The 107,267-nt window shown below is 41.9% G+C and overlaps 5 protein-coding genes across 9 annotated transcripts; 3 read left to right on the forward strand and 2 right to left on the reverse strand.

Annotated features, from left to right (window-relative positions):
• Positions 1–8,643: 8,643 nt before the first annotated feature.
• dnajc28 (DnaJ (Hsp40) homolog, subfamily C, member 28) lies at positions 8,644–13,196 on the forward strand. The gene is made up of 2 exons (XM_079504107.1): positions 8,644–8,775; positions 11,393–13,196. The coding sequence occupies exon 2, from the start codon at positions 11,416–11,418 to the stop codon at positions 12,541–12,543; it is 1,128 nt and encodes a 375-aa protein (XP_079360233.1). The 5' UTR covers positions 8,644–8,775; positions 11,393–11,415; the 3' UTR covers positions 12,544–13,196.
• Positions 13,197–16,625: 3,429 nt separating this feature from the next.
• LOC306925334 (sodium channel regulatory subunit beta-1) lies at positions 16,626–23,123 on the reverse strand. The gene is made up of 6 exons (XM_079504109.1): positions 22,772–23,123; positions 22,330–22,505; positions 21,776–22,013; positions 19,285–19,444; positions 17,937–17,986; positions 16,626–17,278 (listed from the first exon to the last, which is right to left on the reverse strand). Exons 1-6 carry the CDS (start codon positions 22,818–22,820, stop codon positions 17,262–17,264), a joined length of 690 nt encoding a protein of 229 aa, XP_079360235.1. The 5' UTR covers positions 22,821–23,123; the 3' UTR covers positions 16,626–17,261.
• Positions 23,124–25,593: 2,470 nt separating this feature from the next.
• On the forward strand, positions 25,594–69,810 carry gramd1a (GRAM domain containing 1A). Of its 5 annotated transcripts, none has more exons than XM_079504074.1 (21): positions 25,594–25,887; positions 26,460–26,596; positions 29,951–31,016; positions 44,292–44,514; positions 48,220–48,240; positions 48,633–48,717; positions 50,097–50,200; positions 50,423–50,518; positions 51,016–51,096; positions 51,507–51,610; positions 53,012–53,300; positions 54,248–54,410; positions 55,278–55,424; positions 57,217–57,338; positions 60,001–60,143; positions 60,652–60,755; positions 61,931–62,149; positions 62,618–62,702; positions 64,150–64,257; positions 65,493–65,613; positions 67,478–69,810. In XM_079504074.1, exons 3-21 carry the CDS (start codon positions 30,538–30,540, stop codon positions 67,577–67,579), a joined length of 2,796 nt encoding a protein of 931 aa, XP_079360200.1. In that variant the 5' UTR covers positions 25,594–25,887; positions 26,460–26,596; positions 29,951–30,537; the 3' UTR covers positions 67,580–69,810. The 5 variants fall into 5 exon arrangements, with proteins under 5 accessions (XP_079360200.1, XP_079360199.1, XP_079360203.1 ...); XM_079504073.1 differs by having other exon boundaries at positions 25,595–25,887; positions 51,492–51,610; XM_079504077.1 differs by lacking the exon at positions 29,951–31,016 and having other exon boundaries at positions 25,600–25,887; positions 51,492–51,610.
• A 4,867-nt stretch (positions 69,811–74,677) lies between these two features.
• scn1ba (sodium channel, voltage-gated, type I, beta a) lies at positions 74,678–88,833 on the reverse strand. Its single transcript, XM_079504110.1, has 7 exons — positions 88,741–88,833; positions 87,676–87,820; positions 81,021–81,187; positions 78,845–79,091; positions 78,113–78,254; positions 76,591–76,662; positions 74,678–75,455 (listed from the first exon to the last, which is right to left on the reverse strand). The coding sequence occupies exons 2-6, from the start codon at positions 87,725–87,727 to the stop codon at positions 76,596–76,598; spliced, it is 675 nt and encodes a 224-aa protein (XP_079360236.1). The 5' UTR covers positions 87,728–87,820; positions 88,741–88,833; the 3' UTR covers positions 74,678–75,455; positions 76,591–76,595.
• Positions 88,834–98,218: 9,385 nt separating this feature from the next.
• On the forward strand, positions 98,219–105,437 carry psmc4 (proteasome 26S subunit, ATPase 4). The gene is made up of 11 exons (XM_079504099.1): positions 98,219–98,310; positions 98,765–98,863; positions 99,721–99,907; positions 100,805–100,951; positions 101,197–101,306; positions 101,427–101,520; positions 102,239–102,406; positions 102,608–102,684; positions 104,053–104,221; positions 104,648–104,703; positions 104,913–105,437. Exons 1-11 carry the CDS (start codon positions 98,230–98,232, stop codon positions 105,024–105,026), a joined length of 1,302 nt encoding a protein of 433 aa, XP_079360225.1. The 5' UTR covers positions 98,219–98,229; the 3' UTR covers positions 105,027–105,437.
• Positions 105,438–107,267: the final 1,830 nt, after the last annotated feature.

Raw genomic sequence — 107,267 nt, forward strand, 5'->3', positions numbered from 1 at the left:
CCAGCGGCGTGTAGACGAGACATACGAGGGCCTCAGCGGCGTGGCAGCCATCGTCGATGATGTACTGGTGTTCGGTAAAACCAAGCTGGAACACGACCGACACCTCAGAGCCATGCTGCAGCGCACCAGAGAGAGAGGTGTGAGACTGAACCCTGACAAATGCCACATCTGCGTGTCAGAGGTCAGTTATTTTGGCCACACACTGTCACACGAAGGCATAAAGCCTGATCCACAGAAGGTGAACGCTGTGAAGGAGATGCAGCCACCACGGAACAAGGCAGAATTGGAGACGATCCTAGGGATGATAAACTATCTGGCCAGATTCGCTCCACATCTGTCAGAGATCAACTCACCACTGCGACAACTACTAAAACACGACAGTGAGTTTGTGTGGGATGCTAACCACGACAATAGTACAGGAAATCTATGGAAAATACAGGATCAACCTCTAACTAATTGCAAAAAAACAGAACTCAGCTGATTTTGCATCTTCAATATATCCTGAATAACAGAAAGAAAGTTGCCTGGAATTGTCTGAGGGGAAAGTGTTGAAAATAGCCTGTACAGTGTGGCCACCATTGACATCCTATTATAAGGTAATATTCTCTAAATGTCCTTATGCTTTAAGTAGCATGTGACATATCAAACTAGGGGGTTTTCATGATGCTGAATCCATTCCAAGCATTAGTTTTGCATAAAAACACTCATTGGGCTAAATTTGGCCATAGCAACTTGCCCAAATGTGCTGACCTCATTACATTTTGGCAAGTTGCTATGGCCAAATTTAGCCCAATGAGTGTTTTTATGCAAAACGAATGCTTGGAATGGCTTCAGCATCATGACAACAACCTAGTTTGATATGTCACATGCTACTTAAAGCATAAGGAAATTTAGAAAATATTGCCTTATAATAGGATGTCAATGGTGGCCATACTGTACAGGCCATTTTCAACACTTTCCCCTCAGACAATTCCAGGCAACTTTCTTTCTGTTATTCAGGATATATTGAAGATGCAAAATCAGTTGAGTTTGGTTTTTTTGCAATTAGTTAGAGGTCAAATTACATTATTACTGGACTACAAAGCATTCAAACAGATGAAAGAACTGATAACTCAGCAGCCAGGCCCAGTACTGTCGTACTTTGACCCTGAGAAAGAGCTACGGCTCCAAGTGGACGCTTCTAAAAGTGGCCTTGGTGCAGTCATGCTTCAAGACAGCAAGCCAGTTGCCTACGCATCAAAATCTCTCAACAGCACCGAAGAGAATTATGCACAGATAGAAAAGGAACTGTATGCTGTGCTGTTCGGCTGCAAACGTTTCCACGAGTACATGTATGGCCGCAAGGTAGTTGTGGAGTCGGACCACAAGCCTTTGGAGGCTATACTCAAGAAGCCACTGGCAGCAGCGCCACCAAGACTGCAGAGGATGATACTGCAACTCCAGAGGTACGACATCACAATCATTCACAGGCCTGGAAAAGACATACCTGTGGCTGACACGCTGTCACGGAAGTCCATAGAGTACCATGACAGAACCCTGCATGAAGGAATGGAGGCCCAGGTGCACACAGTTATCAGTAGCGTTCCTGTGAGTGACAAGAGACTGTCAGAAATAAGAGAGGCTACGAGCCAAGACTCACAGCTCGCTACACTGAGAAAAGCTACACTGGATGGCTGGCCTGACACAAGGTCACACTGCCCGCTTAGCATTCAAGAGTTTTGGAACCACAGAGATGAAATCTCAGAAATCAACGGTATCATGTTCAAGAGTGAAAAGATCATCATTCCCCGTAAGCTCAGGGAGACCATGATAGAGCGCATACACTCCAGCCACATGGGTGTGGAAAAGAGCAAAAACAGAGCTAGAGACCTTCTATTCTGGCCCGGCATGGGAAAAGAGATCGAGGCAGCAGTGGAAGCCTGCAGCATATGTCAAGAGCGACGCAGCGCAAACCCCAGAGAGCCCCTGCTGTCACATGCCATCCCAGAAAGGCCGTGGCAGGTGATAGGCACCGACCTATTCACCTGGAACTCAAGAGACTATCTCATCGTTGTAGATTACTACAGCAGATTCTTTGAGCTGGAAAGACTATACAGCTGTACTTCAGCAGCTGTTATCTCCAAACTCAAGTCCATCATGTCCAGGCAAGGCATCGCAGAGGTCTGGATCAGCGATAATGGACCTTGTTACAGCTCGAGTGAGTTTCAACGCTTTGCAGAGTCATGGGGTTTCACACACACCACCACTAGCCCCCACTACCCACAGAGCAATGGCCTCGCAGAGAAGTATGTCCAGATAGCCAAGCGCATACTGGACAAGGCCAAAGCTGAGAACAAAGACCCCTACCTCAGTCTACTAGAGTATCGCAACACGCCTGTAGACAACCTATTGCATTTTGAAGAAATTTACATTTATTATTTTGATGCATATATAACTTACCTGTGGTTATTATACATGTGAATTTGCATTTATTGAAGTTGCACTAAGGTATTGAATAATAGTAAGTATTGAACTTACTCTAACCAGCTATCCTCATGCCTACACCTGTTTACATATACAACATTTTGCACTTTGCCCAGGTTTAAGTACGTATAATGCACTGTTCAAGTGATTTATGCCATGTGCCTATTTTGCTAGTTCACTTTGCTATTTTGAGCACATATATTTTTCAGCCAATGATTGTGCCTTTTGGACTTTGCCTTACAAGCCACGCTACCTCAAATATATGGAACAACTGTCTTTTATTTAAGAAGGGAGATGTAACATACTGCATGTATTTACCACCACACGGTGGCACTGTAGCACAGACTACCTGTTACCTGTTGCACACTGGTATAGTCCCGCGAGACTTCGGGACGGGAGTTCATGCTAGGATGAGATCCAAGATGGCGGAATAAACAAACCTATGCTGTAACTCACGTCTTGTGTTTATTGATATAAAAGGTTTACAAACCAACCAAAGGGTAAACTAATACAATGTTTAGATTGTTTTCCTGGCTGAATAACAACGGATCGCATCGCTGACTGACATAAACACTCCAATTCAGAGTCACCCCGCACGCACACACACACACACAGAATCCATGCGCCTCGGTGCGTCGCAGTTGTCATGTTTCCATGAATTAAACGGGTCGCGCAATTGTCGTGTTTACATTAATGAAACTGGTGGTGCAATTGTCGTGTTTGCATGAATTAAACGGTGTATTTATGTAATCGCGCCGCTGTCCATCCAAGTCCGAATCAGTGTGTGTGTGTCTGTGTGGGACTGTGTGTGTTGTGGAAGACGGGGAACAATGTTGCCAGGGTCGTGAATTGTAAGCGAGTTGTAGTGTGTGTAAGTAGCGTGGTGAAAGGCTTTGTTTCTGGGTCTGTTTGCTTGTTTCTGGGCCTGTTTTGATAGACCTGGCAACAGTGGCCCGTGTGTGTGTGTGTGTGTGTGTGTGTAGCGTTGTGTTCGTGTTGTTCTTCTAATGTGTGTGTGTGTAGCGTGTAACTTCCGGTGTTGCAGAAACATAAAAGCTCTCGTGGGTCACGTGGTTGGCTTTGAGCAAATGGGAGAGGGGATGTAGTGTTGCCAGGTCCGCGTATTGTAAGCGAGTGGTAGTGTGTGTAAGTAGCGTGTTGAATGGCATTGTTTCTGTGCTTGTTTTCATAGACGTGGCAACAAATTAGGCGGGGGTGTCGGTGCTTGTGGCGTGTTTGTGTTTATTATTGATATTGATGTTTGTGAGTCTGGACGGGAGCCGGCTTTAGTGGCAGTGCGATGACAATTTTTACGCGGATGGTGTTCAGTGTGGGCGTGCTGCGCGACATGAGGAGATAGCCGTGGATCGACGCGGAGGGTAAGTCTGTGACGTGTTAGTGTGTTTAGTGGGTTATTGCAGTGTGTGTTGCAGTGTGTCAGACACTCTTGGAGTGACGTAGTAGCTGGTGGCTTTTGTTCCTGGGTTGGGAACAGCGTTTTGGGCACACCTTTTCAATTGTATAATAGATGCATATAGCTTTAAAAAAAAAAAACTACAACGTGCAATAGTACAATGTACAACCATATCAATAGCATAATGTAGCATACCCTAAAGGCTGTAGGGAGAGAAGGATTAGGTTTTACTATAAGGAGCTAGCGCAGACTACTGCAGAGAAACTAATATGGGCAAAATATTATCTTTTTTCCTGGTTATTGTCAAGGCTATGTAAAGACGGAAAGATTAGATGTGTCACATTCTGCGACGTGAACTGCCCTGGGTAGTAAACAGGTGCTGAAAGTTTGATGCAATGCACTGAAGTCAATGAATGCTATGGGTGGCTTATTAATGACGTATGTCAAATAAAATAATACATACCGGTATGCACATTAGTTCTGATCTCTTGTTTGTCTATGTTCACAATATAATTTTGCTGAGGTATCGCATAAGAGGTGGCAGATCACATTATTAGTTATCACACTGAAGTAACAAACATTTTCAATGAATTACTCAAAAGTAATGAGATACGATAAAAGGTAAGCGGAAATTGATAGAAAATATGTGTGTTATAGATTGCCCAGGATCCCCACTCCCCAGCAAAAGTATAGTTAACATAGCATCACAATCATTTTAACAACTTCAACCATTTAGCCTATATGTTGGCTATTCAAAAATATATCAGATTCTAATATTTTAATATTTTTAAATCTTTTCTTCTGGGGATCCCTGGCAAAACCTTTTCAGATGTGGCCCGCGGCCAAATAGGATACATATTTAATTTGGGGTCCTGCCTTAATTGCACAAGTTGCAGTTGAATGAAATGTGGGTATGCCATCCATATAGCTTTAGCTTTATTTTACAATTTGATTTATATCTCAGGAAAAGAGAAAAATAAAGTCACTCTTGTCTTGACCCTTGTTGCTCAGTTGCACTTGCTGGGCTACTAAATGGGCTACCTTATAACTACATTACCCATCATCCTTAGAGCCAGGAAGCTAATAACAACAAGCGACAAGGGGGGCTCCGTTCTTTTGGCAAATCTAGAACTTCCTGCCAGAGAGCTAGCAAATTTAAGACATCCGGTTGCTTTCAGAATAAAAGCGCAGTTAATTAAATAATTATTACATTACATTATTAGTATTGTTATTACATTACAGTTATTGTGAAGACACACATTATGTTTCTGTGTAAAAATAAGTAATTAAATAACGTAAAAAAGTTATCTAAATGGATAAATGCCCAAGTCCATGCACTGGAGTGCCCAAGTCCATTCACTGGAGTGCATGGACTTAATAAAGTGGATGCTGGACAAAATCCCTGCTATGTTTCGACTAGTGTGACATATGCACGCGTCCGGGGAGACCTCCTCTACAACACCACACTGTCCGCTAAGCAGCAGAGGTGTAAAACAAAAATTGGCACCAGGTCAGATGTAAAAAAACTTAAAAAAACTTCCCATTTCCAGACTACAGTGGACTAAAGTGGACACTGGACAAAAATCCCTGCTATGTTTCGACTAGTGTGACATATGCACGCGTCCGGGGAGACCTCCTCTACAACACCACACTGTCCGCTAAGCAGCAGAGGTGTAAAACAAAAATTGGCACCAGGTCACAGGTAAAAAAACATAAAAAAACTTCCCATTTCCAGACTACAGTGGACTAAAGTGGACGCTGGACAAAAATCCCTGCTATGTTTCGACTAGTGTGACATACGCACGCGTCCGGGGAGACCTCCTCTACAACACCACACTGTCCGCTAAGCAGCAGAGGTGTAAAACAAAAATTGGCACCAGGTCACAGGTCAAAAAACATAAAAAAACTTCCCATTTCCAGACTACAGTGGACTAAAGTGGACGCTGGACAAAAATCCCTGCTATGTTTCGACTAGTGTGACATACGCACGCGTCCGGGGAGACCTCCTCTACAACACCACACTGTCCGCTAAGCAGCAGAGGTGTAAAACAAAAATTGGCACCAGGTCAGATGTAAAAAAACTTAAAAAAACGTCCCATTTCCAGACTACAGTGGACTAAAGTGGACACTGGACAAAAATCCCTGCTATGTTTCGACTAGTGTGACATACGCACGCGTCCGGGGAGACCTCCTCTACAACACCACACTGTCCGCTAAGCAGCAGAGGTGTAAAACAAAAATTGGCACCAGGTCAGATGTAAAAAAAACTTAAAAAAACTTCCCATTTCCAGACTACAGTGGACTAAAGTGGACGCTGGACAAAAATCCCTGCTATGTTTCGACTAGTGTGACATACGCACGCGTCCGGGGAGACCTCCTCTACAACACCACACTGTCCGCTAAGCAGCAGAGGTGTAAAACAAAAATTGGCACCAGGTCAGATGTAAAAAAACTTAAAAAAACTTCCCATTTCCAGACTACAGTGGACTAAAGTGGACGCTGGACAAAAATCCCTGCTATGTTTCGACTAGTGTGACATACGCACGCGTCCGGGGAGACCTCCTCTACAACACCACACTGTCCGCTAAGCAGCAGAGGTGTAAAACAAAAATTGGCACCAGGTCACAGGTCAAAAAACATAAAAAAACTTCCCATTTCCAGACTACAGTGGACTAAAGTGGACGCTGGACAAAAATCCCTGCTATGTTTCGACTAGTGTGACATATGCACGCGTCCGGGGAGACCTCCTCTACAACACCACACTGTCCGCTAAGCAGCAGAGGTGTAAAACAAAAATTGGCACCAGGTCAGATGTAAAAAAACTTAAAAAAACTTCCCATTTCCAGACTACAGTGACACTTTAGTCCACTGTAGTCTGGAAATGGGAAGTTTTTTTATGTTTTTTTACCTGTGACCTGGTGCCAATTTTTGTTTTACACCTCTGCTGCTTAGCGGACAGTGTGGTGTTGTAGAGGAGGTCTCCCCGGACGCGTGCGTATGTCACACTAGTCGAAACATAGCAGGGATTTTTGTCCAGTGTCCACTTTAGTCCACTGTAGTCTGGAAATGGGAAGTTTTTTTAAGTTTTTTTACATCTGACCTGGTGCCAATTTTAGTTTTACACCTCTGCTGCTTAGCGGACAGTGTGGTGTTGTAGAGGAGGTCTCCCCGGACGCGTGCATATGTCACACTAGTCGAAACATAGCAGGGATTGTTGTCCAGCGTCCACTTTAGTCCACTGTAGTCTGGAAATGGGAAGTTTTTTTATGTTTTTTGACCTGTGACCTGGTGCCAATTTTTGTTTTACACCTCTGCTGCTTAGCGGACAGTGTGGTGTTGTAGAGGAGGTCTCCCCGGACGCGTGCGTATGTCACACTAGTCGAAACATAGCAGGGATTTTTGTCCAGCGTCCACTTTAGTCCACTGTAGTCTGGAAATGGGAAGTTTTTTTATGTTTTTTTACCTGTGACCTGGTGCCAATTTTTGTTTTACACCTCTGCTGCTTAGCGGACAGTGTGGTGTTGTAGAAGAGGTCTCCCCGGACGCGTGCGTACGTCACACTAGTCGAAACATAGCAGGGATTTTTGTCCAGCGTCCACTTTAGTCCACTGTAGTCTGGAAATGGGACGTTTTTTTATGTTTTTTGACCTGTGACCTGGTGCCAATTTTTGTTTTACACCTCTGCTGCTTAGCGGACAGTGTGGTGTTGTAGAAGAGGTCTCCCCGGACGCGTGCATATGTCACACTAGTCGAAACATAGCAGGGATTTTTGTCCAGCGTCCACTTTAATCCACTGTAGCCTGGAAATGGGAAGTTTTTTAAAGTTTTTTTACATCTGACCTGGTGCCAATTTTTGTTTTACACCTCTGCTGCTTAGCGGACAGTGTGGTGTTGTAGAGGAGGTCTCCCCGGACGCGTGCGTATGTCACACTAGTCGAAACATAGCAGGGATTTTTGTCCAGCGTCCACTTTAGTCCACTGTAGTCTGGAAATGGGAAGTTTTTTTATGTTTTTTTACCTGTGACCTGGTGCCAATTTTTGTTTTACACCTCTGCTGCTTAGCGGACAGTGTGGTGTTGTAGAGGAGGTCTCCCCGGACGCGTGCATATGTCACACTAGTCGAAACATAGCAGGGATTTTTGTCCAGCGTCCACTTTAGTCCACTGTAGTCTGGAAATGGGAAGTTTTTTTATGTTTTTTGACCTGTGACCTGGTGCCAATTTTTGTTTTACACCTCTGCTGCTTAGCGGACAGTGTGGTGTTGTAGAGGAGGTCTCCCCGGACGCGTGCGTATGTCACACTAGTCGAAACATAGCAGGGATTTTTGTCCAGCGTCCACTTTAGTCCACTGTAGTCTGGAAATGGGAAGTTTTTTTATGTTTTTTGACCTGTGACCTGGTGCCAATTTTTGTTTTACACCTCTGCTGCTTAGCGGACAGTGTGGTGTTGTAGAGGAGGTCTCCCCGGACGCGTGCGTATGTCACACTAGTCGAAACATAGCAGGGATTTTTGTCCAGCGTCCACTTTATAAAGTCCATGCTCTCCAGTGAATAGCATTTATCCATTTAGATAACTTTTTAATTACTTATCTTTACACAGAAACATTACTTATTACTTATTTTTACACAGAAACATAATGTGTGTCCTATAGCATCGTTTAAATGCTTAATTTATAGTTTTAATGTGCAAATTAATCTTTTTTTCAATACTCTAGAGGGTACTCTTATTTTGAAGAGATCGTCCCCCGGAAGTCTTATATTTGCTCACTTAGATTTGCCAAAAGAACAGTGCTGACAAGGGCGCTAGCACATGATGTCTCCTTGAACAACTGAACTTGGCTTTTGTGAAGATCAAAATAAAAATAAAAGTGCCAAGATTCACACGCGTGCGCCAAACAGGTTTGTGTTCTTCATTTAAAATGTATGTTGAAAAAAACGCTAGAATGCGGGTGTGAAATGAAATCTATATTTACCCAGGGTATCTGGGCTAAGCTCAAGAACTTGTTTCCAGCCAGGCCCTGCTCATAGAACACATTTCATCGTAGTGGTTGATGCCTTGTTCAAGGGCATTTCAGCGGTGGTAATTTTAACGTGTCGGACGGCTGATTCGAACTGGGAACCTTCCGGTATCTAGACCGCGCCGCTATCCGTTCGGCCACCGCTGCCACAATGTGTAGATGTAGAATAGCAGGCTAGCAGCAATAACATCAAGTCAGCAACCGCGGCTTGCATAACTAGCTGCCACTTAGCCCCTCTTGGCACCCTACGTAAAGTTTTCTGACATTTGTCAGAAAACTTTACGTAGGGTTGAAAGAGGGGCTAGCTGCCACTGTGAATGTGATTTGATCGCTGATATTCCATACTACATTGCACGTCCCAAGTACTATGCTCAGCTACAGAATGAGCGTAGGGAACATATTGATTGATTGAAATATTTATTAACAGTTTGCAGAATTACAGTACATTTCAAGCACAAAGACTGTTAACTGTGAGTGGACGACCCAATAAACCATTACACTTGTTTACAAGAGGGTCCACCATGTTCAAATCATCTAGAGACGTACAAATAGACACTTCTGAAATGAAATGATTACTATATTTACCCAGGGTATCTGGGCTAAGCTCAATAACTTGTTTCCAGCCAGGCCCTGCTCATAGAACACATTTCATCGTAGTGGTTCAATGCCTTGTTCAAGGGCACTTCAGCGGTGGTAATTTTAACGTGTCGGACCGCTGATTCGAACTGGCGATCTTCCGGTATCAAGACCGCTCCGCTATCCGTTCGGCCACCGCTGCCTATATAGCCAAAGAACAGAAGAACCTCATAAAGGAGGTAAAAAAGGGAAAAGAAACATATACAGTGAGGGGAGGGGGATTCAGATTCTACGGGGGCCAGTTTCGAATTGCAGCCGTCCGTAGGTGCCCTTTGAGAGCGGTTTTGAAGGAGTCAAGGGATTCGCATGTCTTAATGACTGTTGGTATGGCGTTCCACATTTTGGTGGCATAGGGGCTAGTCTGGACCAGAGCTACCCCTAGCCTAAGATTTAGACTCTCGTAGAGGTGACGTCAGAATTGAAAAATACCTCTACGAGAGTCTAAATCTTAGGCTAAGCTACCCCCGCCCCCCAATCCACGAGTGCCCACTGTTCTGAAAAAAAGTGGTGCCCAAATTGCTGCCTGGTCAGCTCTGACTTGTGATAACAAATCCATTCCATCTGGCAGAAACGCATATAGTATTTGATCACTACACATTCACACGGACCACATTCTCTGTACGCGGTGGGATGGCATCACAGCAGCATAGTAGTAAACTCCGTATGCATTTTGGAATATTAAGGACCAATGCAAACAAGCCATAGGCTTTTTTGGGTTACATATAAATGCTCTTAACAGACCTTGTATTGAACTGTAGGCCTACTTCCTGTGTTTATTCCTGCAAACTGTTACGGTATTCAAATCAATCAATCAAAAAACATAAAACATCCTTCAACTAGAAAAAGTGCCCCTCAGGGCACAGGTCTCCACCAGGGCGGGTCAGGTTGTGGCCTCCTGGTGGCGGATGGTAGGCCAATGTGAAAAGGGTGCCATTTCTTATGGCAATTGGATGATTTGAAGCATTATGTTTTGCAAAAATCCACCTGTTGTTGGCGCTATAACAGGCCAATGTGAAAAGAGTGGGTATTCCTCAGCCTAGTAGTCTGTGAAAGATTTCACGTAAATTGCACGCTGCGTTCATGATTTGAGGCTTTTTGTTCAAAACGGGCAAATGCTGCAAACTTTGAAAGCCAATGTTAGCCAATTAGGATGGAATATGAAATATCGGAAAGATCCGTCTTGAACACATGACTATAGAGATAGTGTGTAACGATTTGTGGGATTTTTGGGCAGAATCTGGAGGAGTAATATCAAAAAATGTGTTTTTCAAAAGTCGGCCTCTGGGTGGCGCTATAACAGGTCGTTCTGGAAAATGTGGGGCAGAGGTTCATCGTTGGCATCCAGGGAGTGTGTGTGCAAAATGTGGCATCAACCGGGTTAATGGTGCCGGAGATTAGCTGGTAACAGACGGTCACACACACACTCACGGACACACACAAGGACGGAGTGCAAAACATACTCTCTCCCCATGCCTTCGGCCTGGTGGAGACAATAAATCAGGTTGCATGATAATAGTGTTCAATGGCTGTATATTGTATGCATAATATAACCTGTTTGACTCTTGCCCATTAGTTATAAACTATGTTGATCTAAGAGGATAGCGCACCAGATAAGATATTGTGTTTGTGACATAAAAAGTAATTAATATGAACAAAACATCTGCCATTCTAGGGCTGCTTGCCATTGTGTGAATTCATTTACCCATGCTGCTGATCTGGTTATGGAAATGTTGACGCAGTCTTTATACCAAACCTGGCACAAGGCATTTCACTGCTCAGTGCTCAAAATGTAATTGTCACATTGATTGACTTGTAAACTGTACTGTCGTCATCTTTAACAAATCATGATGTTTCCTCTGCAGGAGCCTCTGCACAGCTTGCAGATATGAGTTACATGTTCCAGCTGTGTGTCACCCGAAGTGACTTCCATCATGGCAGTTATCTGCTCCTCTTGGCACGAAGGACCTTGCAGTTCCGACTGCTCAGCTCCAGGATTAGTCACAGTCTTAAGGAGAGCTACCGACGGCTGCAGCTGCCAGAGGAGGGCAAGAGCAGCCCTGCCCAGGTGAGAGAGGCATACCTCCAAATGGCCAAACTGTACCACCCTGACTCTGGGGCTGCAACAGCAGATGCCGTCCTTTTTGCTCAGGTAGAACAGGCCTACCGTGCCATATTGGCACACCAGAGCCAAGTGAAGAGGAACGATGGTGCTAGGGAAGAGGACGATGACGAAAAGACAAACAGTGTGGCACCTCAACACAGACATTACCTCAGCTACGAGGGCATAGGTTCAGGTACACCCAGCCAAAGAGAACGACAGTACCGTCAGTTCCGTGTGGACCGGGCAACTGACGAGGTTTTGAACTACCGTCAGATGGTACACGAGAAGGCAGCTGCGGAAGAGGGTGCTCTGGTGGACAGGGATTTGCGTCAGCGCAGCCGCAAGATCAAGATCACTCAAGCTGTGGAAAGATTGGTGGAGGACCTCATCCAGGAGTCAATGGCCCGCGGAGACTTTCAGAATCTGAGTGGATCTGGAAAGCCACTGGACAAGTTTCAGCACAACCCATATGCCGACCCTATGACCCACAATCTTAACCGCATTCTCATTGACAATGGCTACCAGCCAGCCTGGATCGTCACACAGCGAGACATCCGTGAGACAACCGGTCAGATCCGCAGTAGGCTGCTGGAGGGTAGGGCCAGGTTGGGTGACCCCATGACCCCAAGGGAACGTGCTCAATGGGAGCAACTATGTGCATCTGTGGAAGAAGAGCTGTCCAAACTCAACAAGATGGTGGATAATCTTAACCTCATCGTGCCAATGCTCAACATGCAAATGGTTCACTTCAGTCTGGCACGGGAGGTTGACCGTGCTGAGAAAGGAGCACGCCAGCACAGACAGGACAGAGAGAATGAGAGGGAGAGGGAGAAGGAGAGAACTGCCGCAAATTCTAGACCTAAAAACACTAAACAAGGTCTGATATCATGGATGCAGAGTTTACTGAGGTGAAAATACCGAACATTCAATTCAATTGACAGCAATGTTTGAAATTATTTTTATTACAATACACCAAAAAAAGTCATATGAAGATGTACTTTAATCATGGATTTATTTAATATGAAATCTAAGTTATAAGTCACTAAGCATTGATGCTACATAAATACAGTTGTACAATCTAGCTTTCTCCTAATCAAATTTATTTGATTGTTTGATTTGTTTGGTTTTCTGGAAACTGGACAATTTCATCAAGATACATTAAGAAATGTATTGTACAAGTGTGTTGTGTGTATGACTCTGCAATGGTTTTCTTGACTTAGAGGAACTGAATGTTGGAAGAGCTGGTTGCGACAGTTACTTTCTATGGTGCAAGTGTCTGTGGCATTACATACTGTACATACTGTATCTGCTGAAGAATTCTAATTTAGTATTAGACGTTAAAAACATTTGCATTACAGTATGTTTCAAACCGCAATATATTATTTCTAACGCCCAAGCCGCACCAATGCAACTCCTTGCAACAAAACAGTTTAAGGACATGTCACAACAATGCAACTCCTTGGCAACTGCCATTGGGGATAATGGTTTCATGCAACTACTCGCAACCGTTTGGTTGCAAGGAGTTGCATGGTGAATCATTGGTGAGGTTTGAACCTTAGCCTCCATCTAGCCTTCTAATTGCTCCAGTGTTGCAGGGTTGCAGATGACGATAGAGTCTTTGTCACTGGTTCTATTAACTGCAGCTGGGCCATGCAGTGCTTGAACAACAACTCTAGAAGGGGTTTTGACCTTGGCCCAGTCATACGCAATGTATTGGTGATAGGGATCATTGGAGTTTTCTAGCTTTTTGGAGCGGATGTAGCTAAGCATGATGCCAAATGTGAAGAAACTGAACATGCCCACGACCAGCAAAATATACATAATTCCCTGTGACTGAGCTTGAGCCCTTGCCCCACCCAGCTGGACCACAGCCTGCTGGGTGCTGTAGTTTTGAGGAGGCACTGGCACTAGTATGCCTGTTCCATTTAGGCAGTGCTGCAGAAAGGCATGCAGGACAGACTGTAGCTCCGTGCTGTTGATGTATAACATTCTCCACGTCTGATGTCTGTTCAGTGGAAGTGCAACCAAGACACCTATGGTCGGAGAGCAGGAGTTGAAAAGAATGTTTGTTCAGGTTGACAATAATTTACATCACAAAATAGGAATTATTATCTGAGCTTCCTTACATGTAACAGAAGATGTGTTCTACTTCTCGTTGAGGGAGCACCAGCTTTTCACACTTGGGTCTGTATTTTGGTTGACCTTTGTGAAAGCGAGAAATGTGGTATGTTTTTTGTACAGACTAAGACTTGAACCTTACTGCACCTGACATTTCGGAATATTTGAATAATGGAGGAAATACATTAAAAACACAAATAAAACAATCTTACCTTTTAAAGGATCTGTAATTAGTGCATGTTGCCAAAAATCCTTCCAAAAGGTTGATTACCGGTATTACTGTTATTCCTGATGGTTAGATATAAGTCTCATGCACGTCTCTGCAGTCTGTATAATCCAAATACACCTACACTCAAGATGCACATCTCATCTCCCAACTCTGCCACAAACTGCCCTCCTACTTCTAGCTCATACGTATGTACACACGAGTCACACAGAATGTTCAACTTGTCAACACATTTAATGAAATGAGGAGGTCACAGGACAAGGTCAGATCCTCAGTAATGGGGTGATATTTCCTACTTAAATCACAACAGGACATGTAACATCTGTGGACGATACAAATGCTTTACTTTATGTGCATAGTTTGTGTTAGGGTATAAGGGTTATTTTATTTTAATATTCACGAATCTATATGCAACAGTGGTTGATATGTGAATAGGTTTGTAATGCACAGTATATTGTTGCTGTCGGGCAGAAACCTATCTCCAAGTGTCTGTGGGTTTTATAAATATTGAACCATTGAAAAGTATTAACAAGAACTTATTAGTTAGTACTAAATAACATTGGATCTATTGGAAAATGTATACGTTTTTTCCCCCTTCATTTCATTTTCTTAAAATTAACCGTCCGACAGCGACGATATGTACTCTCTGTAAAAGTGTTGTCATCGTGCATTAGGATGGAGCTGGGCAGTAACAGAACAAAGAGCTTTCAGACTGGCAAGACAGCGGAGAGACCACATCCATACTCAGACAAGATTATGTTACAGCGCAATCACCTCCAAATGTCCTTGTCTCAACGACTGTGCAGATCCTGTGTGTTCGTTCACCAAAAGCCTATGGTAGGTAAAAGGGTATTAAAGATAGGAACTGCCATGCCAAGTATAACAAAATAACTCTAAAATACATTAGTATTTCAATGTGTAGCAGGTGTAATACCAATTTTCTTGATCTATCACTGCAACTCCAAATGCCAAGACATTTTCTGATTGTGTTTAGTTTGTAAACACTAGTAATCACAGGTTCACCGATTATAAAATCATCAATAATTTAATGAAATCATTGATTAATAATCAGTCCCTATTTTGGGTTATGTCATACACCAAATGTTTATTTTTATAAAATATAAAATAGTGAAAATACTCAAAATAGCTATTTTCACTACAAGGTATAAATAGGGCTTAAGTGTCTAGCTGCCAAAAAAGAGCCACTGACATCGACTGCAAAATGTGATGTTTTACAAACCAGTGATAATCTTCATTTTCTTTGGTTAAAATAAGTGTTAAAAAGCTCTATATTGTGATAGTACTCATTGCTATAGAGTGTTTGTTCAGTAACACGAGTCTCCATGTCTCTCCAGCTTTTTATTAAACAGAAAATGCATTTACTGAAACTGAAACAAAATAACTCAAATACATTAGTATTTCAATGTGTAGCAGGTGTAGTACCAATTGTCTTGATCTATCACTGCAACTCCAAATACCAAGACATTTTCTGATGTGTTTAGTTTGTAAACACTAGTAATCACAGGTTCACCGATTATAAAATCATCAATAATTTAATGAAATCATTGATTAACTAGAAAAAGTGCCCTTCTGGGCACAGGTCTCCACCAGGAGGATAGGATTGTGTGTGATGTTTGGCAAAATGTTTAGGAGTAATATAAACGTGTGTGTGACGCGACTTGGCCTGTTGTAGCGCCACCATGAGGCTGATTTGAAAACTGTCAAGTGGCATTTCTTCCTCAGCCTAGTAGTGGGAATAGGCATGCACAGTTTCACCGCAATCGGACGCTGCGTTGCGGAGTTGTGGCAATTTGTACAAAACGGGTACAAAACGGGCTACTCCTGAAAACTTTAGAAGCCAATCGTAGGCAATCAGGATGGATAATTATGAGAAATGAAACAAATCACATGATCACATGACTATGGAGAGCATGTGTACCGATTTGCGTGAAATTTGGATAAAATGTGAAGGAGTAATATTAGAAAATGTGTTTTACATATGTCGGCCTCCTGGTGGCGCTATAAAGAGCAGATGTGAAATATTCCAGGCAAAGGTTTTTCCTTGGCCTCTAGGGAGTGTGCATGGTTTTACACAGATCGGTGCAGTTATAGGTAAAACACAAATCGGCCAGTTATAGCGCCACCATGAGGCTGAGTTGAAAATATTCAAGTTGCATTTCTTCCTCGACCTAGTGGGAATGTGCGTGCAAGATTTCACGGAAATCACACCATGTGTTCATGATTTGCAGCATTTTGTTTGAAACGGAGCACTCCTGCGAACTTTGGAAGCCAATCTTAGCCAATCAGGATGGAGTCTGAAAAATCTGAAAAACCCGTTTCGTTGAATGGCTCTAGAGAGACTGTGTACCAATTTGCGTAATGTTTGGACAAAATCTGTAGGTGTACTGTCAAAACATTTGTTTTGCACAAAGCGGCCTCCTGGTGGCGCTATAACAGGCCAATGTGAAAACTTTGGGGCAGAGGTTCAGCTCTGGCATTCAGGGAGTGTGTGTGCAGAGTATGGCTGCGATCAAGCCAACGGTGCCAGAGATTAGCTGTTCACAGACGGACACACGGACGGACACACGGACGGACGGAGTGCAAAACATACTCTCTCCCCATGCCTTCGGCCTGGTGGAGACAATCAGTCCCTATTTTGGGTTATGTCATACACCAAATGTTTATTTTTATAAAATATAAAATAGTGAAAATACTCAAAATAGCTATTTTCACTACAAGGTATAAATAGGGCTTAAGTGGTTAATCGATTAATTTACATAATATATAAAAAATATATATAAAAACTCCTAGAATAATCTAATCTAATAAAGTAATCAATAGCTGCATCCCTAGTATCTGAGAAGAAAACACACTAATAATTATGCTATGCAATGATCTTCAATGATCTAAAACATTCTACATTTTATTTCATTAAGGGATTAAAATCTAAATTCAGACCCATCTGAAGTGAGTTGTACTGTACTGTACTGTACTGTACTGTACTGTACTGTACTGTACTGTACTAGCCCTCCTCTCTGGCCTGTGTGTGTCTGTGTCTGTTAGGCTGTGCAACAGTGACACTTGGTGGTGAACAGACGCTATAATGCTATTTTCCTGCTTGGACAGACAGACAGACAGACAGACACAGACCAGGGACAGACAGACCCAGGGACACACAGAGCTGTGTAATCAATGGAGTGGTTGCACCACTCAAAAATCAAGATGTAAAATGGAATCTTCTTCAGTTTTGTAGTGTTGTAATCCCAGTTGACAACTGTAGAGTGTGCTAGATGTTCTCTTCACCTGGTAAATAAAACAAAAGTAAAAATGATAGTCAAATGTCTAGCTGCCAAAAAAGAGCCACTGACATCGACTGCAAAATGTGATGTTTTACAAACCCGTGATAATCTTCATTTTCTTTGGTTAAAATAAGTGTTAAAAAGCTCTATATTGTGATAGTACTCATTGCTATAGAGTGTTTGTTCAGTAACACGAGTCTCCATGTCTCTCCAGCTTTTTATTAAACAGAAAATGCATTTACTGAAACTGGGATACCAATTTTATCCAATCAGGATAGAGAATGCAGTCAGGATACAGACTGCTAGTGATGAGACAAAGAAATTAGCAGACAAAATTGGAACTGGAACACTATAAAAATTAAGCTCCTAAACAGCTACTCTCTCCTGATTGGCTGAAATTCTGTCACTTACCTGCATTTCTTTCCTTCTGTTTATTAAAGAGCTGGAGAGACAAGTCTATAGCAATGATTACTATCAGAATATAGTTCTTTTACCGTTTAACTGTATTATATATCTGTGACATTTTGTTTTATTATCCAATAATAAAACAATCTACAGTGTTTATTTAACTCTGAGGGTGTACAAATGGACAGACACATAATCTATTTGGTGGTTCCTGGGCCTGAAGTTGAGAAACAGTGACTATCCCAACTTTAACTTACCAGGGTTTTCTGGCTGCACCCCATCACAGCTCTCTTTTGATTCTACAGGTCTGGAAACAACAAAGTTAAATGTTAATCGACTAAAACTAAACCATGGCAAAGAAACAATAACATAACAGATGGTATTCATCTCATCTAATGTTGACTAACCTATTGGGAGAGTGTGATGTAGGCTATTTCTACAATGATACAGAATTATAAATGTATTACCAATAGATTTAGACGATGTAAGAGAGAATTATTATTAATTATTATTATTTATTGCATGCATATGACCTTTGTCCATAGAAAATGATGTTTTTAATAATACAAGTAAGACGCGGGAAGCGAACGCAGCTCGTAAATTGCAAAAACAACAATTAGAATAAATTACGTAATTTTTTAAGGTTTTTTTAAGTTCTCTTTTTTTTGTTTTTTAAGATTTAAGTTAAGTTTTTTTTTTAAGTTAAGTTTTTTTTAAGTTTTTCCTTTTAAAGTTTTTCCTTTTTAAGTTAAGTTTTTTTTTAAGTTAATTTTTTTTTTAAGTTAAGTTTTTTTAAAGTTTTTCCTTTTTAAGTTTTTTTTTTAAGTTAAGTTTCTTTTTTAAGTTAAGTTTTTTTAAAGTTTTTCCTTTTTAAGTTTTTTTTTTAAGTTAAGTTTCTTTTTTAAGTTAAGTTTTTTTTAAGTTAAGTTTTGTGTGCGTGCGTGCGTGCGTGCGTGCATGTGTGTGTTTTTGTGTGTGATACAGCTGCGCCCTCTGGTGGTGGGCGGGTGGTGTTACAGCGTGACACACACACAGACACACACACAGACAGACAGACAGACATGATCTGCTGGGTCTCATAGTAAATGCTCACGACACACAGACAGACAGACAGACATGATCTGCTGGGTCTCATAGTAAATGCTCACTGCGTTCGCAACAATGAGTACAGGACTGAAGAACTTGAAGAAACTGATATAGTTTCTCACACATTAATAAAATGAAAAGTCAGAGTGCTGTGTGGTGCACTGGGTGGTGATGCTCATAGACAGAATATTTAGGAGATGAGACAATCTGTTTGTCTATGTAAACTGTTAGTACTTTATAATAGATAGATTCTTTATTTAGATAGATAGATAGATAGATAGATAGATAGATAGATAGATAGATAGATAGATAGATTTTCACTTTCATCCGACTTGTACCTGCACCAAAAATAACAGATGTACAAGCTCACAATGCTCACTCTACAATGCGTTGTGGGATTTTAGATTGGCTATTTTCAGTGCGTGACTCCAGCGTGCAACAAAGTATGAAGGAATTTGTGTACTGCTGCCGCCAGTGACCTGGTCACTGTGACCATCATAAAGACCGGCGGAGACTCACATGTCTTGAGCTTTCAGGGCTTTGCGGGCCGACCGGGCCTCGTGTTCTTCTGAGATCTTCTTGTAGCAGTGCACCATCACCAAAATCAACCACAGCTGCAGAACCACGATGAGCACATACATCATGATCTCTGCGACCACAGCCGTCAGTTCTCGATTGGCTGGGGAGAAGGAGGATGGCATTATGGAACTGATGCAGTACAGGTGCTGCACGCACATGATGGCACATCCAAATAATTATGAATCTGCACACCGTCTTTTTGAAACAACGTTTCGACCTGATGGAGGTCTTCGTTATGTGTTTGCTTGAACGGTGAGAGAGCAAGGCGACATGACTAAGTCTGGAATTGGACTGTATACTATATGTATATCTCATATATACTGTTGTATGTACTGTGAACACACACACACACACAGTCTAGTCACTCTAGTGAATTCTCCTGGGTATGCACTGTGTTGACAGAACATTGTGTTGCTTTAAATATTTTTCACTTGTTTCATGAAACAAAATGAATTAATCATTTTTCCTGTTTCATTATTTAGTTATTTCTTGAAACAAGTAATTTATTATCATATAAAGAAGAGAACATTATTATTAAAACAAGCTAAATGATATGCCAATGCAGTAAGGTAATTTGTCTTCTAGACATTATGTTGAAAGAAGTCAGTAGTTTCCCCAAAAGCAATAAACCTAGCAGCAGCCACAACCTGCCCAACCACTGGTGAGCAGTGAGGATGTTGCAAATAATTGGCAAAACACTAAGACTATTGATAACGTAACATTAATTAATTAATATATATAGTGGGGTTTTTTTCATTTGTTTAAAAATTTGTTTTCATGGTGATAGTGATACTGATAAATACAAACTTAAAGTATACTACTCCATTGATCCCAGCCAGAACATATCATTAACATAAAAATGCTCTGAAAGTCTGACCACTTAACCCTTTAAGACCTGAGACCGATTCTACAAATGCCTTCTAAATTAGTAGTTCTCACACTGATGCGCTGTGAGCTAAGCTGAGCTTGTGGATCTGCTATTTTTGAATAGCGAACGCAAAAGTTTAAAATTATTCTTTCCCAGTTTTAATTGGTTAACACGGCAGCCTAGTGCTCAGATTCATTGGTTTCAAGATTTTCTTGAAAACCACTGATTGGGAAACACTGCATCTGTAACCACTTTGACTTAACATAATTGTGACGGTAGGTCACAGTTTACTATGAAACCCTGCATCTCCCATCAATCAGTCAGTCAGTCACGCCTCGTGACACGCTCCATATATGGCCAATACAGAATTCATGTTGATTTTACTTTGTCAAACCCTGTACACTCAAGACACGCTCCATATATGGTCAGTACAGAATCCATTCCATATGTTGATCTGATCTCATCAAACTCTTAGATCACCATATATGGAGCTGACCTGTTCTGACATCCCATATGTTGATCTTACCTCATCAAACCCTGTACACCCAAGACATGCTCTATATATGGCCAGTACAGAATTCATTCCATATGTTGATCTGACCTCATCAAACCCCTAGATCTCCAACGATGACAATCAAGTGGACACCACGGTAATGGAAATCCTACCAGTGGACCAGCTGCCCGACGCCCGGCTATCATCAACAGATCGACAAATGTTAAACATTTTCATTTGTCCATTTGCCTTTGTCTGAAAACAGGCCCAAACATTAAGGGCAGGCCCTACCTTGGCCCTAACTGAGCTGGCCAGAGGCCCCGCCTGGCCTTACTTATTACTAGCACACATTTTATGCCCTACCCGGCCCGAAAACGGCAATTAAAAAAAAGTCCATAGATGGGCATTCCCAGACGATGCCCTGTTAGGGCACTCACACTAATACAATCCCTTTTATGCCCATATGTATGGAGATCCCTGATGTCATCAATATTAAGCCCATATATGGGAATGTCCATATATGGACATATTTTGTCAGTCTCATGATAACAGTGTGGTTGCCGCGACGTGAGTCACACTTGCAAATGAACCAAGTTGGTACAACACACGGATAAGTGGAGCTGACTATCATCACCTGGATCTCCATGAAGATCACAACACTGACCTCATCAAACCCTGGATAGCCATACATGGAGAAGACTGGATCATTCATCACCTACATCTCATATATGGAGCCGGCCAGCAACTCTACATCTGAACTCACGGACACCAGATTAAAGGGACACTTCACCCCTTTTGCAACCTAAAAACACATATTACCCACATAAAAAGGTTTCTTGTCTCCCAAACATCATTAAAATAAGATCTGGTTGCAAAAGAGGTGAAGTGTCCCTTTAATAGTTTAACTCCTGCTTCTTAACTGTGCCGTATTAAGAAGCTCTGTTGTTTCTGCGCGGACGAGGTCGCTTCTCACCCTCAGGGTGTCTTACTGTGGTATATAAATATACTTAGCCTTTTCAGTGGTCAAATGTGGAACACAGCATAAACAAATCACTAGGTTGACTCCTCACCTACGGCCACCACGCTAAGCTCCACGTCCTTCTCTATTATGACATCCTTCTCAAACAGCGGGTCGTAGAAGAGGGTACGCCGGAAGATGCAGCGGTATGTACCCGTGTCGTTGAAGGTGACATTGTGCATAAAGATAGCTCCTATTTGAATATCTTCTTGTTCCGTCCCTTGCCACGTCAGACGATCGCTGAAATCTTCATGGAGGATGCTGGCATTGGGGTGGTCATAGTGGAAGATCTGATTAGGTAGACAACAGAGATAATGCCTAATTATCTGAAAATGTTTACTGAATATGTGCTGCTACCTGGAGATATAGCATATTTCAACAGTGAATTCACGACTCCAATGGTGATATAATAGATTACGATTGATTGACATGTTATGTAAATATTGTGTCACCAACAGATCGACAAATGTTAAACATTTTCATTTGTCCAATTTGCCTTTGTCTGTTACAAGATCTCTTAAGCCAACCTGACTGACAACAGTATTCCTTATTTAGCTGTCGGTGAATTAATTGACCCCAGGCCAGATCACAAATGCATATACTCACATGCCTGAATTCCTCCTCGCCACTGTCACCAGCTGGTTGGAAGTACCAGTCCACAGTGGTTCGGGCAGTCACTTCCGCTCTCATCTTGCAGGAAATACAGCCCAGAAGGAATCCTTCACCAGCCACAGCTTCTGTCATAGAGTCCACCTCTGCACAGCCACCATGGCACTGAGACACTATAATAATAATAATAATAATAATAATAATAATAATAATAATAATAATAATAATAATAATAATAATAATAATAATAATAATAATAATACAATAACAACATTATTTAAATAATAATGTAAGTTACATTAAAAGGTCTTCAAAAGCAAATAAAACCATTTCAAAGTTTCAGAAAATATTTGTTTTTGTTATTGGTGGTGGTGGACCAGGGCCTACACAGACACATTGCACCTGCAGAACCATGTCCTTCCCTTCTCGTTTCACTTACCGCATAGGCAGAAGACAATGGAGATAAATAGGCCTACGTGGCATGTCATTTTCACTCCCACTTGGCAGTGTAACGGAACTCGGTCTTGTCCACTTTTGTCAGCTTAAAGTGTTAAGAATATATTGTCTGTGAATAGGATAACATTATTCCAAACAGTTTCCAAAAGAGTCCGTGTTCATCGCGACAAGCCTCTTGCCCTGAATGTTAATCAGCAGATTGTGAGCCTTTTCCTCATATGTTTAGAGATCAAATTAGTAACGATAAGACTCAATTAGAAAAACGGAACACTGCGTTAATATAGCATTCAAAAAGGTCCTGTAGCAGTAGGTCTAAAGTCTTCACTGCAGCCACGTCTGAATCTAAGACAGCTATATTTAGAGTGTGTGAATCCACGTGTGATGCATGTTTAAAATGTTTCAAGCGTAAGCCAAGTTGGAATCGGAGCAGTTGAAACAGCATTCTACTATCATGATAGGCTACCCATACTCCCATAGCCTAGGTACAGTGTGCTTGCCTCTTCTGATTAATGTTTTGCATAGTTGTAAATTATGCACTAGGCCTACCCTCACAAAACGTGTCAAATAAGTTGTTTAGTAAATTACATTTAAGTTTTAGGATTGTGATGAATTCAGTAGCATAGATGCAATTACATTTTTATTTAAGGATTGTTATGAATTCAGTAGCAGAGATGCAATTATTACTGAGTTCTAAATTAATTTACCCCGCCAGCATCTATTTCCATTATGTCATTGTCTTGTGTATTGTTGACTTGTGTATTGTTCAATGTTCAATGAATTTATAATTTTTTATATAATGTAATTTTCAATTCATGCTTCTTAGAAGAATGTTTGCAAGGTCTGATATGCAAAATGATGCTGTTGACCATGTTTTGTTAAGCAAATCAAGTTAGACAAACAAGGGGTAGTCAACAAACAGTGACATAAAGATCTGTTTTTAAGAATCCTATGTCTATCATATTTTAACTAATGGCGATCAGTCATGTAGCCTTGCATTGGCATTAATTACAAATATCAAGACATTTGATATTATCAAAACAACACTGAATGTGAACAAACAAATAGTAAGCTTCTTAGAAATATTAGCATTATATTAATCCAGCAAAAGCCTGCACTATTACAAAATGTGCACTTCTAAGAAGTTTGATCTGAATTGTATTAAAAACAAACAAAAATGAAACAAAATACAAATGCCATGTGCATTTGCCTGGTCTGATGCATCATACATCACAAAAAACAGTCATGCCTTATGAGTGATTGTTATTTACCTAAATCATTGTTATATAAAGTTTATGATATGTATACAATTTGTTCATTACAAGTCCACAAAGGCTTGAACCAGTATCGGTTGTCTTTTCAATTACATTTTACATTAAAAATCACACCCGTGTGAAGTGAGGGGCGCTAATATATTAAAGTCTAACTCATGTTGATTAGGTGATGTAATGGTGATGTAAAACAAACGGTGCCAACACAAACATTAAACGCCATTAACAATAAAGAGACAATATGACGTAAGGAGGCACATTATGACGTACATTTTCCCTTCATTGTCAATGGCGTTTATAAAACAAACATTGAACTAAAGACAAACATTAAACCTGTAAAAACAGAGCACATTTGATTTAATATACAATATTGTTAGCCTATACTGTATATTTTCATGTCATATTTGCTTTATTGAGTGTGCCTTGTTTGAGCCAGCAGTGATGATTTTCCCATTAGCTCATTACCTGTAAATCGTGTTCCAGCACATTGTAACATTGTAATTGTGCTGTACTATAGCAATAATCATCTTTCTCACTTACAATATCATTCAATCAGTCAAACACTACAAGCACAACTATTTATAGGTTTTTACAATATTGTATATAAACCTTTTGGTGTTATTATCAGCATTGATACACACTATCAGAGGCTCGTACAGTCAGTCAATGCCAGCAACCACATAGGGAAACAAGGGTACTGAAGTCAAGGCTGAGAAAACAGACATTGACTAAAGTCCTTGTCTTAAACACTGTTTTAATCAAGAAGAGATTAATGTGGTACATGTTAACACACTGTGTTGACATGATGGGACGAGCTTTGTTTTATTTTTCTGTGCTTTGCTTTGTGTCATTACAACTATGACTGAATAGGCTATGTCACACATTCGATAGTTTCTACGTATACGTGTGCCAGAAATGTCATTAATGCACTTGAACAAGTAGGGTTGTGATGCATCTCTTAGTCAGGGTATGAGTATGAGTGCTATTTTACTGAGTTGGATGTCAAGGCTGTTTTCACGTCATGTGACTGTATGACATAGGAATCCCTGAGCTCTCCTTGTCTCTTTTAACCTTGAGGTGGCCAATGAATGATAATGATGCTAACTGAATCAACAGAGTACAGCACAGCGAGTACAGCACAGCGACAGACATGTAACTGAGCAGACAGAGTGAGAGAGCGAGAGATACGGGGGCTAGAGAGATAGAGAAGGACGGAGGGACAGAGAGAAAGACCTTGGTCAGCTGCATATAACGAAAACAAACTTCAAGGAAATGTTGACATATGATAAAACTGTGTGTGTGTGTGTGTGTGTGGGAGATGACAGAGGTGCAACACTCTTTCTCACACAAACACACACGTACACACACACACACACACACACACACACACACACACACACACACACACACACACACACACACACACACACACACACACACACACACACACACACACACACACACACAGAGTGACACACCTCCTTTCAGTGTATGCTGGTGCTTTTTATTTTTAGCTCAGATCGAGTTTCCAGTCCCCAAACCACCGCTCAGAAGCGCTCAGCAGCATAATAGCCGATAGTGACTTGGAGGGGTGTGCAGACTGTGCACTGGTTACTTACAACACATCCTCTTGCATCCTGCATTGGCACCGATGGAAGTGGAGCTGTCCAAGTCTTAATGGCAAGAAGCAGGCTGAGGTGACAGAAGATAGAAGATGTCCTGTAGATGTATGGAGAATTCAAAAATGCCAAGTCATTGCAACACCCATTGTCTAGCGAAAGCACACAGAAGCGACAACAGGCTCAATCTCAAAGCTGATAGGCAGTTTGTGGTGAGTAGCCTATCTGCCCTTGCCCTGGCTTGTATACAGTTTATCATTTTAGGAGAGCTATTTGAAATGACCAATCAGATCATGTGTTTACTTGAACAACAATTCAGTCATTGTTTGTATTCATAAATGTCTCTAAAAATCTGTTGGTTAAGAAACAGGAAAATGTAGTCAAGAGGCTGCAGAGATTTGAACAGGAAGAAGGAAATTTAAATGTTATTGGCATACAAACTAAACGACAAACTTAGTTGAATTTAAGGATGATTGATTGATTGATTGAAGAATTTATTAACAGTTTGCAGAATTACAGTACATTTCAAGCACAAACTCAATACAAAGGCTGTTAACTGTGAGTGGACGACCCAATTAAGCATTACACTTGTTTCCAACAGGGTCCACCATGTTCAAATCATCAAAACATTTAGAGACGTACAAATAGACACTTCTATAGACAGAACAGGAATTCATCAAAATTGATGTATATCAATTAATCTAATTCAATTTAATTGTGTGTATTTAATTCCAATGTTTCATTCAGAATGTGCTCATAGGAAATTAAATGTTACATTTCACAGATCTCCTTTCTTGTATTCAGTCTTCTGACAAGGTGACCTAACCACGTGGTTTGGAGGACAGGTTGCATCTGTAAGCCACTAGTTCAGAATAGAGAAACAGTGAACATATGAGGCAATGCTGCGGAGGGTTGCAAGAGGTAAGTTCCTGAAAAGTTTTTTTCCCCCCATACAATTAATATATTTGCATTATATTACGATCATCACGTCACTTCACAAAATGCACTAAATACTAAATACCGGTATGTATAAATGTTATAACAGTATTGTGGGGCAAAGACTCGAGTTCCAAATAACTGCACGAAATCGTATTAGACACAAGGGGTCGCAATATTCCTTCCAGATTTTTTTACTGGTAACTGAATTATATTTTCACTCTCCCCTGCCATGTCCCTTAAGTTTTTAGCTACATTTCAGGATATTTTAGGCTTTCCCAGTTCGCGTAAAATGGTAGTGCTGTTTTCGGTTGTGAATCTAGGAAGGAAACTCATTTTAAGAATACATTTAACAAATGTAAGAATACTTTGATTGAAAAGGAAAGCATGTGCTATGTCATCGTCCGTTAATGAATACTGAATAGTAGCATTTTGCCAGTAGCCAGTATGTGATCTAGGTCAGACTAGGTGGGATCACTGGGATGAATGGGAATGGTAGGAATAGGTGAGATTTTGATCTAAATGTCACACTTCAATAACATGTAGCGTAGTCTAATTGTGACATCGAATTGCTGACCGGTTGGCAAATAACATACGCAACAGCGAATAAAAAGTTATATTAATTTTGAGCTTGCGCTGAATCTTACTGCAGAACAGTTGGTATTTGACTGAAGTCTGAAGATACAATATGGGCTTTTGTAGACTCGTGTAGATGCGCTTCGCAGCTGTTGCTTGCAGTTGCAGGCAGCCCACATCCTTTCTCTGAACAGTTATGTCCCGGACCGTACCACAAAGTTTGCCATGGGGGTAGTTCGTCTGCTAAAAGAAGACATAGTATGTATTTATTTGTATAATTAGAAAGATAGCGGAACCGTGGTGTTACGAATGCACGGAAATGTGTGGGATGGTTTGTGTTTTTACCTCGCAACTATGTAAACACTGTGTTTTTCTCACCGCCCCCCCCCCCCCCCCCCCCCCCCCGCGTAATAACTTGATCGGCCCCGGCATTGACTTCATTTCGTTTTACTTCAGAGACAAAAAGCTTGTCTGTGCGAGTTTAAAAGCCAGCAAGCTACATACCTACTGAACTCTACTGGCGTTAGACGGTCATGTAGTTTGACGAGACTTTTATATAATCATGTTTTTAAATAAAAAAATCGAGAAGTGTCGTCTAGGGTTTTCGTTATTGAAATGATAATTTACTAGCCAGATAGACATCTTTTCGGGAGCTGTCGGCACTCTAGACAAGAGTACGGAATTTGTAGCTGGCTGAGGCTAACTGTTAGCTATAGCTATTCGATGCTTTTCTAAGAATGTTGATGTGTTCCTGTGAAAAAGTGGATTTTAATATCACTGCTCGCCCCGTCGCAAGGCTCGTTTTCGAGGCCGAGCAAGATAACAGAAATGGAGGAAATTCATCAAATGGGAGGTAGGAAATAAAAATACATATGGGAAATAATGTCAAGTTTGCGGCTTCCCAGTTGGCCCCTGCCTGATTTACAGTTTAGCTTTGGGCCTGGGTGTTTTAATTCTGATGATAAAGAAAAGATGCAAAGTGTAATTTGTGTAAAGAAGCCAGGGGCTGTTTGCCTCTCGTGTGTTGCAGATCACACTCATTCCCTAACGTTGCTGAGCAAAAAAACACTACTTGAGACGAATGCGTCACTTGAGCTCAAGTAAACAAACCAACTGAATCTGATAAGTTGATGATAGTGTGATATCACACACAGCAAATCGTGTATGCTGCCTGCGCCTGCGAGACAGCGAGCTGACTTCTAGGGAAATTATGAGTACTTGCGATTACTGCACGCACTGCTTTGTTGTTACATGATCTAATCATGGGTCAAAGTTAGCGGAACACAACCTCACCTCTGCCCTTTACTGTCTTGTTTTATATATGGGTAATTGGGTATGGCTAGTATAAAATACAAGCCTGTGCGGAGCAGAGGGCAGGAGGAGAATTATGATGGATTACACTGGGCAAACACCACCATGCCAAGATTGTTCTTGTTCAAACAGATCATAGCAAATACTGTCTGGCTTGGCTTGGCTTGGCTTATTGCTTTGGAAGTGCCTGCTTAATTGAAATCAAACGAGTGACACACATAGTTAACACATACACTAATCCCACATACAGTTTTGTTTTTGTTGTTACACTATGTTATAGCTGTGGCAGTAGATTTGCTTTAGTTTGATTGTGGATGTGTTGTTGAGATTATTATTATTATTTTATTATTAAATGGTGACATGCACTCTTTTTTCACTTGGGGATATTGTATCTAGCCTAGGTGAGATCATTTGTCTGCATTTAGTGTGGGGTTTAGGAATTTTAAAAGAATACCACACCGTTTTGAAAGCTCCCCAAATGTGTGCAGACTTATTCTTTCGTTTGCAGTCTGTTCTTTTTGTTTGAGCAGCCGTTGAATTAGCCTGGGATGTGCGTGCACCTCCTGACCACTTTGGGTTTAGGAATTTTGTCATTGTTGGACTTGGAAACAGCTTAGTATTCATTGCACCGGCTCACAGTTTTGAGAATTTGGTGGTGAGATATTGGTCGAACCTGTGATGGTGTTAACCTGACTCCGCCAGATTGCGGCAGTATTTAGTTCACAAGTTCCCTCCTCCTACCTTGATCTGGTCTCTCTCAAGCAGAAACGATGAACCGGAAGCAGCGGGACAAAAATCTGATATCTCCATAATACTTTCGAGTTGTAGTCTTGTTAGCTTGTGTTTACATTTGCCCTGTGGCACAGCTACAATACGCCACCAGTCTCGTGTTGATCCCGCCTCTAGCGGCCGCATACGGCTGCATATCGCTCTGATCAGATTTTGTTCGGAGTAAGTCTCTGCCCGAGAGAGACCAGATGGGAGCAGGATGAGGAACTCATTTCTGCCACCAGCTGGCGGAGTCAGGTTACGATGGTGTTACCTGAAAATAGTATATTTCTGGTGGTTAGTGCAGTCTCTTCTGTTCAAATTGGTTTGGCTGTTGTTTCAGAGTTACTACTTGAAGGGAGTGCGGATTTGCCGATTAGTCTCTTACTAATATAGTATCCAACAACAATGTTACAAAGCTGGGCAACGTGAAAAAACAACCCTACCTGAATACTAAGCCTATTGATCTGCATCCAAATGGGAACTAACAATCTTGGAATGTGATACTTGACATTCTTGGAATTGGTTATTCAGACAGTCTGTCAGCGAACCAACAGAAACAGTCTTTGCCTCACAATCATTAATTTGAGCGGTCATGGGGAAACGTTATCTTTCAAGACTACTTTATTACAGGATTAGTGTTTGGCAACTATTTTGAATGCAAAGTGTCTCTTCCCCTCTCAGACCCCAGCCACCACCGGACATAGGTCTGTGTTCATCCCGATCCCATGCTATGATGAGACTCATTATGCAAGTGGAACTGTGTGAAATCTGCTGAAAAGGGTGGGCCAATATACTGAAGGAGAAAAAGGATTCTAGACCTGGTGAGGTGCAGAAATCAACTGCTGGTTTGGCCACAGGCCTAAGCTTTGATGGGCTGGACATCTAATGGATTATCTTAAAAACATGGTTGCAGAGAGCTTTTAATTTGTGAAGGACTGCTACCACCATCACCCTGATGCATCACTGACTGAGGAAAAACACCACAATGATGTCATCTATATTGTTCTGCTGTTAAACTATTATAGTATGCATTTCTTTGAAAATACAATTTGAGAAATACTTAAACTTAACTAGTCTTAATCCAAGGCGTGCTGTGCATCACACAGAGGCGTGCTGTGCATCACACAGACGTTTGGAAGGGATTTTCCACAAAGTTCCTAAGAGAAACTTGGCATGACTGGAACCTCCCATTCAGTCACAGTCAACCTCATTTCTCCAAACCACTGCTCGGGACTGACTGAAATCAGCTGAGGTAAGTGGTGGTGAGAATGATGACAATGTCCTCACCAGGCAGACCAGAAGGTAACACTCTGGCTCAGCCCATCTCCATCCCCACGCTGACTATCCTACCACCGTCCTCTGACACAGAGTCCTGGTCTTGCTCGCCTAGCCCCAGAGCCTCACGCTCCCACAGACACAATCGACTGCACCGCAGCAGGACCCGTGCGAAGAAGAGGAGCGAGGAAGAGCAACAGGCATTGCAGGTCAGCTCTCCTAAGCGGCAATGGGAGTTGCCACCACAAATTGTTGTGGAGACGGCTGAGAAGAGGCGCAGCGCTTCCCAGAGGAGCCTTTCGCCTTCCCCCTCTCTGTTTTCCCAGACAGAGGGAGAAGAGCATGTCCAGGATCTCCTCCTGCGTCCTCCTTCTCGCTCCTCATCGCGTAGCTCGTCCCCGATCCGTCGTTCCCGCTGGTCCCTCAAGAGCCTGCTCAGCAGGGACTCCGACTGGGACAGTGTCAGCTGCAGGTTAGTGCTCTGGCTTTGCCCCAAATAGAATGTGATTGTGAACACAGGAGGGTGCATGACTAAACGCTATTGTGATTGTATGCCAGTGGGAATTTAGGTGTACAATTTAAGACTACTGTAGTTAACTGTTAATTGTGGTGTTCCTCTTCGGCCGCAAATCATGCAGTGCACTATCGGGGTCCTCCCTTCAAGGTTGGGCTCACTTATCTTGTGGCTGCAGCAGCCCGATATCACAGTGGTTCAGAACAGAGCGTCCTCACAACATCCGTGTTATGAATGTGGGTTTTGCTTGTTCTTTTCACTCGAAGGAGAATTTGCATGAATACCTACAGTACATAACCCTGATTTGTTTGAGAGAGACTAAAACCTTGCTGCCTGAACTATAGCTTATGTATGGTGTTTAAAAGCCACTGGAAGTGGAAACCCAAAACGATAGCCTTCTACTAATGTAGCTCCAAAAAAACTAAACTTAGTTAGAACTATCCTATTTTTTTATGTAGTGGTGCGTGCAACCACTCCTATAGACAGCTATGTGTGTCTCTGGGTCTGTCCCTGGCTGTGTCCCTGGGTCTGTCCGAGCACAAATAGCTTTTGGTTGGTTTTCACAATCAAGTGTCACTGTTGCGCAGCCTAACACACGCACATATTAACTGTATATGATGATTTGGGGTGTTACAGTACAGTGACAGTACAGTACAGTACAGTACAGTACAGTAGAGGGACCCCCTGGGGACCCCCATACGGTGTCGGTAACTCTGTCATTTCTCAACCGTTTCGGACACGGGGCGGCTCGCCGGAACCAGACCGGCACCCTGGCTGCAACTTCCGGGGGCCCCCTGGGGACCCCCACACGGAGTTGCACCACTCACTTCACACGGGTGTGATTTTTTTCTTCTTAATTATTTTACCACGCTGTTGCAACCGATTTTGTTTTCCACCCAGTGTCAATTATCTAATGTAATCCTGGGCGCTACACTCCCTCTGCCATCCTGGGGAGAGCAACGGACTGACCTCATGCTTCTTTCTATGCATGAGGAGTCAATCCGCTTCTTTTCACCTGACAGGGGGAGTTTTCCCGGTTGGATGTAGCTCGTGGAAGGAACACTGCATGCTTTTTGTGAGGGTACGGGGTACCTACCCTAGGGGACACTGGGAGAACATGCAAACTACACACAGAAAGGCCCTTTCGCTAACTCCACCCAGGGTATGGGCAGGCGACAGCCCTACCGAGTACCGACTGCGCTACTGTGCCCCCTCTAACTATCCTAGTTTTGCAGTGAAAATATCTTTGGATGAAAAAATAAGTAGCCATTACTTTGCGTGACTGTTTTATTTAATAACACTAAACTTTATCATGCATTTTAATAATATTTCAAGACACGTTTCTAGAGGCTTTAACCACATGAACTCTAGCATCCCTATTCTAGGCAGTGGGCACGTCATAATAGGCAAACATTCTGCAAAAATAGCCGTTTTGCAAGCTCATAACATTATTAACATGTCTCAATGCATTGCTTTGTGAGCTGGTAAATTGGCTATTTTCAGTGAAGAGATTGGGTGTAGGGGGAAAAAGAAGACCATGTACAGACCCCTAATGAACCCTGGTATAAAAGACCATGTACAGACCCCTAATGAACCCTGGTATAAAAGAAGACCATGTACAGACCCCTAATGAACCCTGGTATAAAAGAAGACCATGTACAGACCCCTAATGAACCCTGGTATAAAAGAAGACCATGTACAGACCCCTAATGAACCCTGGTATAAAAGACCATGTACAGACCCCTAATGAACCCTGGTATAAAAGACCATGTACAGACCCCTAATGAACCCTGGTATAAAAGAAGACCATGTACAGACCCCTAATGAACCCTGGTATAAAAGACCATGTACAGACCCCTAATGAACCCTGGTATAAAAGAAGACCATGTACAGACCCCTAATGAACCCTGGTATAAAAGAAGACCATGTACAGACCCCTAATGAACCCTGGTATAAAAGAAGACCATGTACAGACCCCTAATGAACCCTGGTATAAAAGACCATGTACAGACCCCTAATGAACCCTGGTATAAAAGACCATGTACAGACCCCTAATGAACCCTGGTATAAAAGACCATGTACAGACCCCTAATGAACCCTGGTATAAAAGAAGACCATGTACAGACCCCTAATGAACCCTGGTATAAAAGACCATGTACAGACCCCTAATGAACCCTGGTATAAAAGAAGACCATGTACAGACCCCTAATGAACCCTGGTATAAAAGAAGACCATGTACAGACCCCTAATGAACCCTGGTATAAAAGACCATGTACAGACCCCTAATGAACCCTGGTATAAAAGAAGACCATGTACAGACCGGTAATGAACCCTGGTATAAAAGACCATGTACAGACCCCTAATGAACCCTGGTATAAAAGACCATGTACAGACCCCTAATGAACCCTGGTATAAAAGACCATGTACAGACCCCTAATGAACCCTGGTATAAAAGAAGACCATGTACAGACCCCTAATGAACCCTGGTATAAAAGACCATGTACAGACCTCTAATGAACCCTGGTATAAAAGAAGACCATGTACAGACCCCTAATGAACCCTGGTATAAAAGAAGACCATGTACAGACCCCTAATGAACCCTGGTATAAAAGACCATGTACAGACCTCTAATGAACCCTGGTATAAAAGAAGACCATGTACAGACCCCTAATGAACCCTGGTATAAAAGAAGACCATGTACAGACCCCTAATGAACCCTGGTATAAAAGAAGACCATGTACAGACCCCTAATGAACCCTGGTATAAAAGAAGACCATGTACAGACCCCTAATGAACCCTGGTATAAAAGACCATGTACAGACCCCTAATGAACCCTGGTATAAAAGACCATGTACAGACCCCTAATGAACCCTGGTATAAAAGAAGACCATGTACAGACCCCTAATGAACCCTGGTATAAAAGACCATGTACAGACCCCTAATGAACCCTGGTATAAAAGAAGACCATGTACAGACCCCTAATGAACCCTGGTATAAAAGACCATGTACAGACCCCTAATGAACCCTGGTATAAAAGACCATGTACAGACCCCTAATGAACCCTGGTATAAAATACCATGTACAGACCCCTAATGAACCCTGGTATAAAAGACCATGTACAGACCCCTAATGAACCCTGGTATAAAAGACCATGTACAGACCCCTAATGAACCCTGGTATAAAAGAAGACCATGTACAGACCCCTAATGAACCCTGGTATAAAAGACCATGTACAGACCCCTAATGAACCCTGGTATAAAAGAAGACCATGTACAGACCCCTAATGAACCCTGGTATAAAAGAAGACCATGTACAGACCCCTAATGAACCCTGGTATAAAAGACCATGTACAGACCCCTAATGAACCCTGGTATAAAAGAAGACCATGTACAGACCCGTAATGAACCCTGGTATAAAAGACCATGTACAGACCCCTAATGAACCCTGGTATAAAAGACCATGTACAGACCCCTAATGAACCCTGGTATAAAAGAAGACCATGTACAGACCCCTAATGAACCCTGGTATAAAAGACCATGTACAGACCTCTAATGAACCCTGGTATAAAAGAAGACCATGTACAGACCCCTAATGAACCCTGGTATAAAAGAAGACCATGTACAGACCCCTAATGAACCCTGGTATAAAAGACCATGTACAGACCTCTAATGAACCCTGGTATAAAAGAAGACCATGTACAGACCCCTAATGAACCCTGGTATAAAAGAAGACCATGTACAGACCCCTAATGAACCCTGGTATAAAAGAAGACCATGTACAGACCCCTAATGAACCCTGGTATAAAAGAAGACCATGTACAGACCCCTAATGAACCCTGGTATAAAAGAAGACCATGTACAGACCCCTAATGAACCCTGGTATAAAAGACCATGTACAGACCTCTAATGAACCCTGGTATAAAAGAAGACCATGTACAGACCCCTAATGAACCCTGGTATAAAAGAAGACCATGTACAGACCCCTAATGAACCCTGGTATAAAAGAAGACCATGTACAGACCCCTAATGAACCCTGGTATAAAAGAAGACCATGTACAGACCCCTAATGAACCCTGGTATAAAAGAAGACCATGTACAGACCCCTAATGAACCCTGGTATAAAAGAAGACCATGTACAGACCCCTAATGAACCCTGGTATAAAAGAAGACCATGTACAGACCCCTAATGAACCCTGGTATAAAAGGCATCTGACAGAAATACAGTTGGTCAAGTCTTCTTAGATGCCAAAGAGGGGGCCGGGCAGGCCAACTATTTTGGAACATGTTGGGAGTTAATTAGCTAATGGCTGAAACCACAGAGGACAGTCCTGATTAACTTGGGTTGATTCATGGCATGATGTTGTAAGACAAAGAAATAGAAATCGCTTAAACACCCAGATGATGGAATGTCAGCGATCAGATAATTCACATTGAATTCCAATGCTGTTATGCACCGATGGTTGGACAACTAATTCTATGGCAATTATTTATTATGATGTTCCATATTTGATGGTATATTACTTTATCCACATTATACTTGCAGTGAATAGCCTGCATCCTGCATAGACTCACTAAATTGAGAAAGGGGTAAGGTCCTGGGATGCAATAATGTACTCTAATGCCGTTGAAGTAAAAATGTCCCTGGGACCCATCTAAAAGACCACCCCTGGGTCCCGGGACCCTTTACATTGAAAACCTATTTACATCACTGACTTGGCAATTGGGCATGTCATTATAGTCATTTTTCAAGAATGTCACCTGCAATGACAACATTTTGTTCCAAAACCTTGGAAAGCGGGGCTTAAGTGGTTAAAGGTTGTGAGGTATGAGACTAAACGATATTTTAACTGGCAAAACAAGGTTATGTAAAGTGAAAACCGTAAGTTATCAGGTTTATGTGAGGAACGGAACTAAGAGTACAGTCAGTCACAAGTAGCTAGAGGTGGTCTTAATGCAGCACTCATCCTGCCTCTGATTCATGACATCACTTCCCACCAATAGGAGTGGGTTCTGTGTCTGATGATGTCATGTGAGTCCAATCGGAGGAGGTCCCTGGCGCTGCTGCAGTCAGTGTGCTCTGTCATGGGCCTGTCAAAGGGCTTGGAGGGCAAGCGGAGGGTGTTTCTCTCTTTGCTCCATGTGAACAGCTGTGCCCTTGTCCACTTCATTTACCCAACAATTTATTGACCTAGTTATGTGCTTGATCACACATATTGCTTTAATTTTGAGTGGAATTATATTAATCTAATCTTGTGTTGTCTGTTGACGTTTTAAAACAGTATAATGGATTTACAATTTGGAGACTGGTAAAACCAGTTCACAAAATTAGGGTAAACCTAAGGCACACTCCTTAGGTAGTGTTCATGTTCTCCGTCTTACATGGTCCTCCACTACATGTCAGTCATCTATAGACTACAGCCCTCTAGGCTGTCTTTGTCTTGGCTCATAACCAAGACTTGCTTTGAAGGCTTATTTAGGCACACGGGCAGAAATATTTGGGTTATGCTCAATAAATAATGACAGCAGAGGCATAAACCGTTTATGGTATTCATAGTAAAAAGCAAAAATATGTTAATATATATATATATATATATATTATTATTTTTTATTTTCCCAAACAAAATGTGATATTGGCTCAGTCTCACATAATGAATTCTGTACTTGCCATATAAGGAGCATGTCTTGAGTGTACAGGGTTTGATGAGGTCAGATCAACATATGGAATGTCAGAACAGGTCAGTTCCATACAGTATATGGAGATCTAAGGGTGGTAGCGGGGACATTCTCTTGAGTGTACAGGGTTTGATGAGGGCCCAGTTAGGGCCGGGCCTTAATTTTCAGGCCTGTTGAGAACTCTAGTTTTTTCCGGCTGCTGGGCACGTCTGCACAAATAACTTTGGGGCAGGCCCGTCTAGAGTTTGAAATTTGAATGGACAGGTATACTAAGTCAAAAGGGAGACATCAAAGAGGGAGGATGGATGGGGAAGGATCAACATATGGAATGTCAGAACAGGTTCTGAAATGTATCCATATATGGAGATCTAAGGGTTTGAGGTCAGATGTAGAGTCAGATGTAGGTCAGATGTAGAGTTGCTGGCCAATAGTGATGACACCAGGGATCTCCATATATGGGCTTAACTGCGACAGCAGGTCTCCACATTTCCATCCATGATGATGTCACATGATGTCACGAGACCTGGGTACCATATTTGGTGCCCGACACACTAACTGACGGGAAATGCTCGATTCCATAGTTAACTGCGACCTTCGGTCGCAATCAGGAGGCTATACGTACATCATCTATGTATGATGTCACAGACTGGCCACATTCATTCTGAGCTCCACAGGAAGACACACTGTTATTCAACCATATCTTGTTTTTATTAAGCTAAAGGTACTCTTCATTCCTGACATTCTTCTGATGTTCAGCTTTTCTATCTGGAGAGATAAGCCTTGCGCAAACAATGCAACACCTTGCCCCATACCAGCACAACTGTATTCATTGGAAGCTTAGTTCTGTCAACAAATCTGGTTGATTAAAATATAGGTTGGAAGTGCATATTGGATTCTAATTGGCTTACAGCCAGGCAATCTGCTGTAATCAACTTGCCTCACTGCTCCCACTTTTAATGCACTCTTTGAATGAGTGATTTTATTTATGGTGTGGCATTGTAGGGCCTGAGTCTTCTAGAAAGAGTTCTGTGAGTATGTCTGTCCAGACCAGGGCTATTCTCATAAACCAGGGGTAAAAATAATAAAGTCTGCACATTAGTAATATGCATTGCTCCACATACTTTGGTTTAGTCATAAACAAACATCTATCTATGTGATCGAAACATTAAACAAAAAGTACAGGGAGCATATCACTGTTGTGCAGATCTTAAGTTCATCTGCACCTGGGCACTTCAGATCTCTCTTGTCTAAACTCACAAAACCACCAGGGCCAAACTTCTTCTGTCTGCTGGCCTACAAGAAAGTAACTCTCCCAAATTCCTTTTCACATATGTTTTAAATTTTTTCTAAATATATATTTTTTTTAATTACATTTTTATACTGGAAGTCAAAGACGGTCAAATCGACCAAACCTTGCCCAAATATGGAGACAACAGACTGGCCACATTAAGTCTGATATCAACATGGAAGCCACACTGTTATTATACCACATCTTGTTTTTCTAGAAAAGGTTCTCAAATAAAGTCAAGGGAGTACTGGAGTATTTTCTGGTCTCCAGGGGGACAGCTTCACCCAGCTAATGGCTGCTCAGATTGACCTTGATGAGTACACAGGGGGAGCTGTTGGGGGTTAAGTAGCCTGGGTTTAATATAATTCGTTTTTTTTTTTATCTGTTGAGGAGCAGAATTAACTTTACACCTCGTAATCAGGCGTCCTGTCCATGTCCATTTTGTATTCTAACTCGTAGCATGAGTCACGACTAGCGAGACTAAACTAATTGATTTGCATTATGTGGGTAACAAAAACGATGCGACGCCAACCAGAACCCCCCCGCCCCCCACACCTTTTTGCGGCTGAGGAAAGACTAGTGGCACGAGGTTAGGGGTTGAGTGTCTTGCTCAGGGAAATTTCAAGCCAAGGGTCAAACCAGTAGTAACCTTCTGATTCCCAGACAACTTATCTGACCCTGTAAACTACGGCCACCCCAAATAAACATTTTTAAAAGACCACACCAGTATCGAATCGATAATATATTATCATGTCTATTCACATATCTCATATTTACCTACATATCATATTTACCTAAACAGAGGGGAGTTGCATCACTCAGTTCACACGGGTGTGATTTTTTTTTTTACAGCCATTGGCAAGCGGTCTGCGAATATTCTTGCATTACATGGACCGATCACATCCAATTTCTTGTGCACGTTGCCATTAGGACAATGAAGTACTAAATCCTCAAATATTTTTCACATAATGTGAATTACTTTTGTGTGCGGACTGCGGATGTTGTTCACATTTTGTTTTAATTTTCTCTAAGGTATTACCGGTAATCATGTTTTTTTTGCTCCCGATCCGATTCCGATCATTTGATTTTGAGTATCTGCCGATCAGATATTTATATTTTCTGCCATATCACAATAGTACAATATCCCAAATCACAGACAATATCCAGTCTAATATCATGATATTCTAGGGATGTCCTGATCATGTCTTTTTTGCTTCCGATCATTTTGAAAATGATGTGATTGGCCCCCAATTTTCGATCAAGTGATCGGATCGGGACAACTCTACAAGTTACATTTTTATACTTTACAAATTACAGAGACTCTACTATACAGATTGGTTAGTTAAACTCGGAGTAGAGCCGCTACTTATATGTGCTTGGAAAGGAGCCAGCTTAGGTGGTTCGGGCATCTAGTATGGATGCCTCCCGACTTCCGAACGTCTCTAGGGAGGTCCTCACTGCACGTCCCACTGGGAGATCCTGGGGCAGAACAAGGACCAGATGGGGGGGATTACGGTACAGGCGCTATTTTTATTTTAATTGTTCAATTAGCCCTACATCGACACGTTGTGAGCTTGTGTCTGAAGGAAGCCAAACAAAAATAAGTTTTACTCTTATACTCTTAACAATAATGTACAAACTTGAGCCTGTAGATTGATTATTTGAACTATTCAAAAATGTTTTTCAAAATAGTTAAAAAAAAGAAAGACAGAAGTTTAGGGAAAGGCACTGACGAAAACCAGCCTACTACTAAGGCTGGGTAAGTGGGTATGTTGTTACTAGCACCATAATCCTGTGTTGTCTTGTTCCGAACTTCCGACATGTCAACACACAGTAGCCATGTGCCTACAGACTAGCCTACAGTACAGGTCACACATGGACCATTTGATATGTAAGAGTTGCATCGGCAGCTTTTGTAGCTTGGTAAAAGCTGCGAATGGAATGTATCTATTGTTGTCGGAGGAGCAGATTTTTTTTCTCACCTCCGTCTTTCAGCAGCATAGCCTGGGCAAGAGCTCCATTGGCTGGAGCTGGGCTGCCCAACAGACACTAGTCACCATGCGCTTCTGTTATGGGGGTTACGCATTTTAGCGTGCACGCGCGTGCACGTGCACCGTACCTGCGAGTGAGCGTGAGAAAAAATATTGGTACCACGCCGTGACACCACTGCATAGACATACATACTGTACACACGCGGCCAGTCATTGGAGCAGACAGGCATAGCTCAAAAAGGCAAGACGTTTAGGGATAATATAAGGGGTAAGGCACCAGCGAAAATAGGGCCCTATATCTCCACATTTGCATGGGAACGCCTCTGGATCCCCCAGGAGGAAGTTGCTAATGTTGCTCTGGAGAGCGAACAGGGAAGTCTGGAGCTCTTGCTGTTGCTGTCCGCCACCTGACTCCGGATATGCGGTTATAGACGAGTCAATGGATGGATAGTTGAAGTTTAATTCAATTAATTAAAATACAAATAAATCCCAGAATGTAGCTTTTCGTTTTAACCCAATACTCTTTACCCTCTCTTTTATACTCTTTGGCCAGGTTGTTTGTGAGCACTGAGCATATTGCTTGACATACACTGTATGTTGTATGTTTATGCACAGGGTGAGATTGACTTCAGTGAAGGACAGTGTATGTGGGTATATGCCTGGGGCTGCAGACTGTGCAGAGCATGTCCACCAAAAACAGAACGGAACTTGTTGTAACTCTGTAACTGGCATTGATCAAGAACACTTGCAAACCCCCACTGATATTATGGTCCTTTTGTGCAAGGAGCCAGTAAAATATGACTGGTTTGAAGCCTCTACAGTAGATTACCCCTGCCTTCAGTTCATTCCTTCATCGTGCCCACTTGGCCCATGAACTCAAAGTTTACAACAGGCCAGTGGTGAACCTCAGAAAAGCAGATTACAGAGAGGGAGATAGAATGGAGGAGCTGTGGCTCTGACCAAGCCCACTGTGGATTATAATGTGGTCTCTAATCCAGAGGGATGGTCGGGAGCCATGTGGTCAAGGTGGATTCTCTAAAGGCAGCCATGGCCTTTATAATTACAGTGCCATAATAAAGCCTGATCTGTCCATATTTTCGTTATTAGAAGAAACAATATGTGGGTTGCCTTGACGTCTATAATTAGCTGAGTCTATTCTAGTGAGATTTTTTTTTTTTTAACCCAATGCATGTAGCCTATCCTACCTTCTCTGTCGCGCTGCTTTCTCCTGAACTTTCAGCCCCATGTTGTTATGGTAGAATAGAACCCCATAGATAGTCTGGTCTCTGAATGAGTGCTTTATCATCCTTATCGCGGTCCCTCAGTTGAACCTACTGTAGACTACTAGAGCCATTCCTCTCACTCGCACAGTGCCTCCTCCTCCCCCCTCCCTCGTCCCTTCTGCCTTCTCCCTCTGTGTTCAGTAGTGCAACGGGGATTACTGATGAGCGCAGCAACCGGGTGCTCGTTACCGGGGTCCTGGAAACGGACGAGGTCTTGTACCTGGCTGCGAGTGTATCGGTCATGGTGGGGAACGGTCTGAAATAATGGGGTAATGGACACGCTTCCATTCGCCAACCCGTGTAGAGGAGAATCATGGCTACACTGTAGTAGCGGCTGTTGGACAGTGTCTGTGCACACAAGACCGGTGGTGCCATATTGATACGGATCGAAGCGGCGCGTGTGTGTGGACATCACTTTCATCGCAAACCACTTAATGACATGTTCGAGTAAGTGATACTACTACTACTACTACTACTACTACTACACAACTTTAGCCTCTTGCTGATTGCGCGAATCAGCGATATTCTCATCGGGGAAGGATGACCGCTGTACGTGCCTTTTGTTTATATTGGGCTACATAGCTAATTGAATTCACTGGAGCATTCCGTCCGTGTGATCAAATGAGTCGCAGCCTGCATATCCAATTGGGAATATGGGTGGGACAGCCATGGTGCTGCTGCCTATTGTATATGGGACCAATCTGCTACCGATTGAATTGAATAACGTGATCGTGTGTGGTTCATTGCTCGGTTACACACACACACAGTAGTGTCTGCCTCGAGGCGTGCATTATGCTATTCGACCTACTAACAAGACAAGACACCCCAGTCTCGTCGTTTTACTTACCGTATATTATCTGAAATCCTTTCCCTTGCAGTTATATTAACACTCTGCTTCGCCACGGCGTCGGTCGGAGCGAATATGTTTTGTTTAAACATCTCCCTTTAGGCCTATATAGCATAGCATGTACACTCATAGAAATGAGAGGAACATTCTGGCTATGTTGCATATAGCCTTTCCATTACGCCTGCTGGAGGATTAAGTTAAGTTTGTAAACACACACTGACACAGATTCACACGAGCACGCGCGCGATTTGGCGGCTGTCCCGGTCATATATATGGATGACACTGTTTGACACAACAAGCTTATTAACGGTCTGCTGTTCCTGAAGGTAGCTTAGCTTAGTGTCACTTTACATCACTCTCGAAATGGTATGGGAGGAATTAGTTCATATTATTATTTATTATTTTTGTAATCAGATTATCTTTAGATAATAAACCAAGCATAAGATAATTATTAGTTTATTATCCCAAATGATTAAAATCTGGCAGGTGTAATGTGCCGCCCTCTGTGCTAGCCACTCCCAATTCCCATGCTGAGATTGACAGCTCTCAGAGTCACCAGTTATTCCATCAGTCAGGGACGTTTCCTTGGAGATGCTGAAATTTACACCCTGTACTCCCACCCCCTACCTCTGGTCACCAGGACAACGGCAGTCCAGTTGCATTCTGGCAGGTTTAAGGGATTGGCGCTGATTCGGAAAGAGAGAGAGAGCACAGGAAGGGAGGATAATGCAAAGAGGGGGTGAGTGCAGCAATAAAAAAGAGAACTGAGTGTGCAAGAAAAGGGAAAGTGAGTCAGTGAATATGAGACCGGTTTTATTTGAGGGAAAGAGGCCAATGTGTTCAGTCCTTTCTGAGTGGGTCCTTATTTTCCTTGATTTCATTATTGAAATGATCAAATAAGTTGAGATACTATTCATTAGGCTAATTTGTACCAAATAGAAGCAGGCCTAGTACTCCACACTGGGTATACTATGTGTGTGGGTATTAATCACCGGTCATTGACTCATTCATATTCAATGTTATGTAGATTTCACTCCTGGAGTGTCACCCGATTCATGACGTCATCTTGATCTTAGGCTAATTTAATTCACACAAGGATAAACGGGTGTGTGTGATTCACATGCTTGTTGTTAGCCTGAAGAGTAAGACTGTGGCTCATTTCACTTTTAAAGGAGTGACGTGCAACCATGGCAACTATGTTGTGGCATAAATAGACATTTTCATGGGTCCATGTTGTGTACATGAGATTAACCTGTTTTGGCAGCAATAGAACCCTAATAGAGACTGTTCAAGCAGAAACAATACTTTGGTTTTAACAGAAGTATCTATCTGAAGTGTAGGCCTACAAAGTGAGATGTGAATCTACTTTATAGCAGCAGTGTTATACAAGCTTGACTTTGTCTCATGGTTCTCTGTTTGTGATGACCCAAGGGCTAAGATAACAGTGTAGCCTCATCTATGCTTACATGTTCAGCCTGATTAAGCGGGAATAACCACTCATTAGACAATTTATTTAACTAGTTGACTTTGCATCTTTACTTTTTTTTTGCCCTGGAAGAAAGGCTCAATGGACCTGTTGTAACTTGACCCCACAATCTCTCTTGCAGCAGTCAGCTGTTCATTATTCCCAAGAAAACTGCTAGCCATGTGTAGCTTGCATTTTCTCACTGAGACTGAGGTTCAAAGTCCATTTGCTGTAAATGTCTTTACTGCAGTTCTCTAGCTAGTAATTGGTTCAATCGATGCTACTGGCAAAGCAGCTGAGTGATCTATTTATTTTGGTCCCTTCGTGTGGGTTTGGCACACAGTAAAATTCTTAGTGTTAATTAATTTTAACTCCTAAGAGTGTACAAATGGAACCAAGTGGACCTGTAGTGCCCATTTGGTTCCATAAATTGTACAAGGGGATTATACAAGTGTACAATTTTACAAATTAATTATTAGTACACTTTTGGGAAATGACACTGAGGATTTCAGCTGTGTAAGGGGATTGTGATATGTGGTATAACGTTGCCTTTCTGCTTAGCCAGGCATTGCTGGCCGTACAGAGTGAAGCTGCTTTATAAAATATGAAAGCGGCTACACTCTCCATTCCCTGTCCGAGCTAACCTGTGTCTCTTCCTCTCTCTCTCTCTCTTTTTTGCTCGTTCAGTACGGCCAGTAACTCCCCGCGCAGCACCCCTGGCAGTTCTCCCTCCCTGCGCCGCAGGGTCTTGGGGGGAGGCAGAGCCAGTGAGAGTGAGGGAGCAGCAGGGGAGAAGAGCAGCGGTGGTGGTGGAGGGGGTTTGGACAGTCCCCTGCCACACATACCTTCTGCCGCCTCGCTCACCTCAGCCTACCCCCTCGCCTCACGCCACTTCAGCCGCAATGCCAAGGTAAGGGTCATGAAATATTACTTGCATTGAACAAATGAATAAAGTACCCTTTCGTTGGCCTTTTAGGCTTGGTAAACAAAAGTTGCACAGGGCATTATGACAAATTACCTAAATATATAAAGAAATTACATTGATATTGACAACAAAACGAAAATGGCCTCAAGCGCTGCCTCAAAAATGTAAACAAAGAAGTGAAAATGGTCAGCTTGTCGTTGATCTAGGCGACAACGTCTGCGTTACATGCTCCCCGTCTGAAAATACCTCATCTGTGTAGGCAACCTACACAGCTTGACCTAACCCAGGTTCCCTGGCTGCTTGTAGTTTAGTTTAAATATTTCCATTAAGGAAGGTTAACATGTTTAGGTATCAGTGTCTGTCGAGCGTAAGGTTAACTTCCGCTAACACCCACTCCAATGGCATGGACATCCCCAATACTGGCTTTCCAGCTAACCAACTAACCGAGGACATGACATCCCTAGTCACGTTACTTAGTATAGCACGTTCTCTTTTTCAACAATGTATTTATTTTCCTTTTTTACACACAAATGACAATACAAATATACAAAAAAACAACAACAATGAACAGTACAAGACAATTACTGATATAAAGAAAGCAAAACAACAATAACCAAAAACAACAAAACAAAAACAGCACTACTCCTCTTCAGCTCCATCCATTAAATGTGACAAATTATTGTTCTTTATGTATCTTATAAAACGGCCCCACACATCCTGAAACATTTCTTGTTTGTCCCTAAGAATGTATGCAATCTTTTCCAAAGGTAAACATAAAGACAATTCCCTGAACCACTGTGTAATACTTGGTTTGTCTGGCCTCTTCCAGGTCAATGCTATCACTCTCTTAGCTTGTAAAAGACATATATCTATAAACATTTGTTCATTACGCTTTATCTTGTGTCCCTCCGGATATAGACCGAGCAGGAAGAACTTTGGTTCTGGTACAATATTTATTGACAAAATCTTCTGTATTTCCTGCCCGACCTTCCCCCAAAACTCCATCAATTTTGGACAGGACCATAGACAGTGGAACAATGTGCCTCTATCTTCACCGCATCTGGTGCATACATCTGGAATATTACAATTATACTTATTAAGTTTAACTGGTGTGATGTACACTCTCATAAGCCAATTGTATTGTAGAAGTTTTAGACGAGTATTCCCAGTCTGGGATTGAGCTTGTGCACAAGCCGTACTCCATTGTTCCACTGTTAGATCCTCCTGAATATCTGTTCTCCAAGCATTAAGCCTATCTTCCGAGGATTCCGGAGAAAAGTCAACCAATAGGGCGTAGAAATCTGATATTAACCCCCTTCCGAATGGGTCATTAACCAAAGCTTTCTCCAGCACAGACATGGATGGGGCCAGCATGGATTGCTCCAGATTAGTTCTAATAAAGTCCCTCAGTTGCAGATATTTAAAGAAGTGTTTGCGAGGGATATCATATTTAATGACCAGTTCCTCAAACGAGAGCATACTCCCCCGACCCCTCTCAAATACATCCCTTAATTGACCTATTCCCCTATCAGCCCATAATTTAAACCCCCCATCAGCTCTACCTGGCACAAATTGATTATTACCCCATATTGGGCTGAAGCGAGAGAGACGTGGATGTTCTCCCAAAAATATATTAACCTCATGCCAGACTTCAATCATTGTTTTAACTATAGGATTGCTTGTAATTCTTTTTAGGTTTTTATAAGTATCGGAGTAAATATAAAGGGGGAGTGGGGGGGAGGAGCTTGATTCCACATCTTTCCATGCCGGCGCCGCATCCGTTGTAAAGTAGAACATTAGTGTTCTCAATTGAGCTGCCCAAAAATACCACAGCAAGTTAGGACACTGTAATCCTCCCCTATCATAGGGTAGATAAAGTAAGGACAATCTAAGTCTAGCACTTTATCTTTTACTGGATAAGATAAAAATGTGAACTGTCGACACATACTAATACATTTCACAAACAATCAGGATCACAAAACTAGAAAAAAACAAGCTCTATTAAAGCAGTCCTTTCAACACAATAACGCTCATGTGTTTCTTTTAGCTGACCAGGAACACCAGTCCAGTTGATAACTTCTTATACTGCTAAAATAGTGTTTACAGTTTGCATGCTTCCGCTGATTAAAGTAATGAATGAACAGCAAACACCAACCAAAGACCATAGGACTTTCCGGCAGTTTGGAATGTTTATCTCACTGACTACATCTGTGTAGTCAGTGAGACAGTTACCTTGACATTTATGCTGATTATTTTCCAAGCATACCATAGTTTGTTTTCAAGGAATTTGCTTGAGATAGTTAATCCAATTACATTTTGATGCAAGTAAATGTTTTGGTCACTTTTAATGCATTTTACAAAGCTGTGAATAGACAATGATGTGTATTGATGGCGGTATGGCCCTTTTACACTGTATATATCACGTAAAATTGTAGATCTGTAGGTCTATATGATGTTACGCTTCATTTATACCCCATTGTGCGCTGGGCGGTGTCGTGCCAAAAGTAGACGATCTACAAGCTCACAACTCATCATGGTGTGTCGGCTTGTAGTTTTTTGGCATGCAACACCATCATACAAGGAAGTATAGTGATTAAATGGTTCACACTTTAAACACCAACACACAACTTTTGAAAGGGGCGTGTTTAATTACTTTTACCGTTTATCCGTCAGTTTGTGCTTAACAGCTATATGGTGCAGTGATTCAGGTGTGTGACACTGATTACATTTCAAAATGGATCATCACTGTTGTCACGGAAACGGTCAGTGGTGTGACGTCGGGCCACGACGTCACGCTACCCTATAAAACCTGACGCAGATCCATCAGAAGTGTGTTCCAGATTGACCTCAAGAAGTTACTCAGAAGTGTCCAGGAGATCTACTCAGAAGTTCAACTCGAGGAGATTAACTCGAAGCGCCAAATCTAAGAAACTAACCAGAAGCGCCACGAAGTGAGCCGGTTCAGTAAAGATAATATATAATTAAGCACCAGTACAAAAAGAGGTACCCAAATCAATAACTTGGGCTCAAGCCTTAGACTCCCTCCTACAAGCTTACATCCAGCCCTTTGACAGCTGCCTACCATATAGGAAATCGTCTCTATTAGAAAAATATACCCCAGGTGGAAAAATAACTCTTATGTGTCTTCATTTTAGAGGGTCTGTGGGAACTCACTAGAGTGTTTAAGTTAACATAGCCCTTTAATTAATGCTTAGCAGCTGACTGTTCTAATGATTGTTGTTTTTCCACGTCAGCAACTGCTAATTCTGAAAGTACCGGTACATGCAAACTGCTTTTTGAGCTTGAGGTCACATGGATTCTACAGCATTGTTTGTTCATTTTAATTTGATCTTTTAAAAGTGCATAAAAGCCACCCTACAGCAATACGTAAGATCAACGAGGATAAAAAACACAATGAATGAATGAGGCTTATTTCCATTGTGGTTCCCTGGGGGAAATAGTTATTGTTCGGTTTGCATATGAATGTAGGCCTACATTGTTTGGCTTTTATACCTGAAGGTAATGTTTCTACTGTAGTCCTAGAAAGCAGCATTGAGGCAGTCTGAGTCTACTGTTGCCAATATTTGTAAACTGGAGTGTTCTGTTAGCCATTGTCACATACTGTATACTAGAGAGGGCATTGGACACTGTTGACCACTGTATGACTATGTGCTGTTCTTTTCTTTGCAGAAAATGCAGAGCTGGTACAATGTAAGTATACATTAGGAACCCGTCATTAGGTGTTTCCACTTCAGGGCACATTATTTTGCTGATTACAGGTTGTCTAGAGAAGGTCAACAGTAGTTGACTTTGTGAAATGGAAACAACTGGTGCTGAAAACAAGGCTGTTATGTTGTATGTCACCTGCCATTAAATTTTTTCTTTTCAACTATCAGAACTTTAAGCTTCTCGCTGTATTTACCCCCCTTCCTATTTTGACTTTATGCCTATTTAATCATTATTCTGTTACGTCTTTCAGACTCTGTTTGTTCTTTTAGGCTAAGTTTCACAGCCTAGCCAAAGGGCATCGGTTGTACCTGCTTGGAGGCAAGTCAAGAGCTAGAGTAACAAGTTCTCCTTTTTCTGCCCTATTGCCATCTCAGGTTCTCAGTCCCACATACAAACAGCGCAACGAGGATTTCCGTAAACTTTTCAAGAAGCTGCCTGATACCGAACGTCTAATAGTGGGTGAGTGGCATGCAACCATGCACGTCATACGTACACACAAACAGTTACACACATTACACAAACAGACACGAACGAAGGTAGTAGGTGTGCACTCCTGACTCTTTGTCATCCATCTCTACTACAAACCTTTCATTGTGAGCCAAGGTTGGGGTCAGTTTGGTTCGAATTCAAGTTTCACTTCAAAATGTAAAGTGTAATTAAGAAGAATGATAACAGTCATTCAGAGTAAATTATTTAATTTAAAACAAGAACTGATCAATTATCAGTTAATTACCAGTGGCTGCCTTATATCTCCTTTTTTAACAAACTCTGATGGAAATACAAATGGACTGTTTTTATTTAATTTGTGCACTCGGGTAGCATATTCTCCAAGCCATTATATGTCGCTCCTCACGGCTCACGCACAGCTGTCGGTTGTAGTGTTGACATTGGCTTGGCAGGTACAAAGAACATCTCTCATGTGTCAAAATCGTGGGGGTCCGCAGATCGCCGGGTCGAACGGGGGTCCCCGCGGAGGCGCGGGGGTCCGCGGTAGACTGCATGGGGCTCCGAATGTGTTACTGTTAAATCAGCGTGTGTGCTCTGCTTTGCTGCGCTGAGGCATCATGGCGGCGGCGGCGCTCGCGCGACCGTTTCGACTATTTTGGCATTAAATGTGTCTTGTTGCGCCCCCCCCTCTATGGGTTTCGTAGAAAGGCAGCCAATCAGAAGTACACGTCAGTATGGCGATATGTCAACTCTATGTCGAAGTTTTCATGGGTATTCATAGACCAGTGCTTTTCAAGCCACTGGTAAAAAAAGCATAAACCTTTCTCTTTCCTCCTTGGAAAAAAGGTCAGATTTGACCTGCATGAGTATAGCTGTTTGGGTGGGTTTGTCTTTGTGACGCCACAAAAGGCCTCTGCCTTTTGTGGCGGTTCTGGACAACCGTGGGTTCGACGGACTCGACACCGGGCACTGCACTCCCTGTGGGGGTGTGGAACGCGTGTGTCGAATTTGAAGTCGGTGAGGCGAACAGTTCTCATAACTCATGTGATTTACAACCGTACTCGCGTACAGAGACGTGGTGCATTTATAGATATATTATTTATTATTATTAAAATGTATGTCAATGGGGCTCTAATTGGGGTACTACGTCATACATATGTCATAGACGAGTAGACGACTGATTTCATAGATTGCCGATGTCTCAGGCTGCACACATGAAGTCTGAGATCTGCACTGCAGCCACGCCGCTCCCCTGATTAGATTTGTAAATACAATTTACGTCCTGGTTTAAGTCGAACTGGCAATGGAAATGGAATTAATCTATGTAAGCTGAGGTCTGCGGTTGTTCTCAGTTTCTTTGTTTCCTTATCCCTCTCTGCTCTGTTCTCCAGACTACTCCTGTGCACTGCAGAAAGACATCCTGCTTCAGGGTCGACTCTATCTATCAGAAAACTGGCTCTGTTTCTACAGCAACATCTTCCGCTGGGAAACCACTGTAAGATAGACACACACACACACACACACACACACACACACAAGCCCTCATGTAAATTGAACGTGTGCACGGCAGAGAGTTATTGCACTCTAATCAGATAACGTTCCATTTAAGCACACTTAGTCACTGAGCAATATAGATACGCCGGTACTTTAGTAAGATAAGAAGAACTTCATATGCATATACAACCACATACTGAATCTGGGCTGGTCCTGTTTGTAGATCACCATCCTGTTGAAAGACGTGACGACTCTGACTAAGGAGAAGACTGCCAAACTCATCCCAAACGCCATCCAGATCAGCACTGACCATGAGAAGGTCAGACACCAGCACAAATTAAGCTCATTTTTCTTTACTGTCGTTATACGACCGTGACAGCAACCCCATTCTTCTCTTTCTTCCTGCTAGCATAGCCATGTCAGAGCATGTAAATCATGCTCCGGCGCCCTAGTCTGGATGCATACAAGGCCATTAGTGGCTGTTGTTGCCTCTGGGAATCTGCTATGCACAGCATCTCCAAGCATATATGTAAATATTTACCGCTACTAATATTTACTACTGTATGTCTGTATGACAGTTAATGTTTGTTTGATTTCGCTGTTGTTTTTGGTCATTGAAGCTTTGGGAAATTAGCTGTTGTTGCCCTTTGATCGTACTTTGACATTGAAAGAGCAAACATCCGCAGGGAGGTCATCCCACTGTCCCACATTCTTTTTTGTCACACTTTCTTTTTTGCCGTCTCACACTATCTCCCTCCCTCCCACCGTCCTTTCTTCTTCACTTCCTTCCTTCCTTTTGTTTTCCCCTCATCTCAGCACTTCTTCACGTCTTTCGGAGCAAGGGATCGCAGCTACATGATGATTTTCCGTCTCTGGCAGAACGCGCTGATGGACAAGGTACCGCCTTTCCTCCCTCCTACTGGCTGGTGTTCCTGCTGGCAGGAACGCCAGCCAGACAGAGCAGCCAGACAGAGCTGTAGTTACATAATGGCACACAGTGTAGACCAGTGGTTCCCAAATGGTGTGCCATGGGTTTGTGACTAGCACACATTTTTATTGCAATATATACAACTATAGTATACAAGACTTTGTGCACTCTCATTTCCCAATACAGAAGCTGTACATTTTAAATCAAATGGGGTAGCATCATAGCCAGCATGATACATTTTGTACATAACATTTGACTGTTTATATAATGGCTAAACCGACAATGTAGTGAAATACTGCATAGCAAGACACTGACCAGAGCTAGAACCTGTTTGATGATATTGAATATTGTGTTCATCCACCAGCCTCTGTCCCCCAAGGAACTCTGGCACATTGTCCACCAGTGTTACGGCACTGAACTGGGACTCACTAGTGAAGACGATGACTATGTCTCCCCCACCGCCGAGCACCTGAACGGCCTACTGTGAGTGTGGAGAAATCACACTCTGCCTACATAACATTTTAATTCATTAATTAGAGGTGCACACGTGTAGAATAGAGTCTATTTTATTGGCCTTGCACTTACATCTAGTCTACATTAAAATCTTCATCACATATCCAGTCTATACCTAGTCTTGCATAGCCAGGCAATTGGCTGCTAACAAACCTGTAGTTTTTGCATTTCTAGTATCTATCCTATACCCAGCCTTATTTGTCCAAGCTGATAAGTTGTGATAAGTTATCTTCCTGTTCACCCGTTGATGAAGCAGCTGACCAATTGACTAAATCAAGCTAAAATGCCACTGTCCTCTGCGATACCTCTAACTTTGCATGGCGTTGGCTCAAACAAACACAGCTGTATTCATAGATGGAAATAGGCATTGTGTTTTTTAGTTTTTTGTTAGGTGAAACCTGACTAGTGAAAGCTCATGAAATGTAGACCACCTAGTCATACTGACGTGGTGACGTGATTGGCTGCTTCTAGCCAATGGGACAGCAGGCAAATATCCCTGGCTGCAGACAGACAGTGCAGAACAACGCAGAAGAGTAGCATGGTCACAGTCACACTCACGGGGTGACTGGGAAAGAAGAGTTACGCCCGACACGGCGCATACAGCAGTTATTTGACACGTTTGCAATGTTCGAAGTCGAACGTCACTCAATATAACTTCAAACCAAACGCGGCTGAAACAGCTCAGCGCAGATTTTGTGATCATCAATCATACTAATATATAGCTTTGAAGCATCTGGGTTCAACATTGATGAACCTTGACCAGGTGACACCAGTCAATAGGACAGAAGAGCTGTGTTGACCCCTCTTGGCAGCCATATCACTTATAGTTTTCTTTCAGTGAGCACTTCCAAAGTACACACTATAAAAACGGCACTCAATCCTCATGCCAGCATTGCCCAGAAGACAACATGTAGAATGTTGTTGAAAGGAACACGTCTTACGCATTGGCTTGTGTGAGTCCAGCCATAGGGTCCAACTTAGCACATGTTATGCTCTCCTGATTAAATTCCTGAAACGAAGTGGCTGGCGACTCCATGGTATTGAAGGAGACATGTGGTTGTCTACACTCTCCCTAGGTCAACAGAGGGGGGGATCTTGTTTTCATTCAGGTCCTGGGTACATTGACAGTCATGTTGATCAATTTATATAATTCATTATAACATCTATCTACATCTAATGCTAGTATTTTCTCAATGTCTTTGTCAATAAATAAGGCGATGAGTACGTAATTAACAGATTATTGCCAACAATGAATCATTGGCCTCGATTGTTAAACCTCAGCAGGTGACAAATGCCTGGATGATAATGCATATACTGTATGTGTACCTATATACCTATATTATTGACCCTATTTCCTCCCCTGTCTTCCAGGCCAGGAGATGAGTCAGGCTCAGTCACAGATCTGTTGGACCTGAGCTCAGTATCAATCCTGTCCTCAGGCAGCTCCCCTCCTGTTGTGGTGCCCTCTTTCCTGGCCTCTAGTCCTGTCTCTACAACCAGCCTCGGGGGCTCCTCGCCCCCTTCCTTTGCCTCCTGTCTTCCCATAGAGGTGCCTTCCTCGTCCGCCTGCAGACTCGGCACCGATCCTCCGGAGCCAAGCCCACCCAGCTCCCAGAGCTCGCCGCCCTCCTCTACACACACCTCTGCCACTGCCTCATTTGTAAGTTTCTAAAGCCCAACACACACCGTCTGTGAACGCCGCGCGTCAAAACAGCCGCCTCCGTTATTTTCAATTAACCTATCCCACACCGGCGGCGTCAGACGCGCACGTTGTCCCGGAACAATGTTGCTTGGAAACTAAACTAAATCTGAGGAGCCAATGCATCCATCTGGGTTATGGGGACAATGTCCCCATAACCCAGATGGATGCATTGGCTTCTCAGATCCTATAAACTGGAAGGACAGAGTTAAATGATCATACTGTGTATCAACGAGGACCCAAATATGAAGTTGTTTGTTCTTGAAATGAAAACGTGATATCGGTGACAGTCCTAGGTGAGAAAATGTACAATCCAAATGTAAGTATAGTGACATGATGTGAACTGCACATGCCTAAGGAATGCTTTTCACCAGGGGCTTCATATATTTAGCTATCCAAGCATGTTCCACCATGTTGAATTAATTCTGTTCACCTAGTCTGACTTCATTTTGAGACAACAAAGTGGATAAATGGAGTGGTTTGTTGACTGTACTGTATAGGGATGTAATCTGAACTTCATGCTGCACAGCGGTATGTGCTACTCGGGCAGAGGCAACAGGCGGTCAAGCTGGGTCTAGCCTCTCCTCTCTGTCATGTGAGGGTGGTGTGATTCCCTTAATAACGTCCTGGTGACCATCCTTTCAACACAGTAACCCTGGTGTCCCTATTTTGGGCATAGTATCATAGGTGAACATTCTGAAACATTTTCGGACAATTTCCAAGTACTTCCAAGCATTTACAAAAATTGCTGATCTACAAGCTCTCAGCACACCGTGATGGAAGCTAACAGATAGACTATTTTCACTGTTTGTCATGCGACAAAGTACATAAAGCTACAGTATATGTGCAGTACAGTGCTAATGCGTAACATTTTTTATTTTTGTTATCCGTCCCTGTTGCCTTATTAGTATCTAGAAGAGGGTGCTGAGGGTGCGGACAGCCTATCAGATTCAGCCAATCACATGATGCCCGCTCCATCCGCCAGCCTGGGAAACCTGTCATCATTGGACATCACAAATTACGAAGAACTGCCCACGGACCCCAGCAACTCCTCAGACACACAGGAGGAGAGTGAGTGTTGTTTGGCTGTCTGTAATCTTAGTCATTTATCAAAAACCAAGGAAATTGGTGAGAGGGGGACATTGTTAGTATGTATATTTACGGTCAATTTGATTTTCCTTCAAGCATATTTGCATGTAAATGTAGCTGATGAGATAAAATATGAGAATATTTACACACACACACACACTGCAGTAGTTTTCAAAAAACATTTATTTGTTGGGTAGAGTGGAGTAAGTAGGTACAGCTGTGGGACGAACCATAGTTTATCACAACAACAAGCCAAAATTCTGACTTATTTTATTATTACAAAACTGGTAAACAACATTATATAAGTTCCATGGTGGATTTTCATGAGGTCATTGACCTGGCATGGATATATATGATGTGCATAAAATTCTATAAGCTATAAGTACAGTACACCCATAACGTGGAACTATCTCCCAAATTGAAATGCCTCACCGCCTAACATTGTGGTCTGAAGTGTATTTCAGGATGTTCAAATGTGCAAACTGAAGACAGTTTTGATAGTCTTTGACAAGTTTTAACCCATTGATGCCTGGTGCAACCTATACGTTAGTTCTACCCTTGATGCCGGCGCGCTCTCTGTGTCTCATCAGCTATTGCTATACATGTAGCAACATTTAAAAAAATAATGAATAAAAATGTGAAGGTTTTCAGAAACCTTAGGTCAGGCCCTAGAAGGCGTTCCCAGATTCGGTCTCAGGCATCAATGGGTTTAAGTGGCACATTTCTGTGTGAGTGACACATTTTTTTTGAATGACATATTTCTTTCCGAAAAGAGCACAATGTCACAAAACACCAATAATTCTCAGTGTAGCCCTAGAATTTGTAATAATTGATATTTGACCCGTACAGGTGAGGTAGAGTCCTTCTGCCCTGACCTGAGTGGACGGCTGCACATCAACATGGTAGTGCGCATGAGCGTGGACAAGCTGCACGACCTGCTCTTCTCCAGCGACACAAACTTCATCCGCCACCTCTTCTCCCAGCGCCACTTCACCGGTATACCATACACAACCCCCACACCACGCGTGCACACACACACACACACACACACTGCAGTAGTAGTTTTCAAACCTTTTCATATCAAGGACCCCCAAATGAATATGTACTGTACATCTGACAATATCTTTTGCTAGGGACCGCATTCAATTCATGTTTTTTAGTTTTTCAATGTTCTTTTTAATCGTTTACCCGCCAGGAACATAGGAATTTTAAAACGTAGAATCTTGTAGCCTGCCACAAACGGAAAAGCCGTTTTAACAGCGATGTATTCATTAATGCATGTTTTAATACGATCGTATCGAAATCTACCGTCAGTTAGCTTTGTTATGCTTCTGACACAATGGGCGCGGCCATTTTGAAAATGCGCGCGCATCCACTTACATTGCCGGCTCTGGTTTCAGACGGCTTTATCTCACAGAAGCGACATTGCAGAGGACGCTTTGTCCCAGACAAGCGTTTTCAACGGCCTGTAGCAGGCGCTGTGATACTCGCGGTCCACTTTTTCCACCACCGACCGAGAGAACGAGCACACAGCTTCGTCAACACACACGGAATGGTTTCATAGTAAAATGCGATACGGATATTTGGCTCTTCAAAGTAAGTGTCACGCGTGATTAAACCATGGCAATACGCAATCGAGGGATTAATTAATGGCGGCAGGCTAAGAGTTAACTGTTTAAAGATTTTGGGGAAAATGGCAGATCTACAAGCTCATAATGAGCTTGTAGATCAACCATTTCAAGTAACAGATTTGGATGCCATATTAACACATTTTGCTAGAAAAATACCCAGCAGCGAATCCTAAGAACATTCAATCGTTAACAGAAGCAGCGCGGTGTTATTGTTGGAGGTCTAGCACATGGACACATGCATGTGCAGAATTACATGGCCCCTTGTGAAGTGGACATCACACATCAGCATTATCAGTGTACTGGTGTTTTGCATGGGGTATGGATGGAGTGTACTTGGTACTTTTTTTTAAAATTTAGCCTTTCTGCTTTTTTGTATTCTGCTTTTTTTTTTTCCTCCATTGCATTTTCATAACTGTATTGCTCTTTTGCAGAGTCTAGTTGAGGACACAATTTGGTTATTCATGCGTCTGTCCTCCGCTCTGGGGACATACTGTAGGCGCCATTTCACCGCACCGCACCGCTAATGAGCTTTCACAGTTTTTGTTTACGCTGTGTTAAACAACCCTACGTCACTTGTCAGCCTATCGTTTGTTTCTCCTCTGTATTTTCATGCACTCCATTCTTTGGCTCGACAACACGTATTCAGGTCACTAGGGCGTCAGGCCATAATAATACTCTTTCATAAATGCTGTGTCTTGCCCAGAAACCATGGTAATAGTGAGTTGCTCATTTTGCTGTAGTTTACAATTGATGCATAAGGGAAGGGGAAGCCTTTGGAGTTCACTCAGTTGGTGTTCTCCCCGGTTGGTGCCCCTGCCAGCTTGGAGTGAGGGGGTGTTGTGTGAATGTAATTGGGGCATTTCTTTCTTTTGTTTTTCATGAAAGTGTGTACTGACCGACTCTTTTTCCAGCTTTTTGTTCCCTCGCCACGTCTGCACTCGCTTATTCTCCTCACCATATCCCACTACACTTCATTGATAGATTCTCAATCTCTTATCTATTTCTGCTCTGTCTCGAACTCACTCTCTCCCTCTGTAACACCATCTTTTGCTTTATCTTCTCTCCTTCCCCGTTTTGTCTTGCATTCCCTCTCTCTGTCTTATCTCTTCCTACCCATCTTGCTCTACTCATTCTCTATGTGTGTCTCACTTTCTCAGATCTGTCTGTGGGCGAGTGGCAGCAGGACAGCAGCAGTGGGAACACCAGCCGTGTGCTGAGCTATACCATCGCCATCAACAACCCGCTGGGCCCCAAGACCGCCCCTGTGGTGGAAACACAGGTCAGTCACTGACAGAAACACCAGGTCTTTGTAGGCCACTTTCGTCGCATGGCCTACATAATGTACATGGTGGAGTTAAAAGCATGCATACTCTACTGTACTGCTTAGTAAACACTACACAATGCTTTAGAGATGTTCATTTTCTTTTCTTTCCTTTATTTTTCAGGGTTACTACTTGACTATTATTCTAGCCTAATAGGAAGGACATTTGGTGGATGTTAATGTAGAAGGGCATTGGTGTTCTATTGATGGTTTGGTAGCTGAAAACCGATTGGGTGGCATTATTGCTTAATGGCCTCTACAGGCTAGGAGTTTTAAAGTTTTCGGCGAGTCATTAGATCGTTATGTATTTCACACTACAGGAGTCTTTTTTTCTTAAATCGACGTATTATTATTATTGTGGCTTTCACACTAAACGGCATCACACACTGCAAGAGTTAATTCACCAAGATGCGATCCAGACCCGATACATATAGGCTACATTTGTTTTTTTATTCCAATTCATTTTGACATCTCACGCACGTGCAGGATGTCATGATACAAGCGAGAGACCGACACAGGACGCCTCTCTCTCTGCGTGCACGCCCGGCCACACACACAGGAATAGCCAGGCTACACAGGGCTAAATGTTTGTGATAGCGTATAGCCTACGCATAGGTGGCAGGTATGTAAGTACCCGCACCATACTGCACACAGTATGTGCGCAGCATTATATAGAAGGCTAGTGTGTGTGTTGTCACTGCCCCCTGGTGATCGCTGATCGGGTAGGCTAATAATACAGCAACTGGCCTAATCAGCATATGATTGGCTACTTGGCATGTCTTGTCCAGTCGCTTTGTAGCAAACTGTAGCGCACACTGGTTTGTTTTGGAAAAAAGCTAAATGGATATAGCCTACACCTTACGGTCTTTTTCAAGACAAAGATAAAGTAATTCAGAAGAAGCTGTAAGTCGGCTGTCAGCAGCACCAGTGACCGCACGGTTCATTCACACTCCTGCAGCAACACTACACTGACACGGTCAGTGGAGAGGCTGCTGTCTGTGTGCCGTCGGCCCGTCTGTGAAGAGACATGAGCCGGGAGGGGCAGCAACAACGTCGGGTAATCTTCACACTGACTTGAGATCGAGGAAAAAACCCATCAGCCAAATATCACAAAACAATGTCTGATCATCTATGGTCTATCGATACAGTCGACAGAAAGACAGATGTGTCAGTGCGCACAGCTGTCTTGTGCTCTCATTGGCTGAAATATGGCCTTCTCAGTGTGCGGTCGCAACCCAGTTCATACCGTATGATGTCCAGTCGGCGAGAGAGCCAATATCAAACCTGCTAGATATTCAGAAACAGTCGGGAAGGCGTGTGCGAGCCCTTTTATCGGCGCTATATCTTCTCGCAGAGCCTTTCACACACAGCGAGCAAAACCTTGGCGATCAAAGCCCGATCTTGCGTCAGATCGGGAGTTTTGACGGCGAGCGCCAAAAAAGGTCCCAGACAGCTTAATCGGAGAAAATATCGTGCAGTACGTACTAAGACGTACGAGCCATTACTGATCCCACAGTGGGGAAATGTTTTGACAGTGATGTACAACAAGTGTTTCAATTGTAGACGGCACATGGAGAGCATGAAGACTCTGTTCAGTTGTTCAGTAAGCCCTTTTGGGTCTAGGGAATAGGTTTGTAACATAAAGATAGTTTACCAGGTTGTTGAGCATATGGTGCAAATAAATGGAGACCACACAGTTTTAGAGTGAGAAAAGTGCAAGGTGTTCTCTTTACTCTTCTTCAGGCGGGTATTTACAAATGTACAAACAGTAGGTGTGCACAAGCACACATGAAACAGTTAAGCCACTACCAAGGGACACGGGTGTTGCCAAAATAACAAAAGAAGCAGCTAAGTGAAACAAAAGACAGACTAACTCGTAATTGGTGAAACAAAAGCCTGCCTATCTAACTACTCTAACCAAAACTTAGTTCAAAATACACGTGGTGGCAAACACCCCTTACCTAGTGTGCTTAACAAGGTTCTACCTACGTGGTGCCTGTATATAGAGGCCTCTGTCTTACCTGTCCCAAGGCAGTGCATATACAGAGGCATCATTGTCTGTTTGTGTGCTACCGGGAAGCCACACAGTTCATGATTATGACTACAGCAATCAATTATTTTATTAGCGATTTGTCTTATCGAGTTTAATTATGTTATTTTTTGGCCGATCCTATGCACAGCTTTGTGTGTATGTGTGTCTGTCCGTTTGAGCATGGAATCGATGACTTTCATTGGCTGAGCACGGACTGTGATGTATGATGATAAGAGCACCGCTCACTTCACACAAGTGTGATTTTTTTTTTAAAAATATAATCGACTGAATCGATTGGTGTGATTAACCACCTTAGTCGCACAACGTTGATTCACAAGCTCACATTGGGACACGTTGTGGTCTTGTTGATTGGCTATTTTGGAAAATTGTCGGGGGGAAAACATTTCAATCCACCCCCCCACCAAAATTGATAATTCTTCAATCAATTAAATCTTTTACAATTACTTATTAATTGTTGCCCTAATATACAGAAGCATCAAATGATTGAACATCATTGTCTGCCTGTGCTGCTCGTGGTTATTATACCTATGTTGTGCTGTGTCTCACCTCCTCCTACCCTGCTCCCAGACACTGTACAAGAGCAGCGTGCGTGGTGAATGCTACGTGGTGGACTCTGAGGTTATCACCTCGGGCATCCCCTACCAGGACTACTTCTACACCGTCCACAGATACTGCCTCACCTCCATGAACAAACATAAGAGCAGGCTCAGGTACGTTTGTTTTGCCACATCATGGGGTTTGGGCCGCCCTGGGAGGCTAATTGCAACTAGCCAATCTACAATCTACGTGTCACAAGCTTGTAGATCGGCTGTTTCCTTTTTTCTTTTAAACCATTTCACAACAGGGGGCCACAGCCAGAAGTTGGGGAACATCTAGCGTAGGGAAATGCATCATTTATGCTTCAGCGTGTCAACACTTGGTTTTTCTTTTGGAAATTCCTTTTTTTTTTCAAGCAACATGTAATGTTGCACGACCAATATTTGGAACCCTTTCCTATTAGCTGTGAAAGCGGGTGAAGGCTTGTAAGGCCTGTCGGTGAAATGTCTTGCTCCTACAGTTCATGGTGGGAAAATGTAGCTAGTTTCTGTATTAGTGTTTAAGTTAGCTGTGTTCTCAGTATGGTTTCACATCACCACCCCCACCCCCACTGACAGCCATTTCTGACCACAAAAACATTGCTGCTGCATGGGCTGACACTGTGTGTTTTCTCCTCGTTAGAGTGTCGTCAGACATCTGCTACAGGAAGCAGCCGTGGAGTCTGGTCAAAGCTCTGATAGAGAAGAACACCTGGAGTGGCATCGAGGAGTACTATAGACATATGGGTGAGTCTTTCTGCCCTTACCTGCCCCGGGGAAATGGTACTGTAGACCTTCATCATTCCTGATGAAGACCCATAGGGGTCAAAACATCCTACCTTTTTTCAAAATGGTTGACCAGCCATTCCCACCCTGTGAGGATATTGCAAGTGGGTCCTCAATTAATTTGTCAAAACACTAAGATTTTAATGATAATATAACATTATTGTTGTTATTATTAATATAAACGTAATTATATACCAATGTCATGTATTTTTTCTTTTGTGATACTGATGAAAGCAAATTAAATGTATTATTATTATTATGTATTAAGGCATATTAGCCAGGGATTCTTAAGTATACTACATTTGTTCCAACCCGGACAAAATCGATTGATTGATTATGCTCTGAAAAATGCACACGGCCCACCCATCTGATGACTTGATCAGATGGGTGGGCCCTGATCCAGAAAAGACGAGACTTCGGCTATATCTGGTAACATTTGAACATTCTTTGGTTAAAAAAACAAAACGATAAGTGAGCTAAACGGATGCTTGAGTCACATGCGTTACCTAGATATACTTGAATAGTCCATAAGCCTACAGCTTGCTGGGTGCGTTTGTCCACATGTGTATGACGAATAGACTATAAGCCTACAGCTTGCTGGGTGCGTTTGTCCACATGTGTATGACGAATAGACTATAAGCCTACAGCTTGCTGGGTGCGTTTGTCCACATGTGTATGACGAATAGACTATAAGCCTACAGCTTGCTGGGGGGCGTTTGTCCACATGTGTATTGGAAGCTCTCATTAACGTTATCAGTGTTTCACAAGCCCGTGCTATCGTTGGTGATGTGTGCTGGGACATCCTTTTTCCCCCCTCAATTTGCCAAAGGAAGACATGTTGTCCCCCTTTTGATAAAAAAAAAGTTACTAATTGAGTCCTGATCATAGTACTGTATGTATATTGAGTAACCCCATGCCTTTTTTATGTATAATGGGGAGTCTTGTCCCATCTCACACAACTAAAAAGGATCTGAATTCCATACCTGTGTTCAAATGAATCCAATGTAATGATTTAGTCACAGGCTCTTGCTTATACTTTTGATTGGTTAATATACACCCTTACCGGTAACTACTTTGGCTTGAGAGGTTTCTGCCTGACAGTGACACAGTGTTTTTTTTCCCCTCTGTTTCTCCAGAGAGCGAGGTATCCAAGCTGGAGACGTTGCTTCAGACGGAGGTTTCCGTAGTTACCACGGGGGAGGTGGTGGACGTGGAAAGGACCAAGACGCCACCCTCTCTGCGTCGCCGCAAGCGCACCAGCTCCCGACGCCAGGGGGAGAGGGAAGGGGCGGGTGTATGCGCTGGAGATCGAGGAGACAGGGTGATCGGAGAGGAGAGGGACAGGCGCGAGACCAGTAAGTCAGCATGTTGGCCCCAGCAAAGTTCAGAATTTGATTATCGTTGGAAATTATTTCCTCAGAAAGGGTGTTATAAAACACTGTTTCTCAACATCTGGACTGGGGTGCATCAGGGTCCAAATGTGAGTGTGTCCTAATGGAAGCATTTTCTATTTTCGATACCCCAATCTACACTGTAAACTTCTCTGACGTTTGCTCTATCAGCAAGTTTGTAACTTAATTTTGAACTGTAACCAGCCATCATCTGTGGACCTTCTTTTATTGTTTTTCTTTTAGCTAACTAGTAAAAATGGTAAGTCTTGACAGTCACTGTAGCCATTGGACAAGATATTTCTTTCCTTTACTGGTCATGCATTAAATGGCAGTTACTTATCTCTTTATGTTCAGTGATATACTGACATCTAGTGGTGGTATGTGGAACTGCCAAACAACACTGAACATCTTGTTAATTTTGGTGTTTTCTAGGTGCTCAGTACATGAAGCTAGGAGAACGATCAAGTAGCAGAGGACAGAACAATATATCCACCATCCTTCTCATAGTCAGCTTCATGTAAGTGTGTGTGTGTGTGTGTGTGTGTGTGTGTGTCTTGACTGCATATCAAGTAGAGTTCTCAACGGGCCTGAAAATTAAGGGCCTAACTGATCAGGCCAGAGGTTCGGCCTGGCCCGACTAATTATATAGCATAGATTTTAGGCCCGATCCTGCCCCAAAAAGTTGGGTCGGGCCTGGTCGGGTTCGGGCTGAGTTTGAGAACTCTTATATCAAGCAGTATTCACTTGGTTCTCAAACGTTGAACTGAGGAAGCTGGACTTGGGGCGTTGATGATTGATTTTCTGTGTGCCTTTTGCTGTGTGTATATTCTTCCTTGCCCTGACCAACAATATGTTGCAGACAGGAATTAAGTGATGTGTGTCTGTCCATTTATTATTAAAGGAACTACAACATGCATTTTAAAACGTTTTTTAATATTTAATATCATATTGTTTACCGTATGTCCCTCAAACTTATTTCTAGTGGTTTGAACCTAAATCACCACTCTGATATAACCAGTTAATGTAATTTCTGTCGGGCTTCTAAAGCAGTTTTAGCTGCAGTAGTACAATGTCCTGAGGTGGTGGGGCGCTGATATGCAAAATATTTTATCTTTGAGTCATTATAATACTGATGCTAGATAAACCCAGGCTTGTTTCCATTCCATGCCAGCTGGAAAATCAACAAACAAACATTTCCACATTGTAAACAAAGTGGAAGTGCAAATTTGGAACTGAAGAGGGGGGCGAATTATACAAAGTAGATACAGATGACATCACGCGTACGACCAAATCAGTTGAGCTGTTCCTGAGCAATTTCCACAAAAGCCCCTATAATATGATGAGAAAGCCTGATTGTTCAAAATTGCGTATTTGTGGGGATAGAAAACACAAGGGATTGCAATAAACACCAAAAGGTTTTGAAAAGTTGAATTTGATGTTGTAGGACCTTTAAAAAAAAATCTTCCTGATCTTCCTAGATTATTATCTTCCAGGAATTTTCTTTCCTGCTGTCTTGCTTTAATCCACGTCTGAATGTGTACTTGTTCAGACATGGTTGGATATCTCCTCTGCATACTAACCGCTGCTCAATGCCTTTCCTCGCCATTTCTCTCTCTTTTCTCTTCTCTCTCTTACCTTCTTCATGTGCGTAGGATCTGTATCAGGTACCGTATGTGAGGCTTTGATATTAACTACATTCATCTCAAACGATTCATAACAGAATGAGCAGAAAAAGTGCTGAGTGGATTGATGAATGAATATTTCCTTCCCAAAAGTCACTGAACTTTGATCCATTCCTAATATTTCCATCCATTGTACAACACCTGCATTTTAGTGTTTCTTTTTAGTATTTTTGACATTTTACACTGCTCACTCCTTACCCCTAATTATTTATTTTAACATTTACATTTTTGACATTTACATGCATAATTTAGCATTGTCTTCTCTTTTCTTTCCATGTGAAGTCTGGTGGTGCTGGTTGCCCTCAATATGCTGCTGTTCTACAAGCTGTACTCTCTGGAGAGAGCGGCTCATACACTGGAGACATGGCACTCCTATTCAGTCGCCGACAGGTAAACTCAAAAGACCATTTTGATTTTACTTCATACTCTGACCCACAACTCCCACCCCTACCCCAACATTTGTCCAAGGTGCATGGTCACTTTTTCGTTTGTATTTTAAGTACATTTTGATACCAATACTTTTGCACTTTTAATCAAGTCTATTTTGAATTCCGGGGTAAGTTTCAGTATTTTCGGCTATCCAGCCTTCATCAGCCTTGACACTAGGTGCGTTTCCATAAAGCCGTTTCTCGCGGATTTAGGCTTTTTCGAAAAAAGGGAAATGCGCAAATAGTGTATGGAAACACTTGCGGAAAAGGTTTTTAATTAGAAAGCATTGAACTCGCATTATATCGCTTTTGAACAGTTGGGAAATAAAATAAAACAACGATGGGGAGGCAGTGGAGTGAACGGTGCAGTGGAGTGAACCTAAACGTGTAGGCTATAGGCTATATAGCCGATGAAACAAGTTATTCACAACTGACCATAAACGACCATTATGCTCCAGTCGAGTCCCGTGACATATAGGCTACATGTGCCCCGAATATATTAAGACAAGCATTACACAACAAATCGTTCTTTGTACGTTCTTTGACTGTAGGTGTCGTCAATACTGTGAAAGCAGCAGACGGTCGGTCAGCCGCTGACCAGGGATCAGATTACAGCGCAGTATATGGGGTCCCGTCCGTTAAACTGAGATACATACAGCATACAGCATACATACAGCGCATCAAATCAATGGTGTGAACATCGATTAGGACTACTTTACATGAGCCTCACTTTACTGGCAAAACAGTGCAACCTACTGCACATTTCATGAACTTATTGCATATGCGCATTTTATCAGTTTAATGGAAACACCGACAATTCGCTTTTCTTTTTTCGACTTAATGAACATACGCTTCCTTTTTTCGCAAAGGCTTAATGGAACCGCACCTACTGATGAAGGCTGGATAGCCGAAACGTCTGTTGTCTATAATTCACCATGCAAGAATAAAAACTAAAGCAGTCTTGTTGTGTGCGACCCATCACCTTTATTTCCATTATATGATTCAGTATTGACACTTTTACTTAAGTAAAACATGTGAGTACTTTTTGTTATATACTAGTGTCATGTCAAGGCCTCCAGGGAGTGTACTTGTACATCAAGCTGCCTCACGCTACAGAAACAGGAGATAGGCTCCTGCCCTATGGGCCTCATGGCTCGGCAAGGCTTACTTACTTACTTTTTCTACCACTGCTGTCAGTCCTCTGCCCCAGACAGCAGGGGAGTGGGCCCAGGTCTTACAACTACAGAGACAGTTCCATCAGGCTCAACTCAACAAGTGGCAGCAGATCCTCCAGTCCTCTGTCTCACTGCTGGACCAGGTGAGTGCGGCAAGAAGTGTTATACATGTGAGCACACAGTAAGATCCCCGTGTCAACCACTTAAAGGGGCATACCACTAATTTTCAACATTGTCATTAATATACCTTTTTGAGCAGTTGTGTAGAAATAATAAAGTCCCCCCCATTCTGTGTTTCCTAGAACTGGAAAAAAATCATTAACATTGTCAATCAAACATTGTGAGTGGTATTCCCCTTTAAAACCTCATTTCCACACGAGCAAAGTCCACAACGTAATTTCACCTACCTACAACGTTGGCCTATATCTAAAAGTCATAGAGTACCGAAGTCCTGACATCACTCGTTCATCCCCTGGGTCATGGACGTTTTTCTCTATGGAGAATTACTTTATTGAATAAACGACAAGGTTTCGATCTTAGTAGATCTTCGTCAGGTCAGTATCATACTGACCTGTCAATAAAGTAATTCTTTACCAAAAGAATGGTGTGCGGGCCCTACCTCCTTCCATGATTGCCTTATTGGCCCTGCACCCACTGTCGAGGTGCTCTGTATTGTTTACGATTGTTACTCATATTTGATAACGGTCTGTTTCTGGTGGAGTTTTTAAAATTCAGCTGAAATAACATTAGCATTTTCTCGCCGTCAGTTGATGCTTCATTTCCATATTATGAGTCAAACCATGTACAATTACTTAATTTATGTGCAACTGTAAACAAGCTTTCTTGTTTAAACCTAGCTCGAGTTAACATGTGGCATCTTAGGATAGATGTAGACAGTGCAGAAACATATTTGCCTTCCTTGATGTGTTAATGAGCATCAATAACAACCATCACCTGGGCACAGTCAGACACATACAGCTCCCCTCTGCAGGCCTCTACTACTGAAAGTGACTGCATGGAGTCTGTCTCATTTCTCTCCAAAAGCACGTGAATATGATATGATTACAGCTCACATTTCATATCGCACACTAGCCCCCCCTAAAAAAAATGAAAATCGATTTTTATTTTTAATAAATCGATAGACCTACATATCGTCGGGATATAATATCGATATATCGCGATATACGATATATTGTTACATGCCTAGTAGGATGTGTTAATTACAGCAGACTTAGGTGCTCTATAGATCACCAATGTTATCCAAAACCTTTGCATGGCTAAAAATATTACAATAATAATTACACTGGCCATCACAAGTTTATACTGTAGGTGCAAATGTGGGTGAAATTATTTTCCGTACAAGCTCCCAACGATGTTCAATTACAAAATAGTCAAAGGAAAACATTAGATAATAACAAACTCATGCATGCTCAAAAAGAAATACAAATGAGACAGGATATCACAGAGACAACACTAGCAGCAGATATGAAACACGTAAGCACTACATAAATGATGGTGCCTGTGCAGAAGCAATGGAGTCTATTCATAGTCATGCATAAAGTGATAATGCCTGTTTGACACAGTATGTCACCAAGACGGACATGGCGGCACGGATTAGCACTCTGTCGCCATGTCGTTCTTCAGCCTGATGGTTGACAGAATGGAAACTGTTCTATAGAGTTTACATGGCTTTTGATACAAAGTAATGTCTAGCCTGTCTGACTGCAGCGGCGTGAACAGATTGTGGCTGCGGTGGCGAGTGACTTTGTTCCGCTCAGCCGTGGCTACACACTGCTTCTCGTATACATCCTGCTCACAGGGAAGCTCACCTTGGTTGATGTGCTGTGTGGGCCATCCGTACCACCATCTGTAGCACTGTGTGGTCAAAGGCACTGCAGCAGGATGTTCTCCATTAACCATTGTTAAGCACCTGAAACTACTTGAAAGACTTCAATGTATTTCTTTGTCTCTCCCCCTCTCTCTCCTTCCTGTATCTCTCTCACAAAGATGAAACAGTCTTTAGAGAAGCTCCACCATGGCATTGTCATTCCCGAGGCGCACCAGGACCTCCCCACAGACCCCCCGGCAGAATCCCTGACCGAGTCCTGAGACTTTCCCCTCCTCACAGCACCTCCCCTCACAGCCTGGCCGTAGAAGAGCCCTGCCTAAAAATAGAGCCTGCGGAGTGACAGGGGAGGATGGCTGTGATGGCACGAGGGGGTGGAACGTGTCAGGTTAGGTCTGTCCACATCGAAAACAGGAAGTGACGTGCTGGAACTATGTTACCCATATCTCTCCTGGCCTGAGAGACTTGAAGTGGTGACGTTGGCCATCTGCCAATAAAAAATAAATAAAATAAACTATCGCAAAGTTCGCAAACATTCAGACTGGAAGCTCTCAGGACTTCAGCAATAACATATAGCTGCAGCTGGGGAACACAGCCAGTGAGTACTGTATAAAACAAAAGGCTACAGGGCCATTCACTCCCACAAACCACTGAACTGCTACCTAAAGTCTAGTCACCCCACCCTTCATACATAGACTTCCAAGGGACATTTCAAAAAGGCCAGCTGCATTTCAGGTTGAATTGAACTCAAGCCAACTGCATTTCAGTACTCTCATCGGGCAGTGACAGACCACTGATTTCAAAATGGACGCTCCTTTTTTGCCTCTGGGAGTGTTTCAGAAATGGAGCGGCTCCGCAGGGAAGGGCAAGGGCACAGTGATTCTTGGAAGTTGGAGGTGGAGGTCGGTCCTCCTAGTCCTGGGAACAGAAGATACTTGTGGCCTTGATCTCAAGCCTGCTGATGAAGTCTGACTCTGCAAAGGGTCTGATGAGAGAGACCACCACAAACAGTAGCGGTGGAACAGAGAGTGCCTGATGGGGAACAGGAGTCTCCCAGTGATCCCTCTCTTTCCTCGTCCCTCCCTCATTTCTCTCCATGGGGATTTGTTCCTTGACTTGATCCCCATCAAAGATGCTGCATCTTCTGTGTGTATAAGGGGGTTAGATTTTTTTTTAATGTTTATTTAAAAAATCAATCACACTCCATATCCATATCCCACTCACTCTGTGTTCCATTATGTAGTAGCCATTATAGAAGATTTTTTGTTTTGTTTTTTATGGCAAGCTGGCCTGTGCTGGTGCTAGACTTTTGCTCAGTCCTTATAGAGGAATAGTTGGGAGTCGTACAAATCTTGCTTTGCTCTCATAATGGCCTTTGATAGTGATGATGAATGGTCTGATACCACAACATTTATTTTGTGTTGCAGTATAATGAATTGTATGTCCACAAAGCATTTTCTGTATTGTCTGCCAGCAACACAGTCAGTCAGCAAAGTGTGAATTAGGCTTACAATGCAGGACAAGTGGATGAAGGGGGACTTCTGCAATAGCTTTTTTTAAATTTAAAACTATTAATTTCATCATTTCCATGTCAGTCTGACTGAGTTCATCGGGACAGTGAGCTGCTGGTGGGTGTTGCCTCGGACCGTTGCAGTATTTATTACCAAATGACTTTTTGAACTTTCAAATAGCAAATCATGTCCTTTTCACAAGAAGGCATTTCAAGGGCTTTTTGTGCTCTGTTTTGCTGTTGGACCAAGAAAAGAGCTATATGTGAAGTCTCTGAATCATATTGGTCATATCAATACGGACAATTGTGATTCTAGTACTTTTTGAATGTTTCAAGTAATGTAGAATATTGTGTGTGTGTGTGTGTGTGTGTGTGTGTGTGTGTGTGTGTGTGTGTGTGTGTGTGTGTGTGTGTGTGTGTGTGTGTGTGTGTGTGTGTGTGTGTGTGTGTGTGTGTGTGTGTGTGTGTGTGTGTGTGTGTGTGTGTGTGTGTGTGTGTGTGTAAATATAGAGGGCAGCAAGATAAAATAAAGAAGACGTGAGTATGGACTTGCCGGACATGCGTGCGCATGAGGAAAGGTCCTTGACGTTACATCCTCAAATGTTACATTACATATTATGATTTTTATTATGAGTTGTGTGTTTTTCTTTTCTTTTTGTCTGTTTATTATGGAGATTTCTGTTGCATATTTGGTCACTCACTCCTACCTTGGACTGGAGCAAGACTTGAACTGTTCAGGGTTACTGTAGACTTGACCAGGTAGAACTGTAGATGCAATAACAATAGATGCAATAACTACTTTGTGGTCCAGCCAGGCTGGTGTTTTTGAGATGAGAAGTACAAAGAATGACAGAAAAAGGACCAACTTAAGGCTTGGTTGAAGGAACAAAAGGGAAACTACTTTTTACAGTATTCTGTTTGTGTAAATTTCAGCTGACCTCGCCCATTTCGTTTTTTTTTAATTATATATTTTTTTTATTGGTTCTCTTCATTTTGTATCGTCTTATTTTCTAACCTATTCCCGCTGTCTTTTGCTCCACTCCTGTGTTGTAAAGCTATTCACTTTCTACCCATTCCCTCCATACTGTCCATCCTACTCTGCGATCATCTTAAAACATGTCTTTTGTATGTCGGCGCTCTTCTCATCTTTCAACCCCCTCCCTTTGCTCACCTTCTCCCCTCTCTCTCTTGTCTCCTGTGCACTAAATAACAGCTATGGAAGCACGTGGGCCCTGCTGTGCACGGCCAGTCGTGGATAACGACAGGATGTAATATTTATTGTGGGGGGGTGGGTTGGTGGGCGGGCGGGAGGGAGGTCAGGGAAAATGGGATTAAGAGATGGATGGGAGATGGGGCGAGAATGTCATCTAAAGAATTTAATGTACACAAAGCTGTGGAGAGAAATGAAAAGTCCTAAATTATCAACGATTCCTCGTTATTCCATGAGTTTTGTTTTTGTGTTTGTGCATGTGACTGACATAAGTAAGGGCACGCAAAGGATCTGTGCATTTTCTTTATTTAGTGGTATTTAAAGAAATATTCTGTTCTCATTGAGTGTTTCATAATCATTATTTCCAGGAAGGCTGATTGCGAGGGATTATTGTTTTCACTCCTGTGACTCACATCTGTCCTTCTGTAAACCTCTGCCCCACATTTTTTCAAATTGGCCTGTTATAGCGCCACCATGAGGGCAATGTTTGGTATGTGAGAGATGGTGTTCCCACACACACCACACCTCTGCTTGCATATTGTTGCCATCAGTCAGAAACGTATGTCCAAAACTTTTCAGGAAATGCCATGGATCCAATTTAGTTATTGAGTATTATTGTTCTTGGGTTCAATTATGTATATAAAAAACGCACCCGTGTGAAGTCTTTGCCAAAAGTTTACGTCATATTTGGTGGACATTTGACCTAATGTATCCTTTCATTGTCAATGGAAAATATGAGATGTGTAGGGACAAGATTTACGCCATATATGGCGGACATTTGACCTAATTTCTACTTTCAATGGCAAATATTGAGACCTATTGTGGGGACAAAAGCTGTATATAGGAGGGGCTAGTGCCCCTCAAAAACAGCCATTTCCTGAGTACAAGGTCCAGCAGTGATGCTACAGCATATCGGTTTCATCATCATTAGAATGAAACTGACATCCCACCCCACCACAGTGCTACTGAGGCCTTCCTCTGGTCCCAGGCCATGCTGCTCTAGCCTGGCGCAGCTAGCCTGGTTAATAAACCAGACCGAATCAGCCGTTGGCAAAAAAAAGTTGCCTACCAGCGGATTACGGTCTGGCGAGGCTCAGTAGCACGCCCATAGAGTATATATATAAGAGCACGCCTCTTTCCTACAGCAGAGAACAGGTCGGACCAATCGGGACACGGTATGCAATATGGGCGGGCTTTGGTACAGTGACGTTCAATGCTTGAGACCTTTGACTGACAGTAGCTCTGACCAATTGCGTCAAAGAGAAAATGTTCCCCGGGAAATGAAATCCAAGTGGAGCCAGCCCAGACTGATATACCGCGACAGTGTTGTGTGATATTAGTCTGGTTTATTAGCCAGGCTATGGCGCAGCCACACTAAACCCGCCCCTATTGCATATATGCCCCGAGGCGGATTTACGCAGCCCAGCGCAGTGGTATATTAGTATCGCAACGCGAGGCTAATGCTGCTCTCCTTGTTCAGTGACCGATACTGTAGTTTTGTCCCATTGTTGAACTGTGAGCATGCGAGTAGTGAACATACTGCATGGCCAACTGTCTGATTATACACATAGGGCAGGCTTTAAAAATGTATAATTAAGCAATATTACACGAGAGTGTGTGGGTTAACGTGATTATTGCCACGACAGGGATGCGGTGAGGAACGAGACGAAGTCGAGTTCCGCAAGCATCACTGAAGTGGCAATAATCACGTTAACCCACACCCTCGAGTGTAATATTGCAATTATACAACAGTTACCCTTAAAACTAAGAAAATCGCTGAAAGAATATATTTTTTTAATGACAGATGTAGTCACTACGACCACAAATGTCCCAAGAAACTAGCTAGCCTAGCCACCGAGTTTGCTAGCGCTCTGGGAGAACAGAGCAGCTGAATTCTTTGTTTTGATTAGGTGGTGAATGGTGCTGGTTTAACCTATATATATATACTCTATGGGTTTAACCATAGAGTATATATATAATAGAGACTGAACTAGCGCGAAGCTCCGCCCCCCCAGCTATTCATGTCAGTGGAAGTTGCTCAGTGGCGTTTTGAAGCACCCGGAAGACTGCCGGAAGTCCCTCCCAGGACCTCAACTTTGAGGTCCTGAGTGACGTAGGGCAACCGAGCGCTCAACGTTAAAGCCCAGCTGCACGGGGTTTCCCGGTCATGAATCCACGGGTCCGCCTGTAGTCCCTCGTCCTACCACTAGGACCTAGAGCTTCAACGTTGGAAAGCCTGCCTGCCCCCTTGGGTTTAACCAACCCACGGCTAGAAGGTTGTTTCAACCAATCAGATTGCTTCCTCGAAACGACCTGTGGTATAATCCCAGTTTGACCCTCTCTCGCGTATTGATTGCATGCCGTCACTCTGTGATGATGGAGGTAACATTTATTTTAAGTGCAAGGATATTGTAAAACACACACATACACACAAATGTATAGCTGAAAGTTCTTCGGCAAATTAATCTGACTAGGTTATGACAATTGATACAAGGATTAGGACTGATAACCAAAAAGTATATTCCCATGATTATTTTTAATCGCATTTTAGCAAGAATCATCTCCACACATTTAGACTTAGAGAAAACTGGAGGTATGCTTTGCTGAAGAAAATGATGTGGACAAGGTAGGCTGTTATCAAGAGCAATATTTCTCAAACTTCATTTAAAAGACCAATTTTATATGCACCAGATTAGGCCACAGAACCATTTGATTTTGTCTGACAACTCATTGTAAAAAGTAAAACAACTTGTTAAGACATGATTTGTTCTGATATTGTCTTTGTTTCAGAATTCCTTTTCTATGTCCTTTTCTATATTAGATATTTTAAAATTTCAAAATACAGACACTCTTAATCCTTGGTCAGCAGGTTTATGATATAGAGTAAGACCCAGGGCCGGATTTAGCCAGCCCCACTCAGGTGGGCAGTCGGGAATTGTAAGGGGGGCGACTCCACCGGCGCGGGTGGGGTGTCAAACCCACATTGGGTGGGCAGGACGCACGTTTGGGTGGGCTATGCCCACCCCTGCCCCCCCCCCTAGAACCGGCCCTGGTAAGACCAGACATTTCACAGGAAAATGTTTCAGCTTGTGTATGATTAGTGTTACTCGGGGTTAACCTGGCAACACCAGGGGGTTTCACGCTCCCAAAAAGCAGGCATTTAGCTGCTAAACATACAAAAAGACAGAAGGCATGCAAGATGGCAGTGTTATATTTCGCTATCTAGTCAAGTGTAAAGAGTTGCCTGCCAAGGAACTGGAGAAGTGTAATGTCACTTAGAAAAGGTAGTAAAGGTTTATGTAAAGCTTTCCCATGTTCCATAATCAGTCGGCTCAGCAGGTCTATAGGGACAAATTAACTCCTCAGTCAATACTACTGCATCTCAATTAACTACCGGTACTTCATGTAGTTTCTTTCAAGTCCTTTTGAGGCCATGGCCGAGCGGTCCAGGCACCTAGGCTGGTAATCCAGCCTGACAGCGAGTCGTGGGTTCGAGTCCTGATCCTGATGACCTTTGCTGCGTGTCTTTCCCCCCCATCCCTCCATCTCTCTCCCCTTTCCTGTCTAACTACTGTAAAATCTATCGAAGGCAAAAAGCCCCCAAAATATATTTAAAAAAAAAAAGAAATGGATGGCTCACAGAAATATCTGTAATTGCAAATGAATTTGCCATGACTATTTTATTTTTACTCATAAATAATGAGTGAGGTGTTACTGTGTCCTACTGTCCTTTATTTGGAATTGTATTGTAAAGTGAAATGGTCCAATAGTAAGGTAAGTAATCTGAGCAAATCATGTAATCTGTATTTCATTAGTAGTTATGTTACAAAGGGCTCATAGTCATTCCCCAGGAGGTACAGTATGCCCCTGTCATGCTTAATTAATTGGGTAACTATTTTTACATTTTATGTAGTTAATTGCAATGCAGTAGTAGGGGCTGACGTGTTGATGTAGGCAGCGCTATTAATTTTCTCTGCATAGTCGCCTAATAACTAGAGCATGTCAATTCCATAGGCTTTCCTGTAGGGAAAACACTGGACAGGTTTGTGGTACTGGTGCCCATTACAGCTATAGCCCTTATTTTCTAAGACAGACATCTGTAGGAAGGTTAAGCCACATTATACTGCTTCATTTCCATGCCCCCACATTCATAATTAAAGCTTCATTTTTGGTCTTGAGTGAACATATCAAATGGCACACAGGGTTGTGGTTAGCGGTAAGTATTCTTTTCAAATGTCACAGGAAGTCGCACGTTGACTGCAGCCCCTATGTTTTGCTTCTGAAGCAGGATGTGTGAAAGTTATTCATATTAGCAGAGCAAAACATTTCGGTTGTTTGCAAAAGCAATGCAAGATGTTTTTGGATTCTTACTTCTTTTTCTTTTTAGCTATGAAGAAAAATACAATCTGGTAGCATTATTCTATTGCAATGTTTGAGATTGTTGAGTTAATTAATAACTATGCAAGTCACTTCTCTGTACCAATGTCAGACTGCAAATAAAAAATAAAATAAAATGTTTAATTGAGAATAAATAGATCTTGAATGAATGAAAAACAGGTACAACTCTGTTGTGAAAATTGGTTTTCAACAGCTATTAACAAAACATCTGAAAATTATGATTGGTATTTCAAAAAATCTACTTTGAAGGAATGACAAGCTAAATGTCAACTTCTGTGGTATTTCCATTAAATAACGATGTATGTGACTGTGTGAACACAAAACACCTCTTGTTTTGTGTCAGTTTGATCCCAGAGAGGAAGGCTACAGTAACATTTTGGTAGACAGTCGTGCTTCGTAGACAGATGCCGTTAAACCAGACCTGACGACACCTTGATGCATACAATCATGACAATCACTTGAGTGATTAACCGCTGCAGTGCTCATTGATAAAATGGACCTGCTAGTCGCTAATCTCAATGTGCATTATCTTTGCAGTTTCCGGGGATGTAATCTACTAATGTTGATTCATTTCTTTTAAACATCTGATTAAGACTAACGAGAAGGTTGAAATGTTCTTTGCAAGATATGGTGTGTGATGAAAAATTATGACACTGACAACAAATGAACCAAACTGAAGTGAAACTACCTAAAAACAATATCCAGGCTTTCTAAGCATGCAAGTGGTGAATATACAATGCATGTTATAATCAACATACTGTATGTGTTGATGTGTACACAACTATATACAGCTCTCTCTCTCTCTCCTGTTGAACAACAGCCAATTATGTTCCATTCTGTGACCGAGAATGGAATACAATTAAATCCTTCCCATCTCTTTTGCAGAAGAAAATCTGTGAGAGGAGTTTGTGTCCTGCGTGGTCCTCATCTTTCCCCATCGTTGAGAAGAGAGTTGTCGGAAGTGAGTGGCAGTGATGATGGAGATGTGACGCTCCTCAAACTTTTAGAGCCCCGTTTAGATCTGCAAGAATGTTAAAAACTGAAACTGACTGTCTAAACAATAATCACATTTTACTACACTACGGGTGCGGTCACACCAAACTTTAATTCTACCTATTACGGTGGATTCTGCCAATGCTTTTTAATGGGAACAGAGCGTTCTTTTGGGGGGGAAATCAGCAAATGGCAACAAACCGCTCCGTTCCCATTGAAAGGCATTGGCAGAATCAAAGTTCAAAGTGTGACTGCACCCTACAGCATGTTTGTCTGTCCCAAGCTAGTGTTTTACAGATAATTAAAGAAGAACCACTTCACCACTTTTCATATAATTGGTCCTCACTGATGCTCATTTTAAGATGGTACAATTTCTGTCTACTCGGCCTGTGTCTTAGAAGAGGGCTGTGGACAGTTCAGAAACGTGCAGTGACACGATCAGGTTTGGTCATTTCAAACGAAATTTCCAACTCCCCCCATTTTTAAGGGACACTATCCCCTCCAAGTCCAACGTCTGGCTAGTCTATGGACTTTTTATGTTTTAATGTTTGTTTAAAAACAGCACCCCCAAAAAGTAGGACCTCAACCAAGTCTATGGACTTTTTATGTTTGCTTTAAGCAGTGGCGTCATGTGGCAGCCACAGAGGGAACCCCTCACTTCACACAAGTGTGATTGTATGCCCAGCTTTGTGTGTCTGTGTGCACCACAGAATGTGATGATTTGATTGGCTGAGCACGGAATGTGATGATGTATGATAAGAGTGCCCCTTACTTCACACAAGTGTGATTTTTATTTACTGTAAAAATATGGCTGTAATTTGTACTATAGTTTGCTATTACCATGGGTGATGTTATAGGCATGTCTCTGAACTGTCCACAGCCCACTTATGAGACCCAAAGTGAGTAAATGGAAATTATATCTTGTTATAAGCATTAGACCAATTATATGAAAATATGGTTGTACATAGGTGAAGTGCTCTTTCAAACAAACTGATTAAACAAAACATTAACATACTTTTACGTTTACTGAACAAAAGCAAACGGTAAAATGTGTTATGTCCAGTAAGTAAACATTACAGTATCCACAACATAAACAACACAAAGTACAGCCAAGAGACAAATCTAAAAAGAAAAGAAATTGCATACTGAAAATCCACACCTACCAGGGCTATTCTGCCACCTGCACACCTGCGCAATTATCTTTACTCTCCGATGCTATAGCTAAGTACTCCGCCCTGAGAGAGAGAGAAAGGTTGAGGGAAGAAAGGTACATAGGCAGGTGGAGGAATATCTATAAAGTATGAAACTGAGAAAATCAGTGGTTCTCAAACATTCTCATGTCAAAGACCCCTAAATTGATATATACGATGTATTTGGCTGCAGACCCCCACCTGAAAATATGTTGTGCCAGACAGTTTTCCCATAATTTTTCAAAATGATTATAAAATAGATCTACAAGCTTGTGAGCTTGTAGATCGCTGTTTTCGAATAGACAAAGTATAAAATTAGGAACCAAGGAGGTGCTCCTTGGACCCCACTTTGAGAACCAGTGAGTCAGTGAATAGAAGTAGCATTAAGGCCTATTCATACTCCAGATGTAGGTGATAAGGTGACCATTGAAACGGTAGCCTGGGAGGCATACCATTTCGGGTTTATGATCCGATCGGGAGCGGATGATAAGTTACGTCATGTTGTAGTCTTGTTTTTAGTCATCAAGCCGGAAACCCTCAAGCTGGAATCAGAATTACCCAAAATAATTCCCAGCATCATAATTTTCGGGCCTAGTCAATAAAAGCCTTGATGTTGATGTGAAACAAAACAAAGCAACACTGAGGTTTATTTCTTTAGTTTTTATCATCCAGTCTAAAAACGCCTAGACCGGATCACATGGGAGATTTAGGAACACAGACTTTCCTCCGAGGTGGAAAGTCTGGTGACGCGAGGTTCCCGAAACGGTGGTTAGTAAAAACGGAGAGATGTGTTTGGGGGTGGGCGCCTATGTTGGTCTGACGTACTAACAGTCCGACATGCAACAAACACATGCGTGGCTGGTTAAGACTCACCCGTGGCTCTCGACATGCGTTGCCGGTTAAAACTCACCCATGGCTTCTCTGTGAGGTTAGGTTTCTGGTTTAAGGACTTCAGTGTTTTGTACCAAACTATTGTATGAGTATTAGGGTTTGGGGTAGGGTGTCGGACCAATGCCTGTTGGACTGTTAGTACGTCGGACCAAACACATCACCAAGCAGTGAGTCGCTTACCACCGCGGCGTGACGTCTTCCTGTACGTTTCAATGGTCACCTTATGAATAAGCCTGTGAAGTAATTTCAGCAGAGAAAGGAAAATAGAATACTTTTTTACTCCACTCTCCACTACTCAAAGAGTGTGGCATGCAGATGGAAAGGAGGGTGACCCATGATTTGGACGGCCCAGGCGTGATCTGGAAATGTACTGGCCTGGCTAAGAGGCTAGCAAGGATGTGCGGATGTGTGCGGATGTGTGCGTGTGTGCGTGCGTTTATGCGTCTACACATGTCCATGTTTTGTCTATATGGAGTATGTTTGCATGGGTATAATCCTCTGTGTGTGCTTGCGTGTCTGTATCAGAATGTGAGTGATTTGCATGTTTTGTGTATGTACGGTATGTGTAGTACATGTCAGTGCTGTGTTTAAATATGCCACTTACGCGCTCTCTTTTAAGGCTTCCTCTCCTGCTGCTGATATCTTTTTGTAGCAGTAAATCATCTCCACTAAAAGCCAAAATTGCAGCCCAATGACGGTGACGTACATCATGACCTCAGAAAAGATGGATGCCACGCTCCGGGTGCCTGTACAGAGAGAGAGAGAGAGAGAGAGAGAAAGATGAGCCATACACAGTAAGTAACAAAAATAAATAATTAAGATTAAATAATTACATTTCTACAACAAACAACGCTGAAGGCTGGCTTGGTATACATTTTTCATAGAATGGCTCATAATTTGTTAAAGTTCTCCAGCATGTTGCTTCATATCGAATCTCTTTTTGCGTGGCCACAAGGGGACAGTGTTCTGAATTTACTTTATGACTTCAGGAACCTCTTATAATCATATTGCAATAATAATATTGGGTCCATGCTGTGCCCTTGTTTTTTTATTATCCAGTTAATACTGTATTCCATACATACATACATACATACATACATACATACATACATACATACATACATACAGCATTCCCATCTTGAGTGCAGAAATGAGGATATTCCTGAATCCTACACACAGTTTACCTTCAGCTTTTTTGTGGTCAATATTTGGCTCTGGGAAGTGGGAGATACCGTTAAATGTCTTTCCAAGACATTGTTAACGCAGTATTTTACTCACACGGACACATGACATAACGATGATTTTTATAATAATATCCCGGCACCCAAATGCTTACGTTCTGGCACCACTCTGAGTTTGATGACCTTGGTGGCATTGGTATGGTGCTCATAGGTCCCGAAATTGAGGATGCGATTGAACAGGCAGCGGTAGGTTCCTGTGTCATTGAAGGTGACGTTGAGGATGTAGAGGGAGCCGTCCTGTAGGTCGTCGGTCCGCTTGCTACCATTCCAGGCCAGACGCTCGTAGAAACGGTCATCCATGATTTCACCGTCCTTGTCCTCATAGCTGTAATAGCTGTAAATCTACCAGAAAGAATGGAGAAGAATTTCATTATGGTTAGTCACAGTTTGGTTCGAAGCCTACTGCCCTATATCTCAAGTTTCTTATTATAACCTACCTGGTCTTCACAGTAAGTAAGTAAATATTAGACTACAAAGTCTAATATGTTTAGTCGTTTTAGTTTATTAGATGATAGGGCCTACCATCTACTCAACTAGAGTGACTAAACATGTTGGACCTTGTAGTATATCAGTACCCAACATGGCACTGTGGGATTAGCTCTGATTTAATTATGCAGTAGAGCCATTTAATTAAACATGGATGTGATACGGCTGCATGCATTTGCAGTATCTCACCGCAAACACATTTCCAACTAAAGGAGAATCCAAAATAAAACAAGACAACAAGCTAAACTAAATCCTGCGGATTAAACACTCTTAAAACACCTAGAATAACTGTGTTACATTTACGGTAGCTGAAAACATACCATTTGTTCCCTTGGTGTGAACACTGCATCATCATCTTTACTGATGGGTGCCTGAATCATGCCATTGCTAACTGCCTGCCTGCCTGGTGACCTCTGTGCTCTCTGTGTCAATATCTTGGGTATCTTGGGTCAAGGATCTAATCCCCACCTGTCCTTGGGTTTTGTTTCAGTACAGTCACACAGCTGGTGTTGCTTTTCCCGGAGTGAAAGCACATAGCTCATCCATTTCTAGCTATTTATTCTATTTGTCTCTGGGTGTGAAAGGCTTGTGTAGGCTTTTGTAGCCATGTTTGTTTTCACGTGCTTTCACTTGGGTGTTTGTTTGTTGGTTTGTTTTTCAGCATGTTTTACAGCGATTGTAGACAGGTGTCAACACACACGTAACACAATCTGTACCCCCAGTCCCCACCCCCTCTCTGAAATGGCAGTTTATGTTTCAGTTTCCACATTAAAAGAACAAGAAAAACAGCCATCAACAACAACCACCTCCCCCAACCCCACCAGTCATTTATCCTTCCTGGTGACTCACCCAGCACTGGTCAAGGCTCCAGACCAGACCACGCCTGCTAAATTAATGGAATCTCACTGACACCAATGAGACCTCTCTCTCATCCACTTAATGGAAATAATGCTTTGCAGGGTGAAGACTTCCACGGCACTTAGCCAAGGCAATGAGAAGGTTTTCCCGCTGACACAGAGGAAAAGAGCCTGCCATGAAAGATGCATGGCGCTGCACTCTCTTCATGATAAATGCATGGCAGTTGTTTGGCCCAAAGGGAAGAGGAGACGATGAAACTCTTGTCCACTTAGCTGTGTATAAGTGGCTCCTGTTATGAGTTGTGTTTTCTTTCCAAGAGTCATGTAATTGGTTGAAATACACATGGGCATGAGTCAGCTGAGTTTACTACCTACCAAGGAAATATCTACGTATTGGATGTATCAGCAAGCATTCATTTACATTTGACGTGTGTGTGCGCGTGTGTGCAGAGACGGAGTAACCCCCACGAGGGCCCCTGGGGTGATATTTTTTGGAGACTCTCATAGCGATATTTATTTTTTGCTTTTTTATCATCTTTTTTAAGATATTCCAATGAAGGGCCCCAGGAGCCCTTGTCAGGGCCTCCCAGTACCACGCGGTCCATTTTCCCTGAAGGGCCCCTCGGCCCCAGGCCCACCAGTCTAATCGCTAATTTGGCCCTGCATGTGTGTGTGTAAATATATATACCGGTAGTATATACTTTGATTGATTGAAAAATGTATTAACAGTTTGCAGAATTACAGTACATTTCAAGCACAAACTCGATACAGTACTATATATATTATTTAAAGTTTTATTTTGAGTTGTATGCATTCTGTTTTATAATTATAAGAAGAGAGACAACAGAAGCAAGTCTTGATTCATATCAGATCCAACCCCTACACACTACTAAACACATCTCTGTCTTGAGAAATAAGCTATACTCACATGAGTGTACTCTTTCTCATCTACAGCCTTGAAGAACCAGTCAACAGTGGCGGTCGCAGGCACCTCTCCCCTCTTCTTACAGGAGATACAGCCCATCTTGAAGCCTCCTTTGGCCACGGCCTCTGTGTCCGAGTCAACTTCCACGCAGGCACCATGGCACAGGGGAACTAAAGTATGACGAGGATGGGCAAGATGTAGTTAGAAAACTGCCATTTTGGTTTTGCTCTATTTCTACAATAATGTTTTAGGTGGTCAATGGTCATCATACTTCTTTTTGTCAGGTGAAACCTGACATACCCGTTTTTAATAGCGACCTAGTCATCAATGGGAATCGCCCCCATGCCGCCTCAGCCAATGGGAGCCGCCTAAACGCCACCTAAGCCAATGGGAGCGCCTAAACGCCACCAGCCAATCGCGTAGTCGCGACCTAGTCATGATTGGCTGCCGCCTAAGCTATGACACGGGCACGGCGGAAGTCTGCAAATCTATAATGCCCAGACCACACTCTCAACCATAGACATAAACACCCAGACCACACTCTCAACCATAAACATATAAACACCGCAACGGCGCAGACTCAGCGGAGCGCCTGATAACACTGCCTAATGTTATGAGCAAACTGGAGAGCAGGAAAGATGCACAACGGAGCCAGTGTTTGTTTCACCTGACAAATATGACTATGTATTTTTTTTTTTTTTTTTTAACCGTGACTTGAGAAGAATGCTGATAAGAAAAGCTATTGTGTTTTCCAATAACATATTACTTGCAGGCAAACAATCAATTGGACAAAACAATGCTAATTGTTGTAATTATTTGCGTGCTTAATCCCATGGGCCATAACATGCTTGTTTTATGGAACAGGGCATAGCGTTTCTTTTGTTTTATTTCCACTCATTTCATGATATTGTTTGTTTTGACTTTCACCTCGTTCTCTTTCATTTTTGCTTTTGGGGTGTTTTAGATGATGTATGTTTTGTTCACTTGAGAAACTGAGGGGAAATAAACAGATTGCAGTGAGCAATACTCTTCTACATTTCCTTGCAGTACGTGTTTCCTCCAGAAACTGAGCTAAATTCATATATAGAAGCTGGAGTCTATATATGCCATCAGCATCATCATCATCATCATCATGACACATAACTGCTCATCGGCCATAGAGAAACACACCTGTAACTCCAAGAGTTTCTCTCTCACACTGCACTCTGCTGTTCCCACTGAGGCCTCAGCATCCATCTCAACCAATGATCCTGTGCTATTTTCAACTTTGTCCTCTGTGGACGCTTTTGATTTGATTCATAAGAACGGGAGGGGGCAGGTTGGGGTGGGGTGGGGTGGGGTGAGGGGAGGGGCAGGAAACACATGGCAGAACTGGTCAGAGGTACGGTGGCTTTGAAAAATCATCCGTAGTTTGGCTGAGATTGATAAAGACTGCACATCATTTTGCAGTAATCTTTTCCTTTACAGAACTCGCTGGGATGCAAGTATTGCAGCATATTAAAATAGAACATAAAAACAGAACCTCTGCTGCACTCCAGAAAAGAGGGGGGGGGGGGGGGGGCAGACGAGGAGAGATAATTTACTTCTAACATATACTACTACTATGCTTACTGAAACCAACAGATTTCCAAGTTAATTTTGCTTATTTTTGGTTGAGTGACACTACCGTGCGATGAAGTAAATCTGACTTAAGGAAGTTCTAGGAGTGAAAGAAGAGAAAGACGGATAGACTTAGTTAGCATAGCCTTTCTATTATAACTACTATGTCTACTAAAGCATGGGGAGAGGCAGGTTTCTGATGCACTGGAGGAGAAGAGAAAACAAAGGAAGGGTAGAGCAGAGGAGAAATTTAACACAACAGCTCTTAGGCAAACAGGATTTGCAAACAATTCAAAGTATTACTTTTAGAACACAAGAAGGTTCAGACATTCACAAGAATGTACATTCATTCTTAGAAAGTAATTTACGTGATTTTACAACGTAGGACTACTGTCCAAATTGTAAAATAAAATAAATCTCTACATCTCATAACTCAAGCACTTAAAAACAAACTCTTGGAATTATTTGCAAAAACTAGGCTTAGTTACAACTACAAGACATTCCCATCATCACATCAACGTACACTATACATGAAGAGAGCAAAACACAGAGGTTATGGAGTTAGAAAGAGAAAATAGAGTAAATATAGAAAGGCACAGATAAATTGGATACTTGGATATTCCATGCATATAAACACCTATATAAGGGTTTGAAATGGCTGGTATATTGACTGCTCACAGAGAGGGAAGTGGGATCTGGAAAACAGACAGAGGAGAGGAGACACGCATTACACAGCCACATGTGTGACGGACAGCTCATCCAACAAATGGCAAATAGGAATGCCATATAGCAAAAGAGACTACGGGAGTGTGCATTGTTGCTGCAAGCCAAATTGAATGGCACATTGGAGAGAGAGAGAGGAGGGATGGCGAGAAACATGATACCAAAACACTGTAGCATTACAGTATACACAAGTGTCAAGCAATACAAGACAGGTGGCAAGGCAAAGATTTCCGCATGGGCAGCAAATATGCTGCTGATTGCTAACAAGCTGAGTAGACGGGACAGGTGAAGGCACGAGAAAGAAAGTGGTTATGGACAGATGAATAGACATCCACAGTGCAGAGTCTGCAGACTACACAGATCCACCAATCTGCAACCATTCTCACTATAGTGTTCACAACATATTCAAATCCATTGCTTAATCTGTGGATGACTGGTTTTCAGGGTTATGCAATGAATATTCCACAAACTGCAGATTAGTAGATTTTACTGATGGGGCCGGGTGGTGGACTAATCCCTCATATCTGCTATATAGGCCTACCCCTCAGACTACCACAGCAATATATATATATATATATATATATATATATATCCATATATATTTTTATATATATTTTTATATTTATAAACTAAGCTACACAAAAAGATAACCCATCACCACCGGGTTAGCTAACTCAGATGCCTAGGAACATACATACAGATCAGGTTGTTTGCTTGAACCAACTGAGACAGATGAGGACAAAATCCGTTTCCATGCTGGGATTGCCACCTGTGTACAGTGACACATGCATGTACACGCACGCACGCACATACAGGCCAGAAAAGTACACACACACACACACACACACACACACACACACACACACACACACACACACACACACACACACACACACACACACACACAATCGGGGGAAATGCCAAGCATCCATGACATTTCCCCTGACAGCAAGGAACTTTCCATTGGAGTGAGTACAGTAGGTCTGTTCCATTTTACTCCACAAAGATGTCACATCCAGAACAGCTGTCACACCTATAGTGACAGCAGTAGCAACAACGCGCTTGGGGATTTGTTGACTCTGAGCTCCAAATGGGAATTGTCATCTTTCATCTTTTACACTTTTATTTTACATCTCAACAGTCTGGGTCTTCTTGAATAGACAGTGTATGTAGGTATCTATTTTCCCAAATGAAGTGGCATTATCTTCCTTTATTTGGATTCCTTTCTTTGCCCACTTCAACATTATGTTCCACCTGCCTATCCATTTAATCTGGACTTTAAGAAGCACTCTCCTGTCCTTCTTATGCAACTATACTGTAGAATAGAGTGAATAGTAATTTGTGTTTTGATGCATCAGTAATCAAATCACATTTTTCATGTTGAATGATTAAAGAATGACATCGAAAATGGTTCGCATTTCTATAGTGCCTTTTATCCAAAGCTCTTTACTATGTGCATAACATTACATTACATTCACACTTTTTGCTTGACAATATATATTTATTCTATAGAGTGACACTGTATTCCGTTCTTTATTTCTTTCCTTAATTGTTTCTTTCCTACTTCCAATCTTTCTTTCTTTCGGATTCTGTCTCTTCCTGAACAATTCACAGAGGTGTATTTTGGTTGTTCCTTTGACCACAGTGCAGATTGACGTAATTTGTACACTGGGCTGGAGGTCTTAAAAGCCCTATTTACATAATTTAATTCCCACCCTCCATTAGCTACAAGGAACAATGGACATTCTATCCTCTGTGCCACAGCTGGAGGAACAAGGAAAATGTTTGTGTGTGCGTGCGTGTGTTGATTGATTGAACATCTTATTAACAGTTTGTAGAATATGCACAGTTCGAGGAAAGCACCGTTCAATACAAGGTCTGCTAAGATGATTGAAATATTGAAATACCCAGAAAAGCACAATTGGTGTCCTCCATTTTAGTGTGTGTGTGTGTGTGTGTGTGTGTGTGTGTGTGTGTGTGTGTGTGTGTGTGTGTGTGTGTGTGTGTGTGTGTGTGTGTGTGTGTGTGTGTGTGTGTGTGTGTGTGTGTGTGTGTGTGCGTGTGTGTGTGTGCGCGCGTGTGCGCGTGTGGAGAGAATAGCAGAAAGAATTAGTGAATAAGGGACATGCAGCAATGGCATGCAATTAGATCACGACTCTAAAGTGCATTAGTGACGTACAATACATCCCTTTTGTGGCAATTTGTTAGATATGACAATCAAATTGATAGAGTTAAATGTCTAAGTTAAATGGCATTAGACCCTACCTCTGCAGAGTCTTGCTTTGTTTGTAAGCCTTGCCGAGCCATGAGGCCCATAGGGCAGGAGCCTGTTTCTGTAGCGTGAGGCAGATTGATGTACAAGTGTATATCGCAGTGTATGTCGCAGGGACTTACCCCAATCCAACCCTTTATGCTGAGTTCCAAGCAGGGAGGCACTGGGTCCCATTTTTCAGAGTCTTTGTTATGACCCGGCGAGGGGTCAAACCCTGACCTCTCAGTCTGAGGGCAGACACACTAACCACAAGGCCACTGGCAGAGTCTCTTACAATAACCACAATTGGGGCATGATTGAAAGATCATCTGTGCATTCACATTCCTTTTGAGATCGGAGCCCACTCAAAAGATGGAGGACATCAGACTAGAATGCCTTTGTTTGGAACACCTGCTGCTAGTAACCACCCACCAATATAGATCCATCCATTATACAACCTGATGACAGAGAGAGGCTTACAAGAGAGGCGTGTACAAGCACTCTATAGGGTAATGATACATACAGTAATTAACCACTTATACCCTAGGGCTTATATACTGTACTTCATTGACCGGGGTCCCCCAGGGTTATATCCTTGACCCCCCTTTTTTCCCCTCTACACCAAATATCTTTGGAGAAAATAGCTGCTATCCAAGCTCACAACACTGTTACATTGTGAATGGGAGCTTGTAGATGTGTTATTTTTACTGAATATGTATTGTTGACATGCAAGTCATAATAGGCAGAGTATTCTAGTGTTGCACCATTTACCATTCAAATGGACAGTGAAGTGGATGTGCATACTTTCCATTTACCATTCAAATGGACAGTGAAGTGGATGTGCATACTTTTCTCAGCAATTTGTGTTTTCCACCATTTGCTGCCTTAATGCTTCTATGATGTGGAAGTGTCGATGTCGGCTGCCTTCACCATGGCTCTCTATTGACCACACTCGGTTTTATGAGGCTCTGCACTGGACTGATGACTCAGTCCATGATTGGGATGGTTTATGGCATGTCATATGAGGAGCAAAGGCAGGAGCACTTACAGTGTGCCCACACTGTAAAATCTCAAATGTCAATTTAACTCTGAGTGTACAAATTGACCCTTACAGATCAATGTTTACACTCTCAGTCAAATTGACACTATGGATTTTAAAGTGCATGGGATTGCTGCTCTGATTTAGTAGATCTAATATCTGAGCAGGATGGAGATGGATGGAGCAAAATATGGATTTGAAGTCCACACACACACACACACACACACACACACACACACACACACACACACACACACACACACACACACACACACACACACACACACACACACACACACACACACACACACACACACACACACACACTTGTAAATGTACTGTAGGTGTCATTGTGTTTACAAATGGTAGCATTGTGAGCTTCATAACCGTCTTGGGCTTATCTTGAGTCTAAATATGATTTTAGATGAAAAATACGGGTAGGTCAATTTAACTTAGTCACATGACTGTGTGGCTCATTATAACATTTTACTTTTGATGAAGTTGTGTTCACCATGTGACATAGTTGTACAATAAATGAACACTGTCAGTTACAGACCTGTAATGGTGTCTGTGGCCTAATGCATATCAAAATATGCCTATCCTTGAAATAAAAAAAGAATCAACGATGTATACCACCTTTGAACTTAATGCATAGTGGACTTCATGATGACAGACAACATACAGTAATTTATGTAAACCTTACAAATGTGTCTTCAACATCCATGTACGCTTGCATGCCTAGCAGGAATAGATACCATGTTACTGTCTTGGAATTTCAAACAAGAACCCATTACTCAAGGCTGTTGTTCATGCTAAGCTTCTCCACACCGGCTAAAATGCAAAAGAATGCAAGATATATGGCTATGTGTTTTTTGCTTGAAATATGTTGATTATGTGCATTGCCAACATTCCCGTTTTAGATGAACATTCGGGGAATACAGGGGAGTACACACACACGCGCGCACGCGTGCGACGCACACACGCGCGTGACGCACACACACACACAATTACAAAGCAACCCCTAACAAACCCACTGCCCCACTCACCTTGCAGCACCATAATGGTCAGATGTAGCAGCAGCAGCCTGACTTCAGACATCCTCACTGGGGAGAAGGGTTGGCCGCACTCGATGCTGCTGGAACACACACGCTCTCTGGCACCCTCTCACACATTCACAGTCACACTTTCATGCTGAGGAAAATGCAGAGACAGACATGAGGCGAGGTCTGTGCATCAGGTGTCTGTGCTCAGGTGTGTGCACCTAGTTTGTAAAATGTGTGTGAGAGCAACAAGATGAAGCACAGAAAAAGCACTTTCTTTCATTTTAGAAGGAATGTGAAGTCACGGAGGAGGTCTGTTCTTTCTTCAAGTCTGCTGTTGATGACACTCAGGTCACTATAGCTGTCAGATTATCACCTCCGCTTTCTCTTGCTCTTACTTTATGAAAACAGTGTTCACTTGCCAAAAGTAGTCCAGCACACCACATCAGCAGAGCTCAGGTGTGGCATGCAAGCTTATCAACTATTTCACACCAGCAATGTGGCAGGTCGGTGGTGAGTGGTGACACTCCCACTCAACTCAGACAGAGAGACCCCCTAATTCAAATGCTTCTGCTTTGGGAATCTGTGTGCTCTGTTCTAAGTGTCTATTACCAATGGTCTGGAGCACCCCAGGGCTTCAGATTCCTTCCTGCATTTGTTAAACTATTTATAATCCGCCACCAGAGAAGGTGCAGCAATCTGCATTAAATCTTCCATTTAGAAGTATGTTGAGTTACAGGCAAGCAGTGAATCAATTGATGATTCAAAATTACAGCTTGTGGAAGACATAGGGTTTTATTCTTAGACTGAGTATAATGTCAAAGGATCTGATGTAATCTGTGCACAATAAATTATAATCGAATAATGAAAGATGCTGCAGTTTGAGTGAAGTAGCCTACAATTCAAACTCAGTGATATATCAACTTGAATGCATTCTGTAACGCAGTTGCATGTCCTTACTTCAGAATCAACTATGACATGCATGGGCAAAAGAGGGGAAAGGCTAGAAAGATAATGACCAATATACAAATATTATAGTTTAATTTCTATAACAGAAGCTATGTAGCTTACCTCTTGATATGGCATGCAGTGATCTAGGGACTCTTGTAGATGTTGAGATGATTATACAGCTGGTTTGAGATGAAAACGATATTTAATTTATTTACATTATATGCCTACCTCGGAGGTTACGCCATATCGGATTATTTGTTAGCTTTTAGACCCCGCGCATGGTAGACTTTATTATTATAGCCTTGCCTACTAGTAGACCTATTGGTCCGAAATGTCATTAATCAGAAGGGGAAAAAATGCCATAGGCCTAGTACTACAGTAGATATCAATGTTCTAGTAAGTATTTTTTCAATGTTTTAAAATGTGAAATATGAAATTATGCATTGGTGCCTATAACACCATTACCAATAAGAAAGCAATCAACTCGGACAAACTAAAAATCCGGACACTATTTAAATAGCCTAATTAAATCAATTGGTTGTCAGCTTGGCACTTTTTGGTAGACTATATCAAATTATGTGTGCCGTTTTTGTCAATAATTAGATTTTTCAAAAGATGTAACCTCCTGATCCAACGTGTAGGCTAGAATCTTGTTAAGAAATCCTTTTATCTCAATTATGTTCTTCTTTGTGGTATCGCTTGTCCCAAGTCCCATTACTGTAAATGGTTAAGGGGGTCGGGTAATTCCTTTTCCCAGTCAGATAGGTCCTTTCCGTCACATCGGCACCAACCTCTGCTGCAGCCTGGGGCAAAAGCGTGGCTTGAATTTTTGTTTTCGAACAACAAAAGAAACACCCTCTTTCGCTGTTAAAGATGCAGACGCGCTTTGAAAAATACATGTTCAAGATCCATGATATATTCCATTTTGGATAAGGTGACGTGAAACTATATAGCCTAGACGCGGCTACATGGAGTAGAGTGGACCACTGGAAGGATATACAGCGCTGATCAGCCTGTGGGGGTGGTGGGAGGTGGATGTGGGAGGAGGAATATAGTGATGCATTGCAGCAGACAGTGCAATGAGAAGGAGGAGAGGTATGTAGCTGTTGTTATGGTAACTGTTTTTATTATTATCCCCGCCTTGTGATCGCTTTTGTGTGCGCGCGCGGAGGGGAGGGGCCAACAGATCAAATGGACATGTGGGCACCACCTGACTTTAGGGTGGCAATACATGAATACACTACACGATTTTATATCCGAAATCTGATAGCATCTCACACTACAGTCTACAGGATAATCTTTACCCGATTATCGGGTAGTGTAGGTCACCTTAATTTAGGAGTCATGTTTTTTTCCTTTGCATAGCATGCTGCTTTGTTTTTGGTAAGTGATATTTAATCCACTGTTCTTAAACCCCCAAACACACATGCACGCGCGCACACACACCCACACACACACGCACACACACACACACACACACACACACACACACACACACACACACACACACACACACACACACACACACACACACTTTGACAAAAACATAGTAAGTCCCATGACACGTGAGCACGATGCATGATGCAGGCTAGCTGACCCCACTATGCAAAGTCATTGGACTCCTTAAAGCAGGAGTGGGGAGTCGGGACTGCCGTCTGAAAAGCAGGTTTATTGTTGATGCTCTAGTCTAGTGTCTACTAGGGCTCTGGCCTATAAATATTTAAGTTGTGGCGGGCAGCCAGGCCAGCTAGTGCCTGATCATGCCCAAATATGGACATGCTGTGGGCGGGCGGATCATGCTCAAATCAGCACTGTTAGACAACAGTTTTTTTTCCCCAATATGTTTATTGCATTTCTACAGTTCTGACTTCATAGAGGGCTGACATCATAGACTGGCCTTGAACTACTATAGCACATGAATGTATGTGTCTGCAACTCTGCATTGTCTGTCTGTGTCCACTTTATGCCCATATATGGAGATCCCCTTTTCCAGGTTGGTGCATCCTACATAAATAATTGTGATTGATTGATTGATTGATTGATTGATTGAAAATGTTATTCACCGTATGCAGAATGGGTATATTTCAAATGACAGCACAAGTCAATACAAAAACTGTTACTGTGGACGACACCATGATTAATTTTCAATTCATCAGAACATTTAGAGACGTACAAATATATACTTCTATTAAAAAAACCCATTCAATCATCATATGAAGGAAATAAAAAGGGAAAAAACATGTACAGTAGGGGCGCCCGCCGCCCACTGGCCAAGTGGTCACATATAGGCTTTGGCCTGACAGCGTGTTAACTAGTGTTCGAGTCCCGTTCATGATGACCTTTGCTGCATGTCTCTCCCCTTCTCTTTCTCCCTCTTTCCTGTCCATCTTCACTTGATACTATCAATAAAGGCAGAAAAACCAAAAACAGGTGCATGGGTAACTTGTTCCGTTCGGCCTCTGAAGTGGATTCAGACCATGACTATAGGCTATTTCAGTCATTGTTATTCACCTGGAGGCTATGTACGTGTGCATACCAGCAGGGCTGTAAGCAGGGCCAGGAGCATGGTGAGTGGGACCAGGAGGAGAGGTACGTACAGCAGCCATGGCTCTGGGTTCATCCCCTGCTCCTCTGGCTTCTCTGGAAACATAAAACCACTGGTGTGAAAAGACATTGTCATCATACTGTACATTAAATTGGAGCCCCTTGACCTTATTGACATGGCACATATTGGGCTGTATTTTGCGTGTCTTAAGTACCAGGTCTTATTACTTAACTTAAGACCTGGAGGCGTGATCAATGCCATTTGGCTATTCTGAGTGGCCAAAGAGCATTGACCCACGCCTCCAGGTCTTAAGTTAAGTAATAAGACCTGGTACTTAAGACACGCAAAATACAGCCCATAATGTCTTGTCATAACTGAGGAGAGGGGGGACTGGGGCAGTACGTGTCAAAATAGTTGTCATTGATTACATTAGAATCTATATAGATTCCACTGTATTACACACTGTACACACAGTAAAGGGAAAGCTATTGGAAGCAAATTTAAGTATAGTAGGCTACATGGAATTTACAACATACAGTAAAGATGTAAAAAACCCAACATGACTCAACTGTGTGTACCCTATCTACTTACATTGTGTTTTTCCCTAGTCAAAGCAAAGCAAAGTTCTTTGTTTACCCAGGGAAGTGGACTAAGCTCGAGATGCTTGTTTACAGCCACACCCTGCTCATAGAACATTTCATGGTAGGGGTTCAATGCCTTGCTCAAGGGCACTTCAGCGGTGGTAATTTTAACGTGCCGGTCCGGGGATTCTAACTGGCGACCTTCCGGTATCAAGCCGTTCGGCCACCGCTGCCCCATGATTTATACATGGGGGATTTTTCATATCAGATACTAACACATTATTACACAGTATTATCACAGTTAATTCAAGGCCATTCAAGTTTATACTCTGGAATGAAGCCATTGTACAATATGTTTTTACCAGTTCATTCTCCATCACTCCATGTGTTAGTGGAGTAAATAAAGTTAGTACATTAAATAGCTTATCAGTCAATTTTGTAAAAAGGTTCCTACCAGAGGAGACATAATGAAAGATCTTTTTGAGTATCAGACTGTTGCTCAGGTGGAGCAGGCATTCATAATCTCCTCTGTTCCTCAGAGAGATGCTCACAGAGAGCTTAACATGGGGCAGAGATGGGTCATGGTTGTTATTGGCATGGTCACAGGATTGGATCAGTCCACCATGAGCTACACACAGGACAAAGCCAGGATCCTGAGACACATTCATGTCACATCTAAGGTGGTTGACATTTTCACTGGTGGTGTTGAAGTGCATGGTATCTGAAACAAACACAAGCAGAAGTGGGCATGCAGATCTAGCACTATAGTCACTTGTTGAAAGTACATTTAAGTGAATATCAGTTACAAACACATTGAGACAACTGCGACTGTAGGTTACACACACACATGCACACACACACACACACACACACACACACACACACACACACACACACACACACACACACACACACACACACACACACACACACACACACACACACACACACACACACAAAAAATGGAGGACACCAATTGTGCTTTTCTGGGTATTTCAATCCTCTTAGCAGACCTTGTATTGAACAGTGCTTTCCTCGAACTGTGCATATTCTACAAACTGTTAATAAGATGTTCAATCAATCAATCAACACACACACACACACACACACACACACACACACACACACACACACACACACACACACACACACACACACACACACACACACACACACACACACACACACACACACACACACATTTCCATGGGTAGAATAATAATGCAATGAAAATCGGAATCATTCAAACTTTTAGTATATGTAGCCTACATTATTATTATTTTTTTTGTCAACAATGTTTTACCAGGTCAAAATGTCCATACAAAATAATGAAGGTAATCTTACCATAGACTCTGAGTATAGTGCCATTTCCTCTCTTCCTCTCAGTGGTGTGGACTGTTGCAACAGAAACTTTACATATGTACTTCCCAGCACTGTCCTGCCACTGGATATTCCTGAGTCGAATGGACTTGTTGGCTGAGTTTAGGTTTAGGTCCAGGCGTTCCACACGTTCCTGAACTTCCTGATATTCTTTTACTTTTGTTTTGGGCCATAATCTGAGCCAGGTAGCTTGGTCAGGAGAATTTGCAAACTCCCAATACAAAATAGGCATGGCGATCAAATTATCCTCTGGGGATTGAGAGAACTCACATGGTAAGGTAACACTGTGACCGAGTTCAGTCACAACCACAGGGGCCTGGTTGACAGTCATGAGGCCGCTTGTTACTGAAAGAAAAGAAAACAGGCCTTTTACAGTTGCAGTAACCAATTCCTGTCAATGTACTTAAAGGGATAGTTCAGATTTTTTGAACTTAAGCTGTATGGAATACTTGCCATTAATATAGTGGTTGCAACTGTATTAATTGATTGCCCGAGTCCCGTGGTGGGAGTTCTGCTCTGGTTTTGGTGAAATATTAAGTAGTTCCGGTCATTTTGTGGGGGGCACATGCAGGGGGCCACGCATTAAAAGTAAATTATTCCACAAAACTAACGTAATTTGTATTGTTGACCTATTTCTAAAATATTAGTGCAACTTTCGTTGATTTTTGACCCCTCTATCACACGGAACTATGTTTTTTGTGTCCATATCACTACACCCAAAAAATAGTATCCCTTTAAACTGCTCTGTGTAGTGCTACATTACAAAGCCAAGATTAGTGTATTGCAGAAAATACATTTAAAACGGACCCTACTGCAAGTTGTCTTTCTTATTCTGTTTTTTAATTTAATCTATTGTTGCATATTATATTGTGTATACTTAACTTTTTTGACCTGTTTATATGCTTCAATGTGAATGTGTATATTTTTTGTACCTTTTATTTTTTATTCTATTGTTTTTCTTCAGATTATAAATTATTATATAATTGGTACAGTATATATATTTTTTCCTTTTATGAAAAACAAAAAGAAAGGAAAGAAAAAACAGACAGAAAGAAAATTACCCTCAATCCCTCCCACCCATACTGCTCAGTGACACTGCATATAATCATGGAAAACAACAACATCTGAAATGAAGATGATATACAGTCAACCACATCCTGTCAATTAATTGCTTCTACTCAAATAACGGACAAGGGGCAGCCAAACCTTATCAAATTGTCTCTCTTTGTTTTTCAAGAAGTACCTTAAAGGGACACTTCACCCCTTTTGCAACCAGATCTTGTTTTAATGTTTGGGAGACAAGAAACACTTTCCTGGGGTTTTTATGTGGGTAATATGATATTTTAGTATTTCAAAGTGTCCAGGATGTCATGGACACTGGGCTCACTTACTTCCTGGACTACAATTCCCATAATGCTTTGGTGGACTGCTCCTCCTTGTGGATAGGGGGAGGGCTGTTTTACTGAGACAACATGTAGTCCAGGAAGTAAGTGAGCCCAGCGTGACACATATTACCCACATACAAACTACAGGAAAGTGTTTCTTGATTTGCATCTATTGCATTCCATTTGCCACAGTGCGAACAAATATCTGGGAATATTTTATGTAATTTTGATTTGGAATAATGGAGTATGTATTACTCAAAACTGAATTAGGCAATGCGGCTGGAGTTGATAGAGCAAGCATTATTGATTGATTGATTGATTGATTGATTGAAGTATTTATTAACAGATTGGAGAATTACAGTACATTTCAAGCACAACTCAATACAGTAACAAAACTGTTAACTGTGGACCACACCATAAAGCATTACAATAGGGTCCACCATGTTCAATTCATCATAACATTTAGAGACGTACAAATATACACTTCTATATAGCCAAAAATAGGAAATCATAATAGAGGAAGGAAAAAGGGGAAGAAAACACATAGGGGAAAAAGGGATGGGTGGGGGATTTGGATTTTACGGGGGGCCAGCATTAACTTCTTCAAGACTGTCTTCCCAGAGCTCATCTGAAATTTGAGTCCCCAACTCATTTTCCCATGCCAACTTAACTGCTGATGTAGTAGGTATAGGTTTACAGCTTGTAATGACTCGTAGAGATGTGACACCTTCACGCCTGGTTCTATATTATTAAGAAGAAACGTATCTAGAGATGAAGGTGAAGCTCTCTTAAAACTAAAAGTGGGATAAAAGTTACATATGTAGTTCCTAAACCTGTAGAAACCTGCAATTGAGCAAATAAGCCAATTGTTTCATCTATTTTTATTTTGTATTTATACTAATGCTACAAGATACCAGGGTTGTGGCTCTTTCGGAGCAGGAACTCTGGGTGGTGAGAGGGCTAAAATACAATTTTTTTGTATGTTTGTTTTCATTTTCACACGTGAAAATGTTAATAAAGAAACTTTGAACAAAACAAAACAAAAACTGAGACTATGAGATACTGTAACAGCTGAGTGGGTGCGTTGGGGTTACAGCACATAAATGAAAATAACTGATGATGAGATTAAATGCAATTTTTGAGTGACATTAAGCATAATGTCAGTGTTGGTGAAAGCTGTGGTCTAACACAATTTACACTTCATAACTTAAATATCTGATTTTAAAAAAATTAAACAAAATTCTCACCTGAAAACAGTAAATTGAGAAAAATCCAAGAATGCACACATTTCTTCCAGATTAAACACTGAGGCAAAATAGAGAAGACAACCGTAAACATCGTGAATGAAGATATCACCTTCCTTCCAGTATTGCTCAGTACAACTGTACTGTAGAACTACTATTACAAATTAGGCTTTAGCAGACGCTTTTATCCACAGCGACAACGTGAAAGTGTTGTGAAAGTGCGTGTGGTTATACTGTAGCTTTCTGAACACTTCCTATGTTCTTCTATTTGACTCAACTTTCCATTGAGATGTTACCTGGCCAAGACAGCACCAATAACAATGACAGTATCACACATAATAACATACAGTAGGTTAAATGCTGAAACCATTTAGAATGTATTGGTATTGAATTACTGGTACAAAGGCATGTTTTTGGATTCACCACTTGAAAACCCTGTAGCCTTCTAAATCTAGAATGAACGAAGACAAACATGAACGTGTCACCTCTGAGTTGATGTTTGCAAGAATGGACAAGTCAGAGATCAATGACAAGTGCGAAGGAGAGGAAGAGAGACCCATAGAGGAAGAGGGACAAATGGGACACAGACCAATTTTTACGAGTCACGACTCGAGTGAAAATCCCATTTTCTTTTCCTACATTTAAAAATATATATATTTCAAAGGACTTTTTTTAATAAAATAAAAAATAATATTTGTATACATTTTAAAACAAACAAATCTCAGATATTCCATAAATAAAAATAATTAGTGAAAATAGCTGATCTACAAGCTCGCTGCGTGCTGTGTAGATCTGCTATTTTCATTAGTTTGGGTCACGGGCAAACGTCTAATCTCTCTTTTGGGCCTTGACCTGAACGGTTTGGGAACCAGGATGTACAGTGGTAGAGTAGCTCAAAGGGGAAGACAAAGAGAGAATGTTTTGATGAAATCTGTGCCATACTGCCATTGATCATGTAATTGCACCATGGCACTTTATCTATATACATGCTGTGTTGTTGGTAACCTTTTATATGAATGCTGTGTCTTAGTTTAGTTTTTTTTATTAAATAGGCTTGATGTTATTAATGTTGCACCGCAAGTGACTGAAGGGAAACGGTATTTCATATTCTTTATGTGTACTTACTACTTACACATAAAGAAGTAGTACATGGGGAAAGTGACAAATAAAGTTTATGATTCTGTATACAGAATCATGAAAATGGTTGGCATGGAGTGCAACAGTACATATTTCAACTGTACAAGGTCTATTCCATGGCCGTACAACAACTTGAAATTAATAATACCACAAGTTGATAAGTAGATAAAAGGGAGTGGATGAAATACTTTTGTGCAAACCTCCTATACGAATTGCAGTATCAGTTTATTTTCTCACACTTTTGGTTTTGTTACCACGCTTTGATTTCCTAGTAAGCCTAAACTAACGAGTTCAGAAATAACAGACAACATTTACATGTTTCTGTCTCACACATTTCCTGTACAAGATCGTACATATAAGTTCCAGTGAAATGAAACACAACAGAGGGTGGGCGACTATCAGCCTGAACTGGTATAGACTTGAGAGAGGCATGGGGCAAAGATGCACAGCATTCTATCAATCAATCAATGTTCAAAATAACTTAAACTCACCTTTCAGGATTTGTTGTAGCATTACAGTATAGCATTATAAAGAGAATGCATGCAAGAGTAGAGAGATAAAAGAAGAAGAAGGAATAAAAAAAGGCTACTGTACAGTGTACAAATATAATAGGCCTAAGGGGGACAGCAACAAAGCCTGCAGGGAAATATCCCCCCTCCCTTTCAATGTAAATTGTTGTGTAAAATTGACCATGCCAAATCCAAACAGCCTCAAAGACAAGATGGGAGCGCTATCATTCTGAAAAACAAACTTAAACACGGACGCATAATTTGGCAATAGATTCCCCTGCAAGGAAATGCCACCTCCACCTTCTCAGACCAGGTGAGTGTACATGATTGTATGGAATTGGCTGTGCCAACTCCTCACACAGCCCCAAGACACATTTGATCTCACTGACTCTGAAAGAAAAAAAGAAAGAAATCAAGGAGGGGGGCTTTATTAGGCAATGCTTGGTGAGTGTTACATTGAAAATAGGTGTTTTTTACTTGTGGGTTTATTAGATGATTTGAATGCTTCTGTAAAAAACTAATAAACAAAGTTAAAAATAGGTGTTCAAAGTGCTCCTAATAATGATTATGAATTACTTAATTATTATTAAAATTGTGAATGCATTCATAATTATTAATGAATGGATAACAGGCATCTATCTATCTGTCTGTCTGTCTGTCTATCTGTCTGTCTGTCTGTCTGTCTGTCTGTCTGTCTGTCTGTCTGTCTGTCTGTCTGTCTGTCTGTCTGTCTGTCTGTCTGTCTGTCTGTCTGTCTGTCTCTCTCTCTCTGCTGTTTAGAACACCATTACCCAGAAATCCGTCTACCTACGTAAATGTCACGTCAGTATGTATAATCTCGCGCGAGATTACACACAGATCGTAGACAAATTCAACATGGAGGATATCGTCGCTGTAGAAAAGAACCCGGTATGAGTTACTTCTGATTCTGACAGATGTTTTTTTACAAATTAATAGTTCTCAATTATAATTTTAAAATACACATGATTGAGATCGTCTGTATGTTACACTTTGTCGTGGTCTTAGTTAAGGTTAGTTAAATGTGTAAACGTGCCACTGTGTCCTGTCAATGCAAGTGCCGTGTCATGCAAGCTATTACTGTTAGCTGCTAGCATGAGCTCAAAATTAAATAAAACATATTTATCCCAAAATATATCGGTAGTGACGTAATACTCTAGATGCCTACCTGCGTTCTCTTTTTGTTGTATGCAGATTATTTATATTTTGATCCTTTGAAGCCTGCTCAATTGCTAATGAATTCTAATAACTGTAGCCCATTAGGATGAATGGAACGAGTTTATTGTTGCTGTTCCGTTTTCATAGTCGTCATGTTAACAAGAGTATGCCATGTTGTTGCCTACAGGATGAAGTGCCAGCCATGGTGAGCTCCAGACCTCAGACAGGTTTGTCCTTTCTGGCACCAGAGCCAGAAGATCTTGAAGACCTCTACAGCAGATACAAGGTTTGTTGTCATCCCTTGTCATGTTGATGTTGGCAACATACTGATGTCACAAGTTGGAAGTATAATACTAATCTGTTTTTCTTTGTTTAGGCTTATGATGGAGTAAAGAAGTCACAAGCATATCTTAACACCATTATTTCACACTACTTCATCTGTTTATTCCATCCGTCTGGTTTCTTAGAAAAACATTAAACAACTCCAAAGCTGAAATACTGAATGGGCCCTTAACCATGTGAATCCTAAAACAAACATTCAGCGACTGTACAAGCTTACCCGATACATGTTGAAATAACGAATATGACTTAATTTTCTTATTTAGCATACTCTGTAAAGGTCCTTTCAAACGGGCAGCGATGAACGCAGACGTCGCCTAGATCAACGACAGGTCTCCTCCAGGTCTGCTCAAGAAGGGCGCAACAACGCAAGCGTAAAAAAACCCATAATCCAAGTCTGGTGAGTTGCGGGCGTCTGCCCGTAACGAGCATGCGCGCAACAAATTCACGGGACCGCTTGCACGTAAATTCGCTTGCGATGTTGCCCCTCGACTTTGCTGCGCGTACAGAAAAAAAACGCAGTTCTCATTGTAAATGAACTATAGGCGCGTTAAATCGCTTCCCGTTTGAAAGGCCCTTAACTGTAGTTCTCGATGAACGTCTATTTGGACAGGGGACTGTAGAGTGGATAAGATGTGGTTGTTTGAAAGTCTTGTTACATGGCTAAGCCCTTGGGTGACATTACCAACCTAACAATTTGTACAGCCAAGGAATCTCACCCACAGGTTTTGTAGCCAGGATATTGATATTCACCTCTGGTCTCTTGACACCCCTTCATGTCTCTCTTCCTGTTTGTTGATGTAGAAGTTGCAGCAGGAGCTGGAATTTTTGGAGGTGCAGGAGGAGTACATCAAAGACGAACAGAAGAACCTGAAGAAGGAGTTCCTTCACGCCCAGGAGGAGGTGAAGAGGATACAGAGCATTCCGCTAGTCATCGGCCAGTTCTTGGAGGCTGTAGATCAAAACACTGCCATTGTTGGCTCCACCACAGGTACTGCTAAAAGAAAGATTAATTGAAAATATCCCCTTTGTCTGAACTGAAGCCGCACCCACAGCTGTGGTTGTATGATAAGGGGAGGGGCACATTTGACTGTCAAGGTTTCAGCCTCCAGGAAGAAACCCTAAATACAAAGGGAAGACATCATTGCACATAACAACCACACCAAGGGGTCTAATGAAGTACTGTCACCTCAAAAATCACAGCACCTCATCAATGTTTACGCCAAACAGATGAAACGTTTTCATGTAGTTCTTCATATTGTGTGATGCTTATTGTTTTGATTTCAAATATGTTGACATTAGGGCTGGGCATGAATATTTGAATTGACAAATATTCATGCCAGTCTCCACACTTGATTTTCAATTTTTCATATTGCAAATTAGATAAGTTATTTTGTATTAAATAATGTATTAACACCAATATACAGGCTAATGCTACTGTGCAGAAAATAGCCATTGATTTATTGTTCACACTGTCAGCTGTTTATATTTGAAACCTCCTAGGCCCAGGACAGTCAAATATTCAAAGTGGTTTTTAATACATGGCTTGTGGAGATTGTATACCATTTGCAATACCTTTACATAATAGTTTCAGAGGGGACTGAGAGGGGACTTGAACCTGGCCTTTAGGTCACAAAGATCACATGATTCACATCCACCTAATTGGATGATGGATCCAGTGGTTTGGAATAAACAATCTCTCAAATTTTCCCCCACTGACCTAAATGATAAAACACAATGTGTCTGAAACTAGATAAACTTATTAAGAAATTATTTGTATGAAGCAGTATGAAGTATTTTGAAAGCTAACATTGTGCAGATCTATGTGCAGTCATATATTGTTTGTTTTGATTCCTAACTTAAAGTCATTTTAACCTTTCCTCCTCAGGCTCCAACTACTATGTGCGTATCCTGAGCACCATTGACAGAGAACTGCTGAAGCCCAATGCCTCTGTGGCCTTGCACAAGCACAGCAATGCGTTGGTGGACGTGCTGCCTCCAGAGGCTGACAGTAGCATCATGATGCTGACATCTGGTATATCCCTCTTAGTAGCCTTCACATGCACATTTTATCCATTCACCATTTTCTCTTCTAGAACTGAAAAGTCATAACGGATACGATTCTTTCAAAAGAACAATCTAAAAACATTTTCTTGTGCAGTCCGCCTGTACTTAATTAAAATCCTTCTTTAAAATATTTTAGGGTAGATATGGTGGCATGACGAAAGCACTTTTATGATGTGCACCAGTTTTTACCAGTTTGACTGTTTGTCCTTCTAGATCAAAAGCCTGATGTCATGTATGCTGACATTGGAGGAATGGACATCCAGAAGCAAGAAGTCAGGGAAGCTGTAGAGCTACCCCTCACACACTTTGAGCTCTATAAACAGGTGATGTCTAACAAATAATGTTTTGTTGCCAGTAGAGTAATTATGATTGTGGACTCTTAACATACCTTTTTGACACAACAATGTTCATTTTTGATCATCACTAACTGTTCCTCTTTTCAGATTGGCATTGACCCACCCAGAGGTGTCCTCATGTATGGACCTCCGGGCTGTGGCAAGACCATGTTGGCCAAGGCTGTAGCTCACCACACCACAGGTAGACACCTCCCTCCCTGCAGAAACATCACACAGTAAAATCTTCAGGATTTTATTGTGTGTATATGCATGTCACATCAAACTGCACTCCTCTGTAAAGCACAATTCACACAGAGCACAACAACTATAAATATGTCGTTTTTAAAAATTGTTCCAAGTTAAGTGGATGGCAGAGTCCACAACACAACTAAAATGACAAAGATGGTCATAAACGTTTGGATCACTTGAGATGAGACTATCAAGATGAGTCATGAGACTATTAAGAATTGCTATCAAAAACGCTGGTAGGCTATCTGGCATTACCTCAAGTACTCGCATCCTTATAGTTCATAATCATAGTCAGATTATCCATATATCCTGTTGCCTGCGTCTTTCAGCCTCACTGAGATGGATGTCTCTCGGATCACAGCTGGACTGTGTTACTGTTTGGTGCCACCGTTTACAGAACGTATCATTCATCTGTGTGGACACTCGCATAGTTATTGTTATCGTGCTGGATGGGAACGGCCTTTAAGACTATACTTGATGTGTTAGATGCAGTGTTTATTCTGTATTCCAATTTAAGGAAATTTTCAATATTGTGCGAACTTGAGTAACATTTGGATTGATTTTTGAAATGCAGGCATCGCTATATGATTAAAAATCAATAGTTTCCTCCTATTTGAAACCTACTGTAGATCATGTGAGTAGCAACTTATCATAAACGTTTTTTCTCCCAGCTGCCTTCATCCGTGTTGTAGGCTCTGAGTTTGTCCAGAAGTACCTGGGTGAGGGTCCTCGTATGGTGCGTGACGTATTCAGGCTGGCAAAGGAGAACGCTCCCGCCATCATCTTCATTGATGAGATTGATGCCATTGCCACGAAGCGTTTCGATGCACAGACTGGAGGTACCGTTCAGTCTTGTTATCCCCCAGGCATTTTGATGTATATAATTCTGTGCTAATACTTAAGTAAACCAATTTTCAACACGGATGGATTGAAGGTTCAGCCTATGCAAACTCATTCAGTTTAATTGAAAAGTATGAACAGGTTTGCCATAAAAGCCTTCACTTAAAAGCTATACCATGTTTCCCTTCCTTTTCTAATAGCTGACAGGGAAGTTCAAAGAATCCTTCTTGAACTGCTCAATCAAATGGACGGCTTTGACCAGAATGTCAACGTCAAGGTGAGCTTTGTCGGTCCATTTGAGAATGCTATTTGCAATTTCCCCTAGGGGTACAGTTTGGACAGAAGTCAGTCACCAAGCCAGTTCTGTTTAGGCTTAAAGGAGAATTCCATGCTAGAAGGCTTTCTTACCTTTATTTCTAGTTGTTACGTCCCCACCAAAGAGGTCCTGGTGTGTGCAAAAGTGCATTATTGGCTATTTACCCTACCATAAGCCCTCAATGAATTGAATTGAATTGCATTGAATTGAATGGGGCATTGGGGTGTTGTGCTAATTTGCTTATTTCCATCGCTATATATCCTCTCTTCATAATGTAAATAGTATCCCAAGCGGCACACCCAAACACCCCATTGAGGGCTTATATTCCATGCGTAGTTGCCCCACCTCCTACAGGCGTATGCATAGGCTCAACTTATGTAACTTAAATAGCACGTTATGTAGACATCGCACTCTATAGTGTATACACATATAGTTTCCTTAGATAGATATTCCACTGTTAGGTTCTTAAGCTTATGTAGGATTCATGATTATTTTTTATGCTTTGATGTATTACCATGTTTTTTGTTCTTGCTTACTGTAAATCGCTCTGGATTAAGAGCCTAAATTGTAAGAGTGTGTCTCTTGGCGAATTCATATTATTTGAATATCTAGCTATGCATCTGAAGTGTCTGTTCTTATGCTAATTACAAGAACAATCACCCACCAAGAGTCGGCACAGGTCTAGACAAGCTTGGGAATTTGTTTTATTATTATTTTTAATATTCAACACATGGACATACTCACAGATCCTAAAACGTTTGAGGTAACAACTAAGGCTACTAAACTCCTTTTGTATTAAGCATGTGTTTGGTCCCACTCATAAAGAACTATAGACTTACTTCACGTGGTTTAGACATTAAGGTAAATCAAATACTGTAGCTGATGTAGCAGTGTCTATCAGATGGCACTCGGCTTTACATGTCATTAGCACCTGAGGCCCACAGGTCTATCAGCTCCCTGCTTGTTGTGCATGTCTCAGACCTTTCTTGTAAACAAATACAAGACAGAGGTCCATGTTATATGAAACTCTTCTTGAAGTCTGAAGGCCAAAAACCACAACAGAAATCCAGTTATATTCGATAACAGCATGTTATCGAAATTATCATGGACCTTAGGTCCATGATAATACTAAACCCTGGAATTCCCTTCCAGGAAACCTTAGAGCTATCAGCAGTGTCAGCAGTTTTAGAAAAGACATTTAACCTTAATGTATTGCTTTTCTAGGGTGACCGCTTTAAATTCAGAACTTTCTATAAATGTCAAATGTTTCATGCCTTTGCTTTGAGCTCACTGTCATAATCACATCCACTGATGTTTGACCTCCCTCAGGTCATTATGGCCACCAACAGAGCAGACACACTGGATCCGGCCCTACTGCGTCCTGGACGTCTGGACAGGAAGATTGAGTTTCCCCTACCAGACCGCAGACAGAAACGGCTGATCTTTTCCACCATCACAAGCAAGATGAACCTTTCTGAAGAGGTCGACCTGGAAGACTGTATCCTTTAATGGCCCCAAAAAAGGCATCACATTTGCCATGTGCATGTTTCATGATCCAAGGAATCCTGTGGGGAAAAAATGCTTATTGTACAACCAATGGTCAAGAAATGTAAAGCGGCCACCATGAGGCCAATTTGAAAGATTTGAGGTGTAGTGTCTTCCTTGGCCTAGTGGCAGTGTGCATGAATAGTATGACCCTGATCGGTCTATTGGTTTAAAAGATTAGCTGCACACAGACAAACGGGGATGAAAACATAATCTCCACATACCGGATTTCTGGTCTGGTGGATTGATTCACCTAGTTGAAAAACTCAATATGACTTCTATAATTCCCCAACTAATGCCTGTACTTTATACAGAGGTTGGCTATTAGGAAATTATTAGTTTGTAATGTTGGGGAGAGTTATCCTTGACGAATGTGCAGATGTGGCCAGACCAGACAAGATCTCCGGAGCTGACATCAACTCAATCTGCCAGGAGGTTAGTGGGAGCATAAGTACTCCTAATGGACACTCTAGTTTGTCTCTAGAGGCATATCAGAATGTATTTATTTTTAAGGGTCAACTGAAAACAAAAACATTTTTAATCTTAACCGTAACATTCTTTTGTGATGACATGAAAATCGAATGCAACACTTATTGGGAGGATGGAGGAGGATTAATCTGTGTTCATCTCTTCTGGTCTTTCAGGCTGGCATGTTAGCGGTGCGTGAGAACAGATACATCGTCCTGGCCAAAGACTTTGAGAAAGCTTACAAGACTGTTATCAAGAAGGATGAACAAGAACATGAGTTCTACAAGTAGACAAAATACAGCCACATTTACACTTTCTCTCTTCGGGGAACAAAAGCAAGGCATTCAGACAGTTTGTTTTGATTTGGGTGTGTCTGTATCTGTTATGTACTGTATATGTTGTGGAATTCCCTGACACTGACTTGCATTGACATTGGACTTGCATTGACGTTCAACTTTGATTTCACTGTCGAAATGCCTGATATCAAGTTGGGGATTTTGATTCCAGCCTTGACACACAAATTCACTATACATACACACGTAAGTAATGGAATCTTTTCGACAGGCATTCTGGAGATTCCTGACTATTTGACTTCATTATAGCTAGAATAACATTATTGACTTTGTATCCATATGTACTCACTTGATGAAACAGTACCCTAGAAATAACAATTAAAGATGTTTTCCATAAAAATGAAATAAGCATGGTTGTACTAATTTATTTTGAAATTGTACTGCTTTTATTAATTGTTTTAACCAGCCCACTAGTAAGTAATTAGAAGTTTGGTTTGCACAAGAGTTGGTGTAATTGTGACAGTTGGTAATTACCGTCTTAATGTTGTAACTTACATTTACAACACTAGTGACTTTTCAGACATTTTTGTGGGCGGCTGTGGCTCAGGAGGTAGAGCAGGTCGTCCAATGATCCCTGGGTCGGCGGTTCGAATCCCGGCTCCTGTCCACATGTCGAAGTGTCCTTGGGCAAGACACTGAACCCTACATTGCCTCCAATGAGTTGGTCGGTGTGAGCTTGCCACCATTGGTGTGTGAATGGGAAGTGAGGACGCTGGTGTCGACTGTATGCCGCTTCACCTCCCAATGAATGAATCAATCATTGAAAAGCGCTATAAAAAAATGCAATTATTGTTTGTCTTTGAGAAGATGATGCAACTCCATGGGCATTGTTCATCGGAGTTGGCTTATGTGTGTCTGCAGCGCTCCACTATCATTTGCAATGTTTGACCAGTTAACTCACTGTTTCCCCAACAAATGGGTTGGGACCCATTTTTATGGGTCCAGTTGCAAGTCATTTTTACTTTTTTCATTTCCTTTTTTTTGTCATCAAAGTTTTTTATTGATTTTACAATAAAGCATACACATGACTTACACAAAAGAAAGAGACAAGAAAAACAAACAACAAACTTTTCATTTCCTAAAATAAATCGTGTGTCAAATGTTTTTTTTTTCTCCTAAATTCTGAAAATTAAAAATCTTAAACATACAGCTCTACATTGCATTGTGAATGTGTGAGCTTGTAGATCTGTTATTTTTACTGTTGAATAGTGGAAAAGTGGTTAATCCAATGTTTGGGTCCCGGAAAGACACCAAATGTCAGCTGAAAAAGTTTGGGAACCAGTGAACACTGAACCGCACACTGTACTCAACAAATTGCAGTTCTCCCTTTATGCCACAAGGTGGAGGGCGTTCTACGGCATCATCCTGAGAGGTATATTGCATAACCGCGGGCACAGTATCATTTAAACAAGCATGAGAACTTGAGAAGCATTCCCTGTTCCGATACCTATTCTATTGAAATTGGAACAATAACTTCATGTAAGTGGCTAGAATCTAGCCACTTATACTAGATCATTGTTAGTGAGGAAGCAACCGTCTGGGATCCATAACGCGTCTGGCGCTGGGCATTGGGAATTTGGGACATCCTTCTAATATGGCATCCAGACGGTGGTTTGGTCCATTGTGATGATTGTCTACCCTGTTACTGTAACGGGGCCATAGGTGACACTAGCCCTGGTCTATAGTGCGAGTCTCTCACTAACACACACACACACACACACACACACACACACACACACACACACACACACACACACACAAAGCAGCATGCTATGTAAAGGTAAAATAAACACGAGTGTTTCATACTATTTTGAAATCGACACGTTGTGAGCTTGTAGACTGGCTATTTTAACTATTCAAAAATGTTTTTCAAAAAGGCAAACAAGTTTAGGGATAAGGAGTTTAGCATGGACGAAAATAGAGCCCTCTGTCTTTAGGTGAAATTAATAAACATACATTTCTTTGAGCAACCACAGTGTGTTGGTTCTTGTATTCAATTCATTAGGGTCATTCATTTAAAGCTCTCACATCTAGAACACACATTATCTAAACATGCCCAATCTTGAACACACAGTCATCTAAACCTGGAACATCTTGTACATATATGTACAAGATGTGACGGGTTTAGATAATGTATACATTATCTAAACCCGTCACATCTTGTACAAACATTATCTG

The sequence above is a fragment of the Electrona antarctica genome (assembly GCF_951216825.1).
Source record: "Electrona antarctica genome assembly, chromosome: 6".
NCBI lineage: Eukaryota > Metazoa > Chordata > Actinopteri > Myctophiformes > Myctophidae > Electrona > Electrona antarctica.

What these genes read in the sequence shown, in the direction of transcription:
- dnajc28 (XM_079504107.1), top strand. Translation starts at nt 11,416, where the DNA reads ATGAGTTACATGTTCCAGCTGTGTGTCACCCGAAGTGACTTCCATCAT.
- LOC306925334 (XM_079504109.1), bottom strand. Translation starts at nt 22,820, where the DNA reads ATGACATGCCACGTAGGCCTATTTATCTCCATTGTCTTCTGCCTATGC. An exon ending in CATTGTCTTCTGCCTATGCG is followed by an intron (nt 22,506 to 22,771) that starts GTAAGTGAAACG and finishes TTATTATTATAG; the next exon opens with TGTCTCAGTGCCATGGTGGC. An exon ending in GCTTAGCGTGGTGGCCGTAG is followed by an intron (nt 19,445 to 21,775) that starts GTGAGGAGTCAA and finishes CCTTCTCCCCAG; the next exon opens with CCAATCGAGAACTGACGGCT.
- gramd1a (XM_079504073.1), top strand. Translation starts at nt 30,538, where the DNA reads ATGATGACAATGTCCTCACCAGGCAGACCAGAAGGTAACACTCTGGCT. An exon ending in CTTCTCATAGTCAGCTTCAT is followed by an intron (nt 62,703 to 64,149) that starts GTAAGTGTGTGT and finishes TTCCATGTGAAG; the next exon opens with TCTGGTGGTGCTGGTTGCCC. An exon ending in CTGTCTCACTGCTGGACCAG is followed by an intron (nt 65,614 to 67,477) that starts GTGAGTGCGGCA and finishes TCTCTCACAAAG; the next exon opens with ATGAAACAGTCTTTAGAGAA.
- scn1ba (XM_079504110.1), bottom strand. Translation starts at nt 87,727, where the DNA reads ATGTCTGAAGTCAGGCTGCTGCTGCTACATCTGACCATTATGGTGCTG. An exon ending in GACCATTATGGTGCTGCAAG is followed by an intron (nt 81,188 to 87,675) that starts GTGAGTGGGGCA and finishes GTCATACTTTAG; the next exon opens with TTCCCCTGTGCCATGGTGCC. An exon ending in GAAGCCTTAAAAGAGAGCGC is followed by an intron (nt 76,663 to 78,112) that starts GTAAGTGGCATA and finishes TCTCTCTCTCAG; the next exon opens with GGCGGAGTACTTAGCTATAG.
- psmc4 (XM_079504099.1), top strand. Translation starts at nt 98,230, where the DNA reads ATGTATAATCTCGCGCGAGATTACACACAGATCGTAGACAAATTCAAC. An exon ending in CATCATGATGCTGACATCTG is followed by an intron (nt 100,952 to 101,196) that starts GTATATCCCTCT and finishes TTGTCCTTCTAG; the next exon opens with ATCAAAAGCCTGATGTCATG. An exon ending in ACTTTGAGCTCTATAAACAG is followed by an intron (nt 101,307 to 101,426) that starts GTGATGTCTAAC and finishes TCCTCTTTTCAG; the next exon opens with ATTGGCATTGACCCACCCAG.